The sequence below is a fragment of the Neoarius graeffei genome, chromosome 20 (genome assembly GCF_027579695.1).
Source record: "Neoarius graeffei isolate fNeoGra1 chromosome 20, fNeoGra1.pri, whole genome shotgun sequence".
Taxonomy (NCBI): Eukaryota; Metazoa; Chordata; class Actinopteri; order Siluriformes; family Ariidae; genus Neoarius; species Neoarius graeffei.
Window position 1 is genome coordinate 53313263 of NC_083588.1, and position 134576 is coordinate 53447838.

At 42.7% G+C, this 134576-nt stretch overlaps 1 protein-coding gene across 1 annotated transcript; it reads left to right on the plus strand.

Annotated features, from left to right (window-relative positions):
• The first annotated feature begins 623 nt into the window (after positions 1-623).
• Positions 624-113904, plus strand: kcnh4a (potassium voltage-gated channel, subfamily H (eag-related), member 4a). Its single transcript, XM_060902426.1, has 16 exons — positions 624-699; positions 62453-62686; positions 66199-66330; positions 66416-66540; positions 70334-70595; positions 73340-73497; positions 76535-76742; positions 84592-84786; positions 84977-85176; positions 94043-94292; positions 96292-96491; positions 100292-100330; positions 105050-105402; positions 110651-110736; positions 111520-111596; positions 113077-113904. The coding sequence occupies exons 1-16, from the start codon at positions 624-626 to the stop codon at positions 113902-113904; spliced, it is 3423 nt and encodes a 1140-aa protein (XP_060758409.1).
• Positions 113905-134576: the final 20672 nt, after the last annotated feature.

Sequence of the window (134576 nt, forward strand, 5' to 3'; positions counted from 1 at the left end):
TGAACATTGGAGGGATGCTGACTGGACACCTGCTGCAGCCCGAGTCAAGGACTGGAGAACTGAAATACGCTTTAAAATCAAGCTGACTAGAGAAAATGAAGAGAAATCTCCAAGTTCCAGGCAGAAGAATGAATGGCTGAGTGAAGAGAAAGGAAAAGATCAGAAGAGCTTTTCAGAGGGAGCAGTGAAGTGTGGTAGTGTGGTATGTGGTCCGAATCCGAGGGAAAAGAGCAAAAAAAGAGCAATCTAGGAAAAGCTTGAAGAGATGGGATTTTTTTCCCCCAGCTGACCAGGAGATTTGCACTTTTCATCATCACGGACCAACGTTAACTGCATCTTCACAAGGATAAGCTCACGTACATGGGTGAGGGCACAGATTAACTTAAATACCATCTGAGAACAAACTGAATCAACCAGCGTCTTCGATGAAGTGCACTTAATCTGTCCAGACACCTCGGAGGAAGCCGTCCGGTTTAATGCCTCTCTCAGATCTGCAGCTTTCTCGCTCACAGTATCCATCTCTCCAATTGCATTCTCCTCTGTCTTTTTCACTCTCATACCCTCAATCTCCTTCTGCTAATCTTCTTTTTGGGATGGAGTGATTTCAGGAGTCAATAGCAGCCATGCCTGTAATGAAGGGCCTCCTGGCCCCTCAGAATACTTTCCTGGACACCATCGCCAAGCACTTCGATGGCACCCGTGAGTACCGCACTAATCCCTCTGCTTATATTCAGTCTGACCTCTGACCTCTAGCTTCTTGTTGTATGTGGAAGTGAATGAAAAATGGTATTAATTGTATTGTTTGGGCTGATATTAGAGAGAGAGAGAGAGAGAGAGCACAAAGAAAGAAGCAGCTTTCAGCAGCAATATAAATTTTTTTAAAAAGTCATTACATGATAAAAATAACATTGAACAAAAAAGTGATAAAACGTCAGGAATGTAAATCGTTCTGCTGTCACATTAGCATTTTTTTAAGATTTGACTTTAAAGCTAGCTACACTCCGGTTTGTTATATATTTGTTCTGGGATAATCGTTCAAGGTTCTACACAGAGTGTTTCCCTTTCAAAGGTGGTTCGAGGTAAAACTCATTTAGGAAGCTGAGAACCCAGAAAGAACCGTTATGGATTACACAAGTTTTTTAAAATAAATAAATAAATAAATAAATAAAAACTACTTTTTTATCCATCCATTTGTAGGAGGAATTCAGTGTCTGGTCAATAAACTCAAATATTGCAACATCAAAACCATTTAAAAATAATAGATAGATAGATAGATAGATAGATAGATAGATAGATAGATAGATAGATAGATAGATAGATAGATACAGTGGTGCTTGAAAGTTTGTGAACCCTTTAGAATTTTCTATATTTCTGCATAAATATGGCCTAAAACATCATCAGATTTTCACACAAGTCCTAAAAGTAGATAAAGAGAACCCAATTAAACAAATGAGACAAAAATATTATACTTGGTCATTTATTTATTGAGGAAAATGATCCAATATTACATATCTGCGAGTGGCAAAAGTATGTGAACCTCCAGGATTAGCAGGAAATTTGAAGGTGAAATGAGAGTCAGGTGTTTTCAATCAATGGGATGACAATCAGGTGTGAGTGGGCACACTGTTTTATTTAAAGAACAGGGATCTATCAAAGTCTGATCTTCACAACACATGTTTGTGGAAGTGTATCATGGCACGAAGAGAGGAGATTTCTGAGGACCTCAGAAAAAGCGTTGTTGATGCTCATCAGGCTGGAAAAGGTTACAAAACCATCTCTAAAGAATTTGGACTCCACCAATCCACAGTCAGACAGATTGTGTACAAATGGAGGAAATTCAAGACCATTGTTACCCTCCCCAGGAGTGGTCGACCAACAAAGATCACTCCAAGAGCAAGGCGTGTAATAGTCGGCAAGGTCACAAAGGACCCCAGAGTAACTTCTAAGCAACTGAAGGCCTCTCTCACATTGGCTAATGTTAATGTTCATGAGTCCACCATCGGGAGAACACTGAACAACAATGGTGTGCATGGCAGGGTTGCAAGGAGAAAGCCACTGCTCTCCAAAAAGAACATTGCTGCTCGTCTGCAGTTTGCTAAAGATCATGAGGACAAGCCAGAAGGCTAATGGAAAAATGTTTTGTGGACGAATGAGACCAAAATAGAACTTTTTGGTTTAAATGAGAAGCATTATGTTTGGAGAAAGGAAAACACTGCATTCCAGCATAAGAACCTTATCCCATCTGTGAAACATGGTGGTGGTAGTATCATGGTTTGGACCTGTTTTGCTACATCTGGGCCAGGACGGCTTACCATCATTGATGGAACAATGAATTCTGAATTATACCAGTGAATTCTAAAGGAAAATGTCAGGACATCTGTCCATGAACTGAATCTCAAGAGAAGGTGGGTCATGCAGCAAGACAACGACCCTAAGCACACAAGTCATTCTACCAAAGAATGGTTAAAGAAGAATAAAGTTAATGTTTTAGAATGGCCAAGTGAAAGTCCTGACCTTAATCCAATCGAAATGTTGTGGAAGGACCTGAAGTGAGCAGTTCATGTGAGGAAACCCACCAACATCCCAGAGTTGAAGCTGTTCTATACGGAGGAATGGGCTAAAATTCCTCCAAGCCGGTGTGCAGGACTGATCAACAGTTACCAGAAACGTTTAGTTGCAGTTATTGCTGCACAAGGGGGTCACACCAGATACTGAAAGCAAAGGTTCATATACTTTTGCCACTCACAGATATGTAATATTGGATCATTTCCCTCAATAAATAAATGACCAAGTATAATATTTTTTTCTCATTTCTTTAACTGGGTTCTCTTTATCTACTTTTAGGACTTGTGTGAAAATCTGATGATGTTTTAGGTCATATTTATGCAGAAATATAGAAAATTCTAAAGGGTTCACAAACTTTCAAGCACCACTGTAGATAGATAGATAGATAGATCTCCACTGCAAAAAATGATCTCTTGTTGAGAGAAAATATCTTTAATATGAGTGAATTTATCTATTATTTCTGATTAGAAGTTTACTAGAACTCAAATATAAGATTATTTAGCTTACTTTGAGACGCTTTTACTAATTTCAAGCCTTAAATTTTCTTATTCTATTGGCAGATAATTTTGCTCATTTTAAGCACTCAATTCTAGAAAGAAGCACAATTATCTGCCAATAGAATAAGAACATTTAAGGCTTGAAATTAGTAAAAGTGTCTCAAAGTATGCTAAATAATCTTATATTTGAGTTCTAGTAAACTTCTAATCAGAAATAATAGATAAATTCACCCATATTAAAGATATTTTCTCTCAACAAGAGATCATTTTTTGCAGTGTCCGTGATTTCCGACACATTAATTACACCTTTATGTTCTTTGTATTGAAACTGTCTTCAGACAAAATTTGTAAAAAGATAGATAGATAGATAGATAGATAGATAGATAGATAGATAGATAGATAGATAGATAGATAGATAGATAGATAGATAGATAAACTAAACTTTAGTGATTTTAAACAGCGAGTTTAATATCCGGGACTTTTGTAGCAGCAGATATTTGGTCTTTTTACCATTGAGTAGTTATTGTATACATTGAAAATCTGAATGCATGCATCAACCGTACAAACATTTTTTTTAAATAATGAATAATTTTCTTACACTTGTGTGACTTTGCTTGTGAATTTACCTTTTAACTTAGAAGGATGGATGTCTTTTTTTTAAATGTTCCTCATGTAATTTATTCTCATAAGTAAGTTATGCCACTATGTACAAATATATACAGATACATACAGATCGTCCACCGTTGCTTGAGGTTCTAATTTGATTTTTATGCTTCACATGAATATACAGAGTGGGTGGGTAATGCCAGACTGAGAGAACCATCCAAAGTGAAAATCCAACCTATATCTGCCCAAGCACATTTTAAAACAATGAGTACAATCCCTAAGCGCAGTCATTTAAAGCTTTCAAGTGCATGAATATTGCATTTCAAGTAGCTCTATTTTGCATCTTTCAGTCTGAGCTCCAATGGAACAAACAAAACAAACAAAAAAAACCAAACCATACACCCGTAAATGGAAACAATGCAGTAACTGAGGCTTTTAAAAGAACCTTCAATAGCTGGATAAGTGCCTCTCCAATCCAACCTCACACCAAATTCATACAAATTACAATGGGCAAGAGCAAAGTGACCCTGTGAGGCCACGTCTCTAAACCTGTGCACCACGCTCTCTTTCCCCCCTATTTTACTGTTAACAAGACAAAAACAAATGCAGGTGAAATCTAGAAACTTTAATCCATCTCCAGCGTGTCTTTGAGGAACCCTTAAAGGTTCTACATAGTAACTCATGCTTGTACCACAGACAGGTTCAAACACCAGAAAAAGGCAAAAAAAAAAAAAAACACTTGATAAATGCAGCTTGATACTGTGACAATAACACAATCTTCCAAATCTCTCCACTGTCTCTGCTGTACTACAAATATCAGCTGAGCCACAATAGAATGGTTTCACTTGTTGGATTAATTAGCATGCATACAGGCACAGTCAAAAGTTTGGACACCCCTCCTCATTCATAGGTTTTTCTGTATTTGGACTATTTTCTCCATTGTAGAACAATACTGAAAACATCGCAACTATGAAATAACATATGGAACATACCAGTGGCAGCTGCTGGTTTTTAAAACAGGGGAAGCCCATTTTATGCATTCATCATAAACCTGTAGGCTGGATATCAAAGCATAGAAAGGTGTGCCCCATTAGCACAGTGAACTAGACAACCCTACCTAGTGGCAGAAAGTATTTTTGCTTGTACATTTCATGTTATAGTCTGGCTTGCCAGGCTAGTGCCTCATATCCTTAATCAAAAATATCAAACATCCAAAAATCACTGGCTATTCAACGAAGAGCCTTGAACATCATACCCTGATATGCAACACACAGTCTTTAACACAACACCCAGCTGTGCAACACATCCTTGAACATCTTCTGCAACACAGTCTGGAAATTCATCACCAGGTAGGCTATGCAACACACAGAACCTTGAATATTATACCCAGGTATAACCTATAACACAGAGCCCACCATTCTCTTAACATTACTGAACAATAGACACACTTCAGATTTATGAACACTATTTATACACAAATTCTGCCCGCCGCTCCTTTTCCAGAAAATGGTCTGTGACCCTGTCATACCAGCTGGTTGTGCTTTCCAGAGACTTCATCAATTTCTGTTAGCAGCTAGCACTGCAGATCCCAATAAGGCTCAAGCTAGCCTACAACCAGATTGAACTACAAATGAAATAAACGAGTGAATTCACGAATGATCAAACTGATAGAATGGATGAAAGTTAACGGAGCACAACAAGTAATATTTACATTTATTTACAGAGTAATGTACAGAGACATCAATGAGAAGAACCGGTTATATGAAAAGAAATTCGGACAGCACTTTGGCACACGACTACACTTTCTCGACATCCGCTAGGGACTGACTGATCATACTTCCGTGTTCCTCGCCGAAGTACCGCCCTCCTCATGTCTTTCAAACACTACCTCCAATAATCCTTTATCAGCCCGGCTTCTTGTCCCTCCCACTGTCTCGTTTAGTCCCAGAGAAGCCCGGCTTCCCTGGAAGTGACGATTTTGTTGATTTTAACCAATAACAACTAGCCGAAATTGGCTGTTCAGAGCCGTCTCGTAGACTGCAACGGATACCTGGCTGCCAATCAGTGTTGCCAGATACTGCTGACGCTTTCCATCCCAAAATATATTCAAAACCCGCCAAAATGCACTTAAAACTGCCCAATCTGGCAACACTGCTGCCAGTCCATAGAGCCCGTTGAAATAAGAAAGGTTACAGCCTGGCAGCAAAGGTGATTCTCGTAGCGAACTGCAAGTTCGTCAGACATCACTCAAATAAGTTACAGGATAGTTATGAACATAAATACAATCTTGGGCATATATTATGTTATGCAAGTTATTGTTTTAATGAGAATTCAACGTCGTAGACGCCGCAGTTTGGGGAGAGAATTTTAGGGGAAGCTTCCCTTGTTGTCTCTGAGAAATCACCCCTGGAACATACATTCATACATCCACCTGCTACTTTATGCGGTTCTCTAATCAGCCGACCCCTTGACAGCAGCACAACGCATCAAATCATGCAGATATAAATCAAGAGCTTCAGTTAATGTTCACTTCAAACATCAGAATGGGAAAAATTGTGATCTCAAAGTGTGACTCTCTTTCACTGTGGCATGGGTGTTGGTTTGAGCCAGATGGACTGGTCTGAGTCTTTCAGAAACTGCTGATCTCCTGGGGGTTTCACACACAGTCTCCAGAGTTTACACAGACAGAATGGTGCAAAAAAACAAAAAAAAACATTGAGTTGAGTGAGTGACAGTTCTGTGGGTGGAAACAAGCGCCTTGTTGATTAGAGAGGTCGGAGGAAAATGGCGAGATTGGTTCGAGCTGCCAGGAAGGATATAGCAACTCATAGCAACTCTTTACAACCGTGGTCCATCATTACTTCAAGGCATGAAGTGTCTTTTAATGAATAAAAACAAAGAAACAACCAACCCGTGTAAAGCTGTGATTGTCTAGAATGTCTTTGTATGCTGGAGCATTACAATTTCCCTTCATTGGAACTAAGAGGCCCAAACCCGTTCCAGCATGACAATGCCGCTGCGCACAAAGTGAGAGCCATGAAAACATGGTTTCAATTGGAAGAACTTGAGTGGCTTGAGCCCTGACCTCAACTCCATTGAACAAGTTTGGAATGAATTGAAACACAGACTGTGCATCTGACCGTTTCATCCAACATCAGCGCCTGACGTCACGAATGCTCTGTGACTGAATGAGCACAAATCCTCACAGCCACACTTCAAAATCTAGTAGAAAGTCTGTGCAGAAGAGTAGCTACATACACAGTAAAAAATGGAGTGTCAATATTGCAGTGTAAACCTATTTTCCTCTGGATAGAGTAGTTATAACACTATGCAGAGTAAAATCGTCTAAATGGTAGTGTCAAAAGTGAGAGTTAATTCCCACTTGCACACAACGACAAAATCTACTCTGCAGGGTGATGATTCCCCGTGAAAATACAATATAGAGTCAGATTAACTCTGAAAATCTTACACTATCTATAGTGTTAAATATTTTTACACACCTCATTGTTAATTTTGACACAAAATAGAGTAAAATTAACTCTAAAAATCTTACACTGGCTATAGAGTAAATTTTACACTGATTTTGAGTGGGACCAAATGTTATCTGGCAGAGAGTTAAATTCAACTCTTAAAGAGTAAAATTGACACTATGATTTTTACTGTGTATTAATGCCATGTCTTTGGAATGGGATCTTCAGCAAATGTGTAATATTTTTTATATATATATGTGGCAGCACGGTGGTGTAGTGGTTAGCGCTGTCGCCTCACAGCAAGAAGGTCCTGGGTTCGAGCCCCGGGGCCAGCGAGGGCCTTTCTGTGTGGAGTTTGCATGTTCTCCCCGTGTCCGCGTGGGTTTCCTCCGGGTGCTCCGGTTTCCCCCACAGTCCAAAGACATGCAGGTTAGGTTAACTGGTGACTCTAAATTGACCGTAGGTGTGAATGTGAGTGTGAATGGTTGTCTGTGTCTATGTGTCAGCCCTGTGATGACCTGGCGACTTGTCCAGGGTGTACCCCGCCTTTCGCCCGTAGTCAGCTGGGATAGGCTCCAGCTTGCCTGCGACCCTGTAGAAGGATAAAGCGGCTAGAGATAATGAGATGAGATATATATATATATATATATATATATATGAGTGATTCCACGCTTATGGGTACTGAAATGGGGACATGAACTTATTCACCTAAAACCATTTCTTTTTTTACCATCAGGTCACAAAACATGTAATCTTTAATGAATGATATGTTAAAAGATAACTTTAATTTTCTGAGATGTAATAAAAACATATTTATATGCCAAAGTCAAGCCTATGAGTTCCAAAATGATGTCTGTTACATTACTTCTGTTACGATTGTCCATCTCACGTCTGTTACAAATTAATTACAATCTAGCTATATACCATGTTAATCTTATTGAAAGAATGTGTATGTTCATTCTACTACACATGTTTATTAATTATATTTGCTAAAACATCACCTTCCTATGTTTCAAAAAGTAATTCTACATTGTTAAAATTGAGAATATATATGTCCACAACACTTCTGTTACGTTCTGACTTTGGCATATAAATATGTTTTTATTACATCTCAGAAAATTAAAATTATCTTTTAACATATCATTCATTAAAGATTACACGTTTTGTGACCTGATGGTAAAAAAAGAAATGGTTTTAGGTGAATTTTTAAAAATAAGTTCATGTCCCCATTTCAGTACCCATAAGCGTGGAATCACTGGTCAGGTGTCCAAATACTTTTGGCTATATAGTGTCTATTATAATAGTAATAAACAGTTGTTCCCTCACCAGCTTCTCTTTTTTTTCTCTCTAAGACAAAAGTAAAAATCAGCTTGTCATGTTCCCAACACTGAGCTGCCCAGAGTGTTAGCTCCAGCCTCACCTGATGGATAAGTGTTATAGATAATGGATGGATTTATGGATGGATGGATGTTACCAAGAAACTCAGTAATCCAATGTTGCCTTGTGAAAACAGACCAAATACAATTCTGAATCCCAAAAGTGGCCGATCAATTGTACTTCTGCATAGATTTCAAAATAAAATTCATACAAGAACCCCAGCTTCGGAATTATGATCAACTTTTAATCATTGCAGATTATTTTCACTTTATTTCTTGTGTTTTTGAGCAGTTCTGTGCAGCTGCACTTTGTTAAAAGTAGACGGCCTTTCGATTTCATAGAATCGGTGAAATTTAGTTCGCTCTGAAATTTAGTCATTGTGATATATGTTTATTTCTGTAATATCTAAAAAATACCAGGCTATTCTGTGGCTGGGAAGTTATTTAATTTGAGTGGATTCCCGAGCAAATAATGTGCATGAAATCGCTTGCTTTGTGCAGTCAAGCAGACAGAGGAAGTCCGTGTGTACATGCGCAGGTTTACCTTCTTCTTCTTCTTTTGGGTTTTACGGCAGCTGGCATCCACAGTGTTGCATTACTGCCATCTACAGGTTTACCTTTGACCATGCACTGACAGTTCCATCATTCTGTTGTTAAATGAACAGCTGATCACACTGAGGTGCTCGCTGAGCGCCGATATTTATTAGTTTCCTTTCCTTCGTATATAACATAACGTCTTTTCTTCTCGCTTTCCGTTACTGTAGTCTTTCATGTTTCATTTGCACACGCACATCCTCTATTTTTCTCTCCTGTTTCAAATTTGTATCCCACAATGCCTTGCGCGAACAGGGAAAGCCCACCACGTCATGCATGACATAGTATCTTGTATTATATCATGGTGAAGCAGGAAAAAATAGCAGACAATTTAGGGCCACTTGGCCTTAAATTCATTAATTGTTCTATTTTAAAAAAACTCATAAAACTGGAAGTCTGTGATTCAAATTCAGTAGCTTTCGGCCCACTAAACAAAAATAATTAGTTGTCGGGGGAAATTCTTTTTATGATCTACACTTGAACAATCTGAAAGGCAGTCTATCTTTAACTTGCTTCAATTTTCTGTGCTGTCTCAGTAGAAAGTCTTAAAATGTGGTTATATATAACCCCTGAGTGCCTTATCGTCTAATATGCTTTCACATGAATGCTTAGTTATTATTTTTAACATTCTGTACCTTTCCATTTCTTTTTCCTTTCCTTGTAATTTCATCTAACATTAATTCATCTCAGAATCGACTTACATACAGCGCATTAGCACTGTAAAGTATAGTATGTAAAGTTAGCAGTATTATGTAAATCCATACTACATACAGTATTATGTAAGGGTTATGCACAGTATATCCAAAGGACATGTTTAAATGAGTAGGAATATAAAAGGAGTCTTGTAATGAGCCACGGGAGTTGTTACAGCGATTAAGACTAGGCACTTTACAAAACTCATACCAATTAGACATTTTCTAACCTAATGGCTCTTCAAATAAATGAGGAATTCTCCAAAGTAGTTTCTAATAAAAACCCTTTTAATCTTTTAAGCACCTTTTGAAACTCATTAAACTAAACAGTTCAGAACAGAAAAAAATACATATATTTCACTTATGAAAGATTTGCAAAGCAATAGAAATATAATTAATGCTATAAAGTAAGAAATAAGATACGCACAGACGTTCTATGATGAAAAAAATATTCAACAATGGGATGGTATGATGTGAGCAATGTGTTCTATAACAGCACAAGTGTTTTCAGTAATTTGCCAAGATTTTTTTTTTAAATAAATAACGGATATAATTTATCATAGTTTTCATAGTAGTACATATAGTGGGGTGTCCACAAAACAAGTTCCTGTTATTACTTACCAGCCATAATGTTACGGTCACTGACAGGTGAATTGAATAACAGTGATCTCATTACAATGCCACCTGTCAAGGGGTGGGATATATGAGGCAGCAAGAGAACAAGATGTGTTGGAAGCAGGAAAAATGGGCAAACATAAGGATCTGAGTGACTTTGACAAGGGCCATATTGTGATGGCTAGATGATTGGGTCTGAGCATCTCCAAAATGACACATCTTGTGGGGTGCTCCTGGTATGCAGTGGTTAGTACTGGACAAAAGTGGTCCAAGGAAGGACAACCAGAAAACCAGCGACAGGTTCATGGGTATTGAAGGCTCATTGATTCACATGGGGTATGAAGGCTAGCCCAGCTGGTCCAATCCAACAGAAGAGTAGCACAAACTGCTGAAAAAGTTAACTCTGACACCTTTCTGTTTTAGAAAGCATTACCTTTTTCAGCAGTTTGTGCTTCAGTAGCTCTTCTGTGGGATTGGTTTAACCACCTTGACATTTTTTTTTTACAGAGATTCAAATCCCAACAAGTGTTTCCAGGCAAAACAAACCTCGCCTGGCAGCACTTATAAGGAATATGAAGGAAGATATCGTGAAAAAAAATAGATACCCTATGGCTCCATGTGGCTACTGCTTATAAATAAAAAATTGTTTTCTGATCCCATGTCCATACAGTAAATATAGCATATATATTTACTCTATGACACAGTAGCCACAAAAATGAAGCATAATCCAAAAATGAACAATTTAAACATCACAGAAGGAAAATATACCAAGTGTCTGTACTTTATATTATTCTACTCTTCCCTCTTACAGTTTTTGAAACTGAAAGCTCCAAACCGAGGCTGACCTACACACGCTGTCACCATGACCAAAACTCTTATTTCCTGGAAATGGCCTGGTGCTAGAGCTCAGTGGAATGCACTTTCCCTCTGTAATAAGCATAAGCATGTCTGAAAGTGATTTCTTTAGTTAGTCCGTAGCAGGCGAGGTAATAATAATAAATCAACAGAGCAGGGAAATTTTTATCAATGGGGTTTGAAAGTGGGTGTGGCCAAACACTCTTCCTTTGCATATGTAAATGAACCAAGAAATCATCCGATGACAGCACAGTGTATGCAAATGAAGCAGGTAGTGATCCAATCAGCATGTTTGTGGGAGGAGTCTTTCTGAGGCAATCTGAGCTCAGAGCTTTTTTTTTTTACCTTTTTGGTCACCGTGACCTTGACCAGATGACCCTCAAAATGTTGGGGGTTCTGGAGACCAGAGGTTTGAGCTGTGATATATGAAAGGTGGGGTGAACACGTCGCACGGTGAGTGGTAATGCCAGTCTAACAGAACATGGGTTGATTACCTTCTTGATGGGAAAGGGTCCAAGGGTTTTTATGGTTGGTCCAGACTAGGAAGGGAAGATCAGACCCCTCGAGCCAATGCCTCCACTCCTCCAAGGCTAGTTTCACAGCCAGTAGCTCTCTGTCACCGATGTCGTAGTTACGTTCGGCTGGGGACAGCCGGCAGGAGAAGAAGGAGCACGGATGGACCTTGTTGTCACTGGCTCTCTGGGAGAGAATGGTTCCGAACCCTGACTCGGAAGTGTAGACCTCGATGATAAACTGCTTGGTTGGATCGGGTATGGTGAGAATGGGTACTGTGGTAAACCTGCACTTGAACATGGAAAAGGCTTTCTCCGCTTCCTCCCCCCACTTGAACTGGGTCTTGGTCAAGGTCAGGGCTGAGAGAGGTCCAGCCACCGTGCTGAAGTTGCGGATGAAGCACCTGTAGAAGTTGGCGAACCGCAGGAAGCACTGGAGCTCTCATCTCGAAGATGGGGTGGGCCAGTCAGCGACTGCCTCCAGCTTGAGGGGGTCCATCTGAATCTTCGCTGGAGAGATGATGAACCCCAGGAATGAGACAGAGCTTTGGTGGAACTCACTTTTCTCCGCCTTGAAGAACAGCTTGTTTTCTACCAGGTGTTGGGGGACCTGCTGGACATGACCCTGATGTTCCTCCAGGGAGCGAGAGAAAATCAGTATGTCATCCAGGTACACAAAGACAAAGGTATTAAGGAAGTCCCTCAAGACATCATTAACTAGTGCCTGGAAGACCGGGGGCGCGTTGGTCAGGCCGAAAGGGACCACGAGGTACTCGTAGTGGCCTGTGGTGGTGTTCAAAGCCATCTTCCACTCGTCCCCTTCCCTGATCCTAACAAGATGGTAGGTGTTGCGTAAGTCCAGTTTAGTAAACACTTTGGCTCCCTGGAGTAGTTCAAAGGTCTTGGTCATGAGCGGTAGTGGATAACGATTCTTGATTGTGATAGCATTGAGACCCCGATAGTCAATGCAGGGGCTGAGTGACTTGTCCTTTTCGACAAAGAAGAACCCCGCCCCTGCTGGGGAGGAGGAAGGGCGGATGATCCCAGCTGCCAGCGACTCGGTGATGTATTTTTCCATGGCTTGTCTTTCGGTGGGAGAAAGAGAGTAAAGGCGTCCCTTGGGTGGCGCTATCCCAGGCAGGAGGTCGATACCACAGTCATAGGGTCTGTGAGGAGGGAGGGACACTGCTCGGGTCTTACTGAAAACTAGCTTAAGGTCCAGATATTCCGGAGGCACATGAGAGAGGTCGGGAAACTCGCTGGCTGAGCGCTGTGGTGGTTTGGCGGGAGGCAGAGCAGAGTTCAGGCAGGAGGCCAGGCAGGAAGGCCTAGGATGGTGTTATTAGTCCAATTTAAGTGAGGGTTGTGCTGCGTCAGCCAAGGTAGTCCTAGAATGATGGGAACTTGAAGGTTGTTCATGACGTGAAATTGAATAGTTTTGGAGTGATTGCCTGAAATCCTTAAGGTGAGTGGGGCGGTAAGGTGGGTGATGGTGGTCAAGCCAGTGCCACTGAGTGTCAGGACGGTGAGAGGGACCTCGAGGGTGAGTAACGAGATTCCGAGATCCTTGGCGGTGGTGGAGAAGATCAGGTTCCTGTCTGCCCCCAAGTCAACGAATGCCTGAAGATGGTGATGCCGGCTGTTGTGGGTGATGATAACAGGGAGCAACAGTCGGTCAGCAGGGGACTGGTTCCAAGCATTGCCCACCAGGGCCCCTCGATTCACTGGTGGGCTCGTCCTTTTAGCGGGCAGGCCAGGCAGATGTGTCCATGCTGACCGCAGTAGAAGCAGGTCCCCGTGCTCCGCCGGTGCAGTCGTTCCTCTGCTGCCACTCGTACCCGATCTACCTGCATGGGTTCGATGGACGAGGTGGAAGGTGGTGAATCTGGGGCGGTTCTTCTCTCTCCTCCGTTGTTGAATCAGAGCATCAATGTGATTGGCAAGGTCCATGAGGCTGGAGAGGTCCGACGGCAGTTTCCGAGAGACTATTTCATCCTTAATGGTGTCAAACAGGCCATGTAGGAACGCGTCAACCTGGGCACTCTCGTTCCAACCGCATGATGCTGCCAACATCCGGAACTTGATGGCATAATCTGAGGTAGATCGGGACCCCTGCCGCAGCTCCATGAGCTCCCTAGCCGCTTCCCAGCCGGACAGAGAGCAGTCGAATGTTCGCCTCATTTCCTCAGAGAATTCTTTGAAGCTGGAACAAAAGGATGCATCAGCGTCCCAGACCACTGTTCCCCATTCCCTGGCCTTGCTGGTCAGGAGCTTGATAGTATAGGCTACCCAGGAGCGTTCTGTGGGTAAGGCCAGAGGTTGTAGCTCCAAGATCAGTGAACATTGAGACAGAAAAGATCTGCAGGTACCTGGTTCTCCACTGTAGGGCTGAGGCGAAGGGAGTCTCGGTTTGTGGAGAGTGGCGGTGGCAGGAGGTGAAGAAGGAAGCGGCTGGGCAGGGGTAGGCACGGCTTGGGAGTGCTGGAGTTGCATGGCTAGAAGGTTGAGTGAATTGGACAGGGTGGAGAGGTTCTGGGTAATCTGTTGGAGCTCCTGTTGGTGGGTCCTGAGGAGAGATTCTTGCTGCTGTATAGCCGTTCTCAGCTGGGTCAGTTCTGCTGGATCCATGTTGGCCAGAATGTACTGTTAAGGGTGGCGAGATGAGGTGCGAGATTAGGATCCAAAAGCAGAACACCAACAGTAATCCAATAAATAAGGTGATTTAATCCAGGGAAAAGGGCGTGGCAAAAAGGTAAATAAACAGGATGAAAAAACAAATAGCAAAATAGTCCAGGTACAAAGAGACAGAAAAACTTTGACAAAACAACGAGGCAGACAAGGACAAAAAACGCTAGTGCAAAAAACCATGAACAAGAAAAAAAATGCTGAGTGCAAAAAAACATAAACAAAAACAAACGCTAGAGAGAAAAACCATGAGAAGCATAAGAGCTACAGAAACGGCTAGAGTAACAAGCGAGACGTTCTGGCAAGGTCCCTATCTGAGAAGGAAGTTTATATACACAGCAGAAAAAAAAACCAGGAAGTGAATGCAGGCAAGATGGAATTCCCGTCCCGGATCCGGATTAGCGTTGACCTGGGAGATACCGGTAAGTAATCTCTGGAGTGGAAGTCTGGGGTGGAGCATGACAGTATCGCTTTCAAAATGACTTGCAAAAATGAAAATGTGCTATATTTGCTTCTGAAGGCCAGGAGTGTGCTGATCTTAGTTTGATCATTTCAGTTCTAAGATTGTGAATGTTACTGAATCTTTAGCACCTAGAAAGATAGTAATGTGATTTATGACACAGTAAAAAGCACAGTTCCTTTTTTAAGCAGTAAAAAACCTCACACTTCATACCTCCATGATTAAGAACAAGTATACATAAAAGATTGGAAAATTATTCTGAAACATCAGTAATAACCTCAACCCCATTCTTCAGAGGTTCAGAAATCCTTTAAAGCGAGACGGCCTTTCGATTCCATAAAATCAGTGAAATTTAGTTCCCTCTGAAATTTGGTCGTTGTGATATATGTTTATTTCTGTAATATCTAAAAAAAATCCAGGCCATTCTGTGGTTGGGAAATTATTTAATTTGAGGGGATTCCTGAGCAAATAATGTGCATGAAATCGCTCACTTCGTGCAGTCAAGCAGACAGAGGAAGTCCGTGTGTGCGCGCATGCGCAGGACATTTACCTTTGACCATGCACTAACAGTTTCATCATTCTTTCGCTAAACGAACAGCTGATCACACTGAGGTGCGCGCTGACTGCTGATATTTACCAGTTTGGTCCTGCGTTTCCTTTCCTTCACAACATAACGTCTTTTCTTCTCACTTTCCGTTACTGTAGTCGGTCTTTCACATTTTATTCGCACACTCACGTCCTCCATTTTTCTCTCCTGTTTCAAATCTGTATCCCACAATGCCTTGCACGAACAGGGAAAGCCCACTACATGATGCATGATGTAGTATCTTGAATTGGGTCATGTTGAAGCAGGAAAAAATAACGGAGAATTTAGGGCCATGTGGCCCTAAATTCATTATTTGTACTATTTTTAAAATCCTAATAAAATTGGAAGTCTGTGATTCAAATTCATTAGCTTTCAGTCCACTAAACAAAAATAATTGGGTGTCAGGGAAAAAAAATTTTATGACCTACACTTGAAAAATCTGAAAGACAGCCTACCTTTAATGCATTAACTCCTTAGCTAATCTGTTGATAAATTTAATATCAAAACAAATTAAACTGGCCATCAAAACCTCATGTTCAGTCAAGCAGCTGTTGGATTATGATGTATAAACTTTACTCCTATAAATATACAGATGAAGAGTGCACTGCGGATGGAACCGTTTCTCTCTTTCACAGGATGAACTTCTCCTACTGTACTGTACAGTGTGGGTGTATTTATGCTCCTGACCTCGGCCTCGATATCTAGCACTAAAGTCCAAACTGCTAGTTGCAGAAAGAAAGTGTGTTAAAGATCAAAACATCTCAAACACATCCATATTCACATCCAGAATAGATCTCGGATTATACGTACTGAACATTTTGACAATCGTCATACTGTACAAGACTAAATAATGATCACTAATGAGGGACGAGAGTATCAATCCATCTCTGATTATCAGAGCTAAATAAATGAAAGTTCAATGAAGTAACCGTATACTGTATATGGATGTAGGTAGTAAATGGGTGATTTCTCGATATGGATGACTGCAAATAGATCATTATGTGACAGGAGAAATAATAATAATAATGGAAGACAATAAATGGGTAAATTAATGAACATTTAAACAGCATGAAGTCATCAGCAATCTGCAAAAGTGGAAACCGTATTATATAAAATAAAGAAAAACAAAAAAAATTAGAAGAAGAGTAGAGCAGGTAGATGAAAAGACATTGCGTCAGCTGTACAAAAATTCATTTTTGAAAAAAAAAGTACGCATGTCTCTGTAAAGCATGTCTGTGTAACTCAATGCCACCATCTTTATCTGTATTTGTTTAGTGCTCTGTATCTGTATTGAAACCCAAGCACTGGAGATGCACAGCCTCTGGTGTCCACCAGAGGGAGTTGCACCAAGAAGCAAGGCCCTATTGTTTTCCTCAGGATTCTTATTCTTTTTCATCAAAACTTGACCATTTTTGAGGTCGTTCCTATGGGCAAAAATTCATGAAATTTGGTACACACATCAGTCCTGGCCATCACTACTCAAGGATAGAGGCTTGATCCCAGGTGCATCCAGGATACTCCATAGCACCCCCACATGTCATTAAGACTTTTGCCCGGCATATAGTTTCATGGCGGCGCGGTGGTGTAGTGGTTAGCGCTGTCGCCTCACAGCAAGAAGGTCCGAGTTCGAGCCCCGTGGCCGGCGAGGGCCTTTCTGTGTGGAGTTTGCATGTTCTCCCCGTGTCCGCGTGGGTTTCCCCCGGGTGCTCCGGTTTCCCCCACAGTCCAAAGACATGCAGGTTAGGTTAATTGGTGACTCTAAATTGACCGTAGGTGTGAGTGTGAATGGTTGTCTGTGTCTATGTGTCAGCCCTGTGATGACCTGGCGACTTGTCCAGGTTGTACCCCGCCTTTTGCCCGTAGTCAGCTGGGATAGGCTCCAGCTTGCCTGCGACCCTGTAGAGCAGGATAAAGCGGCTAGAGATAATGAGATGAGATGAGATATAGTTTCACCTATCCATGTCAAATTTGTTAGGTGTGTGGGGTGCACCAAGACAAACAAAATTGTAATGTACATTGCATTAGCCATACTCAACAGGAAGTGAGTTAATTTTGGCTTTATGCATTTTGACACATTTTACATTTTGATGTTCTCTTCCTAGGCAGTTTGTTTGATTCATGCCAGATTTGGTATACCGGAGGTACTCGGGCCTTTCATTGCTGCTTGTGGCTATATTTGAATTTAAATCCAAAGTGGGCATGGTCGAAATATGAGGCATATGCCCACAGAATCACTCTAAAATACTGGAAGAAAACCCAGATATAGAAATAGCAGCACTGTAAGCATAGTGTGTGAATTCTGGTCTAAAAGTTCCTCAAACTCAGATACATCACTCAAGAAGTTTATTTTTCTCAACACATTTTTTAATTCTGCTTGCGTCTTCAGTTATTTTTTTTGTTTGTACATACCTACCCATGATATTTTAACAAAATGGGTCAAGTTGGATCCAATTCCCAAAATATAAACAAATTAGTAACCTAATTAGAGGGCAGCATGTTGGTGTAGTGGTTAGCACTGTCGCCTCACAGCAAGAAGGTCCGGGTTCGAGCCCCATGGCCGGCGAGGGCCTTTCTGTGTGGAGTTTGCATGTTCTCCCCGTGTCCGCGTGGGTTTCCTCCGGGTGCTCCGGTTTCCCCCCACAGTCCAAAGACATGCAGGTTAAGTTAACTGGTGACTCTAAATTGAGCGTAGGTGTGAATGTGAGTGTGAATGGTTGTCTGTGTCTATGTGTCAGCCCTGTGATGACCTGGCAACTTGTCCAGGGTGTACCCCGCCTTTCGCCCGTAGTCAGCTGGGATAGGCTCCAGCTTGCCTGCGACCCTGTAGAACAGGATAAAGCGGCTAGAGATAATGAGATGAGATGAGATGAGATGAGATGAGATGAGTAACCTAATTTAAGCCACTGTGATCCTGATCAGGCAGTTCCTAAGGATGAATGAGTGAAAGCTGTAAATGTATCGCACAGCTCTGCATGTTTATTTGAAATAACTTGGTCGTTCTTTGTCCATATCTGACCACTGACACCGACATGAAAATAAAACCTTCCCAGTAACGTGACTTTTGTGCTGTTCTGCTGGATGTACTGTGATCCCTTCAGGCACGTTCTATTCATATCGATATTTGTATTCATTTAGAAGACATTATTCATATTCAGTCACAACACTGAATCACTGCTGTATATCCGATAAAGTCGTTCCTGCCTGTGTCATGGCACAGAATACAAAAACTGAGAAAACCTGAGAACTTGACTGAAGATTCTGCCAGTGTCAGTGTGTGGTAGTCTGTGTAATGCATAGTATTTCTGCCTCACTGCAAAATATAGAGTCTTCATCATCATGTGAACTAGTTTGCCATCCATATCCCGTTATGTCGTAGAAGTGCACATTGTGTTCCAGTCACGACTGGTTGGTTTGTGTATTTTAGTCATGCTTGGATGAGTGGCTGTGTGTGGGTGCTTGTAAGTGTGTGTGTAGTGTAGAATTTACACTTTGATTTTAATGCAAAGTGAAGAAAGAAACCAATGTCCAAAAACATTAAGTAGAAGTGGTCATTGCAGCCAGGTCTTCTTCACTCTCTTTTCTGTCCATGGGGAATGGCTTCCTGTCAAAAGTTTTCCTACCAGCAACTTTGCCTGACCTTCTCCTTGGTAGACAGTGGTGTGACTCATGTGGGTCAATGGTTTTGATCCAGACGCTGTCTGATTCACAGAAATAACCACCACTTTGGCTCAAGGGGAAGTTCACTGAACATGCAAGCATCATTGGGGCAGTAAAATAAAATCAATTACAAGCTTTAGAATGTTGGAAAAGTTGTTGTGAAAGGATTAAAGCAACACTAGGTCGGAATTTTACCTTAAAATATCAGCTTCAGAATCATTTTCATGGTACACTGATTTGTAATAGGGAGAACGGCTTGTCTTCCAGTCCGAGTCTGCATCCAGTTCGCCAGTTATAGGACCATGTTACTCGTCCCCGAGACCGACTGCGAGACAGAGGTGGACAGTAACGAAGTACATTTACTTGAGTATTTTACTTGAGTATTTTTTTTTTTTGGAAACTCATGACTTTAATGTCACTACATTTGAAAGGCAAATATCGGACTTTTCACTCCACTACATTTCTATCAAGGTCCTCGTTACTATGAAGCAGCTTTGAAAGTGGATGTTTTTTCTTTTCTTTTCTAAAATGCGATTGATTTTTCCACAGGTGACACTGAGACAGCTTATCAGTAATCACTAGGGTCACGTCATGTCCGTAGACTGTATAAAATCAAGTTCAGTGATTTCTCAGCAGCGTTATTTAACACGAACAGTTGATGGCAGAATGGAAGGAGGCGGTTCTTTTGGAGAATGAACACACCCAGGGCCATATCTAGAACCCATATTTCAGTTTTCTGAAAGGATTAAAGATTTGTTTCGTTTTAAATGTTTGCTTTGTTTGCCGAAAACGAACCATATCACGGCCTACAAAAACTCACCGTCCGACCTGCGGAAGCATATTGAGGTATAATAAATGTTTTATTCCAAGAAAAAGCTTGCAATGAAGTTGTCTGTGCTTTTAGAGCTAGTGATAACGTTGCAATAGCTATGCAGTCTAGTTAGTCAAATGACTTTCTATGGACATGAATAACGTTAACTTATCTGAAGACTCATCTCATCTCATTATCTCTAGCCGCTTTATCCTTCTACAGGGTCGCAGGCAAGCTGGAGCCTATCCCAGCTGACTACGGGCGAAAGGCGGGGTACACCCTGGACAAGTCGCCAGGTCATCACAGGGCTGACACATAGACACAGACAACCATTCACACTCACATTCACACCTACGCTCAATTTAGAGTCACCAGTTAACCTAACCTGCATGTCTTTGGACTGTGGGGGAAACCGGAGCACCCGGAGGAAACCCACGCGGACACGGGGAGAACATGCAAACTCCGCACAGAAAGGCCCTCGCCGGCCCCGGGGCTCGAACCCAGGACCTTCTTGCTGTGAGGCGACAGCGCTAACCACTACACCACCGTGCCGCCCCCTTATCTGAAGTCCTTTCAGAAATATGTTTTAGCATAATATTGCCAAATAAACAGAATGTAGAAATCTTTCTTTTCTAGTAGCGTTAGCTACCCAATATGATTTCGAGTTTGAAAAGAGTTTGCTAGCATGTCAGATGGAGTTTCACTGACTAGCTAGCTTAACGTTAAACCACCATGATGGCACGGCATGCGTTCATTTTGTGAATTCACATTTCTGTCTTTGGTTACAGCATTAGGTTTTGTAAGCATTGTGGCAATAATACAACGATGCGTTGACAGAAAATGTACTTTTAATACTTAAGTATTTTTGAAAGCGAGTACTTCAGTACTTTAACTTAAGTAAAAATTTGACTGGACAACTTTCACTTGTATCGGAGTAACATTTAACCAGTGGGATCTGTACTTTGACTTTAAGTAATGAAGTTGGGTACTTTGTCCACCTCTGCTGTGAGAACTGCATAATGTGGCACGGTGGTGTAGTGGTTAGCACTGTCGCCTCACAGCAAAAAGGTTCTGGATTCGAGCCCAGCAGCCTACGAGGGCCTTTCTGTGTGGTTTGCATGTTCTCCCTGTGTCTGTGCGGGTTTCCTCTGGGTGCTCCGGTTTCCCCCACAGTCCAAAGACATGCAGTTAGGTTAACATGGGGTAGTCATGGCTGAAGTGAGGTTGGGCTGAAATGCCCTTGAGCGAGGCATCTAAACCCCAACTGCTCCCCAGGTGCTGTAGCATAGCTGCCCACTGCTCTGGGTATGTGTGTGTGCTCATTGCTCACTTGTGTGTGCATGTGTGTGTTCACTGCTTCAGATGGGTTAAATGCAGAGGTTAAATTTCACTGTGTGCTTAAGTTTGTGCTTGAGTGAAGGTGTGACAAATAAAGGCTTCTTGGCTTGGCCTCTTCTTCTTCTTTACGGCACCCCAGCCAGCTTCCAAAATAAAACAGTGAAACAGCTTCCCATAAAAAAAATAAGCTAAATCGATATTCTCAGTAAGGATATCATGAGGTGAAGAGACCACAAAAGATGCTGTCAGAGGAAGCTGGGAAGAGTAAAAGAGAGAGTGACCAAGCAAGAGACTGGACAAGAACAAATCTTGGACTTATTGGTGAACGCTAAGAGAGCTAAAAGGCTGCAAGACAGATGCTGAGTTGGACTTCTTTCTGTTGGACTAGTAAGTAATATTACATGAGCTGCCTTGTGTTGTGTTGTTGCTCTTGCTTGGTGTTTGGCAATGTTAGCAAAGTTGTCAGCTCCCTAGCTTTTGATCATAAGCCAAGTCAGTCCATTTAGATAGAGGTTTAGCCACAAGCTACATCTCAAGAGGATGTTAGAAAACTTTCTAGATAACACTCAGACATTGGTACTGGTAATAAGTGCTCTTGTGTCCGTTGCTGTTTAGCTTTGTTGGCAAGCTTGTCACCCAAGTTTGCATCACTGTGTGCCCAAGCTTTGCAAGGTAAATTTAGTTGACTAGCTGTTCTTTGTTCATTTACTTCCCCCAGGCATTACCAGTGTTTGCATGATTCTCCTTACGTTAGCTTAGCATGCTACTATTCTGAGTTGTATTCAGTACTTGTGCAAATTCTGACTGCAGCATGGCAAAAAAAATTTCTGCGCATGCATGTTAACTTCAAGACTGTCTTGAAGTAAACATGCATGCGCTGAAATTTTTTTTGCCATGCTGCAGTCTCATTAGATCTGTCTCACGGCTAATGGGATAACAATGACAATCTGACCGCAGAGTGTACATTCCTGCCAATTATATTTGTGAAAGATATTTGTGACGCAGTCTGTAACTTTATCAGTGTCTCACGGAGATTTGTAGTTTTTCCAGATGGCAAAATGTCATCTAACTTGAGTCCTGTCTCAGGCTAGCATGCAAGTAAATAAATTTATCTCACACCAAAACAGAGGTGTGACCAGAATGGCATGTGTGGGTGGGCAGTTAGCTCATCTGGGGGGCAGAAAACAATACCTGAAAAATCGGTAGAAAACCACTACTACAATTACTAGGCCTAATAGTCCAATAATAATAATAATTCAATTCGGTAATCAAAATATGGTCACGCTAGCATAAATCATGACCGTCAATTTTGTTAACAGTGTGGAATTTTTTTCTGAAGTTTTTTTGTTTTGTTTTGTTTTGTAAAGAAAAAAAACTAAACTAACTTTTTTTGAAAAGCCTGGCTATGCTGAATGGAAATTTAAATGTTGACACTGAAAATGTTGGGATGCACCATCTACTGGTCTTCATGAATAGCTGACCTTTGACTTGGACCATTATCTACAGTACAAGTCTGCGGTTACACTTAGCAAATTCTGAAACAAATTCATTCATGTCTAGATTTTCTGTGATTTCCTTCTCATGTGCCAGAATGTCTACATTTTTCTTCCTTGAATGCAGCATTGTTCTGCGTAGTGGAGTGAGGATGCGGTTCAAGGTGGAGAAAGAGCTTTTGCATGCAGCTGAAGACACGCCAATGACAAGTGCTGTGACATATATTGAATGCAATATGGGGAAGGCCTCTTTGTACTGCTGAATGCATTTGCATGCTTCAGAGAGGTTAGCATCAGTTGACAATTTGTTGAGCAACATTGCTTTTGCCACAGAAATTTCATTTTGCAAGCTTATGCTGTTAAGCTCTGTGCCTGCAAGCACCTGAAGTGGTTTCAGGAGAGAGGGCTCAAGAAAGGACTTTGATTTTGGCAGGAGAAATGATGTGGACCTCATCAAATCAACATTTCTCTGAGAGAATCTATATATTATATAGAGAATATATTCAAAAAACTTCAGGAAAAGTCCCTCCTCCCCACCCTCGTGATTGTGACCACGCAGAGCCAGTTCATTGACAGCCAGGAACTGAACGGCCTCCCCAATGCTCTTCACATAGTACCTGTTTTTTTCTATCTGCGTTTGACCCAGCAGGTGAGCTATGCTTTCACCCGTCTCTGCCCGACGCTGGTGTTCCTGCCACGCAGACATTGATCTGACGTGCGGGAGACTCGACGCATGTTTTTGGAAGCCGGCATCTTTTTCAAGGGCTTTTTTTCCAATTAGTGAAGCCACGTTTGGTAAATATATCCTCGCGGTCCGAATGTGAAATGTTAAATTTGCGGCAGGCAAAGCAAAAGCTGGCATCGCGGATAACGGAATACTCGAGCCACGGTCGAGAATGATACCAGCTTGCACTAAAGCACCGAAGGGTTTGTCCAAATGGGCGCTTGGGGTAATTAGTTAAAATAGGCTGGGATGGGCTTTCCATATTTAAGTCGGAAGGGACGTGCACATCAGAGGTTTGGGAGGACTGCGTACTTTGTGAAATGCAGGGGTTTTGAGTTCCTGAAGCGGCCACAGAACTGCAGGATGGCGCAGACCTATTCAGATCCTGTGAAGGGCTTTGCTCCGCGTTGGCAGCAGCGGTGCTGGGTTCAACAGCGGAGTCAGAAGCTTGCGCAGCGACAGGGGCGGACGAGGTCTGCTTTTTAATGAGCCACCTATGCATGTCTTTTGGTGTTACGTACTAGTTAATAAAATGTTTTAATAACGTCTGTGTGGGTTATGCTTAGTGGCTGGCTGCCTGCCTAGGCTGGCAATTCAACTAGCTAGCACAGTCTCCTAGTCTTAATAATAGCAGGCTAGCACAGGCAGACTGCTGTAACTAGCTGACTTATCTACACAAATCAACAAGTAAATGAAACGAACAAGCTCAACTCAACAAAAACTACTACCACTACTTTGTGAAAAGATGACAGAGAAGAACGAAATAGGAACTGTATGGGCGCAAAGTAAACTCCCGCACAGCGTTGTGCTTGCTAGTTGAATGGAGGAGGACTGACACACCCCCTATTCAAACGAACCAACTGGAAAGGAGTTTTGACGATTGTTCTGCCCCTTAAGGTTACGGAGGGGGGAAACATGATAACAAAAAATAATTAAAGCTATAAACTTTGCAGATATATACTGTTTTTAAATCAACACCAGCATTTATGTATTCTACCAATACAAGACACAAACAGAGATCATAAATCATGGCCTTTTTTCTGGCCAGTTTTCTTTGGATGGACAGGGCATTTCTCAGGGGGGCAGGACTTGTCCCTGGGGGGGCAGTGCCCACCCCAGCCCCGCCGTGGCCACGCCCCGGCACCAAAATATTTGGTCAGTTTGTCAATCTTGCGTCAAATACACCTTGAAAGCTTGCAACTCTGCAAACCTATCTCAGCTAGCTTGGAATAAATTACACTGCCCAATGTATATTATGGTCAATGTGTGCCTATAATATGTCAATTACACACACAATCCATATTCAGACGCTTAGCAAACAGTGTATCTGGCCTGGAAAGGCGAACACGGTATTTCAGCAAAGTTAAAACTTTCTGTTAATCTTTTTGTCATGTGAGTGTTCATCTCCAATGTCACAATAAATAAAACTATGCAGTCATATTTGTGAGGGCGGCACGGTGGTGTAGTGGTTAGCGCTGTCACCTCACAGCAAGAAGGTCCGGGTTCGAGCCCCGTGGCCGGTGAGGGCCTTTCTGTGTGGAGTTTGCATGTTCTCCCCGTGTCCGCGTGGGTTTCCTCCGGGTGCTCCGGTTTCCCCCACAGTCCAAAGACATGCAGGTTAGGTTAACTGGTGACTCTAAATTGACCGTAGGTGTGAGTGTGAATGGTTGTCTGTGTCTATGTGTCAGCCCTGTGATGACCTGGTGAGTTGTCCAGGGTGTACCCCGCCTTTCGCCCCTAGTCAGCTGGGATAGGCTCCAGCTCGCCTGCGACCCTGTAGAACAGGATAAAGCAGCTACAGATAATGAGATGAGATGAGTCATCTCATCTCATTATCTCTAGCCGCTTTGTCCTTCTACAGGGTCGCAGGCAAGCTGGAGCCTATCCCAGCTGACTACAGGTGAAAGGCGGGGTACACCCTGGACAAGTCGCCAGGTCATCACAGGGCTGACACATAGACACAGACAACCATTCACACTCACATTCACACCTACGGTCAATTTAGAGTCACCAGTTAACCTAACCTGCATGTCTTTGGACTGTGGGGGAAACCGGAGCACCCGGAGGAAACCCACGCGGACACGGGGAGAACATGCAAACTCCACACAGAAAGGCCCTCGCCAGCCCCGGGGCTCGAACCCGGACCTTCTTGCTGTGAGGTGACAGCGCTAACCACTACACCACCGTGCCGCCCGAGATGAGTCATATTTGTATAAAATCCTGTAATATTACACTACCTTGTCAGTCAACATGGTTTTTTGGCTTTTGCTGTCCCGTATCCTTCAGCTTGTAAACAAACGCACATGTACAGCCATCCATGAGTGGGGCATCAAGTGCAGTTTGTATTTACGACAGTGGCATAGAAGTGGATAACAATCTGCAACTATAGGGTAGCATGAGAGCAAGAAATACCAATTCTTGCATAATAAGGCTTTAAATTTGTTCGTTTTCTGGCACACACCTGACTTTTAAGCAAAGTCCACAAAAAATTTGTTAGAGTTAAAGGAACAGTCCACCGTACTTCCATAATGACATATGTTCTTCTCTGAATTGAGACGAGCTGATCAGTACCTCTCCGAGCTTTGCGCGACCTCCCAGTCAGTCAGACGCGCTGTCACTCCTGTTAGCAATGTAGCTAGGCTCAGCATGGCCAATGGTATTTTTTGGGGCTGTAGTTAGATGCGACCAAACTCTTCCACGTTTTTCCTGTTTACATAGGTTTATATGACCAGTGACATGAAACAAAGTTCAGTTACACAAATTGAAACGTGGCGATTTTCTATGCTATGGAAAGTCCGCACTATAATGACAGGCGTACTAACACCTTCTGTGTGCTTCGACAGCGCATTGATACCTTCACTCCTCTTCGGGCACGGCCAGGCGGGTGAATGCCCTGGTCCGTCCGCCCTGTCTAAAAAAATGGTACAACTCGAGCCCCATGATAAAACTGGAACTTTGTCATTTTTTCAGCCTAAGGCCCATGGTAAAAATGGGACGTTGTCATTTTTCCGCATGAGGCCCATGGTAAAACCACACTTCCAGGAGGGGCTGCCGTCTGCCTCCCAAGCCGGCCGAGAGCGCTCCTCGTCGGGCACGGCCAGGCGGGCGAATGCCCTGGTCCATCCGCCCTGTCTAAAAAAAATGGTACAACTCCGAGTGAAGGTATCAATGCGCTGTCGAAGCGTGCAGAAGGTGTTAGTACGCCTGTCATTATAGTGCGGACTTTCCATAGCATAGAAAATTGCCACGTTTCAATTTGTGTAACTGAACTTTGTTTCATGTCACTGGCCATATAAACCTATGTAAACAGGAAAAACGTGGAAGAGTTTGGTCGCATCTAACTACAGCCCCAAAAAATACCATTGGCCATGCTGAGCCTAGCTACATTGCTAACAGGAGTAACACCGCGTCTGACTGACTGGGAGGTCGTGCAAAGCTCGGAGAGGTACGGATCAGCTCGTCTCAATTCAGAGAAGAACATATTTCATTATGGAAGTACGGTGGACTGTTCCTTTAAGGTCAGAACTTTGGGAAAGCCATTCAAAAGTTTAAGGTTAGCTTGCTTTATCCATTCAAACAGGTTTGATGTGTTTGGGGTCATTGGCTTGTTGGAACCCCCAATCGTGTCCAAGTTTCAACCATGTAGCTGATGGTTTGAGGTTCTGCTGAAGAATTCTCTAGTAGTCTTCCTTCCAGCTGTCGTCAATCATGATCACTAACAGGAAGTTAAGAGGCAAACTGGCACATTAAAGGATGTTTTGGACCTTTCAGCACCACTGAATTAATAATCTAAGTGGGTGTGTGTATATTTTTGACCCTGAATGTATAATTACCTCCGTAAACTTTGCTGGAGGAGGTTATGTTTTTGCCTCTGTTTGTTTGTTTGTCTGTCTGTCTGTCTGTTCCCACTGTAACTCAAAAAGTAACAAGTGTTGCCAGGCAAAACAAGCCTCATCCGGCAGCACTTATTTTATACCTTAATGTTGATAATGGTAATATTTCTCAGTCATCAGCTGTCAGGTTATAGTCCTATGAAAATCCACAACCTTGAGTTTGACATTTCAGAGTCATTCAAGGTCAAAGATCATGGTGCCAAATGAAAGCCCATATGGCACTTCCTATAAGTTGATAATGGTAAATATCTGTCTACCATCAACCGTTTTCAAGTTACAGCCCTCTGAAAATCCGTGACCTTGAGTTTAACCTTTCAGGGTCACTCAAGGTCAAATATCATGGTGCCAAGTGAAAGGCCATATGGGAGTTCCTACATGCTCATAATAGTAAACATTTGTCTATCAGCAACTGTTTTTGAGTTATAATGGAAAATAAGTTATTTTGACCAAAAGGTTGACCTTTCCGGTGACTTTGACCTTCACCTTGACCCGATTACCCCCAAAATTTAATCAGGTAATCTATGGACGATTGCCCACCTACCCTGAAAATTTGAAGTCAATCAGTGCAACTGTCTAGACGCTAGATTGTTAACAGGCACACAAACAAACAAGCAAACAAACTGCACTGATTACAATACCTCGCCCTGCTTACTCTGTCGCGGGCGATGTAATGAACGTTTTTTGATGAAATTTGGAGGAAAGTTAGGCCATGGGCCAAGGAACAAATGATTAGAATTGGATGCAAATCCGGATATGTATGAAAATATAGTAAACATCATAAACATCTGGATATTTTAATATGTGGCTTGGTGGACATATGCACTCGATCGAGAGCTCTTCTAGTTTCTAATAAATTAAAACTTGTGCATCAACTTCTTGTTTTTTTTTCTAGTAAAGATATATGGTGGCGGCACGGTGGTGTAGTGATTAGCGCTGTCGCCTCACAGCAAGAAGGTCCTGGGTTCGAGCCCCGGGTCCGGCGAGGGCCTTTCTGTGCGGAGTTTGCATGTTCTCCCCGTGTCCGCGTGGGTTTCCTCCGGGTGCTCCGGTTTCCCCCACAGTCCAAAGACATGCAGGTTTGGTTAACTGGTGACTCTAAATTGACCGTAGGTGTGAATGTGAGTGTGAATGGTTGTCTGTATCTATGTGTCAGCCCTGTGATGACCTGGCGACTTGTCCAGGGTGTACCCTGCCTTTCGCCCGTAGTCAGCTGGGATAGGCTCCAGCTTGCCTGCGACCCTGTAGAAGGATAAAGTGGCTAGAGATAATGAGATGAGATGAGATGAGATATATGGTGTACAATCATTCTTCCCCAGAAAAATGAACAGTTCGAAGAAATCATCAAAAGCTCAATATTGCCATGTCCATGATGAGTGTATGTAAACTTCTGACCACAACTGTATATGCTCCAGTAATTCGGTGTCTGTGATGTTTCTCACCTAACTGTAAATAAGGCATCGGGTTATAATCAGAATACATTCATTTAGGAATAAAACATTCTGGAGTGTGCTGTTTTAGGAAAATAATCAACAAGGAGGTGGTGTGATGCAACCTGATGCAAAGATGTGCTATCATTCCCACCCTGAAGTTGATGTTGATTATTTTCCAAAAATAGCATTTCCTGAACTTTTAAATCGCATCAATTTTCCAACACTAACAACTTGTTTATTTAATAAAGGACTATATAATTTTTTTATTCATTTCTAATTACATTTAATGTAACAAGTTCATATTATCATTTGTTACAGCTATAAAACACTGTTCCTTCACCAGCCTCTCTTTTCTCCTCTCTCCTGTTACTATAGAAACGTATTATAACAAGGGAAATAATATAAAACTGTGATTTTCTGCTGCAGGAACTGCTGTCAAAGCTGCTTATATAAAAAACAAATCACCACATTCCGACCAGTTCTCATTCTCAGGCCTGGATGTCCAAACTTTGTGTTTGTTCACAGTGTCTGTCTCCGTCTGCAGGTCTGGGAGTTTATAATGAACTCACCTGTTACTTGACAAATCACCTCATTTTCGAGAAGCCTTCAAACTGAGAAAATCCTCCAAACCCCAGTCACTGTTCATTACAGCAAGATTTTTCTCTTTAACATCACATCAAAGATATTGTGATATACTTACAAATTAGACTCATGGGAAAAAAACAAAAATGCTACATGCTTCTCTGTCAGAAATAGTTCCAAACTGTTGGAAATGCAGAGAACAGCTTGACTGGACGATAGGAAGAACAGCTTAAGGAACCTCAGCAGAACTTCAAGAGCAACAGTCCCAATTTGCTCTGGTGTATTTCTCATCTCATCTCATTATCTCTAGCCGCTTTATCCTTCTACAGGGTCGCAGGCAAGCTGGAGCCTATCCCAGCTGACTACGGGCGAAAGGTGGGGTACACCCTGGACAAGTCGCCAGGTCATCACAGGGCTGACACATAGACAACCATTCACACTCACATTCACACCTACGGTCAATTTAGAGTCACCAGTTAACCTAACCTGCATGTCTTTGGACTGTGGGGGAAACCGGAGCACCCGGAGGAAACCCACGCGGACACGGGGAGAACATGCAAACTCCACACAGAAAGGCCCTCGCCAGCCCCGGGGCTCGAACCCAGGACCTTCTTGCTGTGAGGCGACAGCGCTAACCACTACACCACCGTGCCACCTGGTGTATTTCTGTGTTTTACAAAAAAAAAAAATCAATGACTCATACTGATTTAAACTCATTAGTTCAACTTCTTGTATAGAGAACAGCAAACAGTCTGGAAGCTTATTTAATATGGTTTGGGTTTTTTTACAAGAACCTGCAAATTGCTTCATATTCACCTTTTTCTATTCAGAGCATAAAGATCAGTTTAACTTGCACAATAGTTTACACACAGTCATAGCTCAAAGGGCTTGCATTCACTTTGTGTGTATGTGTGTGTGTGTGTGTGTGTGTGTGTGTGTGTGTGTGTGTGTGTGTGTGTGTGTGTATTTACTTGCTACATATTGAGGACCGGAATATGTTTTTTACCAACAGAGTTAGGACATTTTTAGGAAGTGAGGACATTTTGGCTGGTCCCCACTTCTTCAAAGGACTGTCTGAGGGTTAAGACTTCATTTTAGGGTTCAGGTTAGAATGAGGTTTAGGTTAGGGTTGGGGTAAGGGTTGAGGTTTGGTATTTAGTTGTGATGGTTAAGGTTAGGGTAAGGGGCTCAGGAATACATTATGACAATGATGGTCCCCACAATGATAGAAGTACGTGTGTGTGTGTGTGTGTGTGTGTGTGTGTGTCCCACAGGTACATTTTTATATACTACTGAGGACCAAATATCCCCACAAGGATGGTAAAATCTGACAATTCTGACCTTGTGGGGACATTTGGATGGTCCCCACAAGGACATTGATATTGTTGTGTTTTTTAAACAAAAAATAAATAAAAAATAAAAGTTTTTTTTAAAGTTTCCTTTTCATTACTGAGGTAAAGGTTAGGGTTGGGTTTAGGTGCAAGCACAGTATTAATTAACTGCAATAATAATTATGTCAGTGGAAGGTCCTCACAAGGATAGTGAGACAAACGTGTGTGTTAAGTTCTAAGACTAAAATCCCAAATTAAATTTTAAAAAATGTCAAAATCTCCAGTGAACAGACTTTAATCAACATGAGTTTTTTTACAGAGAGGTTTTTTTTTTCGACCTACGAATTCAGCCACATCATACAAATCTTAACCTGTGCCACAATTATTGCTATATTTTGTTTAAAATGTGATATTTTTCACAACATTTAATATTTTAACCACTTTTGATGATGGTTTTTCAGGTGTCATGTTTTATCCTTTATTACTCATTGTATTTTTAGACCTAATGATCCAGTTACGTTTTAATACAAGTGATGTTTAGAAAAAGTCGTTCATGTGGATCTGGATATGTTTATGAATGCTTCTGATTAATCACATTCAGGTCATTTTAGTGTGGAACTGTCTGTCATGTATAAATAAACAGGTTCCATAGGGTTATTTTTGGCCTAGTGGTTAGCGTGTCCATCTCTTGACTAGGAGATCGTGAGTTCTACTCTCGGTCGGGTCATACCAAGGACCATCATAAAGATGGTACCTACTGCCATCTAATGAGGCATGTCACAATACAGATGTGAGTAGGGAGTCAAACTCTCATGGTTACCAGAGGACCGGCCCCCCACTGTAACCCTAGCTATGTAATAGGTGAGAAGCTGAGGGCTGTAGAAACCGAGATTAGCACCACCCAATGGTGCCTTAAGGGCCTGGTTAGTATTGGGACGGGAGACTGCCTGGGAAAACCAGGTCCCGGCACTTGAGGAACTTTGACAGGGTTATTTAGAGTCACTGTAAATATTTCAGTCACGTCCTCACCGGCTCCTCAAATCAGATAAATGACTAAAAAGGTCACGTTGTTAAAATATTTTATATCTTAAACATATTACAAAACATATTTGAACACATATTCCTTTATGCAAACAATAGACATATGATTGAATAATGTATTATGGTTCACAGTAAGTGAACAGATGAAATGGCGTAGAGCATGGGTCTCAAACTCGCGGCCCGCGGGATGATATTTTGTGGCCCCCTACTTGACAGTTTAGCGTTAATGCGGCCCACGCGTTTTTCTCAAATGCACCTTTTTGCAGAGTCCTTGCACGTGCTGCGCTTGCCCTGGGCTTTTTTTTTATCACACCATAGCTCAGGCTCGTGACAGCTTCCAGTGGCGTTTGTTGTCAAGTTAGCCAACACAAATTAGCAACGTTAGTCACTTGGTTGAAACGTGGTTCTGGAGTGACACCAAGTGGAAGGAAAATATATCCTGTCACCCAGCCCCAGTCATGTCTTTCTCAAAACCTGCCGTGAAGAGAAAGGTTGCCGACGAGCACAGACAATTTCAGGAAAAGTGGGAGACGGAATTTTTTTTGTTGAGCACAGGGGCATCCCGACATGTCTTATATGCACAGAGAAAGTTGAGGTGCACAAGGAATACAACATCAGATGTCATTACTCAGCTAGACATGCTGAGGAGTATGCAAAATACCAGGGAGATGAGAGAGAGAACCGGGTCGCCAATCTTAAAACATGTCGACTGAGGTGACAAGATTTCTTCAAGAAAGCAAGCAAAGAGAATGATGCAGCAGTTGAAGCTAGCTACGTGGTGAGTGAGATGATTGCTAAGGCGGGAAAGCCATTCAAAGAAGGCGAGTTCATCAAAAAGCGCATGTTACAGGCTGCAAGTATAGTCTGTCCGGAAAAGAAGGGTCGGTTTAGCAACATCAGCCTTTCAGCCAACACAGTGGCAGAGCGCATTTCTGACCTGTCAGGTAAGTGCGTGAGAAAGCCAAACGTTTCCGTGTATACTCAGTCGCTCTTGATGAGAGCACAGACATCACTGACACTGCACAGCTCGCAATGTATGTCCGTGGTGTTGATGACAGTTTTGAAGTGATGGAGGAGTTGCTCACAGTGATTCCAATGCATGGCCAGACCACCGCTCAGGAGATATTCCGCCAGCTGTGTGATGCCATTGTGGATGCCAGTTTGCCATGGAAGAGGTTTGCTGGAATAACAACCGACGGACCGCCATCAATGACAGGGAGGAGAAATGAACTGGTGGCATTTGTTCAAAGAAAACTGGAAGAGGAGGGTGTGGAGGAGGCCATTGCTCTGCACTGCATTATCCATCAGCAGGCCCTTTGCAGCAAATGCCTGAAGTTTGACAATGTGATGTCTGTCATTGTGAAATGCATCAACCATATCAGATCCAGGGGCTTAAAGGAACAGTCCACCGTACTTCCATAATGAAATATGCTCTTATCTGAATTGAGACGAGCTGCTCCGGACCTATCCGAGCTTTGCGCGACCTCCCAGTCAGTCAGACGCAGTCAGATGCGCTGTCACTCCTGTTAGCAATGTAGCTAGGCTCAGTATGGCCAATGGTATTTTGGGGGGCTGTAGTTAGATGCGACCAAACTCTTCCACGTTTTTCCTGTTTACATAGGTTTATATGACCAGTGACATGAAACAAGTTCAGTTACACAAATTGAAACGTAGTGATTTTCTATGCTATGGAAAGTCCGCACTATAATGACAGGCGTACTAACACCTTCTGCGCGCTTCGGCAGTGCATTGATACGGAGCTCAGATATGTCAGTGCTGCCTATGACAATGTGAGAGCATTCTCCACAAAACTTGTGTTATGGAAATCCCAGCTCTCAGACAAACCTCTGCCATTTCCCAGCATGCAAGGCACTCATGGATGCGGGCACACCATTCAGTGGTGAGAAGCATGCTGAGGCCATTGTGAAGCTACAGGAGGAATTTGATCACAGGTTTGCAGACTTCAAGACACACAAAGCCACTTTTCACATTTTTGCTGTCTCCTTCAGTGTGCAAGATGCCCCTCCTGTGCTTCAAATGGAGCTCATTGACCTGCAGTGCAATTCTGAACTCAAAGCCAAGTTCAGAGAGGTAAGTGGAAAAGCAGATAAGCTTGGACAATTTTTGAGAGAATTGCCCCCACCACCTTCCCTGAGCTTTCCAGGATGTTCAAGCGGACCATGTGCCTTTTTGGGAGCACATCTCGTCTCGTCTCGTCTCGTCTCGTCTCGTCTTCTTCCACTTTATCCGGGACCGGGTCGCGGAGGCAGCAGTCTAAGCATGGAAGCCCAAACTTCCCTTTCCCCAGATACCTCAGCCAGCTCCTCGGGAAGAACACCGAGGCGTTCCCAGGCCAACCGAGAGACATAGTCCCTCCAGCGTGTCCTGGGTCTTCCCCAGGGCCTCCTCCCGGGGGGACATGCCTGGAACACCTCCCCAGGGAGGCGTCCAGGAGGCATCCGAAAAAGATGCCCGAGCCACCTCAGCTGATTCCTCTCGATGTGGAGGAGCAGCGGCTCTACTCCGAGCTCCTCCCGAGTGACTGTGCTTCTCACCCTATCTCTAAGGGAGCGCCCAGCCACCCTGCGAAGGAAACTCATTTCGGCCACTTGTATCCGCGATCTTGTTCTTTCGGTCATTACCCAAAGCTCATGACCATAGGTGAGAGTTGGAACGTAGATCGACTGGTAAATTGAGAGCTTCGCCTTTTGGCTCAGCTCTTTCTTCACCACGATGGACCGGTAAAGCGACCGCATAACTGCGGAGGCTGCACCGATCCGCCTGTCGATCTCACGCTCCATCCTTCCCTCACTCATGAACAAGATCCTGAGATACTTAAACTCCTCCACTTGAGGCAGGACTTCTCCACCAACCTGGAGAGGGCAAGCCACCCTTTTCCGGTCGAGAACCATGGCCTCGGACTTGGAGGTGCTGATTCTCATCCCAGCCACTTCACACTCGACTGAAAACCGCCCCAGTGCATGCTGAAGGTCCTGGTTTGAAGAAGCCAACAGGACAACATCATCCGCAAAAAGCAGAGATGAAATCCTGTGGTTCCCAAACAGGATTCCTTCCGGCCCCTGGCTGCGCCTAGAAATTCTGTCCATAAAAATTATGAACAGAACCGGTGACAAAGGGCAGCCCTGCCAGAGTCCAACATGCACTGGGAATAGGTCTGACTTACTGCCGGCAATGCAAACCAGACTCCTGCTCCGTTCGTACAGGGACCGGACAGCCCTTAGCAAAGAGCCCCGAACCCCATACTCCCAAAGCACCCCCCACAGAATACCACGGGGGACACGGTCGAATACCTTCTCCAGATCCACAAAGCACATGTGGACTGGTTGGGCAAACTCCCATGAACCCTCGAGCATCCTATGAAGGGTATAGAGCTGGTCCAGTGTTCTGCGACAGGACGAAAACCGCATTGTTCCTCCTGGATCTGAGGTTCGACTATTGCTCGAATTCTCCTCTCCAGTACCCTGGAGTAAACCTTCCCCGGGAGGCTGAGAAGTGTGATTCCCCTGTAATTGGAGCACACTCTCCGGTCCCCTTTCTTAAAAAGAGGGACCACCACCCCAGTCTGCCACTCCAGAGGCACTGTCCCCGACCACCACGTGATGTTGCAGAGGCGTGTCAACCAAGACAGCCCCACAACATCCAGAGACTTGAGATACTCAGGGCGTATCTCATCCACCCCCGGTGCCTTGCCACCGAGGAGCTTGCAAACCACCTCAGTGACTTCAGCTTGGGTAATGGACGAGTCCACCTCTGAGTCATCAGCCTCAGTCTCCTCAATGGAAGACATGATGGTGGGATTGAGGAGATCCTCAAAGTATTCCTTCCACCACCCGACAATGTCCCCAGTCGAGGTCAACAGCTCCCCACCCGCACTGTAAACAGTGTTGGCAGAGTACTGCTTCCCCCTCCTGAGGAGCCAGATGGTTTGCCAGAATTTCTTCGAGGCCGACCAATAGTCCTTCTCCATGGCCTCCCCGAACTCCTCCCAGTTCCGAGTTTTTGCCTCCGCAACTGCCCGAGCTGCAGCACGCCTGGCCTGCCGATACCCGTCAGCTGCCTCAGGAGTCCCGGAGGTCAACATAGCCCGATAGGACTCCTTCTTCAGCTTGACGGCATCCCTTACTTCTGGTGTCCACCACCGGGTTTGGGGATTGCTGCCATGACAGGCACCGGAGACCTTGCGGCCACAGCTCCGAACAGCTGCAGCCACAATGGAGGTAGAGAACATGGTCCACTCAGACTCAATGTCCCCCACCTCCCTCGTAAGCTGGGAAAAGCTCTCCCGGAGGTGGGAGTTAAAGACCTCCCCAACAGAGTGCTCGGCCAGACGTTCCCAGCAGACCCTCACCATACGTTTGGGTCTGCCAGGTCTGTCCAGCTTCCTCCTCCGCCAGCGGATCCAACTCACCACCAGGTGGTGATAAGTTGACAGCTCAGCCCCTCTCTTCACCCGAGTGTCCAAGACATAGGGCCGGAGATCAAATGAAACGACAACAAAGTCTATCATTGACCTCCGACCTAAGGTGTCCTGGTGCCACGTGCACTTATGGACACCCCTATGCTCGAACATGGTGTTTGTTATGGACAAACCGTGACTAGCACAGAAGTCCAATAACAAAACACCACTCGGGTTCAGATCGGGGAGGCCGTTCCTCCCAACCACGCCCCTCCAGGTGTCACTGTCATCGCTCACGTGAGCACTGAAGTCCCCCAGTAGCACAATGGAGTCCCCAGTCTGAGCACCCCTCAGTACCTCTCCCAGGGACTCCAAGAAGGCCGGATACTCTATACTGCTATTCAGCCCGTAGGCACAAATAGACTGGTACCAAAATCCAGAATTGTGACACCCAAAAGCATTTTTTTGTAAAGGCTTTACCCTGTTTAAAACAAAACAAAAAACAAACAAAAAAGAAAAAAACTCTCATATATACTAACCCTGATTAACCTGTATACCCTGTATGCCCCCACATTTTGTATGCTGCTGAATCTGTCCTTTTTTCAGTAGCTTTGTATAAACAATAACCGCTAAATGTAATGCAATGTTATGTAAGGTGATCGCCTAGGCATTCTCATTGTGAAAAGTAAGTCACATGTACATGGACTGGCATTTAATGTTGTATTTGTTCCTTTCTATTTGTTTTTTGTCTGTTCATATTCTTTTTGGGGGAGTAAAGTCAGTTTAAAAATGCCGTTAAATGCATAGGCCTATAGGCCAAGTTTAATGACCTTGAGGTTATCAGAGGTCATATGTCGTTTTACAAATGAAAAATGAATTCAGCACCCAAACATTTAACAAACAAGGCCATTTGCTAACTTCATTAATCATTTTAGTACATTTCATTCCTTAGAAAGCTGAGAAACTGGGTTCAGCTGAGACGTTTACAGGCCCAAAGTTCAATGACCTCTAGAGGTCAACAGAGGTCAGATAGAGCTCGGCATATTGCAGATTTGAATTCGGCACACCCAAATTGACAAAATAAGACTGTTTGCCGACTTTGTCTCAAAAATGCCTTTAACTCCTTAAATAAGCACTTTTTTGAATTTTGGTACCAGTCTAAAACAACAGCAAGAGCCCTCTCCCCAATCCGAAGGTGCAGAGAGGCGACCCCCTTGTTCACTGGGGTAAACTCCAACACATGGCGGCTGAGCTGGGGAGCTATAAGAAATCCCACACCAGCCCGCCGCCGCTCACCATGGGCGACTCCAGAGAAGTGGAGAGTCCAGCCCCTCTCGAGGAGCTGAGTTCCAGAGCCCAAGCTGTGCATGGAGGTGAGCCCGACTATCTCTAGCCGGTACCTCTCAACCTCCCGCACAAGCTCAGGCTCTTTTCCCCCCAGCGAAGTGACATTCCATGTCCCAACAGCTAGCCGCTGAGTCTGGGGATCAGGTTGTCGAGGCCCCTGCCTTCGACTGCCACCCAATCCACACTGCACCAGTCCCCTACTGCTACCTCTGTGGGTGGTGAACCCACAGGAGGTCGGGCCCACGTCATCTCTTTGGGCTAAGCCTGGCCGGGCCCCATGGGCAAAGGCCCGGCCACCAAGCACTCGCATATGAGCCCCAACCCCAGGCCTGGCTCCAGGGTGGGGCCCCGGCTGCGCCATACTGGGCAACGTCACAGTCCTCGAGGACCGTGGGAGCACATATCTGTATGAAAAGCTCTTCTCCACCATGAACTTCAATAAGTCAAAGTACAGGTCCAAACTTACTGATAAGCATTTTCAAGCCATACTGAGGGTCTCAACTGCTTCCTCCCTCAAGCCAAATGTGGCTCAGCTGTGTGAGAGGAAGCACTGCCAGTCTCTGGGAGCAAGGAGTAGGCAAGAGAAGCCTATGTTCTGAAGAACCATTCATGTTCTGAAGAAACATTCATGTTGATGAACTGTTAATAATAAAGATTGAGAAGATTGGATCAGTTGCACTTTTTTTTGGAATACTTGAAACCCTTTTTTTTTGTGGAATACTTGATGCGGCCCAGCCTCACCCAGACTCTACCTCCAGCGACCCCCAGGTAAGTTGAGATTGAGACCCCTGGTGTAGCGTATTAAAACAAATAATAACACTAGACTCCATTATGATGAATGTGTTTGTTTTGTGTTGGGGGATGAGTTCAGTCATCCTCACGTAACCTGAGGACCAGAGTCACTGATGTTATTTCATAAATCTTTGACTTTTTTTTTTTTGATGTTGGATTTTATAAGCAGTGTGTGAAAATGGTTTGGAAATGAAGACTATATTTGGAGTTTTTCACTTGGTTTTATTGCTCATTGGGCTGTTTTTGGTTTTTGTTCCTCAGACCTGTATGTTGTTTCTTAGATAACAGAGTGTGACTCAAACAGAGCACAGAGGTGCGATAGATATAATGAGGGAGAGACACGTGAGGTTGAATGACTAATAAAATCTGTAGGCGTCTGTGTGCAGGCGGGAGGAAGGGTGGAGAACATACACACGAGTGCGAGTCCAGCTGTAAACACAGATAGTCATGGAAAAGTCAAAGGTGTAGGTGACGCTCAAGTAATTAAAACAAATACAGGATATTTTTAGATTTTCAGTTCAGTTTGGTTTTGTAAGTTGTTCTATCTATCTATCTATCTATCTATCTATCTATCTATCTATCTATCTATCTATCTATCTATCTATCTATCTATATTTTAACAGGATGCTTCTTCACCAAAGTGATTTTCAAGAAGGTCCTGTAAAATTACATTACAATATTGAAAAAGTTTAAAAACAAAATATTTCAACAAACTGAAATTTATTATATTTTTGCACATATCTACAGTATTTTTTAGTTATTTTATTAAGTTTTATTTTGTCCAACTTTTTATTTTGTTTTATTTTTTGTTTGTGTTTATGCATTACTGTACTAATTAGTTGTGCTTTACTTTCAGTTATTCAAATTAATGTATTTTACTTCCAAGTTTAACTTTTAATCTTTTTTTTTTAACCTAATTTGTCCTCCAAATTTTGGGAAAAAAAAACAGTTTTCTTTTCCATTTGGTTTTTATTATTAGTTTAACTGTTTCATTTCATTTTAAGTTCGTCTAGTTTTGTTAGGGTGTTTTCACACCTGGTCCCCTTTAAAGGAACCAGACTCAGTCCTCTTTAAGTGGACCAAAAAGTGGACCAACAGAAAAAGAACTCAGTTCTTTTTGTGTTCACACTGTGAATTTATTACAAAGAGGACTGGGTTCTCTTTCTGGTCCAGTTAAGCTTTGATGGGGCCTCAGTCCTCTTTCTGTTCACACCAGGTCCTCTAGAGCCCTTAGACCCCCAGTGCACGGAATTCTGGGTAATTTTCTCTTGAATCAAAATGTCTGCTGCCATGCTTGCCCTGCTGTATTCTTTGATCAAAATAGTGCGGATTAAGGAAAATAAATTATATATATATATATATATATATATATATATATATATATATATATATATATATATATATATTAATATATTTATATATTGTTTATATATATGTTTATATTTATATATATATTTATAAATAAATAATATAGTTATATTATTGTGGCCGACTCATCAGTCAGTAAGTTCAGAGAACTGTAAAGCGGCTGTGGTAAGTTCCAAAAGGAAGTTGAGTTTCCCTGCTACAGTCACGTGACCAACTACGGCAAACGAAGAAGGTTAAACTACAGTGAAAAAGGCAAAGTGAACCCGGTGCGCTTTTTGTTCACAATGCGCAGATTAGGCGAACCGTACCGTTGATTTTTAGCGAACCGTACTGAGACCACCTCCTGAGGTGGTCTCAGTTCGGTTCGCTTTAAAGGGGTCTGGGTACGGTTGGAGTGTTCACATATGCGCAAAAAATGCTGAGTCATCGATCTGAGTTCGGTTAGATGGCTGAAAGGAACCAAGTGTGAAAACACCCTTAGTTTCTATAATTTGTGTTCTAATATACAGTACTGTGCAAAATCTCAGGCACATGCAAAGAAGATTTCGAAAAATATCCTTTCATCCCTCCATCCATATTATACATATACGATCAGAAAACAGGAAGTGATAGAACAGGTGAGGCTCATGAATGTAGATTTCAGGATTTTGGTTTAAAGTTATACGGCCTTTCAATTTCATAAAATCAATGAAATTTAGTTCCCTCTGAAATTTGGTCATTGTGATATATGTTTATTTCTGTAATATCTCACAAAATATCAGGCCATTCTGTGGCTGGGAAGTTATTTAATTTGAGGGGATTAAAACAAATAATGTGCATGAAATCGCTCGCTTTGTGCAGTCAAGCAGACAGAGGAAGTCCGTGTGTGTGCACATGCATAGGTTTACCTTCTTCTTTTCCTTCTTCTTTTGGGTTTTACGGCAGCTGGCATCCACAGTGTTGCATTACTGCCATCTACAGGTTTACTTTGAGCGTGCACTGACAGTTCCATCATTCTGTCGCTAAACGAACAGCTGATCACACCGAGGTGCTCGCTGAGCGCCGATATTTATTAGTTTGGTCCTGCATTTCCTTTCCTTTGCAACATAACATCTTTTCTTCTCGCTTTCTGTTACTGTAGTCGGTCTTTCACGTTTCATTCACACACTTGCATCCTCCATTTTTCTCTCCTGTTTCAAATTTGTATCCCACAATGCCTTGCGCGAAGGGGGAAAGCCCACCATGTCATGCATGACGTAGTATCTTGAATTGCGTCATGGTGAAGCAGGAAAAAATACTGGAGAATTGAGGGCCATGTGGCCTTAAATTCATTAATTGTTCTATTTTTAAAAAACTAATAAAATTAGAAGTCTGTGATTCGAATTCAGTAACTTTCTGTCCACTAAACAAAAATAATTGGGTGTCGGGGAAAATAATTTTTATGACCTACACTTGAAAAATCGGCGGCACGGTGGTGTAGTGGTTAGCGCTGTCGCCTCACAGCAAGAAGGTCCGGGTTCGAGCCCCGCGGCCGGTGAGGGCTTTTCTGTGTGGAGTTTGCATGTTCTCCCCATGTCCGCGTTGGTTTGCTCCGGTTTCCCCCACAGTCCAAAGACATGCAGGTTAGGTTAACTGGTGACTCTAAATTGACCGTAGGTGTGAATGTGAGTGTGAATGGTTGTCTGTGTCTATGTGTCAGCCCTGTGATGACCTGGCGACTTGTCCAGGGTGTACCCCGCCTTTCACCCGTAGTCAGCTGGGATAGGCTCCAGCTTGCCTGCGACCCTGTAGAACAGGATAAAGCGGCTAGAGATAATGAGATGAATGAGATGAGACTTGAAAAATCTGAAAGGCAGTATAACTTTAACACATTCACTGGATATGAGCAATCGCGTGCTCTGATTGACTACTCTACTACTAGGATATCAGCTCATATACCGTGAGTAGAGAAAAACAAAATGGCGGCTTTGTTATGAAGTATTTAAAAGAAACAGAAATAGCTAAAAGAATATAGGGGGTTTTTTCCCTCTCCAATATCACCTGTTCCACACTCCAGCCCAGTCGGTGGCAGTAATGCACCTTTAAGTTGGCTTGCCAACCGCCAGAAAAACCCTAAAGAAGAAGAAAAACAAAATGGCAGAGCGTGTTGCTAAACCAACCTAGGATGAAATAAAAACTCTACTTGAAAACAAAACCCCAGAAATTACAAAAAAAAAGCACAACAAAATATGGAATAAAAGTATTTGATGGTAAGAATGTATCTTTTTGTATTTTTCAAGAATTATTATAATTATTATTATTATTCTAGCATTTTTCACAAATTGCTGCTGTCATTTTGCCGGTTTGTTTACATTCTAAGCAGAAGTTATTTTGTTGGACGTTTTGTATCAAGGTTTTATTGATCGAATTTGCAAAAAATAAAAATATGTCTGTGAAGACAGCAAGAAGGTTCTGGGTTCGAGCCCCGTGGCCGGCGAGGGCCTTTCTGTGCGGAGTTTGCATGTTCTCCCCGTGTCCGCGTGGGTTTCCTCCGGGTGCTCCGGTTTCCCCCACAGTCCAAAGACATGCAGGTTAGGTTAACTGGTGACTCTAAATTGACCGTAGGTGTGAATGTGAGTGTGAATGGTTGTCTGTGTCTATGTGTCAGCCCTGTGATGACCTGGCGACTTGTCCAGGGTGTACCCCGCCTTTCGCCCGTAGTCAGCTGGGATAGGCTCCAGCTTGCCTGCGACCCTGTAGAACAGGATAAAGCGGCTAGAGATAATGAGATGAGATGAGATGAGATGTCTGTGAAGATTCTCAGTCATCCAGGTCATAGTAAACTGTGGGTGGTAAAAGAGAGCAACTGGACTTGCTTGAAGATTCTTGAAGACGTTTCACCTCTCATCCGAAAGGCTTCTTCATTTTATTAGTCAGATAGAACTGAAGAAGCCTTTCGGATGAGAGGTGAAACGTCTTCAAGAATCTTCAAGCAAGTCCAGTTGCTCTCTTTTACCACCCACAAAAATAAAAATGCTCTGTTTCTCAAAATCCAGTGAATGTGGATAGAATAAAACAGTTATTCCACTCAATCTCATCGTACATGGCTTATAGCCAATTCGGTGCTACGCGCCTCGTTGTCTATCAGCTCGTGTACGACTCGATTTCATGGAATAACTGTTAATTACAACCCCAATTCCAAAAATGCTGGGACATTGTGTAAACTGTAAATGAAAACAGAATGTGATAATTTGCAAATCATGGAAACCCTATATTTCATTGAAAATAGTACAAAGGCAACATATCAAATGTTGAAACTGAGAGATTTTATTGTTTTGTGAAAAATATATGCTCATTTTGAATTTGATGTCAGCAACACGTTTCAGAAAAGCTGGGACAGGGGCATGTTTACTACTGTGTTGTATCACCTTTACTTTTAACAACACTCTGTAAACATTTGGGGACTGAGGAGAGCAACTGCTGTAGTTTTGAAAGAGAAAATGTCATCCCATTCTTGCCTGATATACAATTTCAATTGCTCAACAGTTCAGGGTCTCCTTTGTCGTATTTTGCGCTTCATAATGCACCTAATGTTTCAAATGGGAGACAGTTCTGGACTGCAGGCAGGCCAGTTTAGCACCTGGACTCTTATTACGGAGACATGCAGTTTTAATATGTGCAGAAAGCAGTTTGGCATTGTCTTGCTGAAAGGAGGAAGGCCTTCCCTGAAAAAGATTTTGTCTGGATGGCAGCATATTGCTCTGAAACGTGTATATATCATTCAGCATTAATGTTGCCTTCCCAGATGTACAAGCTACCCATGTCATGTGCGCTAGTGCACCCTCATACCATCACAGATGCTGACTTTTGAACTGTGCACTGCTAACAAGCTGGATGGCCCCCCTTCCTCTTTAGCCTGAAGGAAGTGGTGTCCATGATTTCTAAAAAAAAAAAAAATTTCTACTTTTGATTTGTTAGATCTCAGGACAATTTTCCACTTTGCCTCAGTCCATCGTAAAAGAGCCTGGGCCCAGAGAAGGTGGCGGTGTTTCTGGATATTGTTTATATCTGGTTTTAACTTGCATTTGTGGATGCAGTAATGAACTGTTTTAACAGACGATGGTTTTCTGACGTGTTCCTGAGCCCATACAGTGATTTCCACTACAGACACGTGTCTGCTTTTAATGCAGTGTCGCCTGAGGGCCTGAAGATCACAGGTATCCAATGTCAGTTCTCAGCCTTGTCTCTTGCATACAGAGATTTCCCCGATTCTCTGAATCTTTTAACGATATTATGTACCATAGATGATGTGATCCCCAAATTCTTTGCAATTTTACATTGAGGAACGTTATTCTTAAATTGTTGCTCTGTTCGCCCACGCAATCTTTCACAGAGCGGTGAACCCCTCCCCATCTTTACTTCTGAGAGACTCTGCCTCTCTGGGATGCTCTTTTTAGACCCAATCATGTTACTGACCTGTTGCCAATTAACCAAATTTATTTTTTTTTAAAAATTTAGCATTACACAACTTTTTCAGTCTTTTGTTGCCCCGTCCCAACTTTTCTGAAATGTGTTGCTGACATCAAATTCAAAGTGAACATATATTTTTCAAAAAACAATAAAATATCTCAGTTTGAACATTTGACATGTCGTCTTTGTACTATTTTCAATGAAACATAGGGTTTCTATGATATGCAAATCATCATATTCTGTTTTTATTTACAGTTTACATAGCATCCCAACTTTTTTGGAATTGGGGTTGTATTTGGTAGAACCGAAACTAATTGTATTCAATGTGTGTGTGTGTGTGTGTGTGTGTGTGTGTGTGCAAGGCTTCGTTTGAGTCACATAATTCTGTTTTTTTATTTTTTAAACTTTGCTAGACAGCACATATTAGCTGTGTGCCAGCGGTGCTGAGAACAACAGCTTGATAACAGTTAATGATGGTCCCAGTGTCACCTCACCACCTGTCTCACTGATTATCATTACTTATCATGATGTTAAGATGAGACATTTCTTGTGTCTAGTTGCTATGGTAATGTAAAGAAGGTAACATATGGCTGTGTTCTTGTTTCCATCGCCGAGGTTACCAGGATACAGCGATACGACTCTGTTTCGAAATAGAAAGCAGCGGAACAGGATTTATACCAACCCACGTTTCTTTCTCTCTTTTTTAAGAACAATATCTGGAAACTTTTATTTTATGTGACTTTACTGTATGTGTAATAGAAAATGATAGAGAGGGTTTTTTTGAGCTGTAAATGATGGAAAAGTTGGATGGATTTGAGCAGCAGAGGTCCACAAAATAATGTCATGTCTTCATGAAGCTTGATCTACTTGGTGTAAGAGATGTAAGGTCAGGATGAAGTGAGACGTTTTGAACGTGTGATCTTTGATCCTGTTGACTCAAATGTAGACATGAAAACATTGCCCTAATGCAGCTTCTTTTCATCGTGGCACTGCAGAAAGGTTTAAAGAGGGGGAGCGAGAAGAGAAACAGGCTTTCCTACCATGTAATCTGAGTCTAAAAGAGAAGAATTTGGAGCTTGTGAGCCTCAAGGTGTCTGTACCACCATGTCTCAGAAACACCTGGAGGAGTTATTGTGCACAGATACAATAAGAGCGGCTTCCTGTCATCTACTCACGCCTACTCAGACCTGAGCACGATGAACAATGGAGCACAGATAGATGCAGGGATGATGCTGTGAGACACGATGGCCTGATGCTATATTTCTCCCAGTCCATGTGCCATAGGGTGAAGAACATTCACCAGCTTTCGCTGTATGTCACACAACCAGGAACAGGAAAACAAACGTTTTTAATATCACACACAAATCATTGGTTTAATTTAACCTGAACAAAGCAACAGTGCATCAGCAATCATTTAAAACCACACATTTCTGCTGTATATTTTGAACAACTACAATGAAAATAATCTTTATGAAGTAGCTACGGAATCAATTAAAATGACATCATTGTTAAACAGCAGGCGTATGATGCATGAAAAACCTAATATCATTAATCTGGTTTTGTGAAACATTTGTACAAATTTGAACAAGTAAGCGTCGTAGTGAGAGTTCATTTTCAATTCTATACAAATTCATCACCAGAAAAGGTATGGTCTTAACCCCGCCCCCGAACCCGATCTTAACCCCTGAGTCATGGAAATTGTGACTAGTCTCACATGCTAGCATTTTCTAGAGAGGAGCCTGGTACTTTTTTCACCAAATGATACCAAAACCTGCCTGCTTTCATACAATAAGGTCATGTGACATTGTGAATGACTACTTCCTGTAGTCTTTAGAATAGAATAGAATAGAATAGAATAGAATAGAATGCCTTTATTGTCACTATACACATACCGTATACAATGAGATTAAAGCATCTCCAATAACAGTGCAAAACAGCGTGTAGAGAGAGAGAGAGAGAGAGAGGAAGGGGGGGGAGAAATAAAAAGGGGGGGGAGTGTGTCAGGGGGGTAAGGTGCACAGTCCTGAGGTGTATGTGTTGTGTTACACATTATGGAGTGAGGTATTGCTCATTGCACATATAAATTATTGCACAGAGAGAGTCACATTATAAATTATTGCACGAGAGATTCACATTATAAAATAAAATATTGCACATTTATGAAGTATTGCAAGGTAAGATAGGTGCACAGACTTGAGGTGTGTGTAAGGTGCACAGTCCTGAGGTGCATGTGCTGTATGTAAGGTGCACAGTCCTGAGGTGAGCTGAATGTGTCGTGTTTCACATTATGGAGTGAGGTATCGCACATTATAAAAGTATTGCACAAAGAGAGTCCCTTATAAAGTACTGCACATTATAAATTATTGCACGAGGAGAGTCACATAGTAAAATAAATAGACTATAAAGTCAGAGCATATCCAAGTTCAGGGCGGTTATGGCTTTTGGAAAGAAGCTGTTTTTGAATCGGTTTGTCTTTGTCCTGATGCACCTGTAGCACCTCCCTGAGGGCAACAGGTCAAACAGATCAAAGCCAGGGTGGGAGCGGTCCTTGATAATGTTTTTAGCTCTGCTAAGGCAGCAGGAGGTGTAAATGTCCATCAGGGAGGGGAGAGGGCAGCCAGTGATCTTCTGTGCTGCCTTAACTACCCTCTGGAGCCTCTCCCTGTCTACAGCAGTGCAGCTGCCGTACCATACTGTAATACAGTACGTCAGCAGGCTCTCGATGGATGAGCGGTAGAAGGTCAGCAGCAGGTTGGAGTTTAGGTTGTACTTCCTGAGGACTCTCAGGAAGTGTAGCCACTGCTGAGCCTTCTTAATAACTGCTGTGATGTTTACTGACCAGGAAATGTCGACGGAGATGAGGACGCCGAGAAACCGGAAGGTGTGGACCCTCTCCACATACCGTACACGTTGTTGATGTAGAGGGGGGCTAGGTCGGTGCTGTGCTTCCTGAAGTCAACAATGAGCTCTTTGGTTTTCTTGGTGTTCAGAGCAAGGTTATTTTCTGAACACCAGGCTGCCAACTTCAGGACCTCGTCTCTGTAGGCTGCCTCGTCTCCCTTTGAGATGAGTCTGACCACTGTGGTGTCGTCAGCAAACTTGACGACGAGGTTGTTGTTGTGGGTCGAACTACAGTCGTGGGTGTAGAGCCAGTACAGGAGGGGGCTCAGCACACAGCCCTCTGGAGAGCCGGTGCTCAACGTGCAAGTGGAGGAGAAGTGGGGGCTAAGTCTCACAGTCTGGGGCCGGTTAGTAAGAAAGTCCAGGCAAACATGTGGGGATATCTCATCTCATCTCATTATCTCTAGCCGCTTTATCCTGTTCTACAGGGTCGCAGGCAAGCTGGAGCTTATCCCAGCTGACTACGGGTGAAAGGCGGGGTACACCCTGGACAAGTCGCCAGGTCATCACAGGGCTGACACGTAGACAGAGACAACCATTCACACTCACATTCACACCTACGGTCAATTTAGAGTCACCAGTTAACCTAACCTGCATGTCTTTGGACTGTGGGGGAAACCGGAGCACCCGGAGGAAACCCACGCAGACACAGGGAGAACATGCAAACTCCACACAGAAAGGCCCTCGCCGGCCCCGGGGCTCGAACCCAGGACCTTCTTGCTGTGAGGCGACAGCGCTAACCACTACACCACCGTGCCGCCCCTCTCTTGAAGTCATTAAGACAAAAAAAAAAAAAATCCTTCCTGTGGCAGAAAATTTAACATTACAGCTTTAACTCTGATCATTACAAAGCACTGACACTAAAAACTCCTTCTGTAAATGCGAAATAACCATTTTGTCACAGAAAACTTTGCCAATATCAGCAATTATTATACATACAGGACACTTTTTCGATGGAATAAAAACGTGTTCTATTCCCTTTTAGTGGGTTTCATTCATTTGGTTTGATAGCATGCAATATTGTTAGCATATCGCTTGTCCTATGTGAATTACGTCACTCTACCCAATGGAGAATGAGCATTGAATATGGTTTATGATATTACATGGTTGTCAAGACAACATGATGTCACACATCGGAGCTGATGCAAATATCCAATGAAAAGTTTTCTTCTGCACATGCGCGCAAGCATTTCTGTGTTTGCCGGGAAAGAGAAAGACGAGTTGAACACCCGAAAAGTGGGCAGAATTTCATTAGATATTCTTCACGCATATTTACAAGAGAAAAACATACCAACGGACATCGAAAAACTGGAAGAGAGAGTGTGTATATACAGTATTATAAAAATAATATTGGCTGGCTGTTTTTTTTTTCATGGTATATCAGATATATTCCATTCATCTACTTGTCTTTGACTTGTTCAGTATCGTGCTAGCTGAATGGAATATATCTGATATACCATGAAAAAAAATCCAGCCAATATTATTTAAATATGTACTTTTTATGTGGAGTATGTAGAGTATGTATGTACATTAGACAGCCTTCAAGGAGATGTTTACAGCGTTTCCAGGCATGTACTGTGTATTATTATAGATGACAAAAATGACCATCTGGCAGCTGTTCCATATTTCACAACCTTTAAAATCACAGGTCTATTCATATTCAGATTTCTTCTACCATGTAGAAGAATGTAGAGGAGGAGGAAAATTTCCAAAAACCAAAACCAATGACCTGTTCTGAACGGTTATGACTTTTATAAGGTTGCCAGCATAAAGGTTCACGACTGACGAGGATGAATGAGGCCATTTTCGAACTTTACGAATGCAATTTGATGAAATACAAACCGATTCGTGAGCGCGCACACAATTTTGTGTGCCTTGAGCAAAGCAAATGTGAGCGAGCGTGTATTTTTGCATGAGATGAAAAGAAATCTGTGTGATAACAGAACAAATCCTGCTCACAGATTAAACTACTACACTCCCCTTTATCTGGAAAATAATACGAACATAAAGTAGAGCGGGCGGCATGGTGGTGTAGTGGTTAGCGCTGTCGCCTCACAGCAAGAAGGTCCTGGGTTCGAGCCCCGTGGCCAGTGAGGGCTTTTCTGTGCGGAGTTTGCATGTTCTCCCCGTGTCCGCGTGGGTTTCCTCCGGGTGCTCCGGTTTCCCCCACAGTCCAAAGACCTGCAGGTTAGGTTAACTGGTGACTCTAAATTGACCGTAGGTGTGAATGTGAGTGTGAATGGTTGTCTGTGTCTATGTGTCAGCCCTGTGATGACCTGGCGACTTGTCCAGGGTGTACCCCGCCTCTCGCCCGTAGTCAGCTGGGATAGGCTCCAGCTTGCCTGCGACCCTGTAGAACAGGATAAAGCGGCTACAGATAATGAGATGGGATAAAGTAGAGCATAATTGAGTGCTAGGCCGTGAAAAAGGTGGTCACTGATACACTAATATTAATACATGGATGTTATTAAATGGATTTGATATGTTTAGGAGAAAGAGCTGAAGGAAATACTCTTGAAACTGGCCACTCTACATGCAATCTCTCTCTCTCTCTCTCTGACACCCTCCCATCACTATTATATAATAATGGAAGCAGAAAAACTAAGGTTAAGCCAAGAGTGAAGTTGCCATGGCCACACGGTTTGGGATTTTTTGCTGTTTCTTTTGTCTAATGCAGTAAGAAGCTTAGCCAATGAATATAGTTCACAATAATCAGGAGTTCGATTTGCATCCAGCTCCCCAATCTTTCACTGGAGTGACGGTCAGTCACGATATTAAAGTACTACTGTACACTTAAAGGTGCTTTTTGAGCTGTAAACTAAGTGATCCGACTGTACTGTGATGAAACACATCAATACTCGTGTTAATAAATCTCATCTCATCTCATTATCTCTAGCCGCTTTATCCTGTCCTACAGGGTCACAGGCAAGCTGGAGCCTATCCCAGCTGACTACGGGTGAAAGGCGGGGTACACCCTGGACAAGTCGCCAGGTCATCACAGGGCTGACACATAGACACAGACAACCATTCATACTCACATTCACACCTACGGTCAGTTTAGAGTCACCAGTTAACCTAACCTGCATGTCTTTGGACTGTGGGGGAAACCGGAGCACCCGGAGGAAACCCACACGGACACGGGGAGAACATGCAAACTCCGCACAGAAAGGCCCTCACCGGCCACGGGGTTCGAACCCGGACCTTCTTGCTGTGAGGCGACAGCGCTAACCACTACACCACCGTGCCGCCCGTGTTAATAAATGTATTCACAAAATTATCATTTTTTATAAAACTTTTTTTAGGGGTTGAAAACACTTCACAATGCAAATCTACTCCTTAAAATCATCCTGAACCTTGCAAAGTTGATACTGAGATTGAGTCGACTGTTTGGTATTTGTCTATGTCATGAAATTTTTATAAAAATTTTAAAAAATAATAATGTTAACACTCTTTAATCAGACATGGGCGCCAGGCTTGTTGTACTCGAGTCCAGGACTCAAACTTGAGTCCGACTGGTGCCCTAATTTTAAAGACCTGTGACTTGACTTGGACTTGAGCACTGATGACTCAGACTTGGACTTGTGCTTTAACTGCATTCGGACTCGTAAATTGGAGACGAGGACTCGGATTTTTTCTTTATTTTTTGTAACATGCCATAATAATTTGGCATAAGATATTTACATAAATTTTTATACTAATTCCTTGCAAGAGAATGTACATTCACCTGTTCATACATCATGTTCAGGAACAAACTAACGTTAATGGCGCTAAAATGCCTGGAGAGAAGCACCTAGGATTGTCCGCTTTGCTTATCCAGACTTCTCGTGCAGTGGGAAAAATGCACTGCTATGTGTTCCGTATGTAGAAGAACTATCGAGGAGATGACGGGGACGACCTCGAACTTCAATCATCATTTGGCAAGACTCCACCCAGAGAAGGAAATGACATCACATTGCTCTGTTGATAGCGGGGCTTGCTTGCTGAGGGATGAACTAGCTAGAGTTAACTCTCTCTCATGTTATTTGCCCTGTTGATAGTGGGCGGGGCTTGCTGAGCGAAGAACAAGCTTTTTATCTGTAGTCTATGAACTAAAATGGGGCAGTCGAGCAGTAACGTTAGTCCAACACAGTAGCAGAGACGCTTTCACAGCAACAGCCACCGTCACATGGTGCGGTTGGAGTCTTGTTCTCAGACTCGACTCGGATCAATAGTGGACTCGACTCAAAATTTTCTTTAATGACTGAGACTTGAACACTGGGGACTCGAGGTTTAGTGACTCGACTACAACACTGATGGGCAGCCCACCTCCCCCAGCCCCTGTTCTTGAACCCCCACCCCACCCTCCTTCCTCATTAGCCTTTGTTTTTCTTCCGAACCACACAAACTTTACAGTTCTGTGATTTATCCCTTTGTGTAATTTGTACTTTGATTGAACAAATTGTTCTTAGTCTACAAGTGTACTGCTAGTTTCTACACCAAATGCATTTTTAAAAATCAGTGCTCAACAAAGCAATCCACTTCATGTGTCTTCAGTCATCCCTCTTTCATTTTTCACAATCATCCCATTGATGTGTACAGAGCCCCCCTGGTGACGCTGGTGGGAAAAATATTATTGAGTGGCCACGAATTAGTAATGCGTGGTCACAAGATCAATAACTCGTGGCTATGAGTTAGTAAGGTATGGGAATGACATGTCCACATAGTGTTTGCATTTCAGCTCATGCATTTTAAACAACCTGTGTGTCTTTTACGAATGATGACACTGTGCCTACGCAGAAGAGACTGCAGGATATTATTATAATTCATCCCAGTATTCGAATAAAATGAAATCAAATCAAATTTATCCATGCTTCGTGCATGATAATGGCCCTACAGAGCTCGCCGGATGTTGTCAGGAGAGAATATATTCTGTACCTTGTGGCGAGGCATTACTAAGACATGGCCACTATTTAGTTATCATGTCCCTACACATTATTAACTCATGGCCACAAGTTAATTATCTCATTCCCACGATCACAAGTTGTTGATCTTGTGGCCAAGCAAGTGGCTAACTCATGGCCATGCAATAATATTTTTCCCATCAGTGTCGCCAAGGGGCTCCGTAGATGTGTTATGGGTCTGTCCGCAAAGTGTCTTAAATAAATTAGCTGGAACGGACACCAAATCTAGGTGGTGAGTCACTCTGTGTAATCACATTGGCATGACTGTCAATGTAAACTCCATAAATCTACAGTCTGGGCTAGGAAGAAATCAGCCTCAGCCTCCACTGCTTTCCTTTCCATTATGTTTATTCTTACTGAGGATTGTTGGTGGTGCTGTTGTTCTTTATTCCTTTTCCTTTCCTTTTGCCTTTATTTGTCACATGCACACTCAAGCACAGTGAAATTCATCCTCTGCATTTAACCCATCTGAAGCAGTGAACACACACACACACACACCCAGAGCAGTGGGCAGCCATACTACAGCGCCCAGGGAGCGGTTAGGGGTTAGGTACTGTGGCAGCGGGGGCGTGGTCAAGCACCGGTCTGTGACAGGAGGGCGGAGTTGGGGAAGGTAAGTGGCAGAATCACACTCAGGTGAAGCGATTCTGCCACTTACCTTCCCCAACTCCGCCCTCCTGTCACAGACCGGTGCTTGACCACGCCCCCGCTGCCACAGGTACCTTGCTGAAGGGCACTTCAGCCCAAGGCCGCCCCACGTTAACCTAACTGCATGTCTTTGAATTGTGGGGGAAACCGGAGCACCCAGAGGAAACCCACGCAGACACGGGGAGAACATGCAAACTCCACACAGAAAGGCCCCCTGTCAGCTACTGGGCTCGAACCCAGAACCTTCTTGCTGTGAGGCAACAGTGCTAACCACTACTCCACCATGCCGCCCACGCAGACCCATAACACACCTACGGAGCCCCCTGGTGACACTGATGAGAAAAATATTATTGCATGGCCATGACTTAGTAATGCTTGGCCACAAGATCAACAACTCGTGATCGTGGGAATGAGTATTTTCTTGGTTCCATAAAAGAAAAGAAAATCCAAATAAGGTTATGTGAATGCCAAAAACCAAGCCTTGTTTTTTCCTTGATAGAGAGGGAGGGGTTTAGCCCTGTTAACCCATTTACACCATGCAGACCTGCCAGGACGACAATTAGTTCAAAATGTAAATTATAGGTGGTAATAATAATAATAATAATAATAATAGCGTTGCTTGTCTCTGTGTCAGCCCTGCGATAACCTGGCGACTTGTCCAGAGTGTACCCTGCGTCTCACCCATAGTCAAGTTTATTTTTATAGCACTTTTAAAAATAGATATTATCGCAAAGCAGCTTTACAGAATTTGAATGACTTAAAACATGAGCTAATTTTATCCCTAATCTATTCCCAATGAGCAAGCCTGTGGCGATGGTGGCAAGGAAAAACTCCCTCAGACGACATGAGGAAGAAACCTCGAGAGGAACCAGACTCAAAAGGGAACCCATCCTCATTTGGGTGATAACAGACGACATGACTATAACAGTTTTAACATGAAGTCAGTTTCGTTGATGTTATAACTCTTCATTGATGGAAACTTGAGTGCAAAACTGTTCATGACAACTGCAGTCCTAAAGTTATCAAGCCAACTGTAGTCCTCAGCCATAAAAGCATTACTGTAAGAGTCCAGAGTGTCCTCCAGGTGTGACTTTCAACTGTCCATAGTCAGCTGGGATTGGCTCCAGCTTGCCCACGACCCTGCACAGGATAAGCAGCTATGGATAATGGATGGATGGATGGATGGATGGATGGATGGATGGATGGATGGATGGATGGATGGATGGATAATTTCATTGCAAAACTCAATCAAAAGGAATACATTTAAACAGTAAAGCTAAATATGTTCATTTGGCACTTTAAAAGCTTTACTGTATCACGAATCTTTGCCAGAAAACAATCAGAAGTTTTCATTTGGATGCCAAAACTGATAAACGAGGAAAATTGAAAGCTTCAGGTCTGGCACATGATGATAAAGTATAAAAGTAAGAATGGCAATGTTCCTACACTGCTGGCACCCATGAAACTATCATCATATTAAATAAGAGGAAGTGAGAACTCATTTGTCACATAAAGAATGTGGGAGATAAATAAAGGTATTTTAGAAAGTAATCTCAATAAGGCTGTACTGTATAGCCTGTATTCACTGAAATCAGTGTGCCGGAGAACTAGGCTGAGATTTAACGATTTAATGTACAGTGTCACACAAAAGTTTGGGCACCCTTGCTGAAAATGTCTGTTACTGTGAATAGTTAAGTGAGCAGAAGATGAACTGATCACCAAAAGGCATAAAGGTAAAGACGAGACATTTCTTTTCAACGTTTTATGTGAGGTTTGTGTATTATTTTTGTTTTGTACAATTGGAGAGTGAAAAAAGAAAAGCAACACCATGCGAAAGTTTGGGCACCCCAATACATTTGAGTTCTCAGGTAACTTTTACCAAGGTTCCAGACCTTAATTAGCTTATTGAGCTGTGGCTTGTTCAAATTCTTCATTAGGAAAGGTCAGATGATGCAGATTTCAAAGCTGTATAAATTCTCTGACTCCTCAAACTTGTCCCTAAAATCAATAGCCATGGGCTCCTCTAAGCAACTCCCTCGCATTCTGAATAATAAAATGATTGATGCTCACAAAGCAGGAGAAGGCTACAAGAACGTAGCAAAGTGTTTTCAGGTAGCTGTTTCCTCAGATTGTAATGTTATTAAGAAATGGCAGTTAACAGAAACAGTGGAGATCAAGGTGAGGTCTGGAAGATGAAGAAAACTTTCTGAAAGAACTGCTCGTTGGATTGCTAGAAAGGCAAATAAAAACCCCTGTTTGACTGCAAAAGACCTTCAGAAAGATTTAGCAGACCCTGGAGTGGTGGTGCACTGTTCTACTATGCAGCGACACTTGAACAAATATGACCTTCATGGGAGAGTCATCAGAAGAAAACCGTTCCTGCGTCCGAGCCACAAAATTCAGCGTCTGAAGTTTGCAAATGAACATCTAAATAAGCCTGATGCATTTTGGAAACAAGTCCTGTGGACTGATGAAATCAAAATCGAACTTTTTGGCCACAATGTACAAAGGTATGTTTGGAGAAAAAAGGGTGCCAAATTCCAGGAAAAGAACACCTCTCCAACTCTGAAGCATGGGTGTGGATCGATCATGCTTTGGGGTTGTGTTGCAGCCAGGGGCACAGGGCACATTTCATTGGTCGAGGGAAGCATGGATTCGAATAAATACCAGCAAACTCTGGAAGCAAACATCACACCATCTGTAAAAAAGTTGAAGTTAAAAACAATAAGACGATGATCCAAAACACACCTCAAAATCTACAATGGAATACCTCAAGAGGCACAAGCTGAAGGTTTTGCCCTGGCCCTCACAGTCCCCTGACCTAAACATCATTGAATATCTGTGGATAGATCTCAAAAGAGCAGTGCATGCAAGACAGCCCAAGAAACTTATAGAACTGGAAGCCTTTTGCAAGGATGAATGTGCAAAAATCCCCCAAGTAAGAACTGAAAGATTATTAGCTGGCTACAAAAAGTGTTTACAAGCTGTGATACTTGCCAAAGGGGGTGTTACTAAGTACTGACCATGCCAGGTACCCAAACTTTTGCTTCAGGTCCTTTTCATTTTTTTGGTATTTTATGCCTGTAAATGATGGAAATAAAAATGCAATCTTGTGGAAAATATTAAAGAAATGTGTCATCTTTACCCTTATGCCTTTTGGTGATCAGTTCATCTTCTGCTCACTTAACTATTCACAGTAACAGACATTTTCAGCAAGGGTGCCCAAACTTTTGCATGCCACTGTATGTTAGTGTTTCAGTGACTGTGGGACATCTCCTTCTCAGTGCTTTCTCTCTTATCCTGCTTCAGCTCCTCTCTCTGATCTTCTGACCAAAGGTGGTCTGTACACATTTTTATTTTTGTATCATATTGTATGTACACTCACCGGCCACTTTAATAAGAACTTGTTCTTGATTCTAAGATCCCTGTTCTTGGCTGGCAGGACTGGAACCCAGTGTGGTCTTCTGCTGTTGCATGCTGAGATGCTTTTCTGCTCAGCATGGTTGTAAAGAGTTGCTATATCCTTCCTGACAGCTCGAACTAATCTGGCCATTTTCCTCTGACCTCTCTCATCAACAAGGCGTTTGTTTCCACCCACAGAACCGTCCCTCACTCAACTCAATGTTTTTTGTTTTTCACACCATTCTGTGTGTGAAAACCCCAGGAGATCAGCAGTTTCTGAAATACTCAAACCTGGCAAATCTCATCTCATCTCATCTCATCTCATTATCTGTAGCCGCTTTATCCTGTTCTACAGGGTCGCAGGCAAGCTGGAGCCTATCCCAGCTGACTACGGGCGAAAGGCGGGGTACACCCTGGACAAGTCGCCAGGTCATCACAGGGCTGACACATAGACACAGACAACCATTCACACTCACATTCACACCTACGGTCAATTTAGAGTCACCAGTTAGCCTAACCTGCATGTCTTTGGACTGTGGGGGAAACCGGAGCACCCGGAGGAAACCCACGCGGACACGGGGAGAACATGCAAACTCCGCACAGAAAGGCCCTCGCCGGCCACGGGGCTCGAACCCGGACCTTCTTGCTGTGAGGCAACAGTGCTAACCACTACACCACCGTGCCGCCCACCTGGCAAATCATCTGGCTCAAACCAACACCCATGCCACACTTTGAGATCACAATTTTCCCCATTCTGATGTTTAAAGTGAACATTAACTGAAGCTCTTGATTTGTATCTGCATGATTTGATGCATTGTGCTGCCGTCAAGGGATCAACTGATTAGAGAACTGCATCAAACAGCAGGTGGATGGATGTTCCTAATAAAGAGGCCAGTGAGTGTATATACTCGAACTATCTATATCCTAAATCTAATCCAAACCTTAACCTTAGTAACCACAAAGAAATAGTTTTACCCTTCCCATTCTGTAAAAAGAGAATCGTAGCTTTTATAAAGCGTCCTTGACATGATCGGGATTCTCTCGCTGCTCCTGACAAGCGACAGTTCGTTGCTCAAATGCAACACAGACACACAATAAGATCCTCAGATTCACTTTGATTCTGTACAGGAAGTGTAATGTTTCCTCTTGGACACTGAGTGAACAATTTTGACCTCTTTGGGTTCGTTTTGGGGCGGCACAGTGGTGTAGTGGTTAGCACTGTCGCCTCACAGCAAGAAGGTCCTGGGTTGGCGAGGGCCTTTCTGTGTGGAGTTTGCATGTTCTCCCCGTGTCCGCGTGGGTTTCCTCCGGGTACTCCGGTTTCCCCCCACAGTCCAAAGACATGCAGGTTAGGTTAACTGGTGACTCTAAATTGACCGTAGGTGTGAATGTGAGTGTGAATGGTTGTCTGTGTCTCTGTGTCAGCACTGCGATGATCTGGCGACTTGTCCAGGGTGTACCCCGCCTCTCGTCCATAGTCAGCTGGGATAGGCTCCAGCTTGTCTGCGACCCTGTACAGGATAAGCAGCTACAGATAATGGCTGGAGGGTTCGTTTTGTTCCGTACAGATACATGGTAAAGGTGAGGATGTTGTCTTATTATTCAAGAAACTGATATTTTTGAGACAAACATGCTTTTTAGCAAATGAAGCCTACAAGGCGTGGGAGGCTTGTGTGAGTTAGTGTACGTCTCTCGAGAGTAACATGATTCATGGGTGATCTCATAAGTAGAACTTAAAGTAGAAATAGAAGTTAAACTGCTATATTTTGTCGCAATTCAGACATCTATCTCAAGTGAACCTTTCACAAATGTACAGCTGAGAAAGATTTTACACAACAGGCATTTTTGTCATGGCTCTTCGTCAAATTAGTAAGATTTGAAAGTACCTGGATCAGCCAACTGCTGAGAGGTTGATCCATGCCTTTGTTACATCAAGGCTGGATCAGCCTGCTTTACGGTCTGCCAGACTACAAGCTCAAGAAACTCCAGCGTGTCCGAAATAAATTCAGCTGCCAGAGTTGTAGCACGACCTCAACATGGTGAAGACGTCACCAACGTCTTGAAGAGGCTACACTGGCTGCCAATTAATACCCAAATCGAGTACAAGTTACTTATGCTGGTCTACAAATCATTACATGAACTCAGTCCGACATACTTGGAGGAACTGCTGCACTTGTATTCCAATGCCCACATTCTGAGGTTGAATGAGAAGAAGCTCCTGGCTGCTCCAAGGACCAACACCAAAAGTTTGAGAGCATTTTCGTCAGCTGGACCAAGACTTTGGAATAAGCTCCTGTTGTCCTTTTGTAAAGCTGACTCAAATGAAAATCTTAAGACTTTAAAGTAAAGAGATTTACTTTTTGAGCAATATTATTAATTATAATACTTAATAATTATTATAATATTATTTAGAATAATTATATTCCCACTTTGTTGTGGGAAGCCATGGCCAAATGGTTAAAGAAGCAGCTTTGGGACCAAAAGGTCGCTGGTTTGAGTCCCTGGACCAGCAGGAATGGCTGAAGTACCCTTGAGCAAGGTACTTATCCCCCAGGCTGCTCTGGGTATGTTATACATTGTTCTGGATAAGAGTGTCTGCTAAATGCCTGTAAAGTAATTATGAACATGTTTATTACGATTTGAATGCTAATCTTCATTTTGGTTAATTTGTTTTCATAATTTTAATAGATGTAAACACTAATATACATATGCTTTTATTGTTATAATTTATTATTTGTTCATATCATTATTATTTTTATTGTTAGAGCATTGAGACTCTGTGACATGCTTTGAAATTTATTATTATTATTATTATTATTATTATGTTTTGAATGTGTCTCCAGTGACCACCTGTGGTCTAATGTACTTTGACTTCTTTAGCTTTGTTCTTCCGACTAGGAACCTTTATCCATGTCTCTGTCTGTAAATATAGACATTGTAAGAAGAATAATGTCTGTAAATAATATTCACGCTAAAAAATATACCATAAACCATTTTGTTAGAGTGATGTCACTGAAGAACCTCTTTTGGTTCCTAAAGAACTTTTCTTTTCTTTTCTTCTGCTGTTGCCTCAATAAACCAGTGTTTCCCCGACCATTATATTGGGGGGGAGTGGTGGGTTGTTCCCCCACACACACACATTTTAAGGTCTGAAAAAAGCCAGGAGTGCAGTTCTGTTGTAAAAATTGTTCTGATTATTGTTCTAAAATAAATGTGAAGACTTAAATATGACTCCTTTAACTGTTTGTTCAGGTCCAAATGCTCTGTAACAGGAGCCATGGGGAGAGGGGTCCTGCAGGTGACCATCCTTATCCAGCAAAAGTTGATTAGTGGATGAGTTTCTTGCCTTTTTAATGCATTTGAGCTCAAACAAATAAATAATAACTAGATAGAACTTGACGCCAACGGCGTCGATGGGGATGCCTCCGCCTGGTAGACTACACGCCTTATTAAGTTGTGATTTGGGGATGGACATTTGACCTCACAGTAATCTTGACCTGTGACCTTTTAACCTCAAAATCTAATCAGTTTATCTTTGTCCCCAAATGCACAAATGGTGAAAGTTTGGTGAAATTCCTTTCATTTGCCTTGGAGATAGTGTTCACAAGGCTTTCGGACAGACATTTGACCTCACGGTGACCTTGACCTTAGACCTTTTGATCTCAAAATCTAATCATTTCATCTTTGTCCCAAAGTGCACAAATGGTGAAAGTTTGGTGAAATTCCTTTCATTAGTCTTTGAGATATGGCGTTCGCAAGGTTTGGGGATGGACATGTGACCTCACAGTAATCTTGACCTGTGACCTTTTAACCTCAAAATCTAATCAGTTCATGTTTGTCCCAAAGCACACAAATGGTGAAAGTTTGGGTGAAATTCCTTTCATCAGCCTTTGAGATATCGCGTTTACAAGGTTTCGGGATGGACGCACGGACGGATGGACAACCCGAAAACATAATGCCTCCTGCACCTTAAGGTGGTGGAGGCATAAAACTACAGTAAATAGCCCTATTTATACTACAACTGTAGTAATCCATATTATGTCAATAAGTGTTCAAATTAGTAAAAAGAATTTACACCCATCATTACTTCAAGACATTGAGTGACTTTTAATTTATAAAAATAAAGAAAAAACATTGATTTAGAAGTTGTGTCTAAACTTTTGACAGCTACTGTATATGACAGATAATCTTTTCAGAATGCAGGTGTGAGAAAAACCTTGATGAAAACCGAGAAAAAAATAAAAAGCAGCACAAAGCTGTCATTTCACTTTCCTGCTCGCAAAACACAGAGTCACCTCATGGTTAAATACTGTATGTCAAAAGAAAATAATGCTAGTGAGATTTGAATAATACCCTTCATGTGAGATGTCTGGACAGAACAGCATATGTCTGAGCTGAAACTCTGATGGAGGAAGGAAGGAAGGAAGGAAGGAAGGAAGGAAGGAAGGAAGGAAGGAAGGAAGGAAGGAAGGAGAAAGAAAGAGAAAGGAAGGAAGGATGGAGGAAGGAAGGAAGGAAGGAAGGAAGGAAGGAAGGAAGGAAGGAAGGAAGGATGAAGAAAGAAAAAGAAAGAAAGAAAGGATGGATGGATGGATGGATGGATGGATGGATGGATGGATGGATGGATGGATGGATTGCCATTTTTACCCCCAGTGTGACAAGCGGGTGCGTGACCAGCGCCTTCATGGCTGCAGGAGCGGACGGCTGCTTGCTTGCGCTGGATTACCTCCTCCCCTCCCCCCCTTACCCCCTACCCCTGATTCCCCCCCTCAAGTCCCGTGTTTAAAGTGTACCTGTGTTGTTGTGTGCTTATGCAAAGGTTCTTGAAATGTTCCCACACTGTACTCCTGACAGGAGCATAGTGGGGGGTGTTCTTTTTTTTCCTTATCTCTCCTCATGTTGTGTTTCCTTTTTATCTTTATCCCTGTCTTCCTGTCCTGTCTACCCTATGTCAATTGTATGTTGTATATCTACGGACAGGTTGACGGCTAATTTCGCTGGTACATGTGACTAGTGACAATAAAGGGCATCATCATCATCATCATCATCATGGATAGATGGATGGAAAAAGAAAGAAAGAATGGAGGAAGGAAGGAAGGATGAAGGAAGGAAGGAAGGAAGGAAGGAAGGAAGGAAGGAAGGAAGGAAGGAAGGATGGATGGATGGATGGAAGGAAGGAAGGAAGGAAGGAAGGAATGATGGAGGAAGAAAGAAAGAAAGAAAGAAAGAAAGAAAGAAAGAAAGAAAGAAAGAAAGAAAGAAAAAAGAAAGAAAGAATGGATGGATGGAGGAAGGAAGGAAGGAAGGAAGGAAGGAAGGAAGGAAGGAATGATGGAGAAAAAGAAAGAAAGGAGGAAGTAAGTAAGAAAGAAAGACAGGAAGGAAGGATGGAGGAAGGAAGAAAGAAAGAAAGAAAGAAAGAAAGAAAAGAAAGAAAGACAGGGAGAAAGAAAGAAAGAAAGAAAGAAAGAAAGAAAGAAAGAAAGAAAGAAAGAAAGAAAGAAAGGAAGGAAGGAAGGCAGGAAGGAAGGATGGAGGAAGGAAGGAAGAAAGGAAGGAAGGGAGGAAGAAAGAAAAAGAAAGACAGGAAGGATGGAGGAAGGAAGAAAAGAAAGAAAGAAAGAAAGAAAGAAAGAAAGAAAGAAAGAAAGAAAGAAAGAACAGACTTAAAAACTCCTTTGTCCATCACGCCATCAGACCGTACAGCTCCTCTCTGGGGGGGGGGGGGGGGTAACAGGAGGACAGAGGACAGGAAGGAGCAGTAGCCGAGCCTAACAATAAGCAATACCGGACAATGTGCAATATAATGTGCAATATAAAGTGCAATATCTCTCCTGCTGCCCCCCCTTCCTCTCTTCCCCATATCTTGTTCTTTTTATATTTGTATCTGTAAATACTTAATTTAATTTATCTAGAAGTTTTTTCTCTATTTTCTATTCTCTGTTTATCCTGTAATGATACTGCTGGAATCTTAATTTCCCTGAGGGAACCCGCCCAAAGGGATCAATAAAGTTCTATCTAATCTAATCTAAGAAAGAAAGAAAGAAAGAAAGAAAGAAAGAAAGAAAGAAAGATAAATCTATTGAATTAGATGACAGCGTGCCCAAACTTGTGACTGGCACCGTATATGAGACTGAAAGTATGAAATATCCAACAATGTGATTAAAGTAATATTAAATTCTACACAGTGAGTAATTTCTTGACTTATTTTCATGGGATACGTTCCTACTGTTTTCTTCTCCTCTGAAATCGGTTCGAGTGATTGTGATCAACTTGTACTCAGACCTCAAGCTTGTCTACTTGTGATCATATCACTTTAAAAAAAGTCAGTACCAGGTCTGATGTGATTTTTTTTTTCTTTTTTCCCCCCTGTTATGTTAATGGGTGTATATTTAGACAGCAACTTCCTGCTGGGAAACGCACAAGGCTGTCGTGGTTACCCTATCGTCTACTGTTCTGATGGCTTCTGTGAACTGACCGGCTTCGCACGGACCGAGGTCATGAAGAAGACGTGCACGTGTCGCTTTCTCCATGGAGAAGAAACGAGCGAGAGAGTGACTCAGCAAGTGCAGAAGACTCTGGAAGGCCAGAGAGAATACCAGGCTGAAGTCCGCTACTACAGGAAGAACGGTACAGTAACTACATTTCTGGAACCTTTCCTTAAAGTGGTAGTGAACCTAAACTCATGACTGGATTGAGTAATGAGTAATTACAGTGTCTGTATATACTTTTTTATTTATTCTATCCACATTCACTGGATATGAGCAATCGCACGCTCTGATTGGCTACTCTACTACAAGGATATTAGCTCATATACCATGAGTAGAGAAAAACAAAATGGCGGAGCGTGTTACTGAACAAACCAAGGACGAAATAAAAACTACTCAAAAACAAAATCCCAAAAAAATGCAGAAAAGCAACAAAATATGGAATGAAAGTATTTGATGGTACTGTAAGAACATATCTTTTTTTTATTTTTCAAGAATTATTATTATAGCATTTGTCATTTCGCCAGTTTGTTTACATTCTAAGCGGAAATTATTTTGTCGGACATTTTGTATAAAGTTTTTATTGATCGAATTTGCAAAAAATAAAAATGCTCCGTTTCTCAAAATCCAGTGAATGTGGATAGAATAAAAGTTATTCCATTCAATCTCGTCGTACATGGCTTATAGCTATGTGTGTATACACCGATCAGCCATACCATTAAAACCACTGACAGGTGAAGTGAATAATGTTGATCATCTCATAATGGCACCTGTCAAGGAGCAGGATTTATTAGGCAGCAAGAGAACAGTCAGTTCTCGAAGTTGATGTGTTAGAAGCAGGAAAAATGGGCAAACATAAGGATCTGAGCGACTTTGACAAGGGCCAAATTGTGATGGCTAGATGACTGGGTCTGAGCATCTCCAAAATGGTACATCTTATGAGGTGTTCCCGGTATGCAGTGGTTAGTACCGAACAAAAGTGGTCCAAGGAAGGACAACCGCCGACAGATTCACAGGCGTCGAAGGCTCATTGAGTCGTATGGGGCACGAAGGCTAGCCCATATGATCCAGTCCCACAGAAGAGCTACTGAAGCACAAACTGATGAAAAAGTTACTGCTGCCACCTTTACCATCATTAATGTTCTTGCTGTGAGGCGACTGCGCTAACCACTGCAGCACCATGCTGCCTCATTTATTACCTTGCCCAGGATGGAGTCCACCAGGGGGCGAGGTATTGTTTTCAGTGGGGTTTGTTTGTTTGTTTTATGGTTAATTATGTTACGGGAAAACGGCTGGACCAATCTTCATGAAACTTTCAGGATAGATGGGCATTGGTCTCAAATAGAACCTCCAACATTTTGGGGGTCATCCGGTCAAGATTTTTGTGGCTACTGCTTCATATAGACCTCTTGCAGTCACGTGACCGGAATGTAAACAGCCGCCATCTTGTCGGTAAAAAACACAGCTGAATATTGCTGCACTCGTGTACAAAATGGATCAATTTCAACCGACGGACTACACGGCTCATTTTTCTAATGAACAGATAACTAGATATATGTCTAAAATAAACTATTTACAGATTAGTGACCCTTATGGCTTACCGGACGTAGTTTTCACGACCGTGTCAGTGGATATTGAACTGCCAGAGGTGGAATACCCAGATGTGTATAACTACCTCATTAACTTTCCCTCGCTGTTCAGTGGTGAAGCACTGCATGCTTATAAATCTCTGGACAGTTATCTTTACAGAAATTCAGGATTTGTCAGCCGCCCTCAGATGTGGCATCTTGTAAACAAGAAAATAACAATCCTCATTGGACGGGTAAGTCACTTAAGTATTGAGACCCCGCTGGTCTCGCTATCTCGTCCGGAATGTTGTGCATGCGATGGAAATCGCTACAAACCGTCATTTTCTGCTGGAAACCAATGTCCAGTAAGTCCATACAGTTGTAGTGGATATTGAAGTCCGGTACAGACGAACAACACGCAAAAATACACACGATAAACATAAAAAAAACGTGCACAGGTAGGGAGAGCTTGTAGCCGCAGCATCCCCATCATGCGCCGCCATATCCACTATTACGGTTGAATATTTTATATTATCAGTTAGATCAAGTATCAGTAGTCTGCACGCCTGTCAGGGTCCCGTGGCAGCCTACTGTCAAGTGTATGTGAGCATCATGGGTTTCCCACACTTGAAAGGGAAGGACTCGGACACAGGATTCCACTCGTCTTATGTTTTATTGATTTTCAGTGGAGGTGACGTTGTAGTAGAATTGTATATAGTAGGGTTTTCCAGAAGAAAAGGTAGAAGTAGAAGGCGGAAATATGGCGTTTGACTGACAAGGTGGCGTCTGTTTACAATCTGGATCGGATGTGACGTCACATGCAAGTGCTCCATAGAGGTGGTAGCAGTACGGTGTTCTGATTGGCTGAGAGCAGTACGGTGTTTTGTGACTGGCTGAGAGCAGTACGGTGAGAGCAGTAAGCAGTACAGTGTGTTCTGATTGGCTGAGAGCAGCAGAGAATCAGAATCAGAACCATGTTTACTGTCCAAGTATGTTCACACACAAGGTCAAAAATAAGGTCAAGGTCACCAAAAAGGTCAAAATAGTTTTTTCACGATATCTTCCTTCATAGTCATCATAAGTGCTATCGGGTGAGGTTTGTTTTGCCTGGCAACACTTGTTTATTTATTAATAATATTTATTTTAGCCTATGAAATACACTAAGTAACTTTAAAAACGCACATTGATAAAACTTGCTGAATTCGTGCTGAGTTTATCTCAAGAAGAAAAGAAATATATCACAATGGAAAAATAACTTCGTTCCGCCCGAATAAGTTCCAAATCTGTGCTCAAATCAGAATTTAAGGGAGTTGTACTCAATAACGTACAATATGACTCGGGTAGTCAATGACATGGACAGGCTTTAATTTTCAAACAAATTTTGCATACACTGTACACACACAATCTTGCCTATAAATACCCGGGGGAAATGATGGGAAAATTGTCATTATTGAAGATGCCACGCCTAAGCCAAAATCAACGTGAACAGGCCATCGGGATGTTGCGTGCCGGAAGTACACAGACAAAGGTCGCCCGGCACTTCGGTGTTCATCATTCGACCATTTCCCATTTGAGTCAGCGTTACAGACAGACAGGGAGCACCAGGGATCGTCCACGCCCTGGTCAGCCTCGAGTCACGACGCCAGTTCAGGATCAGCACATCAGGCTAGCTCACCTCCGTGACAGATTCCTAAGGTCTACGCCACGAAGAGTGAACGCCTTGTTGCAAGCAAACGGAGGTCATACACGATACTGAACCTGTGATTTCGTGAACATGGACCAACTGTCACTTTGAATTTTTTTATTGTGAATTAATTCTTGAGTTTGACAATAAATGTCCTTTATCGATGTTTCAAGATGTGTGTGCATTACATACAATATCATAAATTTCAAATATATGCATGGATCTAAAGTGATATCGTGTTGAATTCCATTGTGCGTTTTTAAAGTTACTTAGTATATAATTATAGCATCAAATTCTTTTTATCATGACAAATATGAATTTAGGAAAGGTTCTTGACAATATTTAAAAATAATAAAAAGACAAATTCCATCTTCTGTCATGAATGTTTCTGTTGGACCTCAGGAACATCGTTCTGGTGCCTGCTGGACATCGTGCCTATAAAGAATGAGAAAGGAGAGGTGGTGCTGTTCCTCTTTTCCTTCAAAGACATAACTGACTCGTACGGAAAGACGCACCACTGCTCCAAGATGCGGGGTATGGCACTGAATAAAACAATGAACTTAAACCTGAAAGTGTTTCATTTCTCTCTAATTGTACTCTTATTCCTTTGGTGTGTCAGAAGATGGCACTCAGAACAGGAAGTCCAGCCGCTCTCATCTTAGTCGTGCACGTGAGCGGGGGAGGAGTGTCCTGTACCACCTGACCAGTCAGTTCACCAATAGAAACAAAGGGAAACTGGCAAATGTGAGTTACCATGACAGCATGCTTATTATTAGAGTGTTCTGTCTTTTAGTTAACCTTACTTTCTAACTGTGCATTGCTCTGCTGGCTGCAAACGGAGATCTGTGTCGCACGTCTCACGGGTCACGTCACATTTTTAATTGGCATGATGTGCGAACTGGAGAGCCAAGATGATTCATTTTGTTTTTCGATGAGTTTTATCCTCTGTTCTAGTTCCTTTGTGTTGATAATTAGAAAACTCAAGTAGAAATCTCTTCTATGTGTCATGATTCTCAACAACACATCAACAGCTAATGTTGAGTAGATAATGTATGGACTTTTAATATGCAATATGGACTCTATCAATCTGAATAGATCGAAGAATTAAGCATCTGTTTTTTGCATAGGGAGCGTAACACAATGCCACAATCTGTATCTGTATCCGTCTCTGTTTAGTGCTCCAAATATCGGCATTTGTATGTTTAGAACACATTCTCTTGCTGGTTCGGTCTGAATAACGTATTTGTATTCAGTTACATTCTTAGTTTGTATGTTGAGAATTACAACCCCCGTTCCAAAAAAGTTGGGACGCTGTGTAAAATGTAAATAAAAACAGAATGCAAGGATTTGCAAATCTCATAACCCCGTATTTTTTCACAATAGAGCATAGACAACCTATCAGATCTTTAAACTGAGACATTTTACTATTTCATGAAAAATATTAACTCATTTTGAATTTGATGGCAGCAACACGTCTCAGAAAAGTTGGGATGGGGCAACAAAAGGCTGGAAAGTAAGTGGTACTAAAAAGAAACAGCTGGAGGAATATTTTGCAGCTAAATAGGTTAATTGGCAGCAGATCAGTAGCATGATTGGGTATAAAAAGAGTATCTTAGAGCGGCAGAGTCTCTCAGAAGTAAAGATGGGCATAGGTTCACCAATCTGCGAAAAACTGCGTCTACAAATTGTGGAACAATTTCAGAATAACGTTTGTCAACATAAAATTGCAAAGACTTTGAATATCTCATCATCTACAGTATATAATATAATCAAAAGATTCTGAGAATCTGGAGAAATCTCTGTGCGCAAGGGACAAGGCCGAAAATCGATATTGGATGCCTGTGATCTTCGGGACCTCAGGCGGCACTGCATTAAAAGCACGCATGATTCTGTAATGGAACTCACTGCATGGGCTCAGGAACACTTCCAGAAATCATTGTCTGGGCACATAGTTCACCATGCCATCCACAAATACAGGTTCAAGCTCTATCATGCAAAGAAGAAGCCATACATGATCCAGAAACGCCACCATCTTCTTGTTTAAAATGGACTGAGGCAAAATGGAAAACTGTTCTATGGTCAGACAAATCAAAATTTGAAATTCCTTTTGGAAATTATGGACGCCGCGTCCTCCGGACTAAAGAGGAGAGGGACCATCCGTCTTGTTATCGGTGTACAGTTCAAAAGCCAGCATCTGTAATGGTAAGGGGGTGCACTAGTGCACATGGCATGGGCAGCTTGCACATCTGGAAACCGTCAATGCTGAAAGGTATCTCATCTCATCTTATTATCTCTAGCTGCTTTATCCTGTTCTACAGGGTCGCAGACAAGCTGGAGCCTATCCCAGCTGACTACAGGCGAAAGGCAGGGTACACCCTGGACAAGTCGCCAGGTCATCACAGGGCTGACACATAGACACAGACAACCATTCACACTCACATTCACACCTACGGTCAATTTAGAGTCACCAGTTAACCTAACCTGCATGTCTTTGGGCTGTGGGGGAAACCGGAGCACCCGGAGGAAACCCACACGGACACAGGGAGAACATGCAAACTCCACACAGAAAGGCCCTCGCCGGCCACGGGGCTCGAACCCAGACCTTCTTGCTGTGAGGCGACAGCGCTAACCACTACACCACCGTGCCGCCCTGCTGAAAGGTATATACAGGTTTTTTATAGCAACGTCTGCTCCCATCCAAACGATGTATTTTTCCGGGAAGGCCTTGCATAATTCAGCAAGACAATGCTAAATCACATACTGCATCTATTGCAACAGCATGGCTTCGTAGTAGAAGAGTATGGGTGCTAAACTGGCCTGCCTACAGTCCAGACCTTTCACCAATTGAAAACATTTGGCGCATCATGAAATGAAAAGTACGACAAAAAAAAACCAGGACTGTTGAGCAGCTAGACTCCTATATCAGGCAAGAATGGGACAACATTCCTCTCCCTCATGTGTGTCTCTTGCTCACTTGTCTCTCTCTCGTCTTTCTCTCTCTCTCTCGTGTCTCACTCGTCTCTCTCGTGTGTGTGTGTGTCTCTCTCTCTCTCACTCGTCTCTCTTGTCTCTCTCTCTTGCTTGCTCGTCTCTCTCTCTCTGCCTCATCTTTCTCGTGTGTCTCTTTGTAATGGATTATAAATGGTCCCCTCAGTTCCCAGACATTTACAGACTGTTGTTAAAAGAAGAGGGGATGTTACACAGTGGTAAACATGGTCTTGTCCCAACTTTTTTTTAGACGTGTTGCTGTATCAAATTCAAAATTACCTTTTTATTTCTTAACATGGTACATCTTCTCAGTTTACACATTTGATATGTTGTCTGTTGTCTCATCTCATCTCATTATCTCTAGCTGCTTTATCCTGTTCTACAGGGTCGCAGGCAAGCTGGAGCCTATCCCAGCTGACTACGGGCGAAAGGCGGGGTACACCCTGGACAAGTCGCCAGGTCATCACAGGGCTGACACATAGACACAGACAACCATTCACACTCACATTCACACCTACGGTCAATTTAGAGTCACCAGTTAACCTAACCTGCATGTCTTTGGGCTGTGGGGGAAACCGGAGCACCCGGAGGAAACCCACACGGACACGGGGAGAACATGCAAACTCCACACAGAAAGGCCCTCACCGGCCACGGGGCTCGAACGGGGGCCTTCTTGCTGTGAGGTGACAGCGCTAACCACTACACCACCGTGCTGCCAAATATATATAGGTTCATGAAATTTTCAAATGATTGCATTCTGTTTTTATTTATATTTTATCCAGCGTCCCAACTTTTTGGGAATTGGGGTTGTAGTTGAATGGCTGGTTCATGCCAGTCTTGATATCTTTTCTGACTGAAGCACATTTAAAAGCAGGTTGTCTAAATGTGCGAGTCAATGTGCATCTTTCAAACCCAATTTGGTACCAAACTGCACGAATTGTACCACCTCTTAGCACAGACACAAGACCAATACTATATTTCCGTCTTAATGCAAAGACTTAAAAATCTTATCCATCAAGAGTACAGTCACCACACTTGTATATTATCTTTCAAACAACTATTAAATGCAGCTGACTGAATGATCTTATCCGTAACAAATAAGAACAAGCAGCTGAGTGGTGGCTACAAAAAGTGAATCAGACAGCTGAGCAGATGTGTCGTGATCATTAATATAATCATGTCTAACAAAGGCGAGATGAGGAATTAACCAGTATTAACGTTATCCCCATGCATGACAAGACAGGAAATACATTTGTATTTCTTGTGTGTATTTCTTTCTTTCACTAAAATCTCAAACTAAAATCGAGTCGCACATCACTACTAAAGTGGCACTGCTCTGAGCCGCCTGCACATATTCTGTTTTTAAAGGGAGTGAGAAAAGCTGATTTGATACAAAAACACCTTGTGATAACGTGTCACATCTAACCTGTCTTGTTACCCTTCCACATGTGCTTGTGTTCCAGGAAAATGGGATCCAATCTGTTCAATGAAAAATCACTCATCTACAAAATACAAATCTGTAATAAAAACATGTCTTGTGTGTGAACAGAACGTTTTCCCGAAGCCCACTCTCCCTGAATACAAGGTTGCGTCAGTCCAGAAATCCCGCTTCATCCTGCTCCATTACAGTGTCTGCAAAGCATTGTGGGACTGGTTAATCCTCCTAGCGACGTTCTACGTAGCCGTCACCGTCCCTTACAACGTATGCTTCTCCGCCCCTGATGACAGTAACCACGAAGACCCGGAATGTGACTCCTCCTACCGAAGCACGATCGTCAGCGACATAGCAGTGGAGATGCTCTTCATCCTCGGTGAGTGGTGTTTGTGTGTTTGGAGGGTGGGAGGGAAGGGGTCACCTGACATGTATTACCATGGCAACATCCCATGGAAAATCTTAACCAGGCACACGTAGCAATTAGTGTCCACCCAAACTTCTCCTCTGGTCTGGTTTTACCCACACACTCGTTCCTGTAATCGCTTTCAGGCTTGCGTTACACTTATTAAAAGTGCGATATCAGAGCTGCGTTGTGCTTAAACGTGTAAATGAGGTGAAGAAAAGGCGATGATTTTATTTCTAAGCACTTCCCCTCAAATTCACCACACACAGGAAACCCAGATAAATGCCTTAATAAGCTCTGGACAAAGAAAGACGAAATAAGCTGAAGATATTGAGGGCAAAGACTACAGGGATTTCTGTCTCACTGGATTTTACTTGATCTAATTGTTCTCTCTCTCTCTCTCTCTCTCTCTCTCTCTCTCTCTGAGTCCTGATAAGCCCAAAAATGAATATTTGCACTGACATCACTAATCTTTGATTTAATAACCTCATTTGGTGATGGTAGATGATACATGCCAAAATCTTGAAATAGAGTGGCACCTACCGGGCTTGTAGTACTCGAGTCCGACTCGTGCCCTAATTTTAAGGACTCGTGACTCGACTTCAGGGGCGATTTCTCAGAGACAACAAGGGAAGCCGAGCTTCCCCTAAAATTCTCTCCCCAAACTGCGGCGTCTACGACGTTAAATTCTCATTTAAAACAATAACTTGCATAACATAATATATGCCCATGATTGTATTTACGTTCATAACTATCCTGTAACTTATTTGAGTGATGTCTGACGAACTTGCAGTTCGCTATGAGAATCACCTTTGCTGCCAGGCTGTAACCAGTGTTGCCAGATACTGCTGACGTTTTCCAGCCAAAATATGTTCAAAACCCTCCAAAATGCACTTAAAACCTCCCAATCTGGCAACACTGGCTGTAACCTTTCTTATTTCAATGGGCTCTATGGCTGGCAGCCGGGTATCCGTTGCAGTCTATGAGACGGCTCTGAACAGCCAATTTCGGCTAGTTGTTATTGGTTAAAATCGACAAAATCGTCACTTCCAGGGAAGCCGGGCTTCTCTGGGACTAAACGAGACAGTGGGAGGGACAAGAAGCCGGGCTGATGAAGGATTATTGGAGGTAGTGTTTGAAAGACATGAGGAGGGCGGGCTCTGTACTTCGGCGTCGGCGAGGAACACGGAAGCATGATCAGTCCCTAGCGGATGTCGATAAAGTGTAGTCGTGTGCCAAAGTGCTGTCCAAATTTCTTTTCATATAAACGTTTCTTCTCATTGATGTCTCTGTACAATACTCTGTAAATAAATGTAAATATTACTCGTTATGCTCCGTTAACTTTCATCCATTCTATCAGTTTGATCATTCGTGATTTTTTTTTTTTTAAATTCGTGAATTCACTCGTTTATTTAATTTGTAGTTCAAGGTTGTAGGCTAGCTTGAGCCTTATTGGGATCTGCAGTGCTAGCTGCTAACAGCTGGTATCTATCTGCTAGTCTTGCTCTGCTGGCCATTGAGAAGAAATTGGTGAAGTCTCTGGAAAGCACAACCAGCTGGTATGACAGGGTCACAGACCATTTTCTGGAAAAGGAGCGGCGGGCAGAATTTGTGTATAAATAGTGTGCATCATATAATGTTCATGAATCTGAAGTGTGTATATTGTTCAGTAATGTTAAGAGAATGGTGGGCTCTGTGTTATAGGTTATACCTGGGTATAATATTCAAGGTTCTGTGTGTTGCATAGCCTACCTGGTGATGAATTTCCAGACTGTGTTGCAGAAGATGTTCAAGGATGTGTTGCACAGCTGGGTGTTGTGTTAAAGACTCTGTGTTGCATATCAGGGTATGATGTTCAAGGCTCTTCGTTGAATAGCCAGTGATTTTTGGATGTTTGATATTTTTGATTAAGGATATGAGGCACTAGCCTGGCAAGCCAGACTATAACATGAAATGTACAAGCAAAAATACTTTCTGCCACTAGGTAGGGTTGTCTAGTTCACTATGCTAATGGGGCACACCTTTCTATGCTTTGATATCCGGCCTACAGGTTTTACGATGAATGCGTAAAATGGGCTTCCCCTGTTTTAAAAACCAGCAGCCACCACTGCTCGACTTGGACTTGAGCACCGATGACTCGGACTCGGACTCGTGCATTAACTGTATTAGGACTCGAAAAATGGAGACGAGGACTCGGATTTTTTATTAATTTTTTGTAACGCGCCATAATAATTTGGCATAAGATATTTAGATCTACATTAATTTTTGTGCTAATTTCGTGTCAACGTGTCACACCTGTGCGCTTTGGCGTGTGCATCAGATAGACACTCTGCGGACAGCGCACGCGCCAAGCGGACTCTCTTGCGCGCGCCATAAACAACTCACAACTGCACAGGATTAAGGCGCAAACAGCGCGCCTATATAAAAACTGTGAAAACACACTTACTTTGCGAAGTCTTGAGTTGTGTTGCTGACACACTACCTTGTTATAAAAACATGGAATATCGAGGATATTATGGAATACATAAAAACATCTCACATCCTTTTCATGAAACCTCTTCAGTCTGCATTAGACTTAAAAATTGTTGGAGTGTCCCTTTAATTAATTCCAGTTTTGGCCTGCTTTCATGGACAGAGTGAATTGTATTTATTCAACACTGTACTCTAAAGGCTGTTTATAGATGTGTAATAACCATGTCATGCCTCTTCCACGGTAGATATCATCTTGAATTTCCGCACTACTTATGTGGGGCCGGCCGGTCAGGTGGTGTATGATGCTCGCTCTATCTGTCTTCATTATTCTGCCACCTGGTTCATCCTGGACCTCATTGCTGCCCTGCCCTTTGACCTGCTCTATGCTTTCAACATCTCAGTGGTGAGTTGGTGTAAATTTGTACATCGCAACACAGTTTAATTACAAACTGCACCATTGAAATTGAGATTCAGATTAAAACTGGGATTTAGGTATATTGCTCATTGTTACCGATGTTAAATTGAGTCACAATGATTATAGTAAGGTCTAAATAAAGTTAAAATTTTGTATAGCAGTTGTAGGGACTGAGTTCATAAGTGATGAAAGGCCATATGTGCTGGGAATATATATATATATATATATATATATATATATATATATATATATATATATATATATATTAGTGCTTTCAAGCGATTAAAATATTTAATCGCGATTAATGTCGTGACTGTCATAGTTAACTCGCGATTAATCGCAATTTAATAGCACATTTTTGTCACAGGGCGGCACGGTGGTGTAGTGGTTAGCGCTGTCGCCTCACAGCAAGAAGGTCCTGGGTTCGAGCCCCGGGGCCGGCGAGGGCCTTTCTGTGTGGAGTTTGCATGTTCTCCCCGTGTCCGCGTGGGTTTCCTCCGGGTGCTCCGGTTTCCCCCACAGTCCAAAGACATGCAGGTTAGGTTAACTGGTGACTCTAAATTGACCGTAGGTGTGAATGTGAGTGTGAATGGTTGTCTGTGTCTATGTGTCAGCCCTGTGATGACCTGGCGACTTGTCCAGGGTGTACCCCGCCATTCACCCGTAGTCAGCTGGGATGGGCTCCAGCTTGCCTGCGACCCTGTAGAAGGATAAAGCGGCTAGAGATAATGAGATGAGATGAGATGAGATTTTTGTCACATGAAAAACCATTGCAATTCTCTTATCAGCATAAAAAAGTGAATGGGCTTGCTCACCGTTCGAACTACGGGGGTACTCGGGGGATCCGAGATCCCCTGAAACAGACATGAGATCCCTTGAAAACATGATTTGGGAAATGTTGGGGGGTCTCTAAAATATTGTCAAAATTATGTTTATTGACATAGCAATCGTGTGTAACGGGAAGCATTTGCATATCCGAAGTGAGCGCGTGATGGAGAGCCGCGCTCTGAGACAAGCGCAAGCACCCCCCCCAAGGGAATAAAGGGACCCCCCGAAAATATCGGCATAGTTCGAACACTGGTTGTACCAGTGTTTGTTTGTTTTTTATTGCAGAGCATAACACGTCTTGTCACAGCCAATGCAAAGTGGGGCTAGAGCCGCCGATGGGAAAACGAAATCTAAGCCAAGCACCGTGGCTCTTCGGGGGAGGGCAGAGGACTCTGGCTGTGCGGGGCGTGGCATCATGTCACAGAGCGTTAATCTCGCGATAAAAAAATTATCGCCGTTAAAATTGAGTCAAGTTAACGCGTTAATAACGCGACATTTTTGACAGCACTTATATATATATATATATATATATACATATATATATATATATATATATATATAGGCTAATGATGATACAAATGTTTATAGCTACTACACTCACCGGCCACTTTATTAGGAACACCCATACACCTTCTGTGTTATGCACTTATCTAATCAGCCGATCCCTCAACAGCAGCACAATGCATAAAATCATGCAGATACAAATCAAGAGCTTCTGTTCATGTTCACGTCAAGCATCAGAATGGGAAAAATTGTGATCTCAAAGTGTGCCTTTCTTTCACTGTGGCATGGGTGTTGGTTTGAGCCAGATGGACTGGTTTGAGTCTTTCAGAACCTGCTGATCTCCTGCGGTTTTCACACACAACAGTCTCTAGAGTTTACACAGACAGAATGGTGCGAAAAACAAAGAACACTGAGTTGAGTGAGCGACAGTTCTGCGTGTGGAAACAAACGCCTTGTTGATAAGAGACGTCAGATGAAAATGGACAGGCCTGAGTTTCCCAAAAGCGTCGCAGCACAAAGACCATCGTTAAATGGTCAAGCGAGCAGCACAATGAACGCTCTCTCTTCTAGTTAAGATGCTCTTAGTATTGAGAGGCTTTTGGGAAACCCACCCCAGATTGGTTGGAGCTGCCAGGAAGGATATAGTAACTCATATAATCACTCTTTACAACCGTGGTGAGCAGAAAAGCATCTCAGCATGCAACAGCCTCTCTGAAGACCACACTGGGTTCCACTCCTGCAGCCAAGAACAGGAATCTTAGAATCAAGAACAGGTTCCTATTAAAGTGTCCGGTGAGTGTATGGTGTAAATTTGTGGTTGTTGTCATAATTCACTGTGATTGTAACTCATCTCAGTGTTTGGAAAAAGTAATGATATGAAAACTTTGTTCAATTTCTCATCATGTAGTTATGAAATTATGCCTCTGAGTGGGAAGTATTGTCCTTATTCCTTTTGACCTTTTGTATTCTCTGCTTCAGGCACTCACTTTAAAAATTCGTTGTTGTTTTTTTTTTTCACTTATTCTCCTGGACATTAAGAAATGTAGAAAGAGGAGAAGTAATATCTTTTTTTTCTAACATGAGTGTGTAACGTCTCGTCTCATCTCATTATCTCTAGCCGCTTTATCCTGTTCTACAGGGTCGCAGGCAAGCTGGACCCTATCCCAGCTGACTACGGGCGAAAGGCGGGGTACACCCTGGACAAGTCGCCAGGTCATCACAGGGCTGACACATAGACACAGACAACCATTCACACTCACATTCACACCTACGGTCAATTTAGAGTCACCAGTTAACCTAACCTGCATGTCTTTGGACTGTGGGGGAAACCGGAGCACCCGGAGGAAACCCACGCGGACAACATGCAAACCCCGCACAGAAAGGCCCTCGCTGGCCACGGGGCTCGAACCTGGACCTTCTTGCTGTGAGGCGACAGCGCTAACCACTACACCACCATGCCGCCCAGTGTGTGTAACGTGTTCTCACTATTGCAAATCTATACAAATTTGTACCAACCAACTTGTATGAAAAATGACCTTTGCTAAAGGTAAAGCTGAAGCGCCAGGTTAGCGACCACGCCTTTCCTTTTGATCTCATTCACATGATATAACTGCGAGCATTGCGTGAGTTTGGGGTGGGGTTGTATGTGCGCGTGCAGCACCGAGGAATCATGCCTGCTGATGGTGTGTTGCAGACTTCCTTAGTGCACCTGCTGAAGACGGTGCGTCTGCTGCGTTTGCTGCGTCTGCTGCAGAAGGTGGACCGTTACTCGCAGTACAGCGCCGTGGTGCTCACGCTCCTCATGTCCGTCTTCGCTCTGCTCGCACACTGGCTCGCGTGTGTCTGGTACGTCATCGGGCGCAAAGAGCTGACCAGCAATGACCCGGTTACATGGGACATCGGTAAGCAAGAGTGTGTGACTGCATGGTTGGGGCTACACACGTCGAACTAAGGGGTTTACAAATTATAAACACAACAGCGTGTCAGAAAACACAAGAACAAACTGAAAAGCACAACAGCAAATTCATAATCATGACCACAAAACCAAAAACACAGCAATAAAACCCAATACCAACTGCCAGAAGGAACGTCATGTTCAATAATAAACCTCAACCTCCACTTGGTGTTACAGTGCTGGTTTTGGTTTTGTTGGGTTTTTGGTTGTTTGTTTTTTTAGGTTTTGGGGTTGACTTTTGTATTTTTGATTTTGTGTGATATTTTTGTTTTTGTTGTGTTTTTTTTTTGTTATGTTTTGGGTTTTGTTGTTTTTATTTTTGTAGTGTTTTTGCTTTGTTGTCATGTTTTTGTTTTTTGTTTTTGTAATGTTTTTGTTTTGGTGTCATGTTTTTGGCTTTTGTTGTTTTTTTATTTTTGTAGTGTTTTTGTTTTGTCATGTTTTTAGTTTTTATTGCTGTGATGTTTTTATTGTGCTTTTGTTTTTCTTGTCATGTTTTTGTATTGTTTTTGTTTTGTTGTCATTTTTTGTTTTTGTTTTTTATTGTTTTTATTGTGTTTTTGTTTTTGGTGTAATGTTTTTTGGTTTTTATTGTTGTGTTGTTTTTTGTTGTGTTCTTGTATTTATTTTCACGTTTTTGGTTTTTGTTGTTTTTGTTTTGTTGTCAGGTTTTTGGCTTTTATTGTTATGTTGTTTTTATTATGCTCTTATTTTTGTAGCGTTTTGGTTTGGTGTCATGTTTTTGGTTTTTATTGTTGTTTTTCTTTTTGTTGTGTTTTTGGTGTCATATTTTTTGTCATGTTTTTGTTGTTGGGTTTTTGATTTTGTGTCATGCTTTTGGGTTTTTTGGGTTTTTAGTTCTGTTGTCATGTTTTTAGTTTTTAGTTTTGTGTTTTCGTTTTTACTGTGTTTTTCTTGTCATGTTTTTGTTGGGTTTTTGGTTTTATTTTTGTATTTTTGATTTTGTCATGCATTTGGTTTTGTCATGTTTTTGGTTCTGCTGTTATATTTTGCCATCCAAACTGTAATTGTACATCTTAAATTTATAAAGTACGAATGAACCATCTCTGCTGGTGGAACAGATTTAGTGCCAAATTTAATTATGTCAAACTGGATAATAAACAACCATGAGGTTAATGGATTCATTCATTATATCATCTGCAAATGATGTATTTTTGACCTTCTCAGTCGCATCACACGAACAGTCTGCTCATCTCGGTGATCTTTCCAATCTTACATGCCATCTGTTCTGTCACTATCACTGATCACACCAATATTACATTTGTCCATGTCTCCAATTTTGGCCTGAGCTTCTACAAGCTGGGAAAAGATTCTGCATAGAAATTATCATTTTCATCTGACAGATCTCAATACATATTTAAGATTTAAAAAAAAAGCCTGGAGAACAAACTCTGTCATCAAAATGTGACTGAAAACAAAGTTATACACCAGTGTCCAATTTCACCCACATCCCATCTAGAACCACATTTATTCATTAAAAACATTTCTAAACTAGGACAGGACTGCATGGGCAACAAGTAAAGTACAGCTTTTATATAGTTCATACGGTACAGAATCATGTCAAACTCTTATCAACTGAAATCATCATCAGATGAGAATCTACGTATATCATAAATCAATATAGTATTGTCAATATGCAGATGTGCCATTCTCAGGAAATGTGACGAATAACGGTAAAGACATGTAAAAAAATTTTGTATACACTAATTTTAGTTACAATTCCTGTAAATATATTTAATAAACAAAAAAGCAGGCGGCACGGTGGTGTAGTGGTTAGCGCTGTCGCCTCACAGCAAGAAGGTCCTGGGTTCGAGCCCCGGGGCCGGCGAGGGCCTTTCTGTGCGGAGTTTGCATGTTCTCCCCGTGTCCGCGTGGGTTTCCTCCGGGTGCTCCGGTTTCCCCCACAGTCCAAAGACATGCAGGTTAGGTTAACTGGTGACTCTAAATTGACCGTAGGTGTGAATGTGAGTGTGAATGGTTGTCTGTGTCTATGTGTCAGCCCTGTGATGACCTGGCGACTTGTCCAGGGTGTACCCCGCCTTTCGCCCGTAGTCAGCTGGGATAGGCTCCAGCTTGCCTGCGACCCTGTAGAAGGATAAAGCGGCTAGAGATAATGAATGAATGAATGAAACAAAAAAGCATATTTCATGAATTCACAAAGCAAGAGATATCATTATTATGAAAAAATATGTCCACTTGTCTTTACCGTTACCCATAATGTCTTTACTGTTAACCTAAAGAGCAACAGTAAAGACAACACTGAGTAACGGTAAAGACATCTCATGGCAATTTTGGGTCGCCGAGTGCAGACAAAAGGATAAATAAATTATGTGTTCATTATCCCATCTTAACTTGCTACTTGGCTAACTAAACTTTTTCAACATGCAGCATCATTATCTTTATCATTCGGGGTAATGGTAAAGACAGTTAATTTCCCTGACATCTTGAAATTTCATATTTACCGGATCAGTGTCCTGGATTTCAACATTCATGCAGCAGTGATGTTTTTTTTTTTTTCCAAAATGGCTGCTCAACATCTTGGCCCTTCCTCATGTAGCTGCACTGCCCTCTATTATCAAAGCCCTGAGTTACAGCATGATTTTACCATTTGGGTAACGGTAAAGACATCAAGGAAGTATACGTTCTTGCACATATATTTAAGGCTATACACCAAAAACCGTTGAAGCAAAGATCATGATATTTTTTACAATAAAAAGTAAAGGTATAGAGGTAATATTTCAGAAAGAAAAGTGAAAATAATTTTAAAAACAAAGGAATTATTTTCATTCAAATCTCACTAATCCTCATCTAGACACATGGTGGTATATTTAGGCTAAATAAATTTTTTGCAAATACATACAAAGTGTGTTCTTTATGCCTTGGGCCCTTTAGTTTATTGCTGTTATTAATACAAGATGTTCTGAACAAAACTTATCTGGTGATTTTGTCTTTATAAGCTTTAATTTTAAAGAAAAGTATTGGGGTCCAAACGGACCCCACATGGTAAGATTAAGGTGTAAAATAGCATGGTAGGATGAGGGTTAAATTCCCTAGTCAACTATTCAAAATATCCAATCCTTGCAAAGAAACACATTCAGTTAATAACATTGGTAAATTTTCTCAGTGCTCTGTATTACAATGTATTTAATATAATCCAAGCAATATAATGTTATCTGAACAAGTATGCAGTTTACAGACTCTAAAACTATAAGATATGAGCCACCTGTTCTGGTATCAAAGGTCACCTATTGTGCTGTGTTGATATTGATAAGGCTGGCTGTTGACTGGTACACAATAGCTGGTCATTGATTGCTAATGTTACATAGTCTTAGATTAAAATCTCATCTCATCTCATTATCTCTAGCCGCTTTATCCTTCTACAGGGTCGCAGGCAAGCTGGAGCCTATCCCAGCTGACTACGGGCGAAAGGCGGGGTACACCCTGGACAAGTCACCAGGTCATCACAGGGCTGACACATAGACACAGACAACCATTCATACTCACATTCACACCTACCGTCAATTTAGAGTCACCAGTTAACCTAACCTGCATGTCTTTGGACTGTGGGGGAAACCGGACCACCCGGAGGAAACCCACACGGACACGGGGAGAACATGCAAACTCCGCACAGAAAGGCCCTCGCCAGCCACGGGGCTTGAACCCAGACCTTCTTGCTGTGAGGCGACAGTGCTAACCACTACACCACCGTGCCGCCTAGATTAAAATCAATTTACAAATAATTAATACTGAGCAGGCGGCACAGTGGTGTAGTGGTTAGCGCTGTCGCCTCACAGCAAGAAGGTCCTGGGTTCGAGCCCCGGGGCCGGCGAGGGCCTTTCTGTGTGGAGTTTGCATGTTCTCCCCGTGTCCGCGTGGGTTTCCTCCGGGTGCTCCGGTTTCCCCCACAGTCCAAAGACATGCAGGTTAGGTTAACTGGTGACTCTAAATTGACCGTAGGTGTGAATGGTTGTCTGTGTCTATGTGTCAGCCCTGTGATGACCTGGCGACTTGTCCAGGGTGTACCCCGCCTTTCGCCCGTAGTCAGCTGGGATAGGCTCCAGCTTGCCTGCGACCCAGTAGAAGGATAAAGCGGCTAGAGATGATGAGATGAGATAATACTGAGCATTAATTGAAATTTTATTTAAAATTGAGGAAGAAACATGTCTCCTAACCTACTTGAGCCTTATTGAAGCATTTATTAACCCTCAAATATCAGTAATATGAAAATATATCAAAAATTCGAATTTGGTGAAAATTGATTTTTTAAACCCCTGTAGTTTAAAAATACTTGAGAGACACAGAACAAAAATTTGGAAATATAAAATATGGGTCTTGGGGATTACTGAAAAAATTTACAAGTTCCTAACTGCTATCCCACATTGGATTTCTTGCTACTGAAAATGGTATGTTTTAGAAATCGGCGAATTTCAAAACCCTATTACAGACAAACTAGGAATAGTGGAGACTTGGTAAAACTGAAATTGGTAGATATTTCTGTGTAGATTTGAATAACATTCTTAGTTTAAGCATTACTGCCACAGGCAAGCTTCCAGAATGAGTTAAAAATGCAAATTTGTCTTTTTAATTTCCTTGTTAAAATCACCATCTAATATACAGTGACCATTGAAATTCTAAGTTGAAGCTTGTAGTACAAGACATTGAGTCTCTCTGTGCAAAATTTTAGGTTTCTATCTTGCATAATAAAGATTATATTGCACTTTGAAATATGTATGTTTTGAGCAAAATGAAAAAAAATCGAAAAATTCAAATGTCTGTATCTCTGAAACCGTTTGAGATAGGAAGCTCAAATTTTGGGGATTAACTTCTTTTAATAGTATCTCTGAGCCCTCCAAATTTCATTGAAATCTGAGATGGTCTAGCATAAATTTGTCAGATATTTGTTGATTTGGCATGGAATGACCCATATATATATATATATATATATATATATATATATATATATATTTTTTTTTTTTTTTTTTTTTTTTTTTTTTTTTTTTTACTGCCCTGTTAAATTCTTTCTTAAAATAAATGCATAATAGAGGGCCAGAATTTATGGTTTAGAGAAAAAAACAAACTTCATGTTTAAATCTGAATATCACATTTTCTGAGAATGGCCCGGACATTCATTTAACACCAAAGAACAAATCTGATATTGGTCTTGCTCCTCTCTTTGCCATGCCACTGACTACAGAATGACATATAGTAGGGTAATGATTATACACTGTAAAAATGATGACAAGTAATTGTTGATCTCATAAAAGTTTTCAAATTGATCTGACTCAAAAATAAAGCTTGCTTTAGACTCATCTCTCCAGCAAACTTCTCATTCTTGTTGTCTGAACAAATATTTTCAAAACACTATAACAAGCATTTTTGAGTTGCAGTCGGTTTTGTTAGCCCCTTGAGGGAAACCCTGTGCATCTCCTAATTCGAGATGTATGAGCAGGAGGTTGTTCTGCATTTTATGGGCCGAGGACCTCCTCGAATGAAGTTCATGACAAGCAAGTTGTAGCTTTTTGTCGTGGACAACGTTTGCAATGTTTGTGAAGTGGTTGAGGCCTGTTATCACTACATTCAGTCAACACATTTTTGTATGTTGTACTTGAGGTCAGCATATCAGGTGAAAATTCAAATTCAATCCAAATTGCTTGAAACTGCTCTCATTGAATTCAGAGCTGAATGCAGAACAGCATACTTTTTACAGAATTAAAATATGTTTATGCATTTTTGAGATATTACAAATAAAAGATTGAAAAAAGGGCTTAATTTTTTAGACAACTGCTGTAATATTCTGTATGAGGATCACATGGTCCAAAATGGGCCTCATTAACCAATGAGATCAAATGTTTTTTTCTTAATAACTTTTGTATTTTTCAAGATATTTACATGGAAATTGGCAGGCACATAGATGGTTGGATACTAAATACAAATTTTGAAAAATTAGTAAAAACCAATTATGCAAATTAGCATTTAATTCATATTATCCATCCATCCATTATCTGTAGCCGCTTATCCTGTTCTACAGGGTCACAGGTGAGCTGGAGCCTATCCCAGCTGACTATGGGCGAGAGGCGGGGTACACCCTGGACAAGTCACCAGGTCATCACAGGGCTGACACATAGACATGAACAACCATTCACACCTACGGTCAATTTAGAGCCATCAATTAGCCTAACCTACATGTCTTTAGACTGTGGGGGAAACCAGAGAACCAGGAGGAAACCCACACAGACACGGAGAGAACATGCAAACTCCACACAGAAAGGCCCCTGTTGGCCGCTGGGCTCGAACCCAGAACCTTCTTGCTGTGAGGCGACAGTGCTAACCACTACACCACCGTGCCACCTTAATTCATATTAATAATGCAAATTTGGTAAAAATGTTAAATCGGTACACTTCTTCAAAGTTTCACCAAATGGCTTTATTTGTGCAATATAAAGTTGATCTTACCTCTCATTTATACGTCACAAAGAAGGAAAAATCAATGTTAATTATAAAATGTACATAAATAAGCATTGAATGTCATTCACATCTACCATTCTCTAGCAAAATAAAAAGTAATAAAAGATTATTTCTAATACCCTCTTTGTGCCCTGTAGGCCTTTGTATTTCTCAAAAGTAGGACCTACTTGTGTTTATATGAAAGAATATAAATGATTATTTCGATTAATATTCACAGCTTTCAAGGCTAACCTTGAAAAACTCTGTGAGCCGCATCCAATAAACAATTCACATCAACTGAATTGAAATTGACACTCGTGTTTCCGACTTCCGGTTTTTAAAATCTCATTCCGACCACTAAGATCTCTATTTTCCATCAAAACAACTCTATTCTAAAATAGTTATTTATTTACATGAATCAGTTTGATTTGAAAAAATAAGTAGGTAAAGCTATGAAAACTCACTTCAGAATCTCCCGTGAATCATAACATCAAAACTAGCAGATGGGGGACGTCGTGGCTCAGGTGGATAAGGCACCATACCATAAATCCAGGCACCCGGGTTCGATTCCGCCCTGAGGTCATTTCCCGATCCCTCCCCGTCTCTCTCTCCCACTCATTTCCTGTCTCTACACTGTCCTATCCAATAAAGGTGAAAAAAGCCCAAAAAATATCTTTAAAAAAAAAAACTAGCAGACGGAAAATTTTGCTGAATACTTCATCAGAAACAGTGAGAGCCAGAGAACATCCCTGTAAAAGTTATCTGATTGATATTCACAAGTAATCCAGTTGGAAATTGATCAGGAGAGAGAGAGAGAGAGAGCCTGACCGCTTTCCCGTTACTCAAAAAGAAAAGCACCAGCAGATTCCTGATGTCAGACGAGCAGAGAGTACTGAACAGATCTTAGCAAGATACATTTATTTGGAAAGCAGAGATTATAAGCTTTTTAATGATAGTATTCACGATAGAAAATATTCAAGAGTTAAGCAGTGACAGATTTGGAAACTTAGATGAGTGTCTGCATGCACAATTTTCACACCATGGCCAGCGAGCGTCTGATAAGCTGACTATAGTTATCGGTGTTGTGGGACCGGGCCCTAACAGTCGTCAAAAGTTGAGGAAACCCCAAACTCTCTTGTATCGTGTTGCCTTGATAATTTGCATTTTCTCAACATTTTCATTTTTACAGTGTAAGATTTGGCACAGGTCTGTACCTAATGGAGCACAAAATGGAGAAAAGTCACCTCTATTAATGAAAACATCCAGAATTATGTTCTGCAGTCTTTTTTACCCATGTTTTCTTTGATCTGACTCCTTCCCCTCACTCCCAGGCTGGCTGCAGGAGCTGGGGAAGCGTTTGGAGACTCCTTACACAAATGGCACAGTTGGCGGGCCTTCCATGCGCAGCGCCTACATTGCCTCTCTCTACTTCACCCTTAGCAGTCTGACCAGCGTGGGTTTCGGCAACGTTTGTGCCAACACTGATGCTGAGAAGATCTTCTCCATCTGCACTATGCTCATCGGGGGTGTGTATAGAATCTGAAATGGTTCCTCTGCTTCAAATCGAGTTCAAGCGAACAGCTGTTAGAAAGGCAATCAACAATTTTTGAGCCAGATGTCTGGCTGCGATATGTTGGTTACAATACAATACAATACCACCTCATTCGATATACTGCCTTGCATGAGCAGTGAATGATCTCATTCTGCTTCTCACAGCTCTGATGCACGCCGTGGTGTTTGGCAACGTGACAGCCATCATTCAGCGCATGTACTCACGCCGCTCCCTCTACCACACACGTATGAATGATCTTAAGGACTTCATCCGCGTGCATCGCCTGCCTCAGCACCTAAAGCAGCGCATGCTGGAGTATTTCCAAACCACCTGGTCAGTTACCAATGGGATCAATGCTAATGAGGTGAGACAATCCACACGGAGCCTGGTCTTCATATTTATAACAATGCTCTGATATCATTATACCAGGTGATACTCTGTGACATAAGCTTAGTGCACGGTGTCATGCTAATAAACAGATGACATGACAGCAATCTGGACATATTTCATGACTAACGATGCCAGCCAAAGCAAAGCAGACTGCAAACTGTGCTCTGGGAAAATATCAAGAGGAAGAACTACAGCATCTTTTTACAATAAAACTAACCTGATAAAACATCTCATCTCATTATCTGTTGCCACTTTATCCTGTTCTACAGGGTCGCAGGCAAGCTGGAGCCTATCCCAGCTGACTACGGGCGAAAGGCGGGGTACACCCTGGACAAGTCGCCAGGTCATCACAGGGCTGACACATAGACAAAGACAACCATTCACACTCACATTCACACCTACGGTCAATTTAGAGTCACCAGTTAACCTAACCTGCATGTCTTTGGACTGTGGGGGAAACCGGAGCACCCGGAAGAAACCCACACGGACACGGGGAGAACATGCAAACTCTGCACAGAAAGGCCCTCGCCGGCCACGGGGCTCGAACCCGGACCTTCCTGCTGTGAAACGACAGCGCTAACCACTACACCACCGTGCCGCCCCGATAAAACGTTTTAAGCATAAATGTCAGCAGGAGGATACTACTAGCAGTGTGCAATAGCGGTTATTTAGCACAAACGTCTTTTAGCACAAATCCAAAGTCTTTTAGCGCAACTCTAAGTTCTTTCGCACAAAATCCAAGAACACTTAATCTTTATCATGAATACTTACTGATCATGTTTAAAGATGTTTGATGGATTTTTTTAATGAAAGTTGCCGAGATTTCGATCATAAATGAGCGATTTCCCTGTAAACTAACTACAGCTTCGAGACTTGTCTTGATGATCAAACAACCCTTACATCTGAGCATCATCTCTTCTTCTTCATCCTCTTCTTGCTTCACAATTGCCGTATTATAAACAATTGATTTTAATTTTGGTTGTTTTGTCATTCCTGAATGTTTATATTGCACTTTTATTTAATTGCCACTCATTCTAGGATACTTTAGTGGAAGTTTCTTTCATTTGTTGACATATCACAGTTGTTGGTTACTTCTTCATCGGCAAAACACATGTTGTCAAGCAAGGCAAGAGAAATAATCCCCCGGTTAATTAATTCGGCAAACGCGTACAGTAATTACTGACAGTCAGTTGAATTTGTGATATGATCAGAAGTGACTGACGTTATCTATGGTGCCACAATTCAAGGTTTGTTATGGCTTAACTACAAATATCCAAAGACACCAAAGAATCGGATTTTCAGTCTACGTTTCAGGGATCAACAACTGATCCTTATCATGAAAAGCAGCAGAAATTCCAGCTTCCAGTCCCTAAGCAGTCATAATAAACCCCTTCCGATATCAAGATGAGTATTTTTTTTTAATTATTGTGACCATAATCCAGAGTTGTGCTAAGAGACTTGAGAACTTGTGCTAAAAGACTTTAGATTCCCTTATCAAAAAGAAGTATACTTCAAGTTCATTTTATTAAGTATACTTAAGTAAAGTTAAAGTATATTTCCTTAAGTGTACTTTTGTGTACCAAGTATACTGATATCAATGTACTTCCAGTATACTTGTAAGTAAACTAATCTAATACTTCTTGGGACTAAATTGGCCCACTTTTAGTTTATAAAAAGTATATTTTAAGTCTAAGAGAAGTAAACTTTGAGTATAAAACTAGTATTTTTTATTTTGTACTGCAAATATACCACAAGTAAACTTTTATATTAATAGTTTACTAGTTCTATACTTGTAGTCCGCTCTTTAGTTTACAAAAGCAGACTTCATAGTATACTGGAAATATACTATTGGTTTACTTGTTTTATACTTCTAGTCCACTTTTTAGTTTACTAAAGTATCCTTTGTAGTATACTGGAAATATACTATTGGTTTACTCGTTACACACTTCTAGTCCACTTTTTAGTTTATAAAAGTATACTTTATAGCATATTGGAAATATACTATTAGTTACTGTTTATATACATCTAGTCCACTTTTTAGTTTTGAAGTTTACTGCAATGACCCTTCTAGGTAAGCTATTAGTTTTCTAGCCCTAATCCTTACCTCATGCACACTACCAGTAGACAACTGAAGTGTTCTTACCTTCAGTTACAATGAAGTTATAAAGGTAAGAATTCACAAAATAACAACAGATCCGCAGGATTAAGAACATATTCGTTTTCTTTAAAAATCAAAATTTAAAGCTACATTGTATTAAATGCCAAAGTATAAAAACATGGCAACGACAACTGAAATTGACATCCAAGCTCTAAAGAAAAAGAAATTTTAAAAAATTAATTATCCCACTCGGGAGAAATTAAAAAAAAAACTTATATGGAACCACAGACATACCTAAGAGTCAGCAATGCTGAAGCTCAACTACAGGGCAAGTCCACTTAAACATAAGGCACAAATATTTTAATAATTTATTACACTTTTGTTAAGTATATCTTAATCAAAAGTTTAAGTACAAGCTTAATATACTTCGACTTTTCAATATACTTTTCAATATAAGCCAAGTATACTTATGTATAACTTTATTAAGTATATCTCTGATAAGTAAATAAAAAGTAAACTGAAAGCATACACTCTTATTTTTAGTTTAAAAGAAGTATACTAGAAGCACACTTGAATAAACTTCTTTTTTGTAAGGGTTTGTACTAAAGACTTTAGATTTGTGCTAAAAGACTTTTGTGCTAAATAACTAGATACTTGCAATAGCATTGCTGAAGGTTAAGCAAGAAAAATGTCTAAAGATAAGCCAAGTGAAAATAACAGCTCTTACCCCAGTATATTGTTCTTGACAATCAGCCACTGTTGGTGATTGACAACAAGGGATTCTGACACAATGAAAACAAAATCATATTTCACTTACAGTTGTACAGAAACACATTTTCAAAGTGAAATAAACTCCGCTAGTCTCCACTGCAAGCAATATCAGAGTGGCGTATTGCACTGTAAAAAAGAATAGTTGAGAATACTTGAAATTTCAAGGCAACAGTCTGCATTAATAATTTTATGTTTTGCCAACGATGTGCCCATGATAATCCAAACTATGATAACACTGTTATCTTTATTAAGAATTCTTAATTAAGTCAATTTTCAATTCCTCATTCTGCCAACATAGATTTCTCTTTTTGCTGAACAGTGGCATTCACAGTAGTACAAAAAGGCAATTGAGGTTCTCACAATTTTTTGGGGGGGGGCTTTTTTCACCTTTATTTGGATAGGACAGTGTAAAGACAGGAAATGAGCAGGAGAGAGAGATCAGGAAATGACCTCAGGTCGGAATCAAACCCAGGCCCCCGGATTTATGGTATGGCACCTTATCCACCTGAGCCACAACAACATAAACTTCAACCCCAGAGAGAATCACATTGCCCAGCCCTTGCATTTGGGAGAGGAAACCACGTGTCTTGGTCATTTAGAGCATGCGCTGAATAAACACCTGTGACAATTATGTATTTTCAATTCAGATTATTCACTATTGTATATTTACACATCATTGAGGTGCACCCTATCAGTTTGATGTGGATTTTTCTTGATGTGGATAATTCTAAAAAATAGAATTACGCTTTGTTCAAGTAATTCCATATTCACAATTGAATGGACAAGAAAATATGAATAATTATTAACGAACAGAAAAATCCACATCAAACTGATAGGGTGCACCTCAATGATGTGTAAATATGCAATAGTGAATAATCTGAATTGAAAATACATAATTGCCACAGGTGTTTATTCAGCGCATGCTCTTAATGACCAAGACACGGGGTTTCCTCTCCCAAATGCAAGGGCTGGGCAATGTGGTTCTCTCTCCAGTTGAAGATCATGTTGTCGTGGCTCAGGTGGATAAGGCGCCATACCATAAATCCGGGGACCCGGGTTCGATTCCGACCTGAGGTCATTTCCCGATCCCTCCCCGTCTCTCTCTCCTGCTCATTTCCTGTCTCTACACTGTCCTATCCAAATAAAGGTAAAAAAAAAAAAGCCCCCCCCCCCCAAAATTGTGAGAACCTCAATTGCCTTTTTGTACTACTGTGAATGCCACTGTTCAGCAAAAAGAGAAATCTATGTTGGCAGAATGAGGAATTGAAAATTGACTTAATTAAGAATTCTTAATAAAGATAACAGTGTTATCATAGTTTGGATTATCATGGGCATACATCGTTGGCAAAACATAAAATTCTTAATGCAGACTGTTGCCTTGAAATTTCAAGTATTCTCGACTATTCTTTTTTTACAGTGTGGGAGATCCAGGAGGATTCCCAGTGAGTTGCAGGTTGGCAACGTATGGTAGTCCAGTTCATGTTAGCTTTATAATTTTGAACTAGCTGTTGCAGCATGGGTTTCAGGCAGCTATCCTCTGACACACACACACACACACACCTAGCGTATCCTATTGATCATGCATCATAGTCCTGCCTCCCCATAACAGGAGGCAAATGAGACAACGACAGTGACCATCTGAGATCCCGAATTGGACAAATGTACATGGTTACAGTTAGACCAGGGAACCCTCTTAGCCTTTAATCAATATGGACAGCAAAAAAAGAGAAGGGGGAGTGGAAAAGGTCAGATCAAAGAAGAGAAATTTACAGACCTGCTTGAGACAGCAACAAGCCCAGAATGTAGGGCCCCATCAATTTAGAACCACCAATTAGCCTAACCTGCATGTCTTTGGACTGTGGGGGAAACCGGAGCACCCAGAGGAAACCCACGCAGACACAGGGAGAACATGCAAACTCCACACAGAAAGGCCCTCGTCGGCCGCTGGGCTCGAACCCAGAACCTTCTTGCTGTGAGGCCACTACACCAACCAAAAAGTTAAGTGAGTTTGACTTGCGGCATGCCTTGCCACATGGCCGAAGGTACCATTTTTATGATGGTCTATGGTATGACCCGACTGCAAGTAGAACTCACAATCTCCTGGTTGAGAGGCAGACAAACTTTCACAGTTGCCAAAGGATTAACCTTAGCTATATAACAGGCAAGAAGCTGACGGCTATAGAACTGGAGATCGGCACCACTCAATGTACCTTAAGGGCCTGATTAGTACTTGGTTGGAAGACTGCCTAGAAATCAGGGCTTTGAACCGGTTCAAGGAACGAAAACGAAAACCGGGAACTTTTTCTATTTCACATGGAACAGAAACGAAACCAGAAACTTTATTATTTTTTATGTTCCGGAACAGAAACGCTTATTAAAAATAATGGTAACCGGTTAATACCGGTTTTTATTTCGTTCCTCAAAGTTTCCGTAGCCTACAAATAAAAAAGCCATTCTTCTCCTGCACAAGTTTCTATGACCCGCTGGGGTTCACTTCCTGTGTGACGTTCGCTGACTGAATGGAGAGAGCGGGAAGGTGGACTACTATCACTATTAGCCTACATTTGGCTTAAGCTGAATGAGACAGAGACATAACTTTATAGCCATTTGTTAAACAGCTGACAGGGAACGTAATTAACCGTTCCGGGAACGAAATTTTTTTGTTCTAACCGGTTCGGGAACGTCTATTTAATGGTGGAACCCAAAACCGGAAACGTTAAAATTCCGTTTCTGTTCGGAACGAACCAATAGGAAAAAAATTCTGGTTCAAAGCCCTGCTAGAAATACCAGGTGCTGGTACAGGAAGGACTTTGACTTTTTTTCATTTGCTGTAGCCTTTTAATCAACAAGCCGAAGCCATGGCCTAATGGTTAGAGATGCAGCTTTGGGACCAAATGGTCGCTGGTTTGAGTCCCTGGACCAGCAGGAATGGCTGAAGTGCCCTTGAGCAAGGCACTTAACCCCAGCTGCTCCCCAGGCAGTATGTTGTATGTTGCCATCTGGGTATGTGGTCCGTTACTCTGCATAAGAGTGTCTGCTAAAGACCATTGATGGTATTTTAGCTCGATTAATTTTTTGTGTATATTTATTTGTGTTATAGTAGTTGATGTCTACTGTGCAGTATCTTTGAAAATAAATAATCAAAAGAGTTTAAACTGCAGATGTGTCATTATGGACATCCCCAGTGAGAGCGTGGGCCACTCAAATGACATTTCCTGTCTGAAAATCAGTCTTGCTCTGGCCCTGACTGCAACTCTAATCAATCTAATGTAGCTAGTGAATACACATAATTTAAAATTAACTAGCTAACACTATAAAGAATGAGCCTTGTCGCCTGAGTGCAATAGATACGCATTATATGCACTTTAATGGCTACGATTTCATTCAGGGAAACATGAAGAGTGCTCAATAACATGTTCCATGGCGTCCCTGATTAATTAATACGAGTAAGTTAATCATTTCAGGATCAATATGGGCTTTGTTGTCAACAAGTATCAAAACCATGTCCTCAGAATACAAGCCTATGGAGTTTCAGTCATGTACTGGTAATACATGCCTGTTTCCTTTCTTTTCCTTTCCTTTCCTTTTGAGCATATCTGAATATACGGTATGTTACCACTCAGGCACTCAAAGTAGGTGCCAAGTTGGCACATTCAGTATCTGAAATATCACATGAAATATGGGTCGCAGCTACTTCACCAAGCTAATTACCACTCGACTCGTCTTCACTGAATAGCACCATTGTTAGGCTGTCTCAATGGTTAGCCCACAGTGAAACGACGGTACAGATAATTAGCTAGCACAGGAAAGTAGAGGTGAATGGGAGGGGGGAAGTGGTGACTCTCATTTACACTTTGCAGACACACTAATTTATTCAGTGATGAGGGAGAAAAACAACAAACACACTTCAGACAGCTCACAGGAACTCTTTGTCTCCTGACAACTGTTGCTAGTGTGGTGCCTCACTACTATTAGCATGATTTTAGATCACGTTTAAAGTATACAGTGGTGCTTGAAAATTTGTGAACCTTTTAGAATTTTCTATATTTCTGCATAAATATGACCTAAAACATCATCAGATTTTCACGTAAGTCCTAAAAGTAGATCAAGAGAACCCAGTTAAACAAATGAGACAAAAATATTATACTTGGTCATTTATTTATTGAGGAAAATGATCCAATGTTACATATCTGTGAGTGGCAAAAGTATGTGAACCTTTGCTTTCAGTATCGGGTGTGACCCCCTTGTGCAGCAATAACTGCAACTAAACGTTTCCGGTAACTGTTGATCAGTCCTGCACACCGGCTTGGAGGAATTTTAGCCCATTCCTCCGTACAGAACAGCTTCAACTCTGGGATGTTGGTGGGTTTCCTCACATGAACTGCTCGCTTCAGGTCCTTCCACAACATTTCGATTGGATTAAGGTCAGGACTTTGACTTGGCCATTCCAAAACATTAACTTTATTCTTCTTTAACCATTCTTTGGTAGAACGACTTGTGTGCTTAGGGTCGTTGTCTTGCTGCATGAGCCACCTTCTCTTGAGATTCAGTTCATGGACAGATGTCCTGACATTTTCCTTTAGAATTCGCTGGTATAATTCAGAATTCATTATTCCCTCAATGATGGCAAGCCGTCCTGGCCCAGATGCAGCAAAACAGGCCCAAACCATGATACTACCACCACCATGTTTCACAGACGGGATAAGGTTCTTATGCTGGAATGCAGTGTTTTCCTTTCTCCAAACATAACGCTTCTCATTGAAACCAAAAAGTTCTATTTTGGTCTCATCCATCCACAAAACATTTCTCCAATAGCCTTCTGGCTTGTGCACATGATCTTTAGCAAACTGCAGATGAGAAGCAAACTGCAGACGAGAAGCAATGTTCTTTTTGGAGAGCAGTGGCTTTCTCCTTCCAACCCTGCCATGTACACCATTGTTGTTCGGTGTTCTCCTGTTGGTGGACTCATGAACATTAACATTAGCCAATGTGAGAGAGGCCTTCAGTTGCTTAGAAGTTACCCTGGGGTCCTTTGTGACCTTGCCGACTATTACAAGCCTTGCTCTTGGAGTGATCTTTGTTGGTCGACCACTCCTGGGGCGGGTAACAATGGTCTTGAATGTCTTTCATTTGTACACAATCTGTCTGACTGTGGCTTGGTGGAGTCCAAATTCTTTAGAGATGGTTTTGTAACCTTTTCCAGCCTGATGAGCATCAACAACGCTTTTTCTGAGGTCCTCAGAAATCCCCTTTCTTCGTGCCATGATACACTTCCACAAACATGGGTTGTGAAGATCAGACTTTGATAGATCCCTGTTCTTTAAATAAAACAGGGTGCCCACTCACACCTGATTGTCATCCCATTGACTGAAAACACCTGACTCTAATTTCACCTTCAAATTAACTGCTAATCCTAGAGGTTCACATACTTTTGCCACTCACAGATATGTAATATTGGATCATTTTCCTCAATAAATAAATGACCAAGTATAATATTTTTGTCTCATTTGTTTAACTGGGTTCTCTTTATCTACTTTTAGGACTTGTGTGAAAATCTGATGATGTTTTAGGTCATATTTATGCAGAAATATAGAAAATTCTAAAGAGTTCACAAACTTTCAAGCACCACTGTAATTGCACTTCCAGGCTTAGCCAGTGTTTCATTAGAATTAGACATGTGGCTATAGCTAAATGTGCTAGTAAATTCATTACGATTCCTTATATTTTCTTTCCGTGAGGATCAGTGAATGCTAAAAGGTAAAGTAGATTGGTTTAGCTTGTGTGTTGAGTTATGAATGTAAAAGGGGACAGTGTCCTGTTCGAGAAAGGAAATGATCCTGTTTGAGAAAAGAAATAATCCTATGTCAGAAAGGAAGTTGTGGAAGGCTAAAGATGACAGTGATGTATGTTGCATGGTTGTTTGCTAACAGTTTGTATAAGTCACTCTGTCTGTATTAACCTCCTCCATCAGCTACTGCACGACTTCCCAGATGAGTTACGAGCCGACATCGCCATGCACCTCAACAAGGACATCCTGCAGCTGCCCCTCTTCTCCTCTGCCAGTAGAGGGTGCCTGCGCTCACTCTCTCTTCACATCAAGACTTCCTTCTGCGCTCCGGGGGAATATCTCATACGGCATGGAGACGCCCTACATGCTCATCACTTCGTTTGCTCTGGATCCCTGGAGGTGCTTAAGGATGGGATGGTGCTTGCCATATTGGGTAAGTAATATTTATATTTAGCAGTATATTTATCTAATCAGCCGATCCCTTGACAGCAGCACAATGCATAAAATCATGCAGATACAAATCAAGAGCTTCAGTTAATGATCACTTCAAACATCAGAATGGGAAAATCGTGATCTCAAAGTGTGACTTTCTTTCACTGTGGCATGGGTGTTGGTTTGAACCAGGTGGACTCTGGTTTGAGTCTTTCAGAACCTGCTGATCTCCTGGGGTTTTCACACACAACAGTCTCTGGAGTTTACACGGACAGAATGGTGCGAAAAACAAAAAACATCGAGTGAGTGGGCGACAGTTCTGTGTGTGGAAACAAACGCCTTGTTGATAAAAGACGTCAGAGGAAAATGGCCGGATTGGTTCAAGCTGCCAGGAAGGATATAGCAACTCATATAATCACTACAACAGAGTTGAACCGTCAAGGCCTTCTAGGCGTTCAGAGAAGCCCAAACATATCAGCATTTCAAATGTTATATTTAATTGCGGGCGGCATGGTGGTGTAGTGGTTAGCACTGTCGCCTCACAGCAAGAAGGTCCGGGTTCGAGCCCCGTGGCCGACGAGGGCCTTTCTGTGCGGAGTTTGCATGTTCTCCCCATGTCCGCGTGGGTTTCCTCTGGGTGCTCCGGTTTCCCCCACAGTCCAAAGACATGCAGGTTAGGTTAACTGGTGACTCTAAATTGACCGTAAGTGTGAATGGTTGTCTGTGTCTATGTGTCAGCCCTGTGATGACCTGGCGACTTGTCCAGGGTGTACCCCGCCTTTCGCCTGTAGTCAGCTGGGATAGGCTCCAGCTCACCTGCGACCCTGTAGAAGGATAAAGCGGCTAGAGATAATGAGATGAGATATTTAATTGCTTTCATAATTTCATTATAATTTTCTCTTCTAATTCTAATTTGGCTTCATTTTATATCAACTTTACTTCAGAAATGAAAGGGTTACTGTCCTGAAAACATTAAAATTGAGTTATCCAATGAGATTTTTTTGTTTGTTGTGTCTAGGCTGAGAAGAGTTTCGAGCTGGCTCACTCATTGGTTAGGACTTCATTGCCGGGACAGAAGGCCATGGCAGTGTATGTTTCTGTAGGAAGTGACAGATGAATTAACCAATCAGATTTTGATTTATAATGGGAGGGACCAAAAATGTATCGCCCTCGGCCTACTCGAAGGCCAATGTGAGCTTAACTGCAAGTCGGCGCTGTCAGTGCAGCAGTGAAGTCACCTTCCAGCCGGTGTAGCGTTCATCAGTAGTCTTAGCGAATGCTAATAAAGCAGTCAAGCCAGTGCTATCGAGAGCAAGTAGCACAGGCTAACGACCAAGAAACTAAGTTTTCTGTCTCCAGACTCTTCTTCCACGTTGCACGCTCGCTACAGTATTTTTCACTCAGACTTAATTATTAATTTCCCTGTGTAATATACTTAATTACTTTGAAAATCAACATCGACAACTACACACAATGGAGCGACCTGGCAGCCTGCCGATAATCCCTTACAAAATCCTTTGCCCTGTTGCTTTTCTGGTGTGTCTGGCTAAGTTTTGGTTGAGCTCAAGTCCCAGCTCTAATAGTAACAGTTCGCCACTGCTTCACAACCGTGGTGAGCAGAAAAGCATCTCACCATGCAACAGGAGAAGACCAAGTTGGGTTCCACTCCTGCATCCAAGAACAGGAATCTTAGAATCAAGAACAAGTTCCTATTATAGTGGCCAGTGAGTGTAATTAATGCACTCGGTTGCCAGTATTAGCTACACCTACTTTGTATTCACACTTAGTAGTCATTTTATCATTGATATATATTATTTAGGTCACTTTATAGCTGCACAATTATGAATGTAGCCATCTGGTGTGAGACGCAATTTGTCAGCTGCTGTATATCCTGTCCATATGTGCTGACGAGATATGATTTGCTTTGTGGATTATTCACAGCAGTGACACTGACATGGCCATGTGTGCTCTGGTTTCATGTCTCTGGTTGTTGCATGCAGGTAAGGGAGATCTGATTGGAGCAGACCTGCCTGGGCGGGATCAGGTAATCAAGGCCAATGCGGATGTGAAAGCTCTGACCTACTGTGACCTGCAGTACATCAGTATCAGGGCGCTGCGCGAGGTCCTCGATCTCTATCCTGAATACGGCAACCGCTTCAACGAGGACATTCATCACAACCTCACGTACAACCTCAGAGAGGTGAGATCGCTCGGGAGACATCACTATTTAAAGCAACCATTCTGAAAGTACAGTAGTTACAGTGCCTTGCAAAAGTATTCATACCCCTTGAACTTTTTCACATTTTTCCACCTTACAACCACAAACTTAAAAGTTTTTTATTGAGATTTTATGTGATAGACCAACACAGAGTAGCACATAATTGTGAAGTGAAACGAAAATGATAAATGGTCTTCAAAATTTTCAACAAATAAAAATCTGAAAAATGTGGTGTGCATTAGTATTCAGCCCCCTGTACTCTGATACCTCTAAACAGGGCCGTAACTACCATTGAGGACACCGAGGTCATGTCCTCGGCATTTTTTTTCCCACGGTATTTTTTTTTCACTCAGAAATGTGAAATTAATATATGATGAAAATCGTTCTGACTTTGATCGGTGGAAAATTCTAAATTCAGCTTGCATCCCCCTGTCCCCATAATCATTTTTAAACGAAGCTGAAATATCCGACATTAGAAACATTTCATATTAGGCAGCCTCGCGATAGTCAGCTAAGCACCACGGGATATACAAGCGTTGAGAAGTGTTCTCATCAAGGTCCGACTCCGCAGCCAGTCAGTTTGTCAATTAGTCGTGGAATCTGAAAATTGACATAAGATGAAGAAGTCTACTACACTAAAACAAACCAAACTCAGCTTTGGAAAGTCAACAAGTGAGAGAAAAAGAAAGAGGGAAGAAGGGGAGTTAATTTTGCCAGTCACTGACAGTTATATGCCGGAATGCTTATGATCATTAACAGTGCAATTTTAATTAGCATTTCAAGCAACAACAGTCGAAGCCACTTAGCTAGATAGGATTTTCGTTTTCCAGGCGGCACAAACTCTTTTATTCTCTCTCTCGTCTCGATTTGATTTGGTGCGTTTCAGATCAGAAAAGGCTGGACAGTCGTGACCTGTTGTTTATGAAGTTATTGGATACTGACGAGACTTGAGCTATTTTGCTAACTTACCAGACTATAGGCTAACGTGAACACAAGACACTATTGTTTTGATCATTGGTTGCATTTTCGAACGGAAATGAAAACGGGTAGCAAACTTATTATGTTCACATTTTATTTACAACATGATGTACCACCTCTGACTGCTTTCTGTCAATCATGAACAGCCCAGCCGCGCTCACAGCTCCTCCTCCAATCACCAGCTGGAGATGAGCCTCCTCTCGGGAAGTCTTGTCCCGCCCCTCTTATTGACTCCCATCTCCAGTGAGGTTCAGTCTCCGAATGTGGCGTTTTAGTCGGTTTTGCCCAATAACCTCATCTCATCTCATTATCTCTAGCCGCTTTATCCTTCTACAGGGTCGCAGGCAAGCTGGAGCCTATCCCAGCTGGCTACGGGTGAAAGGCGGGGTACACCCTGGACAAGTCGCCAGGTCATCACAGGGCTGACACATAGACACAGACAACCATTCACACTCACATTCACACCTACGCTCAATTTAGAGTCACCAGTTAACCTAACCTGCATGTCTTTGGACTGTGGGGGAAACCGGAGCACCCGAAGGAAACCCACGCAGACACGGGGAGAACATGCAAACTCCACACAGAAAGGCCCTCGCCGGCCCCGGGGCTCGAACCCGGACCTTCTTGCTGTGAGGCGACAGCGCTAACCACTACACCACCGTGCCACCCTGTCCAATAACCGTCTAGTATTTTGCTATTGAAAAGGGCATATATTTTTTAAAAAGCAATTGAAGTCCATTCAGGCTCGGCTAGATTGCGTTGTCACTCTCACTCACTCTCTCACTCACTCAAACTCTCACTCACTCACTTTCACACACTCTCTCACTCACTCACACTCCATCACTCACTCAAACTCTCACTCTTTCACTCACACTCCATCACTCACTCAAACTCTCTCTCACTCACTCACTCACTCACTCTCACTCCATCACTCACTCAAACTCTCACTCACTCACTCTCACACACTCTCTCTCACTCACTCACTCACTCACGCACACACACACACAAAATATTTTTGTGATCGTGCAGTTTTGAAATTGTTAAAATAAACATGTTCACCTACATGTTCATCTTGTTGGGCTTGTGATTTTGACTCGTTTCCAAAATGTATGAAAACTCACCATATTAGGACATTTTCTTTTGGCAAATAAGATGTATCGCAATGTTTGACCTCGGTATTTGAAAAATCCTGGTTACGGTCCTGCCTCTAAATACAATCCAATGCAATCAATTGCCTTCAGAAGTCATCTAATTAGTTAATAGAGTCCTACTGTGTGTAATTTACTCTCAGCATAAATACACTTGTTCTGTGAAGGCCTCAGTGGTTTGTTAGAGAACACTGAAGAACAAACAGCATCATGAAGACCAAAGAACTCACCAGACAGGTCAGGGATAAAGTTCTGGAGAAGTTTAAAGCAGGGTTAGGTTATAAAAACATATCCCAAGCTCTGAACATCTCAAGAAGCACTGTTCAATCCATCATTCAAAAATGGAAAAAGTATGGCACAACTGCAAACCTACCAAGACATGGCCGTCCACCTAAACTGACAGAGCGAGCAAGGAGAGCACTGGTCAGAGAAGCAGCCAAGAGGCCCATGATCACTCTGGAGGAGCTGCAGAAATCCACAGCTCAGGTGGGAGAATCTGTGCACAGGACAACTATAAGTCGTACACTCCACAAATCTGGCCTTTTTGGAAGAGTGGCAAGAAGAAAGCCATTGTTGAAAGACAGGCATAAGAAGCCATGTAGGGGACACAGCAAACATGTGGAAGAAGGTACTTTGGTTAGATGAGACCAAAGTTGAACTTTTTGGCCTAAATGCAAAGCACTATGTGTGGCGGAAAACTAACACTGCTCTGCTCATCACCCTGCACACACCATCCCCACTGTGAAACATGGTGGTGGCAGTATCATGCTATGGGGATGCTTTTCTTCAGCAGGGACAGGGAAGCTGGTCAGAGTTGATGGGAAGATGGATGGAGCTAAATACAGGGCAATCCTGGAAGAAAACCTGTTGGAGGCTGCAAAAGACTTGAGACTGGGAAGGAGATTCACCTTCCAGCAAGACAGTGACCCTAAACATACAGCCAGAGCTACAATGGAATGGTTTAGATCAAAGAATATTCATCTCATCTCATTATCTCTAGCCGCTTTATCCTTCTACAGGGTCGCAGGCAAGCTGGAGCCTATCCCAGCTGACTACGGGCGAAAGGCGGGGTACACCCTGGACAAGTCGCCAGGTCATCACAGGGCTGACACATAGACACAGACAACCATTCACACTCACATTCACACCTACGGTCAATTTAGAGTCACCAGTTAACCTAACCTGCATGTCTTTGGACTGTGGGGGAAACCGGAGCACCCGGAGGAAACCCACGCGGACACGGGGAGAACATGCAAACTCCACACAGAAAGGCCCTCGCCGGCCACGGGGCTCGAACCCAGGACCTTCTTGCTGTGAGGCGACAGCGCTAACCACTACACCACCGTGCCGCCAAGAATATTCATGTATATTTGAAATAATTGATGAAAAAACTGACTAATATACCGTAAGTAGTTAATAATTATGACACAACTCAGTGAATTAATAACTGAATGTATTCATTTCATTTCAATTTTATTTGTATAGCGTTTTAAACAGTAGACATTCCTACAGAGCAGCTTCACGGAAATTGTGTCTCATTTAGTTCCTGCTTTAGTTAATACTCAATACAGTACAATTTTGAAACTCTACACTGCTTTGAGGATGAATAATTATTCTTTCTTTCTTTCTTTCTCTCTCTCCCTCTGCTTCCCTCAGGGTCAGACTCGATTTCCTCGCTCTCCGAGAATCTCACAGGTACAACATGTACAGGCACATTCATTACATGATCACACACACACATACACACACACACACACATGCCCTCACACTTATGCTCATTCACACATGGAACATATTCCCACATGCACACACTCACAAACCTACAGACAGACAACAAATTAAAACATATTGCCACAGTTGTCATGAGGTTTTTTGGATTCAGTACTGAGGATTCTTGCAGTAATTACTAATCTGGGTGTGAATTAGACTTTCAGAAATAGCTCTCCGTTTCAATCAAATATATAATCATGCTGCCAAATAATTCTCAAGCACACAGAGGTAGACACACAATTTGTGTGTGACAAAAATGTATACCATTTATTACTTGAAATTTTGCCTCCTTTATGTTTGAAAAGCACATCAGTGTTAAATGGTATGGAAAGCTACTCTACTCGATCTCGCCTCGACGTCTCACACAACATGGAGTTACCGTTACCATCCGGATGTGGATTAATTTCCAATAACAGCATGTCATGAAGTGCTTTATTCCTATTATACCACAGCAATTTGTCAACAATTAAATTTTTTATGAACTGTGACATGCCATGCTTTTTATCCATTTATAGTTACATTTAATGCTGTGGAACATCCATGAAACAAGTTAGTTCTTGTTATCAGTTGTGATATAGCAGCTTTAAGCTTTTGGTTCACTCACCAGCCCCTTTATATCTTACTTTTGAAGCTAATAAGCCAAAAAAAAAACCCAGCATGTCATGACACTCACACTGGAGACTCCTTCCATGAATGATAAACATCTTACGGAAAGCGACACCCTATCATTAATAATTCCTTTTCTTTGTTAAATAATAATGATAACTAGACTGCATTTCCGCAGAGAAAATGCAAAGTGTGCTTGCTGAGCTGTAGCAGAACAGCTATCATGCTAGCATGCTAAAAGCTAGCATGCCAACATGCTAATGCCAACATGCTAACAACTAGCATGCTAACAGTTAGCATACTAACATGCTAACAGTTAGCATATTAACATGCTAACAGCATACTAACATGCTAAAAGCTAGCATGTTAATGCTAACATGCTAATAGATAACATGCTAACAGCTAGCATTCTAACATGCTAATGATTAACATACTATTTGTGAAAATTCTAACACTTTAAGGCTAATATGCTGACAGCTATCATGCTAACAGCTCACAGGCTAACATGCTAATGGCTAGTATGTTAACTTTTAGCACGCTAACACGCTGAGGGTGACACGCTAACAGTTAGCATGCTAACATGCTCAGGCGAACTCTCTAACAGCAAACATGCGAACTCTGCATGCTACCATGCTAATCCTAACATGTTAACAGCTCTCATGATAACATGCTAATGGTGAACATGCTAACAACTTGTGAGCTAACAGCAGGCATGATATCGTAATGGGTAATATGCTAACAGATAGCATGGTAACACGTGAATGCTTATATGCTAATTGCTATCGTGTGCGCGTGTAAGTATTCCTAATAAAGTGGCCATTGAGTTGAAGTTGATTTGCTGTCAAAGCCTCAAATGAGCAGATCCTTGCCAAATGCATCATCACCTATCGGGGAAGGGAGGAATGACTCAGTCAAGCTTCCATTGATTAGCGGCAAAATGGAGAAAAAATGGACGGATGAAAGGCAAGACAAAGACGAGTGCGGATCAGAACCGATATCATGTGTGTGATGGGTGATTTGGCCTGAGGTGCCGTATGAAGTTTGGTGGATGTGTGGTGAAGTGTTACTGAGCAAAACTCCATTCATTTGAATGGGACCAAAAATCAATGGAAGCCTATGGAGGTAAAAAGAGATGCGTGAAAACCAAGGAAAAGACGAGTGCAGGTCTCAGATGAGGGGATGGATCTGTGCGGGGACTTGGCCTGAGTCATCAAGTGAAGTTTCTTAAAGTTTGGTCACTTGGTTAAAAAAAACTGATGGAGAGTGAAAGTTTTTCTCCTGAAACACCATTCATTTTCAATGGGGCCAAAAATCAATGCAAGCCTGTGGAGGAAAAAGGGATGAGCAAAAAGAAAGGAAAAATATGAGTGCGGGTCAGAACCGATTGCATGTATGTGTCAGGGGAGTTGGCCTGAAGTATCACATGAGGTTTGGTGCATCTGCGATGGAGCGTGTCTGAGTAGGACGATTCGATTCATGAGCCCTATTCATTCTCTATGGGAAAAAAACAAAAGAAAAACGACAAGAACAAGAGAACCGGTGCATTGATCCAAAAGCTGTATACAAGCACACTACACCACTTCGGACCAGACGTCTCAGGATTGGAACGGTGTCTCTATCTCGAACGCCCTAGGAGGAGTAGTGGATCCAAAAAACGTGTCGGAATAAGGCAGAATAAGTAAACTTAAGAAGAACAATAGTGTGCTTGCCTTTGGCTGCTGTGTGCTTGAGCAAGCACACTAATAACAACTTTAACCTTTTTATTATTATTATTTTTAGCTCATCCGGCCGATAGGCGATGAGCTCATGCCATCATGTGTTGTCCATCGTCCGTCTGGCATCGCCTACATTTCACAAAAATCGCTTCTTCTCTCTTAATTCTTCACCGATTTTTATTCTTCTACCCAAATTTGCATAATTGCATTTAATCTTGAAGATATGGAGTAATTAATCAATCCCTAACGAGCAGTTTCCACACAAATCACTTCTTCTCCCTCAATTCCTCACCGATTTTGATTCTTTCTGGCATGAAGGTAGGGGTACCTAGGGTGCATATAACTTCTACCCAGATTTGCTTAATTATAATTATTAATGAAGTTATGGACTAATTAAGCCTTAATGAGCAGTTCAACAAAAATCACTTTTTCTCGGTCAATTCTTCACTGTTTTGGATCCTTTCTGGCAAATAGGTCGGTATTCCTAGAGTGGATATCGCTTCTATATATACAACCCCGATTCCAAAAAAGTTGGGACAAAGTACAAATTGTAAATAAAAACAGAATGCAATGATGTGGAAGTTTCAAAATTCCAAATTTTATTCAGAATAGAACATAGATGACATATCAAATGTTTAAACTGAGAAAATGCATCATTTAAAGAGAAAAATTAGGTGATTTTAAATTTCATGACAACAACACATCTCAAAAAAGTTGGGACAAGGCCATGTTTACCACTGTGAGACATCCCCTTTTCTCTTTACAACAGTCTGTAAACGTCTGGGGACTGAGGAGACAAGTTGCTCAAGTTTAGGGATAGGAATGTTAACCCATTCTTGTCTAATGTAGGATTCTAGTTGCTCAACTGTCTTAGCTCTTTTTTGTCGTATCTTCCGTTTTATGATGCGCCAAATGTTTTCTATGGGTGAAAGATCTGGACTGCAGGCTGGCCAGTTCAGTACCCGGACCCTTCTTCTACGCAGCCATGATGCTGTAATTGATGCAGTATGTGGTTTGGCATTGTCATGTTGGAAAATGCAAGGTCTTCCCTGAAAGAGACGTCGTCTGGATGGGAGCATATGTTGCTCTAGAACCTGGATATACCTTTCAGCATTGATGGTGTCTTTCCAGATGTGTAAGCTGCCCATGCCACACGCACTAATGCAACCCCATACCATCAGAGATGCAGGCTTCTGAACTGAGCACTGATAACAACTTGGGTCGTCCTTCTCCTCTTTAGTCCAAATGACACGGCGTCCCTGATTTCCATAACGAACTTCAAATTTTGATTCGTCTGACCACAGAACAGTTTTCCACTTTGCCACAGTCCATTTTAAATGAGCCTTGGCCCAGAGAAGATGTCTGCGCTTCTGGATCATGTTTAGATACGGCTTCTTCTTTGAACTATAGAGTTTTAGCTGGCAACAGCGGATGGCACGGTGAATTGTGTTCACAGATAATGTTCTCTGGAAATATTCCTGAGCCCATTTTGTGATTTCCAATACAGAAGCATGCCTGTATGTGATGCAGTGCCGTCTAAGGGCCCGAAGATCACGGGCACCCAGTATGGTTTTCCGGCCTTGACCCTTACGCACAGAGATTCTTCCAGATTCTCTGAATCTTTTGATATTATGCACTGTAGATGATGATATGTTCAAACTCTGCAATTTTACACTGTCGAACTCCTTTCTGATATTGCTCCACTATTTGTCAGCGCAGAATTAGGGGGATTGGTGATCCTCTTCCCATCTTTACTTCTGAGAGCCGCTGCCACTCCAAGATGCTCTTTCTATACCCAGTCATGTTAATGACCTATTGCCAATTGACCTAATGAGTTGCAGTTTGGTCCTCCAGCTGTTCCTTTTTTGTACCTTTAACTTTTCCAGCCTCTTATTGCCCCTGTCCCAACTTTTTTGAGATGTGTTGCTGTCATGAAATTTCAAATGAGCCAATATTTGGCATGAAATTTCAAAATGTCTCACTTTCGACATTTGATATGTTGTCTATGTTCTATTGTGAATACAATATCAGTTTTTGTGATTTGTAAATTATGGCATTCTGTTTTTATTTACAATTTGTACTTTGTCCCAACTTTTTTGGAATCGGGGTTGTAGTGTATATAGCTTGCAACCTTTATTGTGCAAGGTGGCCCACTTTAGATCGTTCCTTCTGGACTAGACGGTGCCGGAGTGAGCTACGCCGTAATTGACGGTCTTGTTGTTATTATTATTATTATTATGACACAATAATATTCTTGTGTCTAGCGTGAAATATTATCTTTTCACCAATTCCCTTGTCTTTCCTCTCTTGTTCGTATCTCCAGGGTCGTTCTGACTCCACCCTTACTCCTGAGCCGAAACTGCCCTTTATTGTGGAGGCCGAAGAAGAGGATGATCCAGGACAGGAAGTAGGCAGGCAGCCGTTGCTCTCCAGCGTGGAAGGAAACTCAAACCATTCTGCTCTGAGTGCCATGTTAGGGGAAGAGCTACGCCATTTCGGCATGCTCCGCCTCTGCCGCTCTCCAACCCAAGGATACCGAGGGCAGAGCCCCTCCCCCCACCCACCAGCCAGTGAGGAGCTGTGTCCCCCTGTGATCGACACAGGCCCCGTCAGCCGTCCAGCCAAGCTATTCATCCCCTCGCTTACCTGTGTCAGTCCATTAGACCTAAGCCCCAGGTAAGGACTATCACTGCAGCCTTATTTCTATCCTAATTATTAGTTCTCTTGCTCTTAGATATTATACTGTAAAAAAAAAATCACACAATGGGAAACATGATTACAGGAAAGTATTGTAATATTTCACATTGTATAAATCAACACAGAATCCAATGGCTGATGCTTATAACTTAAAATTGAGGCAGGATACAATTGAGCTGGGGCAGCACAGTGGTGTAGTGGTTAGCGCTGTCACCTCACAGCAAGAAGGTCCGGGTTCGAGCCCCATGGCCGGCGAGGGCCTTTCTGTGCGGAGTTTGCATGTTCTCCCTGTGTCTGTGTGGGTTTCCTCCGGGTGCTCCGGTTTCCCCCACAGTCCAAAGACATGCAGGTTAGGTTGACTGGTGACTCTAAATTGACCGTAGGTGTGAATGTGAGTGTGAATGGTTGTCTGTGTCTCTATGTCAGCCCTGTGATGACCTGGCGACTTGTCCAGGGTGTACCCCGCCTTTCGCCCGTAGTCAGCTGGGATAGGCTCCAGCTTGCCTGCAACCCTGTAGAACAGGATAAAGCGGCTAGAGATGATGAGATGAGATGAGACATACGGGTACACATAGAACATGCATGGTGGTGTAAGTGGTTACGGTCGCCTCACAGCAAGAAGGTCCTGGGTTCGAACGCAGCGGCCGGCGAGGGCCATTCTGTGTGGAGTTTGCATGTTCTTTCCCTGTCTGCATGGGTTTCCTCCGGGTGCTCCGGTTTCCCCCACAGTCCAAAGACGTGCAGGTTAGGTTAACTGGTGACTCTAAATTGACCGTAGGTGTGAATGTGAGTGTGAATGGTTGTCTGTGTCTATGTGTCAGCCCTGTGATGACCTGGCGACTTATCCAGGGTGTACCCCGCCTTTCGCCCGTAGTCAGCTGGGATAGGCTCCAGCTTGCCTGCGACCCTGTAGAACAGGATAAAGCAGCTACAGATAATGAGATGAGATGAGAGACAACTGAGCTGAAGGTTAAAGGTCTTGCTCAAGGAACCAGCCATAGCAGTTTAGCAGTGTTGGGATCTAAATACACAACATCCTGCTCTGTAACTCAAAACCTTCACCACTGAGTTACTTCAACTAGCTTGATGGGGATGAATCAATGTAAGTTAACTGAGGCTTTAACTTACAGTCCAGAAGACTGTAGATTCAAATCCCAGCACCACCAAACTGATGATTGGGTCCTTGAGCAAGACCCTTAACCTTCAAATCAGATGCATCTTCTATCAAATGTAAGCCACTTTAAAAAAAAATGCTCATATATATATATATATATATATATATATACTTGATTACATGTTACTTTACACTATGTTGAAGCAATATCGTATGAGAGGGAGTGCTGTTGGACTGAATATCATCACGGTTGGGGATTTGGTGTTAGATACGAGGCTATAAGTCAAATGCCGTAGCTAATCATAGCCGTGTTGATATTCAGTACAACCTCAAGTGTGATATTGCTATTATACAGCAGAAATTAATCTCAAATAAGTGACCTTTTGAACACAATATGACTAAATGCTCTGTTTATTTTTGCTCCGTGAGCAGAAATAGATTACATTACAGGCATTTAGCAGATGCTCTTATCAAGAGCAACATACCCAGAGCAGCTGGGGGTTAGGTGCCTTGCTCAAGGGTACTTCAGCCGTTCTTGCTGGTCCAGGGAATCAAACCGGCGACCTTTTGGTCCCAAAGCTGCTTCTCTTACCATTAGGCCTGGAGAAGCCACACTGAGTTTATCGCTCATTATTAAGCTGGCTAGCTAGTTCACACTGATAAGGTGCTTCCGGTAAATTTGGTGTCCCTTCTTCCTTTTCATCTTTATCTGATGACCTTTCATATTTGAAGTCAAAAGTCGTCTCATCTCATTATCTCTAGCCGCTTTATCCTTCTACAGGGTCGCAGGCAAGCTGGAGCCTATCCCAGCTGACTACGGGCAAAAGGCGGGGTACACCCTGGACAAGTCGCCAGGTCATCACAGGGCTGACACATAGACACAGACAACCATTCACACTCACGGTCAATTTAGAGTCACCAATTAGCCTAACCTGCATGTCTTTGGGGGAAACCCACGCGGACACGGGGAGAACATGCAAACTCCACACAGAAAGGCCCTCGCCGGCCCCGGGGCTCGAACCCAGGACCTTCTTGCTGTGAGGAGACAGCGCTAACCACTACACCACCGTGCCGCCACAGTCAAAAGTCGTATTGCAGAAAAGTATTATTTTAGCCATGTTGCTAACATTACCGTAGTAACCTTTTTGGACTAGGAAGTGGAATTTTACATGAATGATACAGATGAGAAACTAAAAACCTTTTTTTTTTCGTTTCCGTTTCCGGTTGAGAGTACGTCGTGCGCGTTCTGGCTGCCGCTTCTCACCGGAGCTTTTTTATTTTATTTTATTTTATTTCTTTTTCTATTTTTTTTCTGTGTGTTTGTGTAGTTTGATGTTTGTTTGAGTGTTTTGTCCGCCGATTGTGGTGTAGCTCCGGACCTAGTTTTGGGCGTCGGTTCCCTCCAGGCCTTGGTTCACTGTGGGCGATGCCTGCGCTCCCAGCTGTGGACTGCAGTGAGCTCGTTGCTCATTTTACATCGTGGTTGTCCAGCGCTCTGCGCTTTAATGCTTGGCATGATGTTCCGAGCGATGTTGCTCGGTGGTGTCGTGGCGGCTGTGCAGGCGGTTTGGGACACACCAGTGCTCTGCGTGGCGGAGTTTCTCTGCTCGCTTTGTGGATCCACGGCGTGGTGTTCGAGCGATGTTGCTGACGGCGTCACGGTGGCGGTGCGGAAGATGTGGGACTCGTTTTCGTGCGCCTTTTGGTGGGACTGTGGCTGCTACGCCACGGGAATTACATCCTGACCCGTACTTGGTGGACTTTTTACTTTTTATTTTTTATTTATTTATTATTTTTTTATCATTTATTTTTTATTTCCTTGCTATAATTGTAAAGCGTCCTTGGGTTTTTTGAAAGGCGCTATATAAATTTAACTTATTATTATTATTATTATTATTATTAAAAAGGAGGATATACTTTGTTAATTTTAAAAGGAAGGTATGTCTACTAGCTTGTGGGGGAAGCCATGGCCTAACGATCAGAGAAGCAGCTTTGGGACCAAAGCTTTGGGTTGCTGGTTTGATTCCCTGGACCAGTAGAAATGGCTGAAGTGCCCTTGAGCAAGGCACCTAACCCCCAACTGCTCCTCAGGCTGCTCTGGGTACGTTGTACATCGCTCTGGATAAGAGCATCTGCTAAATGTCATGTAACATAATGTAATGCTATCTGCTAGCTTTCCAAATGTGAACACAAACTCAACACTGAACATTCAATGCCCCTCATGCAGCTCGAACAAACAAGCTGTTGAATGAAAAAGGCGACACAGTGAAATAAGAATTCGTTTAAAGCTCGGTTTATGAGGATGTCAGCTTGATTTTATTTCCCATGATCCACAGAGACTTAGTGCACAATGTGCAGTGTGTGTTTATTCATTCTTCTTTAAATATCTCATCTCATCTCATTATCTCTAGCCGCTTTTCTACAGGGTCGCAGGCAAGCTGGAGCCTATCCCAGCTGACTACGGGCGAAAGGCGGGGTACACCCTGGACAAGTCGCCAGGTCATCACAGGGCTGACACATAGGTGGTGTTTACATTAGACCGTATCAGCGGATCATCAGATTAACGTTTTTAAAACGATTCGCGTGCACACAGCAACGCCAATACACGGATACGCTAATCACATGACTAATTAGACGGCACGTCACATGATCCCAGTGCATATCGGGCATGCGCAAGTCACTCACCACTTGCAAGTGGAAGGATGGCAAGCGAACACCTTCTCCAGCAGATAAACACACCTGGCTGTGATGTTCATGTTCTCACTGAGTTTAAGCGCCTGAAGGAGGTAAATAAGTTGAAATGTGTAAATAAACCTCAGTGCGGCTCAGCGCTTCCTCCTGCGCTCCAAATCACTCCGCCCTGAACAGCGAGTGCCCTCTGGAGGGTGCGCACTCCGGCCCTGCGCAGCTCACAGAGCGCGCGAGTGAAGCGCAAGAGCAGTGATTCGGGACTGAGCCGCTGTGTGTGTGATCCCACTGCCAGCGAATCAGGAAGGTGGATGTCACAGTGACGTTGTCCAATGACGACGTCAGCTAGAGCTCAGCACAGCGTTTCCTCGTTCCTCAATGTTTACACAGCACCGGATCAGATACGAGCTGGGTTGAATACGTGGGCCCTGGCGGATTCAAGTTGTTCCGCCTGTGGAGTCGTTTCCCGGCGTTTTAATGTGCACGGACAGTGCATCCGCGACGAAAACGAGACGGATACGGTCTAATGTAAACACCACCATAGACAACCATTCACACTCACATTCGCACCTACGGTCAATTTAGAGTCACCAGTTAACCTAACCTGCATGTCTTTGGACTGTGGGAGAAACCGGAGCACCCGGAGGAAACCCATGCGGACACGGGGAGAACATGCAAACTCCGCACAGAAAGGCCCTCGCCAGCCACGGGGCTCAAACCCGGACCTTCTTGCTGTGAGGCGACAGCGCTAACCACTACACCACCGTGCCGCCCTCTTTAAATATCAGAAATTAAAATAGCTTCCTAACTTTCTGTCTGTCTTTAGAGCTTAATCCTTATCATCGTCATCTCCTTCAGTAGCTGCTTTTATTCTGGTCAGAATCACAGCGAATCTGGAACCTGATCTTGGAACACACACACACACACACACAAACACACACAAAGATGAGTTAGTCCACCTTTTGGAGATACTAAAAGCAAAAAATTCAATTTTCACATACGGCTGGGAAAAAGAGAATATTTGGTGAATGAAAGACATTTCCTTCTTTGTAAAGTGAACAAGTATTTCTCAGAATATTTGGTTTTCACGATTACATTTCTGTCTTTTTGGATGTGACGCTGAATTGATGATCTGACCAGATGAAAAGACACACTGGCCATCCACTGGAGACAAATACTATTGTGTGAGGCATTACAAATGAAATAGAACACAACCGCCCTGTTAATACAGTCTCAAATGTTCCAGTGAAATGGTCCTTTTTCATTGAGTTGATTGCTTTTTTTTTTATTATAGTATGTGGATGGCATTTTCTGAAATGTCGCCATTCTTGGATGAATGTGGTTAATAAACTGAGCTGTAAAGATTTGTTGAGATAGCGACTTCAGGGAAAAGAGGATATTTGAGAGTATGTTTCTGTCCTGCAGGGTTGTGGATGGTATTGAGGACAACGAACCAGCATTTCACTTCAACGTCGAGCCCAATGAGGTCACGTCAAATCGAAGGGCCAAAGGTAAGATCCATTTACACTTAGCGCTGGCTAGAATCTCAGTTTTGTAGTGGATAATTTCCAGTAAAATATTGACTTATACACTCACCGGCTATTTTAATAGGAACTTGTTCTTGATTCTAAGATTCCTATTCTTGGCTGGCAGGAGTAGAACCCAGTGTGGTCTTCTGCTGTTGCATGCTGAGATGCTTTTCTGCTCACCACGGTTGTAAAGAGTTGCTATGAGTTGCTATATCCTTCCTGGCAGCTCGAACCAGTCTGACCATTTTCCTCCGACCTCTCTTATCAACAAGGCGTTTGTTTCCACCCACAGAACTGTCGCTCATTCGGTGTTTTTTGTTTATTTTTCACATTATTCTGTCTGTGTAAACTCTAGAGACTGTTGCGTGTGAAAACCCCAGGAGGTCAGCAGTTTCTGAAAGACTCAAACCAGTCCATCTGGCTCAAACCAACACCCATGCCACAGTGAAAGGAAGTCACACTTTGAGATCACAGTTTTTCCCATTCTGATGTTTGAAGTGAACATGAATTGAAGCTCTTGATTTGTATCTGCGTGATTTTACACATTGGGATTGGCTGATTAGATAACTGCATAAAACAGCAGGTGGATGGGTGTTCCTAATAAAGAGGCCGGTGAAGGTATAACTCTTATACAGTGATTTAAATGATATACTGATATAAACTCTTATATAGAGATTAAAAATGTAAAAGTATCTATTATATCATATACATGAGATATAATTCACAGTTAAACCCACTTTTTACATAAGTGTCTGTGCTTTTTAGATCCCTTTCAGGTGAATGCCAACCTTTTACTTGAGACAGAAGAAGTTAGACAAAGCATCTCCCAACTCAACACAGAGGTATTCAATATACACACTTGCACGTTAGTGTTGGTCAAAACATCTCATCTCATTATCTCTAGCCGCTTTATCCTGTTCTACAGGGTCGCAGGCGAGCTGGAGCCTATCCCAGCTGACTACGGGCGAAAGGCGGGGTACACCCTGGACAAGTCGCCAGGTCATCACAGGGCTGACACATAGACACAGACAACCATTCACACTCACATTCACACCTACGGTCAATTTAGAGTCACCAGTTAACCTAACCTGCACGTCTTTGGACTGTGGGGGAAACCGGAGCACCCGGAGGAAACCCACGCGGACACGGGGAGAACATGCAAACTCCGCACAGAAAGGCCCTCGCCGGCCACGGGGCTCGAACCCGGACCTTCTTGCTGTGAGGCGACAGCGCTAACCACTACACCACCGTGCCGCCCCCTGGTCAAAACATATTTAACCAAATTATATCACGAAATGTTTTAGGCTTATGTTATACGATTTATTCAATGTCAAGGAAAAGAAGACATTTAACTTACAATCTGTATATAAAATAAACCTCCTGTTTAAAGAAGCAGTCTGTAATTTTTGAAATGCATTTCGACAGTAATAATTTTAGACCTGAAAGATACACTTAAAGCATATGTGATTCATCATATTTATTTGCAAGGGATCTGGATAGGTTGCTCATTACAGGCGTCTGTTTAATTTTTTTTTCCAGCCCTGAAATTAGATCCACCTCTAGCTGAAAATAGCACACCATGCCACACTTTCCCTTAAAATGCAGCTTCGAAGGTATAATAGAAGTGGTGGTGCAGTTAATTGGAGAAGGTTTTCATTGTTTTTGTGGCAATTTGCCTCACAGGCAGCAGCGAGCTACAAAATTTGCAAACCGTGCCTTTAAAACAAATTAGAAATGAATTTGGCTGTTGGACCCTGAAGATCGAGGCTGTTACGACCTGATCTGGAGCCCCAGCCTGGTTTACACCACATCAACCTGCAATCATGAGACTCAAGACAGATGACTACGTATGTGAGACTACAAAAATATATATATATATATTTATTTTCAGAATGATTAGAAGTTTCACTTCAACCGCGTTTGCTTGAATGGCCATTGCTAATACACTTTCCTCAGTTATTAATAATGATAGCATGTTGAATTTATTTAAGACATTTCTCAAATCCTGAGTTGCTTTACAATCTTGGAAAAAGAAACACACAAAAACTGTGTAATGAGTGAGAGATGCAAGTGTGTAAACACTGAATTAGATGATCCAGTTTTTCCAATAAAGTCAGAGTTAAAGTCGTGGCAAGCAGGAAACACAAGATGGGAGCGTGAGGATAGAAATAGAACAACTAATCAAAGGCAAATCTAAGTACACACATATGGGAACAGATCAATGAGCTGGAAAATGCTCCTTGTGCTAAAGGGGTTTGTGGTAAACACAAAATGATAATCAGTCAATCAACCAGACTCAAATACTCATTTCCTGTGTTTCAGATGAACCGCTTGAACCAGGAAGTGTCCAATCTGGCTAAAGGTCTGCATGAGATGATGCACTTCCTGCATACCCACGTAACCATGCCACACTTCCCTTCTCCTGTCCCATCATACTCGTCTTTTAGCCTCCATGCACAAACCAGCAACACCACCCTGACACCATCTCCCTCTGACTGGCCCCCTCGGATGTCTTTCAACATGGCCACGGCTCCCAGCTGTGGCTGTGGAAGAGGCTCTGTTCTGGGACAGGAAGTGGAAATGGAGCATCTCCATCCACTTCCCAGTCCTCCACACAGCACCTGCCCTCACTCTCTGTGCTGCCCCGAACAGGAAAGATTCTCAGCTTTGGGACTGGAGACTCAACCAAGCCCATACCAGACGTCCAGGACAACACCGAATTCACAATACACGGGCCACTCAGGTGGCCGGGCAGTGCCCTGTCTTCTCAGTTTGGTTCCGAGCTTCCCTTCAGTCTCAGGACCTAGCAGGATGGCACCTCAAACAAACTCTCCAAGTAAAGCTCTGTGTTTGCATGGCAGCCTCAGTCAGTCACACTCCTCTCTAAACCTGCAGACCACCCCTGACCTCACATGCCAACGCTCCACACCCATCCACATCTCTCTTACACCAACTGGCCAATCGCAGCCCTTTACAGCCGTCAGTCCACTTATGCATGCTGGGATTTGTAGCCCGAGCTCCTTACACTTGCCAACAGGGTCTAGACAGAACGACCTGGTTGGCTCGAGCCCTGTTCATCTGCATGACCCCACCCTGACCCCCACTGGAGAAATGACTGATACAGAGAACTTGGCCCCTGCAGGGGTCTAAATATAGTATTTACTACATTTCTTTTAATGTAAAGAAGTGCACTGCATGGCCGTTCCTCCAAAAAAAAAAGCAGTGGTATTGCAAAGAGTTTACAGTCTGCACAGAACTTTGCTTTTTTTTGTTGTTTTTTTTGCTTTGACACTATTACCACATAATCTCCATTGCAGCTAGCTTCACCAAAGAACAAGCACTGCTTGGCATTTCAAACTAAATGAGATATAAACGTTTAAATGACAACATGTACAGGATACAAAATGCAATTATATCCGCTCCAAAGTGTAAGATGCATAAAATTCAGAGTATGATGTACAGATATTTGTATGCCAGACAAACCAAAACCAAAATCCTTGCTAAAAACCTGGTGTTAAGGAAATTTCAGAGGAAGGAGTGTTTCTTTGTATATCTGTATATTTTTAATCCTGAGCAAATGCAGATTCTGTGAGCTCACTTCCCATTACTTGAAACGTTTTTTGGCCTGGGTCCCTTGAAAGCCCCTTTCACCCAGAATCCCAAGGTAGACAGTTCCAGTACTTCCCAAGAGCGTCACCCATCAAAGAGAACAAACATCTCATCTCATTATCTCTAGCCGCTTTATCCTGTTCTACAGGGTCGCAGGCAAGCTGGAGCCTATCCCAGCTGACTACGGGCGAAAGGCGGGGTACACCCTGGACAAGTCGCCAGGTCATCACAGGGCTGACACATAGACACAGACAACCATTCACACCTACGGTCAATTTAGAGCCACCAGTTAACCTAACCTGCATGTCTTTGGACTGTGGGGGAAACCGGAGCACCCAGAGGAAACCCACATGGACACGGGGAGAACATGCAAACTCCACAGAGAAAGGCCCTCGTCGGCCATGGGGCTCAAACCCGGACCTTCTTGTTGTGAGGCGACAGCGCTAACCACTACACCACCGTGCCACCCAGGCAGTTTTTCTGATAAAGATAATTTTCTTAAACATGCTCTACAAGAGGAGTGGCACGGTGGTGTAGTGGTTAACGCTGTCACCTCACAGCAAGAAGGTCCGGGTTCGAACCCCATGGCCGGCGAGGGCCTTTCTGTGCGGAGTCTGCATGTTCTCCCCGTGTCTGCGTGGATTTCCTCCAGGTGCTCCGGTTTCCCCCACAGTCCAAAGACATGCAGGTTAGGGTAACTGGTGACTCTAAATTGATCGTAGGTGTGAATGTGAGTGTGAATGGTTGTCTGTGTCTATGTGTCAGCCCTGTGATGACCTGGCGACTTGTCCAGGGTGTACCCCGCCTTTCGCCCGTAGTCAGCTGGGATAGGCTCCAGCTTGCCTGCGACCCTGTAGAACAGGATAAAGTGGCTAGAGATAATGAGATGAGATGCTCTACAAGAGGATTGAATCAGTTTGTCTCTGGTTTTCCTGGTCAAAACAGTATTTCTACCAAAAGGTTTAGGTTCTGACTTGGCTATTCCAAGTAAACATAAAGATTCAGGGCATCCATGCTGCATCGAGTACGTTATTGAGAAACAACAAAACAGTGTATACCAAATATGGTGGGATGTCCTAAATCTCTCCAAGGGGCCTAAACCAAGCAACTCATCCCAGGTGAAGAAAAAGGACAATGAAATAACAATGGTCCTAGGAATCCTGATCTCATATCAGCTCCATGTCTAAAAAACCTCACTCGTTGATATACGAAAGGCATATTTGTATATCTGATATGGCGCTAGAGTAGAGGAGTATCTTCCTTCTGAAGGGTCTGAAGCACAAGCCACCCTTTTCGATCACCCAAGCAGCCATGAGCAGCACAATGGGAGGTGGGTAAAGCAGTTTCTAGAAGCATAAGCTCCTGTACACTGAATATAGTCCTTCACCTGTGTATTTTAGACCAAAGGATCCTGAAAACACTTCCATATTGGCATTGGATGCTTCTCTGTGTTGCTAACAGCAAAGTTCAACAAGTTTTAAACACCATTTAAAAGTAGGCTGATTAAAAATAGGATAACATTTAGTCATACTTTGCAAATAGGACACCAAGGTTATCTCTGGTGAACAAGATTTACAAGGAATTACATCTGCAGCTCCGCCTATTTGAGTCAAATAATTGTTATACAGTGTCAACATAATGTTTGCCTATTTATTAACTATTTTAAAGTAATGAAAATTCATGTGGATGGTTCAGTGGTGCAGGAAGAAGTTCAATCCTGCATTCTCAGAAAGAAAGGTACCAAACTGTACTTTTCCTTGTTGCTGTGGTGATACCATCAAGGGTACTTTTTTGTATGATTCGTATGTATCTTTCACTTGGAAATGTGTTGTAGTCAAGACCAACTAAACCAAGACGAAGTCATGACCAAGACCACAGTGTATCAAGACCAAAACAAGACCAAGACTTTGAGGGGTTGAGATCAAGTCAAGTCAAGATGGTAAGACCAGGACCAGACCAAGTCAAGTTTATTTGTATAGCACTTTTAAGACCAGATATTGTCGCAAAGCAGCTTGACAGAAAATTAAAGACTTTAAACATGAGCTAACTTTATCCCTAATTTATCCCTAATGAGCAAACCTGTGGTGATGGTGGCAAGGAAAAACTCCTTCAGACATCATGAGGAAGAAACCTTGAGAGAAACCAGACTCAAAAGGGAACCCATCCTCATCTGGGTGATAATGGATAGCATGATTATAAATAACTTGCTTCTATAACTGTGTCCTATATAGTCACAAAGTATAATCAGGAAATTCATTATAGTTTTAATATGAAGTCTGTTTTGTCGACATTATCAACTGTTCATTGATGGAAACTTGAGTGCAAAACTGTTCATGACAACTGCAGTCCGAAAGTTATCATGTCACTTGTAGCCTTCAGCCATAGATGCATTACTGTAAATGTTCAGAGCTATCTTCCAAGTGCGACTCTCGACTGTCCGTACGGAGCCATCCTCCACAGGAGTAATGTGATGAGACTCCAGCCAGACGTAGGGCATCAGGATGGATCAGGCAGGTCTGAAAAGCAGGAGAGGCCAGCATCACTGGTATCTCAGGATCTACATGTAACTCAACAGAGAGAGACAAACAGAGGGAAGAGATGGGGGGGACAGGTTGTTAGCTATGCCCAGTGTCACCTCCTGAGTAAGAACAGTATACAATTTGCGCTGACCAGACAAAACAAAACATTACCAGGGTATGTAAAGGGGGTGTAGAGGGTGATGGCCATTAACAGGAAGAAACTTTTCAAATGAGTAATGAGTCATGTTCTTGGTTGTATTTGAAGCAGGAAAGTTTATTCAATCACAGTAATGATGTTAACAAATAAATCAGAGAATGCACAGGCAATTTAACAGAATTCCGGCAGTTGACCGATCTTGAAATAAAATCCCGAGCCCTCTATGTCTGAGACCGAGACAAGACAGAGTAAAAATGCGGTCGATTCCAAGACAAGACCGAGACGTTCAAAAAGTGGTCTTGAGACCAGTCTCAAGTACTACAGCACTAGTATATAGTATACCTTTAAACCTAATTCATGGGGGCGTCATGGCTCAGTTGGATAAGGCGCCATACCATAAATCCGGGGACCCGGGTTCGATTCCGACCCGAGGTCATTTTCCGATCCCTCCCCGTCTCTCTCTCCCACTCATTTCCTGTCTCTACACTGTCCTATCCAATAAAGGTGAAAAAAGCCCCAAAAAAATATAAAAAAAAAAAATTCATGATACATCCTTGTAACTTCATGACCACTGATGCACCTTTAAAAGCTACTTAAAAGCATGTTCCATACACTTTCGCATTTAAAAGACACATCCTACAGGTACCGTACAAAGCATGTCTCATTGATGGTATCACCCCAGCCACAGGAGAATGAACAGTTTGGTACCTCATCTCATCTCATTATCTCTAGCCGCTTTATCCTTCTACAGGGTCGCAGGCAAGTTGGAGCCTATCCCAGCTGACTACGGGCGAAAGGCGGGGTACACCCTGGACAAGTCGCCAGGTCATCACAGGGCTGACACATAGACACAGACAACCATTCACACCTACGCTCAATTTAGAGTCACCAGTTAACCTAACCTGCATGTCTTTGGACTGTGGGGGAAACCGGAGCACCCGGAGGAAACCCATGCGGACACGGGAAGAACATGCAAACTCCGCGCAGAAAGGCCCTCGCCGGCCACTGGGCTTGAACCTGGACCTTCTTGCTGTGAGGCGACAGTGCTAACCACTACACCACCGTGCCGCCCAGTTTGGTACCTTTATTTCTGAAATTGTGAGCTCGGGTTGTGCATGTTCTCCCTGTGTCTACACTACTTTGATTCAGGTTCTTCGGTTTCCCTCAACCTTCCAGAAATGTGCGAGTAGACGGATTGGCGTCCCATTCAGGATACATTCCCACATCATGCCCAGTTTTCCCGCCACAGGCTCCAGATCCATCACAAGGGTAAAGCGTTAAATGAAGATGAAAGACTGAAAGTTAAAGCATTGTATTGTTCGCCACATTGAAGTGTTGAAAAAGGCCAGGAAACACAGCGTAGTTGATTTCCTTGAAAAGACAAGAGACACAAATGCTGCTTAGCTAATTACACTGGTTGCTAGCTAGCAGCATAAAATAATGAAGCTGTCATTTTCAAGATGGAATATAACCGATCAAAGCATCCGCGTATTTATTTCTTGTTTGAAATAGTAAAAGTGTATTATTCAAAAGAGTGTAATGGGGTTTAGCATTGAACTTCCTGCGCGATCGCGATTGCAGTGGGAGCTGCTCAAGAGTGTGAGTTAAAAATATTTTCTGGAACGCATGCTAATTTTTTCTACCATATGGATATGCTGCTTGAGTTGATTTGTACAGCCTAAAGTAAATGTACTATTGAGAAGCCAATACTGGCACAAGGAATGCTGTGCTAATTCAATTTCCGCCCTGCATGATTTGATTTTTGAGAAATTTCCTTCTGTGTTTCTTTTCCTCCTTTCGTTCTTTCACTGTTTTTGTTGTTCAGATCACAGCACGGCGACAGAAGGGAATATTTGTAACACTTGCCATTATAAGCATTGAGCAGCTTATCTTTTGGGTTTCTTTTTCTTTTCTTTTTGAGGTACCAGTTACTAACTGCTGCAGTAATATCATCCTCCACACTTTCTAATGAAACCAAGTTCTTTAATTTCATCCTCAGATTTTCTGGTTGTGTGAGGATTCTATTTTCATATTTATTTTTTACTAAATATTCAATGTCCTGCTGATTTGTTATAGCATTTTAAGGCTTTTTTTGACTGTAAGAAATAACTAAACCTGTCCATTGTTACATTTTTAAAGGTTTTGTGAATGACCTTAAAATTATAAAAACAAAAAACGTGTTTGCTTGTATTTTGGTGCCCTATTTGTATTTACCGAACAGGGGTGGGTTTCCCAAAAGCCTCAGCACTAAGAGCATCTTAACCTCCGAGGGCTTAGCGGTCACATGTGTGGACAGCACTTTATGGAAATTCGGAACAAGAATCCACATATGTGGGCATACTTTTTCTCTAAAAGTACATCTTATCAAAAGATGATGCTTAGTTTTTATTCTAATCAGGTTCTAATAAGGGCGGCACGGTGGTGTAGTGGTTAGCGCTGTCGCCTCACAGCAAGAAGGTCCTGGGTTCGAGCCCCGTGGCCGGCGAGGGCCTTTCTGTGTGGAGTTTGCATGTTCTCCCCGTGTCCGCGTGGGTTTCCTCCGGGTGCTCCGGTTTCCCCCACAGTCCAAAGACATGCAGGTTAGGTTAACTGGTGACTCTAAATTGACCGTAGGTGTGAATGTGAGTGTGAATGGTTGTCTGTGTCTATGTGTCAGCCCTGTGATGACCTGGCGACTTGTCCAGGGTGTACCCCGCCTTTCGCCCGTAGTCAGCTGGGATAGGCTCCAGCTTGCCTGCGACCCTGTAGAACAGGATAAAGCGGCTAGAGATAATGAGATGAGATGAGGTTCTAATAAGCCCAAATAGCAAAGAGAAATAAAAAATGCATGTAAAAAAAACAGCTTGGGCCTTAGGAGGTTAAAGAGTAGGAGAGAGAGTGTTCATTGTGATGCTCGCTTTACCATTTAACGATGATCTTTGTGCTATGATGCTTTTGGGAAACCTACCCCAGAATGATTTTTCCTTTTTTGCTCCATAAAGTAAAAAGTGTACTGTTTCATTGCATCGAATTCTGATTAAAGTGTATCGTATGGAAAAAAAATATCAAACATTCTGCATTTTTTTTCTTCCAAAAATACTGATGTGTAATTTGCGTCTCTCTCCAGATGATTAGAGACAAGACAAAAAGAAGCAAATCTGATCCTTGGTCTCAGTGGGTGAGTCGTGATTTGAGGCATTGAGAGCAACTCCACTGAGAGCATTACAAAACGTGATTGTTTACTTCTTCTCATTTTCCCCCTACTGTATTCCCCTAAGCATGCTGTGTCAGACAAAACACTGGATTTAATGCGTGAAGCTTCCCACGCAGGTTGTCTGCCTGGTGGGCAGTGTCACTAACAGGCTGAGCTTTTAACTTTCTTCGCTTTTTCTGTCTGAGTTTGTCCTGTAACTATGGTACCCGGACCAGATCACCAGTTTTCGCATTATCGGTTGGGGTTTTTTTTTTGGTAAAGAAACAGCATTAGAACTTGCTACACAGATGGTGGCTTCCTGATGTAGGACAATAATTTTAGTTGATAATGAACGCTTGATCAGTACACGCTATAAAAAGATATTGCATCACTGTTGCAAGGTTTCATACGCAGGCTCTGAGTAACCCCAATCAGCATCACAATGCTGCATTTTTCATTTGCCCTTCTCATTAGCAATAAAAATAGATCTGTGTAGGCATAATGGTACATGGTCACAAATCAAATTAATAAGATGAAGAAAGAACAAAAGCACTGGCGCAAATGTACAGAAGAGAAAAATGAAGAACATTTGCTCGACATCTATGCATATTAAAGAAGTCTCATAACAGTACAAGAGCTGACTTAATAATGTTGAATATGTTATAGCAGAGGGGGCGGCACGGCGGTGTAGTGGTTAGTGCTGTCGCCTCACAGCAAGAAGGTCCTGGGTTCGAGCCCCGTGGCCGGCGAGGGCCTTTCTGTGCGGAGTTTGCATGTTCTCCCCGTGTCCGCGTGGGTTTCCTCCGGGTGCTCCGGTTTCCCCCACAGTCCAAAGACATGCAGGTTAGGTTAACTGGTGACTCTAAATTGACCGTAGGTGTGAATGTGAGTGTGAATGGTTGTCTGTGTCTATGTGTCAGCCCTGTGATGACCTGGCGACTTGTCCAGGGTGTACCCCGCCTTTCGCCCGTAGTCAGCTGGGATAGGCTCCAGCTTGCCTGCGACCCTGTAGAAGGATAAAGCGGCTAGAGATAATGAGATGAGATGTTATAGCAGGGGCGGCACGGTGGTGTCGTGGTTAGCGCTGTCGCCTCACAGCGAGAACGTTCTGGTCCACTGGAGCCTTTGTATGCAGAGTTTGCATGTTCTTTTCATGTCTGTGTGGGTTTCCTTCAGGTGCTCTGGTTTCCTCCCACAGTCCAAAGACATGTGGTTAGGTCAATTTGCGACTGTAAATTGTCCATGACCAAAAGCAGTGCAGCAGAGGAGTGGCTAGCCGGCTGTACTTACTTAGCCAAGAAAGGGACCTGACCCAGAGCACACTGGATGGGTGAAGAATAATAATAATAAGAAGAACAACTTTATTCATGGGTGGCACGGTGGTGTAGTGGTTAGCGCTGTTGCCTCACAGCAAGAAGGTCCGGGTTCGAGCGCCGTGGCCGGCAAGGGCCTTTCTGTGTGGAGTTTGCATGTTCTCCCCGTGTCCGCGTGGGTTTCCTCCGGGTGCTCCGGTTTCCCCCACAGTCCAAAGACATGCAGGTTAGGTTAACTGGTGACTCTAAATTGACCGTAGGTGTGAATGTGAGTGTGAATGGTTGTCTGTGTCTATGTGTCAGCCCTGTGATGACCCAGCGACTTGTCCAGGGTGTACCCCGCCTTTCGCCCGTCGTCAGCTGGGATAGGCTCCAGCTTGCCTGCGACCCTGTAGAACAGGATAAAGCGGCTAGAGATAATGAGATGAGATGAGATGAGATGAACTTTATTCATCACACGTACACTTGTGAAATTCCTCTCTGCATTTAACCCATCTGAAGCAGTGAACACACACATGAGCAATGAGCACACAGACATACCCAGAGCAGTGGGCAGCCATGCTAACAGCACCCAGGGAGCAGTTGAGGAGTAGGTGCCTTGCTCAAGGGCACCTCAGCTGAAAGTCACCTCCATCCATCCATCCATTATCAGTAGCCGCTTATCCTGTCCTATAGGGTCGCAGGCAAGCTGGAGCCTATCCCAGCTGACTATGGGCGAAAGGCGGGGTACACCCTGGACAAGTCGCCAGGTCATCACAGGGCTGACACATAGACACAAACCACCATTCAGACTCACACTCACACCTACGGTCAATTTAGAGCCATCAATTAGCCTAACCTGCATGTTTTTGGACTGTGGGGGAAACTGGAGCACCCGGAGGAAACCCACGCAGACATGGGGAGAACATGCAAACTCCACACAGAAAGGCCCCTGTTGGCCGCTGGGCTCAAACCCAGAACCTTCTTGCTGTGAGGCCATAATGCTAACCACTACACCACTGTGCCGCTCGAACAGAAGAAGATATTATAGCAGGCAGCATGGTGGTGCAGGGGTCATCACTGTCGCCTCACAGCAAAAAGGTTCTTGCTTTGGACCTTCTGGTCCACTGGAGCCTTTCTGTGCAGAGTTTTCATGTTCTTCTCATGTCTATGTGGGTTTCCTTCAGGCGCTCTGGTTTCCTCCCACAGTCCAAAGACATGTGCCAAGTGTCCAAGTGTCCATAGGTGTGAATATGAGTGTGAATGAGAGTCTGTCTGTCTGTCTGTCTGTCTGTCTTAGCCCTGCGATAGACTGGCATCCTGTCCAGGGTGTACCCCGCCTCTTGCCCAGTGTCAGCTGGGATTGGCTCCAGCCCACCTGCAATCCACAATGGATACGCGATATACATAGAAAATGACTGATGAACATGCTACAGGAACATTCCTGCGCTTTTCAAACTAACCTCTACTGAGACAAAACCTGATTACTCAAAACTCACCTGTTATAGACATTTACTGAGGAATAAAACAATTCCAGAAGTGCTGTTATTAACTCCTTATGAACCTTGCTCACTTGCTCGGTTTTTACGGGAAAATATCAGACCGAGATCTGTACAAAAAGACCTCGGTCTGATATTTTCCTGTAAAGACCAAGCGAGCGAGGTTCATAAGGAGTTTATTATATGGCTTTTTTATTTCTAAGATTAAAATAGACTGTCATTATAATGAGATGTGATGCTGCTTTCAGTCATGTCATATTTGTAACATACGTAGTTGAGTCACTTATGCAGAATAAACAGCTAGCGATTTCAAAACTGAATTTCTGTTAGCGGTTTCTGAATACTCTTTGTAGCATCTTCAGTGCTTTTAGGAACAGCATTTTCTTTCATAATTTGTCATTTTTCCTCACTTACAGTGACGACGCGATTGGCTGCCATTTTGCCAAGTCGCTTGCGATGATTATGGAGAAATAGTCCAAATTTCTTGACCAATCAGCATGCACGATTTCCTATAATCACCTGCGTATTTATACTAAAAAAACATTGAAAGTATGATGTGTTGTTCATTATTAAGCAAATAATTAAACTGCTGTGGTATAGGGGGAATAAAACACTTTAACATACATACAATACAATAAAACCATTAACATACTGTCAGAGGAAAATAATCAACTAACTGGTCGTAACAATAACTCCACTTTGTGTCAAGCCGCAAAGTCCAATCTGTTGTTGATTATTTTGTATTTGTGTTTTACGCCTTACTTATTGACTCCTTAAAGTGCATATCACGGGTAAATTCAGGAACAAGATCAATAGAATTCTCCTATTTTATATTAAACTTTGGTCAAATATCTGTCACATTTTGCATTTTGCACAATTTTTTTTATCTTGCGCAATACCAGAAAAATTCAGTTGAAATCAAGCCATTTGAGGCGAATTGGTCCGCCTCTGAAAAAACTTGCCATTTGGATTTCCCGGCAAACATTGATTTTCGTGACGTCGCGTGCGGGACGCCTCCTTCTGAATCCTACGTCAGCACTGGTTTGTTTATGAGAAAACGACCTGGTGGTTTTCTGCAAATTTCTTCAATGTTATCATGTAATTATTAAAATGGTTAACAGATGTATCGTAGGAGGGTGTAGCAACACCAATCTTGATGGGATTAGTGCTTATCATTTCCCAAAAGACCGGACAATGAGAGAGAAATGGGAGCGCTTGGTCTACACAGGCTGTGCACTGAAACTGTGCAAAGCTCGCGCAGCCTGCTGGCGCTTCCGCAGGTGACATCACGATTCTGGCTCCAGGCTCCCTTGGGATTTTTCCAGACACGTTTTGTTATTTTATTTTTTTCTGCTGTAGACAGATGGCCTTGTGCAAAATTACCCTTCTGGACGAGTGTGTAAAGGGACGTACTTTCATCTCATCTCATCTCATCTCATTATCTCTAGCCGCTTTATCCTGTTCTACAGGGTCGCAGGCAAGCTGGAGCCTATCCCAGCTGACTACGGGCGAAAGGCAGGGTACACCCTGGACAAGTCGCCAGGTCATCACAGGGCTGACACATAGACACAGACAACCATTCACACTCACATTCACACCTACGGTCAATTTAGAGTCACCAGTTAACCTAACCTGCATGTCTTTGGACTGTGGGGGAAACCGGAGCACCCGGAGGAAACCCACGCGGACACGGGGAGAACATGCAAACTCCGCACAGAAAGGCCCTCGCCGGCCACTGGGCTCGAACCCGGACCTTCTTGCTGTGAGGCGACAGTGCTAACCACTACACCACCGTGCCGCCCACATTCTTTCATCTCATCTCATTATCTCTAGCCGCTTTATCCTTCTACAGGGTCGCAGGCAAGCTGGAGCCTATCCCAGCTGACTACGGGCGAAAGGCAGGGTACACCCTTGACAAGTCGCCAGGTCATCACAGGGCTGACACATAGACACAGACAACCATTCACACTCCCATTCACACCTACGGTCAATTTAGAGTCACCAGTTAACCTAACCTGCATGTCTTTGGACTGTGGGGGAAACCGGAGCACCCGGAGGAAACCCACGCGGACACGGGGAGAACATGCAAACTCCACACAGAAAGGCCCTCGCCGGCCCCAGGGCCAGCGCTCGAAACTAACGGTGTCCCGATGTCCCGGGGACCATAAAAAATGTCATCGGGACACAAAATTATCATATCTGGGACAATCCCGGGACAATGGAAAAAAATAGATCTAGAAAAAAAGTTCTACATTAAAGGTGCAGTACAAGATTTTGGAATAACGGTTCCCGCAAGCCATATTTTGAAAAGAAACACTCCCACCCCCCGCGTCTCCACCCCTCCTCCCCCTTATAAAGCCTGAGAAAGTCCGGCTTTATAATGGGTGTCTATTGCGTTACACACCAGTGCAGCTCGTTAAGTTAGAGTGTAGAGAGCTTGGAAAAATAGCTCAAACTTTCTCATTTAAACTGTGTTTTCAGCCCCAATTTTCACTCCACACACATAATTTTCTCAAAAGTAGTAGCCACACTCATCCTGATTCACACAATGTGTCTACCTGAGCGATAGGATTTACTGTTTTTGAATGAGAAGCCTGAAAGTAACGAGAGCACAGCCGCGCAGCCCCATAGACTCCCATTATAAACGTGGCAGAAAAGTCACTCGTTTTTAACTCGCTCTAGTGACCTCATTTTTTACACTACAGACAAAAAAAATTACATCCGTGTGTTCAGGAGAGCCTTGTAGCGCTCACTGTGAAAGAATTTTGTGAATATCTCCTTCCGTTTTCGTGTAAATCCCCGTTGTTTGGAAGGAGCGCACTGAGAGAATCCTGCGCTCTGTGTGACACTCTGCTCGCTCTCACACACACACAGAAGGGACGGGCTGGTCGCGGGCTTCAGTCTGATTGACGTGTCAGTATCCAATCATTTTGAGGTGGTACCTCGATATGATTGGATGGCGTTTTTCCTTTATTTTACACTGTAGACTGGATTAAAATATTTCGTTTTTTGGGTCAAACCTTCTATTGTACTGCTTGCAACATGGGTGTGCATTTCATCCATTGATGGTATGGCTGATGGCTTTCAAAACATCTCTGAATGGGGCAACAGGTATATTACATAAAAATGGATAACGGTAATGGTGAAAATGCTAAGTTGGCCTTATATATGCCAACAGATATTCAAGGTATAAGTAGATGAAATGAACATAAAAGGGGTCTTATTTTCAGCTAAAGTGTACTGCAGATGTAGGGAGTTGAAACATTTTCTGAATGAGCTAGTTGGCCCCTTTTAAATAAACGGGTATCTATTCATACAGTGAGATCGCCAAAGTTTAATAAACTGAAAATGCAATAACTAATTTTGAAGTAGATGATGTATAGGACATGTGTCACTTGTGTTTTGTGACTTATTGTAAAAATGATATAAAGGGTTCAAAATCACATAGTTACAAATATAATAGTAACTTCATATGATAATATTAACCACTGGTTATTTCAGAGAGGAAAAAAATGGGGACACTATTGCTTCCATTCGGGACAATACAACACAGAATTCGGGACCACTGGGGGACACAAAGAAAAAAAGTTAATTTCGAGCCCTGCCCAGGGCTCGAACCCAGGACCTTCTTGCTGTAAGGCGACAGCGCTAACCACTACACCACCGTGCCGCCCACATTCTTTCATATAAAAAAAAAAACAAAATTGATCCAGGATATGCACTTTAACAGCTGTCATTCCAAGTAACAGACAATCATTCCAAGTAAATGTCGAGTAAACAGGATTCCAGTTGTTTCCTCAGTCCAGAGAAATGTGTTGAAATCCTTGTCTGTTGTAATCACATGCATGTTACAGATGCTCAAGGCAAGCTTCCAGACAGAGGGAAGGAATCGGCTAAATTGGTTTGAAATCGAATACCTTTCTATGTCCACCCAACCAGCTGCAAATAACATCTGCCACAGAAGAAACCGCTGATTAAATTCTAATACCTTTTGAGACCTTTTAAATCACATGGTGCTGCTGAAAGAACAAAATTCTTGCAAGAAAGAAAAGTTCATATCTTTGAACATAAGGCCAAATCATTATTAACGACAGAAAGCAGATAGTGTGTGAAGGTTCGGAGAGTTCATTTTAATTGCAGCTTCCTGCCAGCACTCATTCAGAATTAGTAGCAATTAGCAGCATTTATGTTTGACAGAGTGTGAGTGGGTGGAAAATGAGCTATTAGACAGTTATACGTTTGATTTTTACACTTCCAGAAATGGAAAGCTGAACAGAGACACAAAATGAGAAAGAATCTCAAGAATGAAGGCTTTATGGGTTGTATAAGTACGTAGCACCATCCTAAGGTGAGAGTTGGCCATTGCATTGATAATAATAATAAGGAGAAAATGATTTCCCTGAGGGGAAAAAAAAAATCAGATTTCATCTTGACATTTCACACTGACAGTCACATTTCACATCACATGATCATGTTTTTCACCTGTGATGATGATGATGATTATACATATGATTAATAAGAGCATTCAACTTTTAATAAAAATATAAATCTATATTTTAATTGTAGGGCGGCACGGTGGTGTAGTGGTTAGCACTGTCGTCTCACAGCAAGAAGGTCCGGGTTCGAGCCCCGTGGCCGGCGAGGGCCTTTCTGTGTGGAGTTTGCATGTTCTCCCCGTGTCCGCGTGGGTTTCCTCCGGGTGCTCCGGTTTCCCCCACAGTCCAAAGACATGCAGGTTAGGTTAACTGGTGGCTCTAAATTGACCGTAGGTGTGAATGTGAGTGTGAATGGTTGTTTGTCTATGTGTCAGCCCTGTGATGACCTGGCGACTTGTCCAGGGTGTACCCCGCCTTTCGCCAGTAGTCAGCTGGGATAGGCTCCAGCTTGCCTGCGACCCTGTAGAACAGGATAAAGCGGCTAGAGATAATGAGATGAGATGAATGATTTTAATTGTAGGGCGGCACGGTGGTGTAGTGGTTAGCGCTGTTGCCTCACAGCAAGAAGGTCCGGGTTTGAGCCCCGTGGCCGGTGATGGCCTTTCTGTGCAGAGTTTGCATGTTCTCCCCGTGTCCGCGTGAGTTTCCTCCGGGTGCTCCGGTTTCCCCCACAGTCCAAAGACATGCAGGTTAGGTTAACTGGTGACTCTAAATTGACCGTAGGTGTGAATGTGAGTGTGAGTGGTTGTCTGTGTCTATGTGTCAGCCCTGTGATGACCTGGCGACTTGTCCAGGGTGTACCCCGCCTTTCGCCCGTAGTCAGCTGGGATAGGCTCCAGCTTGCCTGTAGAACAGGATAAAGCGGCTAGAGATAATGAGATGAGATGAATGATTTTAATTGTAGGGCGGCACGGTGGTGTAGTGGTTAGCACTGTCGTCTCACAGCAAGAAGGTCCGGGTTCGAGCCCCGTGGCCGGCGAGGGCCTTTCTGTGCGGAGTTTGCATGTTCTCCCCGTGTCCGCGTGGGTTTCCTCCGGGTGCTCCGGTTTCCCCCACAGTCCAAAGACATGCAGGTTAGGTTAACTGGTGACTCTAAATTGACCGTAGGTGTGAATGTGAGTGTGAATGGTTGTCTGTGTCTATGTGTCAGCCCTGTGATGACCTGGCGACTTGTCCAGGGTGTACCCCGCCTTTCGCCCGTAGTCAGTTGGGATAGGCTCCAGCTTGCCTGCGACCCTGTAGAACAGGATAAAGCGGCTAGAGATAATGAGATGAGATTTTAATTGTATTTCATTACAGGGAATGGATACAATAAAATAGCCTCTGAATTTTCTTCTTCTTCTTCTTTCGGCTGTTTTCGTGAGGGGTTGCCACAGCAGATAATGTCCCTCCATCTCCTTCTGTCACACCAACCATCCTTCACCACATTCATAAATCTCATCTTTGCTCTTCCTCATTTCTTTCTACCTGGCAACTCCATCTCCAGCATCCTTTTCCCGATATACCCTGGATCTCTCCTCTGTACATGTCCAAACCATCTCAATCTCGCCTCTCTCACTTTGTCTCCAAGACGTCCTACATGTCCTGTCCCTCTAATATACTCATTTTTCATCCTGTCCAACTTTGTCACTCCTAATGAGAATCTCAACATCTTCAGCTCCGCTAACTCCAGTTCAGTCTCCTGTCTTTTTGTTAGTGTTGCTGTCTCCAAACCATACAACATCGCTGCTCTTAGTACTGTCTTGTACACTTTTCCTTTCACTCTTGCTAGCAACCTTCACAAATTCTGGCACTCTCCATTTTCTCTATGGCCTTGTGGGTTTCCTTCTCTGGTTTCTTCCTCTGCCCAAAAACACACCAGTATGTGGATTGTTGGTGAAGACAAATTACCCTGAGGAGTGAATACATGTGAGATTTGTGTGTGCATGATATTCTTTGATGAACTGGCATCCCATACAAGGTGCATTCCTGCCTCATGGCTGAAGATTCAAGACTCAAGATTGCTTTATTGTCATTGTGTAAGATACACAACAAAATTCAGTGCACTACCTTCCAAAACGGCCCTCAGATATATACATAAAAGATGGCAGATTTACAGAAGAGATTCAAGATTTACAAACAAGAAAGATGTACAGACATAAGGGTTTACAAGTATACAGACAAATATATCGAAAAAAATTTACAAATTTGAAAAATTTTCATTTTAGAAACGGGCGGCACGGTGGTGTAGTGGTTAGCGCTGTCGCCTCACAGCAAGAAGGTCCTGGGTTCGAGCCCAGCGGCCGATGAGGGCCTTTCTGTGTGGAGTTTACATGTTCTTCCCGTGTCTGCGTGAGTTTCTTCTGGGTGCTCCAGTTTTCTCCAAAGGCATGCAGGTTAGGCTAATTGGTGGCTCTAAACTGACCGTGAATGGTTGTTTGTCTCTATGTGTCAGCCCTGTGATAACCTGGCGACTTGTCCAAGGTGTATCTTGCCCATAGTCAGCTAGGATAGGCTCCAGTTTGCCTGTGACCCTGTAGGACAGGATAAGTGGCTACAGATAATGGATGGATGGTTGGAAATTTTACAAACATGAAAGATTTACAAATGTACAGACATTCATAGAACATATGCTTACGGAAAGTGAAACTGAGCGCTTGTGAAGGATATTGCACTTGGCAATCGATAAATCCATAAATAACCCTAATATAAATATGAATATTGCACAAAATGTGGGTAGATTGACATGTTATTGATTGTAGTGTGTGTGTGTGTGTGTGTGTGAGACCTCAGAGCAGAGTTCAGTGTGGTGATAGATTTGGGATAAAAACTGTTTTTGAATCTTGTGGTGCCTCATGCCCTAGACAGACCCCAGATCCACAGCAACCCTGACCTGGATAAATCAGTTACTGAAAGTGAGTGAGAGAGACTAATGTCAACAATGTAGAATTAGTATGTCAAAATAATTTCGAATATGTCTACCATCTGGCAAGAACAGTGTGCTAGCTTGACCAGCTTGGCCTGTGTTTTGGTAGCTGGTCAGGCTACGCTATCAATTAGGCTTACAGCTCATCTCATCTCATCTCATTATCTCTAGCCGCTTTATCCTTCTACAGGGTCGCAGGCAAGCTGGAGCCTATCCCAGCTGACTACGGGCGAAAGGCGGGGTACACCCTGGACAAGTCACCAGGTCATCACAGGGCTGACACATAGACACAGACAACCATTCACACTCACATTCACACCTACGGTCAATTTAGAGTCACCAGTTAACCTAACCTGCATGTCTTTGGACTGTGGGGGAAACCGGAGTACCCGGAGGAAACCCACGTGGACACGGGGAGAACATGCAAACTCCACACAGAAAGGCCCTCGCCAGCCCCGGGGCTCGAACCTGGACCTTCTTGCTGTGAGGCGACAGCGCTAACCACTACACCACCGTGCCGCCCAGGCTTACAGCTATGATAGCTAAATAATAACTGTAACAACCTTGATACTAGTTGATAGTATGAAGTATCTCTACCACCATCATGTGATTAAAAAAAAGCAATGCATTCACTGACACCATTTTGAGAAACATGGCATTAGAGGATCTATGATTGACGTTGTACAACCCCAATTCCAAAAAAGTTGGGATAAAGTACAAATTGTAAATAAAAACAGAATGCAATAATTTATAAATCTCAAAAACTGATATTGTATTTGCAATAGAACATAGACAACATGTCAAATGTCAAAAGTGAGACATTTTGAAATCTCATGCCAAATATTGGCTCATTTGAAATTTCATGACAGCAACACATCTCAAAAAAGTTGGGACAGGGGCAATAAGAGGCTGGAAAAGTTAAAGGTACAAAAAAGGAACAGCTGGAGGACCAAATTGCAACTCATTAGGTCAATTGGCAATAGGTCATTAACATGACTGGGTATAAAAAGAGCATCTTGGAGTGGCAGCAGCTCTCAGAAGTAAAGATGGGAAGAGGATCACCAATCCCCCTAATTCTGCGCCGACAAATAGTGGAGCAATATCAGAAAGGAGTTCGACAGTGTAAAATTGCAAAGAGTTTGAACATATCATCATCTACAGTGCATAATATCATCAAAAGATTCAGAGAATCTGGAAGAATCTCTGTGCGTAAGGGTCAAGGCCGGAAAACCATACTGGGTGCCCGTGATCTTCGGGCCCTTAGACGGCACTGCATCACATACAGGCATGCTTCTGTATTGGAAATCACAAAATGGGCTCAGGAATATTTCCAGAGAACATTATCTGTGAACACAATTCACCGTGCCATCCGCTGTTGCCAGCTAAAACTCTATAGTTCAAAGAAGAAGCCGTATCTAAACATGATCCAGAAGCGCAGACGTCTTCTCTGGGCCAAGGCTCATTTAAAATGGACTGTGGCAAAGTGGAAAACTGTTCTGTGGTCAGACGAATCAAAATTTGAAGTTCTTTATGGAAATCAGGGACACCGTGTCATTCGGACTAAAGAGGAGAAGGACGACCCAAGTTGTTATCAGCGCTCAGTTCAGAAGCCTGCATCTCTGATGGTATGGGGTTGCATTAGTGCGTGTGGCATGGGCAGCTTACACATCTGGAAAGACACCATCAATGCTGAAAGGTATATCCAGGTTCTAGAGCAACACATGCTCCCATCCAGACGACATCTCTTTCAGCGAAGACCTTGCATTTTCCAACATGACAATGCCAAACCACATACTGCATCAATTACAGCATCATGGCTGCGTAGAAGAAGGGTCCGGGTACTGAACTGGCCAGCCTGCAGTCCAGATCTTTCACCCATAGAAAACATTTGGCGCATCATAAAACGGAAGATACGACAAAAAAGACCTAAGACAGTTGAGCAACTAGAATCCTACATTAGACAAGAATGGGTTAACATTCCTATCCCTAAACTTGAGCAACTTGTCTCCTCAGTCCCCAGACGTTTACAGACTGTTGTAAAGAGAAAAGGGGATGTCTCACAGTGGGAAACATGGCCTTGTCCCAACTTTTTTGAGATGTGTTGTTGTCATGAAATTTAAAATCACCTAATTTTTCTCTTTAAATTATGCATTTTCTCAGTTTAAACATTTGATATGTCATCTATGTTCTATTCTGAATAAAATATGGAATTTTGAAACTTCCACATCATTGCATTCCGTTTTTATTTACAATTTGTACTTTGTCCCAACTTTTTTGGAATCGGGGTTGTAAATGATGATGCAGTCTGATATTGCAACAGAACTACTGACACCTACACAATACAAAAACTCATTCTGCCTCACTGTAAAGTGACCAGACAAAAATTCAAAATGACATGGAAAGAAATCATTGGCAGATTTAGCTGGAAATTGGAATGAATTATGTCATATCCAGGCTAGCAAGTTTTACACGTCTTGTTGAGGTTCATGCTCTGTAGCATCCTTTTAAATACAGTCAGGCGGGAATACACAACACCTGTTACTTATGGAAGACTCACACCCCTTTTCAATCAACAGGGAACAGGTTCAGTTCTTGTTAGTGCACCAAATTTTCACATCATTATCCTTCGGCCTTGGCCGAGATATTGCATACAACAGTTCGCCACACCTCTCGGTCGGCCATTGCGGATGGAAGATCCTGCAAAGGTATTCCCGAGTCCCTTGCGATGGTGGCAAGGAAAGTTAGCTTTCGTGACCTCACAGGGAGCCGGCTTGGGCTCCACAGTATCAGTCGGGAGATCGCTTCATCCTTGGCGCAGTATCAGTGCCCAGCAAACTTCAGCCTCCTTTGCCTAACCTGAGTAGAAATTGGGGACAGGTCTCTGTAAATCTCCTGTAGCGTAGCATGCGTTGACCAGTGGATCTTCTGAACTTGGCGTAGCAAGTTGGTATAGTTACTGTCCAGTCTTTGCTGTTGTTGTATTATGTAAATGTAAATGCTTTCCCAGCATTTCATCCAAAAATAAATTGGTTCAGAATCTGAAAAGTCGGTTCCCAGCCGGAACCAAAATATCACTAGTTTTTCCAGCGTGAACCATGACATCAGTCCATTAGTTTGGAGAGGAAGCAGAGCACAACAATGGAGAACACAATGGGAAAGGACAAATTTCATCTCATCTCATTATCTCTAGCCGCTTTATCCTTCTACAGGGTCGCAGGCAAGCTGGAGCCTATCCCAGCTGACTACGGGCAAAAGGCGGGGTACACCCTGGACAAGTCGCCAGGTCATCACAGGGCTGACACATAGACACAGACAACCATTCACACTCACATTCACACCTATGGTCAATTTAGAGTCACCAGTTAACCTAACCTGCATGTCTTTGGACTGTGGGGGAAAACGGAGCACCCGGAGGAAACCCACGCGGACACGGGGAGAACATGCAAACTCCACACAGAAAGGCCCTCACCGGCCACGGGGCTCGAACCCAGACCTTCTCGCTGTGAGGCGACAGCGCTAACCACTACACCACCGTGCCGCCACGGAAAGGACAAATCTCCAGAAAAAAATGGAAAACAAATATCTGTAATAACATGACACCTGACACGGTGGTGTAAGTGGTTAGCACGGTTGCCTCACAGCAAGAAGGTTCTGGGTTTGAGCCTAGTGGCCGGTGGAGGCCTTTCTGTGTGGAGTTTGTATGTTCTCCTCGTGTCTGCGTGGGTTTCCTCCAGGTGCTCCGGTTTCCCCCATGCAGGTTAGGCTAATATAGGATGGCCTTGGGCTGAGGTGCCCTTGAGCAAGGCACCTAACTCCCAACTGCTCCCTGGGCACTGTTAGCATGGCTGCCCACTGCTCTGGATATGTGTGTTCACTGCTTCAAATGGGTTAAATGCAGAGAAGAATTTCACAAGTGTGTGATGAATAAAGTTCTTATTAAAAAAAAAATGGAACCAAAGCTTGCAAGTAGTCAATGCACACCACCATTTTGCTACTACTGTACTGCTTACTCCCGTTGTGTATTGTGCAACTCCTTCCGTTCATGATTACCAAGGTTCCGCTCAAAATTGGTGAAAACGTGGGCTGGTTCACGAGCTGGCACCAAGATTCAAAGAATCCTGAATGGAACCGGTTCAAGAATCCATTTCCTGTTGGTCAAAAAGGGGAACGAGTGGGAATGAGAAGTGGTTATCAATCCTGTGTTGTTTTTACCTGATACATTAATGGGTTTTG

Bases quoted from the DNA above. Each gene is read 5' to 3' on its own strand.
- kcnh4a (XM_060902426.1), top strand. From the start codon at position 624: ATGCCTGTAATGAAGGGCCTCCTGGCCCCTCAGAATACTTTCCTGGAC. The intron at 105,403-110,650 runs GTAAGGACTATC...TCTGTCCTGCAG, and splicing joins CCATTAGACCTAAGCCCCAG to GGTTGTGGATGGTATTGAGG. The intron at 110,737-111,519 runs GTAAGATCCATT...TGTGCTTTTTAG, and splicing joins GTCAAATCGAAGGGCCAAAG to ATCCCTTTCAGGTGAATGCC.